Source organism: Pristis pectinata, chromosome 22 (genome assembly GCF_009764475.1).
Source record: "Pristis pectinata isolate sPriPec2 chromosome 22, sPriPec2.1.pri, whole genome shotgun sequence".
Taxonomy (NCBI): Eukaryota; Metazoa; Chordata; class Chondrichthyes; order Rhinopristiformes; family Pristidae; genus Pristis; species Pristis pectinata.
Genome location: NC_067426.1, coordinates 14,066,224 through 14,175,454, shown reverse-complemented (window position 1 = coordinate 14,175,454; position 109,231 = coordinate 14,066,224). Strand labels below are relative to the sequence as shown.

The following is a 109,231-nucleotide window of genomic DNA, read 5'->3' as shown; positions in this document are numbered from 1 at the left end:
ACCCAATGTACGTAAGAAAGCCGTGGGGTGATGGATAGACAGGACTTGCTACAGTGTGCAGAAATTTGATTCCTGAAGATGGATGATGGATAGCAATCCCTACCTGCAGAGCCTCCTGTGTGTGTCCCCTCACTGCATCTGTTCTGAGCAGGTCCAGCCTAGTTCTTCACCAAAAGGCTGTTGGAAATATGAGCAAATGTTAGAGGGGACTGAAGAACAGCATAGGCTAAGGCAACCATGATTGGCAAAGTACGCTGAGCCATTTTGATACATAACTAGAAACTGTCAGCGGCTGCAGTTTTTTTTTCCTTTCGTCCACAAATACTGTGGTATTTCCGCCATTTTTAAATGTTGCCTTTTACCTACAATTTTTTCCTCCTAAAGAATGTAACCAATGTTACAAATCAGTTCCACAAGCATTTGTTTACCCTCCAGCACTTAATAACCTTTGTTGTAGATTTTCATTATTGGCTTGAACTATGAATAAATCCCCACAATCTCATTGTCTTATAATAACAATCACAACATTTTCACATAAGAATTCATCACACTCATCTGAACTTGTTACTGAAACCATAGCAATAGCATGTGCTGACATCATAATTACAAGCTCAGTGAACCCTTTGTGACAGCATGTTCTGATTGTATTTTAAAGGTAAAGATTTGTAAGTGTTCAATGCAATTTGGAGTTACATATGAAATTCCCTTGCCTGCAACTTTGACCAGATAATTTTAGACTGTTTAATTCTTTGATTAAGATATCATGAAGTATTTTTAGCTTCTTCCTGCATAGACAGGAGTGTATATCTGCATACATATATTTTCATTCTTTTTTCCATCTCGAAACTTACTGATGTAAAGATTTAGATGTCCTTTGATAACTTGCCCAATGACCTGGTCATCAAGGTGGCAAATCTCATCAGCTACTCAGCCACAAAGTGCTTTACAGCTTGTGCCTTGTTCCCACTTTCCAATGGATAGAGATCAAGGCACCAGGATTAGTTACATACTCTATTAACTCTTTTTGACTATAACCAATTAGCTGGACCAGTCAGGAATTGAGGCTGATACTATCTGAAGTGTAGCTCAGTTCCCTGTTAGGTGCCTGCATTTACAAGTAGAACCATGCTTGAAGTGATTTTTCTCAAAGGACGAAAGAATATATTGCTTTCTATACTATCAGCCAGTCAGGAGGCGTGTCTTATTTCTCTCTAATCTGGAAAGCAATTTCACTTTCTGTTAGGCACTGATCACAAGACTTTCTCCATGTATAGAACAGAGGTTTGGTAGCAGAATTCACTAAGTCCCTGCACAAGATTTCAACCCAGTTATAGTCAAACTGGTGAAGTAATTGTCTGCACTCTCTCAACGAAAGCAGAGACCTCAGGTAAGAAAATAAGAGTGAATGTTAGCATGACTCTATTGAAAGCTTTTCAGGTACACTCTTCGTTGCGTAGGTGTCTCGGGTGTAGCTGCTTTGTTTACCGGATTCAGGCCTGTGATTGTTTCAGAAAACCAAGTGATGTGCAAAGTTCAAAAATCCAAACATAAAGCTGATGAAGATGGGGTGAGAGAGAGAAGCAGAGTAGTGAGGATGGACAGAGGGGGACAAGAGGAGGATTGTGAGGGAAGAGGGCATTGGTAAGCAGCAGAAGAAGGGAGGAGAGAGGGAGTGACGGATTTGGGCAGAACAGGGGAGAGGAGAATGGAAGGAGGAGGAACTTGCAGGAGAAAACGTATGTAGAGGAGGAAATGAGAAAGCAGGAATGAGGAGAGTGAAATATGGATGTGGAATATGGACAAGGGGAAGTTGGAAAGGTAGAGAGAGGGAGTGTGGAAAGAACAGTAGGAACTGATATTTCATTTAAAAATGAGCAGTAACAACAGAGGTCACAATTTGGAAATTTCTGGCAATCTCGAATCCAAGTCAGGACTAGCCAGCCAAGGAATTGCCAGTGACAAATGATAACAACCATTTGAGTGGGATTTGGACAGATTGGTCACCACAGTACATTGTGTGTGGTGCGGCCAATTCTGGCCATTTTGCAGGTTGCTCCATTTGCTTTCACATCAGTTATCTTTAACCTCTTCTAATACTTTAGCTGATCCAGGGATCCTGGGAGGGCCACTGTTGTCATTGGACATTCATGTAAATATACTCACAAGCCCAGCTCAAGTCCACAAGGCCACGTCATCCATATTCGTCCATCGTGAACTCATCTCACAATCTACATCATCATGGCCCTTGCACCTTATTTGCCTACTTGCACTGCACTTTCTCCATAACCTTAACACTATATTCTGCATTCTGTTTTTGTTTTGCCTTATGTACTACTCCCGATGTACTTGTGTTTGGAATGATCTGTCTGGATGGCATGCAAAACAAAGCTTTTCACTGTATCTCAGTACATGTGACAATAATAAACCAATTACCAGTTAAAAAAGGAAGTGCCCCACTGAAAACCCCCTGAGGAGCATCTTTTCCAATTACTGAGATTTATCAGCAGGTGCTGGATCAGATAATCAGTCCAATAGTGAAATAAATGAAATAAAAACTCGTATCTTTCACAACAATAGGGTGTCCCAATTCTCTTTACAGCCAAATAATTTGTTTTTAAGTACACTCACTCTTGTAATGTAGTAAAAGCAGCAACTAATTTGAACATTGGAAGATCACTCCAAAGCAGTGCAGTCAATATCTGCTCTTCAGTGGATGTTGGCTGCAGGCTAGCTATTGGCCAGGACACAGAAAAAGCTGTAGGAAGAAGCCATTTGACCCCTTTTTCCTGCTTTGCCATTTAATAAGATCATTCCTGATCTTTTAGCTCGGTGCCACTATCCTGCACTAACCTCTTATCCTTTGATTCACTTAACATCTAAAGATCCACATGTCCTATGAGGAAGGTTGAGCGAGCTAGGGCTTTTCTCTTTGGAGTGACACGGGATGAGAGGCGACTTGATAGAGGTTTATAAGATTATGAGGAGCATAGATAGAGTGGACAACCAGCACCTTTTCCCCAGGGCGGCAATAGCCAATACCAGAGGACATCCGATTAAGGTCAGGGGAGGATTGTTTAGGGGAGATGTCAGAGGTAGGTTCTTTACACAGAGAGTGGTGGGTGCCTGGAAGGCACCGCCAGGGGTAGTCATAGAGGCTGATACAATAGGACATTTAAGAGGCTCTTAGATAGGCACATAGAAGTAAGAAAAATGGAGGGTTATGGGCTGTGCAGGAAGGAAGGGTTAGATTGATCAGGGAGTAGGTGTTCATATAGGTCAGCACTACATCGTGGGCCGTAGGGCCTGTACTGTGCTGTACTGTTCTGTTCTGTTCTATATATCAATCTGTTTTGAAGATAATTAGTGACTGAACCTCCATGGCTCTCTTGGGTAGCGAATTCCACACCACTGGGTAAAGCATTAACTTCTCATCTCCTGAATGTTCAACCCCTCCTCTGAAACGGTGATTTCTGTTTGAAGACACTCCAGCTGGAGGAAACATCAACTCCACCTCTACACTGTCAAGCCACATAAGGATTTTGTTCATTTTCATGAGCTCATCTCTTATTCTTCCGAACTCAAGAGAGTACTGGCCTGTAATCTTAATTTATCCTCTGTCACGTTATCCTCACTTTTCCAAAGGAAGTCAATGATGACCAACAGACTGGAGCGATCCAATTCAACGCGAGGTGAAACTCTTTACAGAATTCTACATTTGTCAAGGAAATCTTCACCAGAAGAGGTCAAAGCAGCATATAGGTAAGACTATAAGGAGGTTAATCAGATTTTGTTCTATTATTAAATTAGATCATGGTAGTTCTGTATCTGTTCTACTTTTCCATCCTTGCCAGATTGTCTTTGGTACTTTTAGATTTTTTTTCTATGCAAATCTACTGACCTCAGTTTCAAACTTCCAATTGACCTACAGCCCTCAACAGTTTATTTGGGCAGGAACATTTCAAATGTCCACAAGCTTCTGTATGAAGAAGGACTTCCCTGATGTGGCCACAGAGTGACCTAGCTCTAATTTTGAGATAATGTCCCTTTGTTCTGGACTCTCCAGCAGATGAAATAGTTTCCTTCCTTATTTTATCAGTTCCATTGATCACCTTGAACCTTATTGGATCCCATTCTTCTCCTCGAACTCCCCTGCATCGTCATCTAAGTTAACTGATGTTACTTGCATTTCATCAGGACATTGAACGTTCTCCTGACGGACAAGTTGGTAAACCAGCCACAGTGAATGCTTGGTTATCCAGTACACAAAATCCAACAGGACATTCTAGTAACCAACATTACAGAGAAAGGGGCTGAGCTGACACTTGGACAGGTACACGGGTAGGCCAAGGTTTAGAGGATAAAGGCCAAACGCGGGCAAATGGGACTAGCTTAGATGGGCAAATTGGTTTGGCATGGACGAGTTGGACCGAAGGGCCTGTTTCTGTACTGTATTAGTCTCTGATTCTATGACTCTGTGACAGAGGGTGCTGCATGAAGGGAGCGATTAAGTAGACAGAGGGGCTTGGCTGTAAGGAGCAGCCATTCTGAGAGACAGGCTTGCAGAGGGAGGGGAGGGGTTGCACCACGGATGGAGAGGCTGCACCAAACAAGCATCCGGGCCAAGGGAAGGGTTGGGACAAAAGAGCAGCCACACCAAAGGAGGGGTCTGGCTGAAGAAGTAACTGCATTGAAAGAATGGCTGGGCTATCTCTTAAATTATGTGATATGGTTGAGTAACTGGTATCAGTCAAGCCCAGCATGTGCCAGATAATAAAATTTTTCTTGCCAATTAATGAAAAATTGGCTGCAAGCCAGAAACCTGTCTTGATCTGTTGTGACTTAGTACTGCATCAAGTGACACATTATTACCAACATAACTGATAACAACTTGTACTTAAGTGCTGCTTTTGATGTGTTTCTATCTAAATAAATTTGACCGTAAGCGATATAAACAGGAGCATCTTAAATGAAAGAGATGGAGAAGCAGAGAGGCAATAAGGCACAGGGAGGAATTCTTAAACTTAGAGTCCAGGCAGCTGGAGACACCAGTGGGCTGAAAGTCGCAACAGTATAAGTCATGGGTGAGTGAGTAGCCTACATTGGAAGAACTAATTTTAAAGCACTGTAAAATGAAAAGGTGCAGGGACAAGGATATAGTGGCAAGGATATGGTGGAGGGGACTTGAAGAGAAGGATGTAGAATTTTTAAATCAAGGCTTTTCTGCACTGAGAGGCAATGTAGATGAATATACATGGGGTAATGAGTGATGGGACTTGGTACAGGTAGAACACAAAGTGGAGCTTTGGATGACTCAGGTTTATGGAGGGTGTCAGGTGAAAGGTTGTCCAAGAGAGTTGGAATAGTTTAACAAGGAGGATTGATGCTTTTGTCAAAGTATTTTTTTGGCTGCTAGTGATTGCTGTGATTGCAATGCAGAAAGCTGGCACTGAGGTACCATCCAGATAAAAATCCAGATGACCCCACAGCAGCTGAGAAATTCAAGGAGATAAACAGAGCCCACAGCATCCTCTCTGATGAAAAGAAGAAGCGCATCTATGACTCGTATGGTTCAGCTGGGCTGCACGTGGCCTCCATGCTAGGGGAGGATGGGGAGAACTTCATGGCCTCACAGAGCAACTGCTGCGTGAAGGTAAGCTACAGTGTTGGCCCTCGTACCACGTGCTGCCAGCCCAGGCTGCACGTGTGACCTTTTGCCTTCTGACTCTCAAGCTCCTGTATTGGTTGTTTGAGAAAGCACTCACTTCACCCACCTTCCTATGCCACCTGAATGATTCTTAACTGTAAATTGAACAGCCATTTTTTTCCTCCTCCCAATCTCCAGTACTTGTTTAAAACTGGTAAATGATTTCTCAGAACAGTCTCTAGAAGATTAATCTTTAATTCCTGGACAATCCACAAGAGTTGGCAATCCTAGTTCAGGCTCGTATTTGTTTGGGCCCCCATTGCCAATGTGCCATGCTCTAGTGTGGGCACATTAGAGGTAGAGTGGATGAGCCAGCTTGCACATCCATTTTCAGTTTCACCTCTTTTGTTTCCAGTTCCCTCCTAGACAGGTTAAAATGTTGGTTGCCCTCCAGCACCTCAGCCAAGTAGCCAATGTCCATGTGCAGGCTTAACTAGTGAAGCTTGGTAGGCTACTCAACAGTAATGGCAGTACAGCCTAACTCATATCTCTCCTTGCCTTGGCTTGACTGGTTGATTTGTTAGGCAGACACCATCCTCTGGACTACCTGCAATAGAAAAGTTATTGGATACTGTAAACATAAAGAAATTACTATAACAAGACATTGACAACAAAATTGCAGATTCACAAACCAAATAAAAGTAACTAATGTGATTTGTTGTCTGACTACTGGGACAGGGCCTTGGGCTGAGGAAGCAGAAGATCAGGTTGCAGATACCTGCATTCTGGTCCAGTATAACCTGACTCTAACTGCATGTTGAATTGTTTGTTTGTCTTGCAGTTTGTGACCTATTTCTGTACAATCATCACATGCTGTTGCTGCTGCTTGTGTTGCTGTTTCTGCTGTGGTAAATGTTTGCCAAAGGATGATAAAACCAATAATATTCCAGAGGACAGTCCCATATACACAGGTAAGGAACATTGGCTAACAGTGGTGTGTACAAACTAGCCATACAACTTATTCAAAAAGACTAGTGCCCAGAAATGCGGTTGCATGGCTCCAGATCTGTACAATTTTGACAACCTTACCTAAAAAGGAGACACAAGAGACTGCAGATGCTGGAATCTGGAGCAACAAACAAAATGTTGGTGGGACTCAGCTGGTCAGGCAGCATCTATGGAGGGAAATGGACAGTCAACGTTTCGGGTCGAGACCCATCATCTGGATCTTGACTGTCCATTTCTTTCCACAGATGCTTCCTGACCTGCTGAGTTCCTCCAGCATTTTGTTCATTACCTATAAATGATATTCTTTCTATTGAGAGAGTGCAAGATTCACCAGACTGGTTTCTGGGATAAGAGGTCTATCATATGATACGATATGGAGTGGGATAGCCATCTAGTCTCTTGACTCCAGAAGAATGAAAGGTACCTCACTGAAAGGTGCAAAATTCTTAGCGGGGTTGACAGGTAAATGCAACAAGCTGCCAGAGGAAGCTGTAGAGGCTGGTACAATTACAATGTTTAAAAGACATTTAGACAGGTACATGGATAGAAAAAGTTTAGAGACATATGGGTCAAATGCAGGCAAATGGGACTAGCTTGGATAGACATCTTAATCAGCATGGATAAGTTGGGCCAATGGGCCTGTTTCCATGGTGTATAACTCTACGACTCTGTGAAGCTAGATGCTAGGGGTCCCAAAATAAAAGGTAAGCCATTTAGGAGAGGTTTCTTCAATTAATGGGATGGTGAATCTCTACCTAGAGGGTTGAAAATGGTTCTTATCGGTTGAAGGATTTATATTAGCCAAATCACTGGTGATAACTTCCCTATCCTTCTTTGAAATTGTCCAGTGGAATTTACTGTCCATCTAAAAGAGCCTCAGGGTCTCATGCAACAAAAGTCACATCTAATACTACAGCTCTCCATCAGTACTGCACATAAGTGTCGGTGTCAGATACATTTTAACTCAGTTCTGTAAAATGGAACCCGTAAATCACAAGCTGAGCCATGGCTTTGAGGTTGAGAAATGGATCAGTGCAGGGAGCGCATTCTAGAAATCAGGGTCTCGGCAGCTCAAAGGAAACAGTTGATGGTGAAGGAATTAAAACTGGGAATGCTCAGGAGGCTGGAAATGGTAGTGTGTAGGTACCTTGGAAGGCTGTTAGAAAAGGATTGGGGTCTGCAGGTGTAGAGACCACAGAGGATTTGAAAACAAGGGTGAAAATTGTATGCGTAGGGGAGTTTAAATGAAAGCAATGATCACAAGGTTCTAGCCTTTGACTTGAGACTTTTGCATTAAAGATCCAAATGCTACCCATTGAACCATGTTTGAAATCCTACCGAGTATAAGACATATTGCTTTAATGCCTTTACATTGAATATTTAATTTATTTTCTATTTCAGATGATTCAAACCCTATTCTGGTTCAACCATACACTGTGAACAGAGAAACTAGTCCATTAAGCCAAGAGTTTGATCACAGCCAAAACACAGTTAAATAAGAAGTGAGATATTTGTTTTCAATGGAGATTCCAGGCTGCCTCAACCCTTGAAAACTTGGAAGAGCTTTTACTATATGTCACTGTTCTCCATCACCTAGCATTTGATAAAGAAATCTTCAGGGCTTGAAATACAGAAGACCATTTGGTCCCTGAAGTTCATTACATTCACAGACCATGTAAAATCGACTCCATCATAGACTATGGTCATTCAGAGATGCAATTACAGTGGAATGAAGAGTGTGTCCAAACCAGGTTTCTTCCTCCAGTCTCCAAAACCCAAAATCACTCTTTCATGCTCAAAACTATTTGAATCCTTATGAAAATCATCTTTCCTCTGCAGGTAAACCAAAGCCTTGCTTCCTACATCATTAGCCACGATCGTTTCATTATTCACACAGCTAAAGAAACATCAACTTCCCTAGAGCACTTGACTAGATCAGTTTTGGTTTACTGACTGATTGAGTTCCCGTTCATCTACTTCTTCTTTGACCTTGAAGGCTAAATGAAATTGGATTGAGAGGTGGGATTAGAAATTCAGCTAGACACCTTCAAAACAAAACTGTGCTGTGAAACTGAAGGTTAGGTTAATATGAAGGAAAGGAAAATTTGCACTCTCATTATAAGAATTTTATCACCTCGTTACTTGGCAGGATTTTATTCCCCTTAGCATGTCTCTTCCAGTGTAAAAATCCTACATCAGCCGAAATAGAACACACAAAATCCATCTGAATTGAGGTTTTTAGTGTTTGAAAAACATATGCTTATAGAACAACAAAATTTTATAAAATCCAATTCCCCTGAAACACTTCTATTAAACGGACCAACAGCCAAAATCATTCTTTGTCCTCACTGAGAATTGTAATCTCCTACATTCTCAAATACAACCTCATATGTGTGCATTGACTGATTTGCTCATAGGGATTAGGGTCATGTCCACTCTCAGCTTTTAGTCTCAGGACCTATTCCATAATGCTGCTGGTAATTTGTGTCACATTTTACAGTGTGCTGCTCACTGCTGCACTAGGAGATTACCTAAACCCCCTCCCCATGGAGGGGACACTCCGTCTGCTTTTCTTTCAGTCCACAGGAACAGGCAGCTTACTTGGCAGGCTTCCCCAAAGTGTGACCAATCAAAGGCTGTACTCATGTTCTTAATGAAACCTCCTTGGAACAAGACTTTCCCAGATTCATCTCACCCCTGGGAGCATCCTCCCACCCCCTATCTGTCATTGCAGCATCCATTCATAGGTTGCCAACACTCCCAAGAGTGACGTTTGCATTGTGGCATGTCTCTTTAAGAGCTGGTTGCAAAGACACATCTGGAACATGTCAACAGGGAATGTTGCACTGGAACTAACAATATCAGCATTAAAAGGGAAATCTGTGAACCTTGTACTTGAATTCCTCTCTCTTTATGTGTCTTTTACAAACATTGTGACTAGTATTGCCTTCTTAACACCAAAAAAAATACAGACCAATTTCCCGGCTATAATCTGCTACAAGCCAGTGCAATAGTTACAGCACCTTGCCTGGCATTAAAATATGCCAATCACAAGTTTGAGAAGGTTGTTGCTCTCAGCTGGGAAGATGGCATTTATTGTTCATCCTTAGCTGCCCTGAAAATGTTATACTTACAGTTAACTGCCTTTTCTGGGAATGATGGTAAGCACAGCCCAGCCAAGAAGGAGCAGCAGTTGCCCTTCCTTGCAGGATATTGGATGGATGTTTATAATGGAGTTGCCATATTTATTATTCATTTTGATGTGGTTTGATGTGTACTCCTCTGATGTTATGAAGATGCAGAATATTTAGATCAGGCAACCACAGAGCCAATACTCTAATGTGCCATTTATTTCAAGAAGCATAGTTGACATCCACCTAATACTTTAGCTTCCCTACAAGCCCATCTGCATTGCTATATTGTGTTGCATTGCATGGTGGTTTAGAACCAGAATACTTTGTTTCCTTGGCAATTTGTATCTATCCAATCATTTCAAAGATCCTCTTTTAAGTAACCCCTCAAAGTGTGAAGCTCATTGAGGGACAAACCTGGTCGATGCCATTGTAATTTAAAACTTTTGATCCTGGGATCACTCAAATGAAGTAAATATCATGATGACTTTTATCACCTACTGAGTGATTCTAAGAAGAATTGCACCATCTCCTTTTCCCTATCTTTCCACTCACGCATCTCAAAAACAAAGTGAATTAGGTTGAAACTTACCAATTGGGCTTTAAGGTGATATCGATGCAATTTAATATAAATAACTAAGGTGATTCTCCTTCTAAAAAAAATGACAGGCTTTATCAAAAGATAGACTGGAGGGAAGATGTTAGGAATGTCAGCAGCCTAGGCGGTCCTGATTGTTGGCTCTACATAATGAGAAATTGCAAGGAGCCATTATCCTAATGTAAGATTTATTTCTGACAGTTCAATAAGTGAAAGCCCTGCCATACTGAACCTTGAAGCTAACAGGTTTAGTATGTCTGTGAGGTATTCATTGATGCAGGACAAGGGTTGTCCCTGGGCTGTAGATCAGCCAGACTACCAGCTTCCACTCACTGTTGAAAGGCCCCTCTTTAGAAGTGAAAATGGAAAAGCAAAACTGCTCCAAATGGAAAAGAAAATCTGCTCCATAATGCTGTGAGAGTTAGGATCTCTCTCAAGCTGGTAAACCCACCAGTACAATCAGAACTTATTCAAAACAATCATTCTGTGTTATTTTTCATACTAAAATAAACCTGACCTCATCCAAAACTCTGCTGCACATATCCTTACTTGCAAATGTGTCACTTACCCATGATCCTCTGCACCTACAGGCCTACTTCACCTGATGGTCTGGCAGCTCCTATTCTCATGTTCAAATCCCTTTATTGTCTTATCCTTCCTATCTCTGTAACTTCCTTCAGCTCCACAACCCACCTTAAGTAGTCATGAGCCTCAAATTACGTATCTTACACATCTCCTATTTCCATCAGTCTACCACTGGTTGCTGTATCTATGCTTAAACTCAGGATTTCTTTCCCTAATCCCCTCTACCTTTCTCCTCCTTTCATCTTTTTTTAAACCTTTTTTTTTCGTTCAGGCTTTTGGTCATCTTCCCTAATATCTCCTTACGTAACTCGGTACAAAATTTCTCCTGGTTGTTTGTCACTGAAAAGTCTTGGAACATATCTTACAACAGTAGAGATGCTACAATAATGGAAACTGGTTCCACCTAGCCAAAACTTCTGTTGTTGTATAATGCCATGACACACTTGCCCATGCACAAGTTTATCAAACCAGGCTAGCTCTAATTATCTATTATCAGTTGATGCTTATTAAATCTTTGCCATTTTGCCACTTAAAAGTGTCAAGTTCTGGGGCAAGAGGTTTAAGACTGAGATAAGAACTTTCTTCACTCAGAGGCTGGTGAACCTGTGGAATTCCTACCACAGATGGCTGTAGGACCAAGTTGCTGAATAAATTTAAGAAGGAGATAGTTAAAAGATTCAAAGGCATCAAGGGACATGGAGCAGGAATATAGTATTGAGATAGGTGATCAACCATAATCATACTGAATGGCAGAACCAACTCAAAGGGTCACATGTCCTACTTCTGTTCCTGTTTTCTATGTTCCAATATGAAACAGTTTTAGTGAGTTAAGCACAATGCAAGACAGCTGCTGTGTAGGTGCAGAAAGGAAATGAAGATGAAGTGGAAGAATAAATCAGCGATTTTCTAAGAAAATGCTGCACTAAAGCTACAAAAGGGTAATATTTGAAACATCCCTTAGCTGGTTGCTGATGGGAAAAGGAGCTAAATTATCTACATGTGACTTCATCAGCAATGAACGTTAGGGTGAAGTAGCTGCTGTAACACAGATGGTGGAGTTATCAACCTTAATGTCACGACTGAGGCAGATAGTTCAAATGTCTTACACACTTGTCATTGGACTGAAACAGAACAAGTTGAAAGGAATTGATTTACAAGTTGAAGGAGTGTGATGCAGTATCAGTACTTTTAATCCTGAACCTGAAGTATACCCACTTCCACCCTCATGATGATCATGGGGTGATGGGGAGTTGGTTATTCTCTTTGCGCTTATCACTTTTTAATAACTTGGGAAGATTTACTTCTTCTGCACAGTTGTTCTGGCTTATGGGGCTTTAATTTAACAACTCACTCGAGGGCAGAGACTCCAATACCGCACCACCCTTGGAGAAGGTCAGGTAACGTAATCAGGCAGGCTTGAACCCACAACCTTCTGACTCAGGCAAGAGAACTATCCTCTGAAATGCAGCCTACCTCTATGATGCAGTACCGCAGAGCTGACAGAATTCTTGGTCAGAAACACACAGATTGCTAACCTGCTGTAATGGATGTTGTCACTGATGTGCTGAGAAGCTCCAGAGAGTAGCGCTACCTCACAATGGCTGACAGAAGTGGACTTGTACTTCCACTATTTTTTTAAAAGAAATTGAGGACAGCTATTAAGGTAAAAGTGGAGCTGTCGAACTGCCACTTGAAACATAGGAGAATATCTTAGAGTTAGTCAAAGCCCAGTTCTTTAACCAGAGTTGCTTGCATATGGCATTAGTTTTTGTGAGTGCAAAGTTTCCTAATCTAAATTAGCCTCGAGCTGACAGAAGTGCTTGTGCAGAACAGATGGCTTTTTGAGACGAGCTTTAAAAAAGTCACCATACTGTTTCAAACTTCCTGCGTCCCTGTCGGAGTGACAGTGTGCATGTGACCTTCAGCAGACACATCATTTCCATTTATGTTTGTGCTGATATTGGAGCCTGCTTAAAACCTGCCTAAGTGAGCAGCTGGACAATTAAGGTCAAGGATCGTCAGTATATTCCGATATATGTTTAATGAGTGCTGCAGATGTACAGAGAATTTCTTTTAGCCTTTCTAGTGATGTTTTATCTCTCAAAGTTACTGTGACTCTCGCTGGTGTCTTGGCCTCTTTGCAGGTAACTCACCTGGTGTTGCCAATTCTGGTTTAAGCATAACAAGACATTTTTTTAATGGTGGAATTTTCAGAACTCGACCCAACTATTACTCTGCACTTCCCACTTCCAGAATGACACTCTTGGCAACCAGGAGCTCTGAGAAAGGGTCATAACAGTGGCAAATATTTTGCCCTGCTCCATTATAACAAGTGTGTTATAATGGGGCAGGGCTGTGTGTTCAACAAGGGCTACTAAATCATAGAAACCTAGAGTGGCAAAACACAAATTGATTTGTCATATCCCCAATGGCCTAAAAAGAGCTGATGAGATGAATCCACTTTCCAGCTGATATATGTTACACTAAAGCAAGTGCTCATTCAAATACTTATTAAACATGATGAGGTTTTCTTCCTCAGCCATCCTGTCAGGTAATACTCCAGACACAACACCTTTCAGGTGAAAAACTGATTCCTCAATGTCTCTCTAATTCTTCCATTAATTGTAGTAAAACTCTGCTCCCTATATATTGATTTTTCTGTTAAGGGAAATGTTGTCCTTTTCATTTTCCCAAGCATAACATTATATACTATAATTAAATCTCTCCTCAGCCTCCTCAACTCCAAAACTAACTTCCCCAGTTTAGATGACTTTTCCTCACTATTAAACTTCCCTGGCAGCAACTTTGGAAATCTCCTCTGAACTGTCAATAATACATTGGAGATGTGAGCAGTCAAAAGGTACAGCAGGATATAGATTAGTTAGAAATATGGGCAGAGAAACAACAGATGGAGTTTAAGTGGACAAATGCGAGGTCTTGCAGTTTGGGAGGTCAAATATAAGAGGAAAGTTTATAGTAAATGGCAGGGCCCTTAGGAGCATTGACATTCAGAGGGATCAAGTCCATAGCTCCCTGAAAGTCCAACATAAGAAGATAGGGTGGTATAGCATTCTTGTCTTCATTGGTTGGCGAAATGAGTATAAAAGTTGGAAAGTCATGTTTGCAACTGTATAAACCTTTGGTTAGGCCACATTTGGAATATTGTTGTCCAGTACTGGTCACCGCATTACAGGAAGGATGCAGAGGCTTTGGAGAGGGTGCAGAAGAGGTTCACTAGAATGTTTCATGGATTACAGATTATTAGCTATAAGAAGAGGTTGGACAAACTTGGATTGTTTTCTTTGGAGAGTCAGAGGATGAGAAGTGATCTAAAAGAAGTGTATACAATTGTGAGAGGCATAGACTGTCAAATACTGGAGAGCATAGCTTTAAGGTTAGAGGGGGAAAGTTTAAAGGAGATTTGTGAGGCAAGTTTTTTTTACACAGTGTGGTAGGTGCCTGGAACTCACTGCCACCGGAGGTAGTGGAAGCAGATATGATAGCATAGTTTAAGATGCATTTAGACAGACACATGGACAGGCAGGGAATGGAGGAATATAAACCATGCACAGGCAGGTGGGATTAGATAGATTGGCATCATGGTTGGCAAAGACATTGTGGGCCAAAGGGCCTGTTCCTGTGCTGTACTGATCTATGTTCTATGTTTTCATCCTATCTGTAGTTTGCAAACCAGTACTTATGCAGGAGTGTGTGAGTTTCCTTTGGGTGCTCCAGTTTCCTTCCACATCCCAAAGATGAGCTCGCAACTAATTAGCTACTGTAAATTACCCCTGGTGAAGGTGGGTGGGAGGAGATTCTGGGTGAAATTAATGAGCATGTGAGAGAGAAAAGGTTACAGGGAAGTAAATGCAGGGTTGGGATTGATTCGTCTGAAAACCAGTGCAGGCTCAATGGTCTGAATTGCCTCCTTCTATGCTGTCAGGAAACATAAGTATGAGAACCCCACTACAAGCAGCCTATTAATCACTATAACTCCTGTTGATCACCTCCCTTTGCCCTTTGCCTCTAAGTCAATTTTGGATCCAATTTCCACTTTCTTTTAGACCCCATGAGCTTTTACTTTACCGTGTATATCATGTGGGGCTTTGTCAAAAGCATTGCTAAATTTCAGGCGGTCTACATCAACTGTACTACCTCCATGAGAACTCCTTCTTAGCTCCCTCCACAAAAAGCTCTGTAGCACTGGACCTGAATATTTTTGTTAGTGGTCTCTGCACAGAGCGCATGAGGGCAAGACCTTATACTTGTGTAGGTCTGAATCAGTAGCACCTGGTGTCTTTGGCCTTGGGCACCACTGAATTTTCAAGTGACAGACCCATGACCAAATTGGTTGTTGGCATGCCGTGCTACAATTAAGTTTACACCTCTCTGTGGAGGTATGGATGAATTTTCAAGCCTCTGACAATGTAGCATGTCCTTGATGCTGCACTAGGATGTCAAGTTAGTCATGTTCTCAGTGACTGAATGATGAATGTGTAACCAGCTGAGCCAATTTATCACTATGGTTTGTAGGATACATCTTTCTTCATTAAGGTGGACGTTTTTAAGATTAAATATACTCACTGTCGCGGCATTGCACCACATAAATTTCTCATTTCAATTGCCTGCTTGGTCAACCTCTTCAAGAATCATTGTGCTGGTCTCCATTTGGCTTATATACTCCTGGGGTGGCGATTTGATGATCAGCTAACAAACTGTCCGATTCCTTTCATGGTCTTGCTAGTGTAGCAGTTAGTGTAATACTTTACAGCGCCAGTGACCCAGGTTCAATTCCGGCCACTGTCTGTAAGGAGTTTGTATGTTCTCCCCGCATCTGCATGGGTTTCCTCCGGGTGCTACGGTTTCCCCCCCACATTCCAAAAAAGACATATGGGTTAGGAAGTTTTGGACATGCTATGTTGGCGCCGGAAGCGTGGCGACACTTGTGGGCTGCCCACGGAACACTGTGCAAAAGATGCATTTCACTGTGTGTTTCTATGTACATGTGACTAATAAAGATATCTTATCTTATCTTATCTTATCTTATCCTATCCTATCCTATCCTATCCTACTCCTGTCACCTCCACTAGTACTGGAGCCCATAGTTCACAGGCTAATCACTTATATCCAACCTTCAGCTGGATCATCCTTCCAACGCATGGCTCTCCCCCAGTTTGCTGCTGCCCTCCTCCACTATTTACAGCCCCAGGCTTCCCTCCCTGTGCTCTGCTAATTCTGAGTTCTTGTGAATCGCTGATTTTAATCTCTTTGCAATCGGCAGATCCCCTTCAGCTACATAGGCCCTGAATTTTTGAATTCCCTATGTAAACCCTTTCCTTTCAGATGTTCTTTTTACATTCTTTATGTTCAAAAGGCTGCCTCTTTTGTCCAGTTTTTGTTCACCTGTCTTAATATCTCCTTATGTGGTGCCTCACAAGAGACTGATTAATAAAATGAGAGGTCATGGAATTACGGGTAGGATAACAGAATGGGTGGAGCATTGGCTGGTTGGCAGGAAGCAAAGAGTGGAAATAAAAGGATCTCGTTCTGGTTGGTTACCGGTTACTAGTGGTGTGCCGCAGGGGTCCGTGTTGGGACCGCTCCTTTTTACCTTGTACATTAATGATTTGGATAATGGAATAAATGGTTTCGTGGCTAAGTTTGCGGATGACACCAAGATAGGTGGAGGAGTAGGGAGTATTCAAGAGATAGGAAGGTTGCAGAGGGACCTAGACAGTTTAGGAAAATGGACAAGGAAATGGCAGATGAGATTCAATGTTGAGAAATGTGCAGTTGTACACTTTGGAAGCAGAAATAAGCAGGCAAATTATTATCTAGGAGGAGAGAAAATTCAAAGTATGGAAGTACAAAGGGACTTGGGGGTACTCGTGCAGGATACCTTAAAGGTTAACCACCAGGTCGGATCGGTGGTAAAGAAAGCGAATACTATGTTGGCATTCATTTCGAGAGGTATAGTGTATAAAAGTAAGGAAGTGTTGATGAGGCTCTACGGGGCACTAGTGAGGCCTCTTTTGGAATATTGTGCGCAGTTTTGGACCCCACATCTTAGGAAGGATGTGCTGACGTTGGAGAGGGTTCAGAGGAGATCTACGAGGATGATTCCAGGAATGAAAGGGCTTACGTATGAGGAGCGTTTGTCGGCTCTTGGACTGTACTCACTGGAGTACAGAAGAATGAGAGGGGACCTCATAGCGACATTTAAAATATTGATAGGAAAGGACAGAGTAGATGTGGCTAGGCTGTTTCCCTTGGTGGGTGAGTCCAGGACCAGAGGGCACAATCTTAGAATTAGAGGGTACAGTTTCAAAACAGAGATGAGGAAAAATTTCTTTAGCCAGAGGGTGGTGAATTTGTGGAACTCCTTGCCACGTCCAGCAGTGGAGGCAAGATCAGTGGGGGGGTTCAAGGAGGAGATAGATAGATATCTGAATAGTCAGGATATCAAGGGATATGCGGATAAGGCCAGAAATTGGGATTAGAATAGGTTTTTTTTCCCCATTCCCCATTTCTTTTTTCCCTTTCCTTGGAGCAGACTCGATGGGCCAAATGGCCTGCTTCTGCTCCCTTGTCTTGTGATCTTGTGAAAGTTGAATTATGTTTGATGGTGCTCCCTGCAAAACAACACAGGACATTTTTACCATGTTAATGGGAGTATGCAAATACAAAATGTTGTCAGGGCCACCAAATCCTTAATACGTTAGATATATCAAGGAGCTGAAGAGGGAGAACATAAGGGAAAGTTTGAATGAGATAAAGATAACTCAGCACAACTTGCAGTACTTGGTAGAATCGGTGCACTAAATAAGTGGAATCCAATTTCATGAGGATGATAAGAAAAAGTATCATTGCTCTTATTAGTGTCTGGGTCTGTGATGAGGGATGGCAGAATCTGACACATCACTGTCTTGTTTCCATCTGCTCTCACTACACAATCTCTTGCTTAAACCCGGCCCTTTGGATGTTTTAAATAGCGCTAACACAAACATCAAGACAGCAGAAAACAACAGGTGTCCCGATAGCAACCAGAAGCAAACAGTGAAACAACAGGCTCTGAAAGAGAATGAGGTCATCAGCATTTCATACCAGCTCTGCTGCTGCTGCTTCTGGGGATCTTTCGCTGATGCTTGGGACAGAGTTTGTATTAAAGATGCCTGGTCACAATAATTTGTACATTAGCTTACATTGGCAGCATTTAACATCATAATCCACCCCTGGACATTCACAGGAACATTTGGATTCAAGTCAGGTAAAGAAATGTGACACAAAGAGGTAGGCTGTAAGGAACATTTTAATGAGGGAGAGAGAGGAAGGGAGGCAGAGAGGATTCAGGACAGAATTCAAGTGCTCATCTCCTAAGCAGTTGCACGCACTGTCACCAATGGCACAGCAATGAAAACTGAGAATCCACTGAGGATTGTAGAGCTGGAGGCAGGGAGTTGCTATCATGGAGCAATTTGATAACAAGAATGAGGATAATGAGGAAGGAAACCTCCCATTTGTGCCAACCATAAAGCATTCTCAATCCAGGACATAATTTGCATGAGTCTACAGCATAAAGTTTCCCCCTATTTACATAATAATTGGCCCGGAAATGGTGATTTCAGTTTGAGAGGCTGCTCATTAGTGTAGGAAACGAGAACAGCACACTGGTAATGTTAAGGATGCCCTTCTGAGTATGAGTTAAGGTTGCAGAGAGAGTTGTGAGTTACTTCTGTAACTGAGCTTTACATGATCAACAAGTGTTTAGAATTATCAGAGTGGAAAAAGTAGAATAATGCTCAGTTTTGAGGCACTGGATCCTTTATTTGATTTTACAAGGGCTTACATTAATGATAATTTCTTCTTATACCTCTCAGGAAAATCTCATAGCGCTTGGAATATAATTAATACTTTGCTTCTTATGAAGGAAAACATTAATTTCGTAAATACAGTAAGATCCCATAAAGAGCAATAAAATGCATGGCCAATAATCTATCTTCTGAGAATTTTGACAGAGAGAAGAATGTCGTCTAGGGGCACTGTCTGCTCATATTGTGTGATGGGATCCAGAATGTAGAAGTCTGCTGAAATATAATATTAAAATCCAATCAGAACTCAACCTAACTAGGGCCTATGCATACCCAGTACAAGCCTGAACAGCTACAACTTTTTCCATATCTGATCTGGAGGCATTTGTAGAATATTGTGGCTGAACACTGTTACCAAGGCCAATTTGAAACAGATGTCTGAGAATGAGCTCCCCAACTCCAGGCAACATCAGCTGTCCACTTCCTTGACAAGTATCACACCCCGCCACTGACACCGAGTCAAGCTTGATACTGACACCCAAAAATCACCCTCCCATCCTGCGTCAAGATCCCCATCCTCTCCCTAGCCAATTGTTTATCTAGCACAACTACCACCTGCTAACTCCAAGGTAAACTGATCAGGACAAAGTACTGAGCCAGGCACAGCCCAACTGGATTCAAAACATACCTCAATATTTCAGCAGAATATACACTGAACTCGATCTGAACTAACATTATAGTCAAGTTCCGTTGAGCTGAGGTTGAGATGTCAGGCTCCACAACAACGTCGACTTGGGAAGTGCGTTACTCTCAGATGAGATATTAAACTGAGCTCCTGCCTTCTCAGGTAGACATAAAAAATCCACAGCAGTAATCTAAAGAGGGGTAGGGGAGTTCTCCCCAGTGCCCTGATAATATTTATCCCTCAACCCTACATAACTAAAAAGGAAGCTACTTTGTCATTATCAATTGGTGCATTGTAAGAAATAACTACTGCCAAATATGGCTTCCTGTAGTTCCTACAAACAACAGCGAACACTTCAAGAGAACTTATTGGCGTAATTGAATTTGGAATGTCCTGCAGTTGCTCAAAGCAAGGAGTGTGATTCTCTGGGGTCTAGTGTGATTTTTTTAAAAAATCACCTCATATAATATTTGGTGCCTCCAGAAACATCATACTCCATCAGTAATGGGTTATCCATCTATTCCACGTTGGTTCCAGGACCCTGGAGGGATTCAAAGGAAAACATGAAGAACGCTGTGTTATGCCATGAATAAGTATTGCAGAAATCTTGTCCATTAACATATTCTTTTATGGTAGTTTTAAGAATTTGAACTCAATCTAAAGAATTCTAGAAATAAAAGTAAAGAATTAGTAAAAGTGATCAGGAGGATGGCAGAAAACCAAACTGGATTACTAATGTCCTCATCCAGTAAATTATTTCCTGTCTATACCTCTCGCTGCCTTGGTGAAGCAGCCAGCATAATCAAAGACCCCACCCACCCGGGTTATTCTCTCTTCTCCTCTCCCATCAAGCAGAAGATACAGGAGCCTGAGGGCACATAACACCAGGCTCAAGGACAGCTTCTATCCTACTGTGATAAAGACTATTGAACAGTTCCCTTATATGATGAGATGGACTCTTGATCTCACAATCTACCTTGTTGTGACCTTGCACCTTATTGTCTACCTGCAATGCACTTCCCTGTAGCTGTGACACTTTACTCTGTTTTCTGTTACTCTTTTTACCTGTACTACCTCAATGCACTCTGTACTAACTCAATGTATCTGCACTGTGTAATGACTTGATCTGTACGAACTGTATGCAAGACAAGTTTTTTCACTGTACCTCGTACAAGTGACAACAATAAACCAATACCAATTATCCAATCTGGACTATACGTGATTCCAGTCCTGTTTCAACACTCTTAAATGCCTCATGAAATGACCCAGGAAGTCATTCAGTTGTGGGTACATCACTACTCTCAAAGAAGCACAGAAACCACCTTCTCAGAGGAAGAAGAGAAGTGCTCACATACTGAGAATTGAAGGAAAAAAAGCAAGCATAGTCCTTTCTGGTTCCAAGATGCCTCACATATAAATAAATAGTTTGGAGTAAGTGTTAAGGTTGCCAATCCTCCAAGGTTATCCTGGAAACCTTGAAATTAAGGATTAAACTCGTGGCAAACACTGTGTGCAGTATTCTGGAGAGGACTCCAGTGGGCCATTAAAAGCTTTAGTAAAAATATTTCCTTAGAGTGCTTTGCCTACTTGTTATACATGGAAAAAAATGTTGTTTGATTGACATATTGTGAGATCATTGCTTGCTATGCATTTAAGTCTTCAGCTCTTCTCACTAATGTTCAATAACCAGTCCCCTTTCATAAATGCAACGGGCTCATGATCGCCACAATTCACTTAGGACAATAATTTAAGACATATTTATTTTTCAATTAGAATAAATGTCTTAGAGTGGCTGTCAGAGGTCAGGGCACTGGAGGGTGGACTTGTCCAGGTGACCAATTTCAGGAATCTAGGAATGGATTGGAAGTCATGTGATAAAATATCCAGGAATATATTCCATTAAAGTTGCCAAGATTAGTCTGTAAATAAATCTTCTCTGCCTTAAATATCATCTAAGTGAGTTGTGGCTGATCCCTGGCTCTTTGTACAAAAGGGGACTAGATATTGAAGATTAGTGAGAAGGAGCTGAGGCTGGTAAATGCAGAGCAAGCAATGATCTCACAGTTTGTCCTCTGGCTTGTCTTACATGCTACGTTTAAAAAAGCTGAAAATGGCAGGGCTGCTGTGTTTCCCTCGGGTGAAGGCTGTCTTTCTGTGTTAGTCATCCAAGAACTGTAAACATCACAAGGCTGAATTTTCCCTATGGAAATGAATGCAGTTGGTGAGGGAGAGTGGTAAGGAAATCTAGATAATGATTCATTGCAATCAGCATCCACAGGGACCCTGTGACCGAGCACCAACCCTCTCTTTGACTGGATCTTGTTTATCCATCAGGCTATGGAGCATCAAATATGTAATCAAAAGTGCAAATGGGTGAGGCAACAGTAAGCAGGTGGCAACTCAACAGGGTTGTGCTGAAATCTCCAGGAACTGAAGTTAATCTGCAGGCCACCACAGCAACCAGGTGGTGAATCATTTACCATGAACACTTGCATTTCTTTGTGATAAAGAAAAAAAATCGCTGTTTGACTGATGGCCAAATAGTAATCCAGAAGGGTAACAACTGGTTGTTTTCTAATTGGCTGTGAGAAGGCTAAAGCTAAGGAAGGAGGCATTCATTAAGTACATAGAGGGTGGAGGAGTGTTTGATAAGAGGAAATGCAAACGTTTAGGACAACAAAAGCAATTAGAACAGCTAAGAGGAACTATAAAATTAAATTATCACGGAGCATAAAACAGAATTGTAAAATATTTTACAGATAACTCAATAAAAATATAAGGTTGGGATGGGAATAAGGCAAGTAGGAGGTAGATAGGACAATGCCACATGTAATGATGGGGAGATACCAGAAGTATTAAATCATTGCAGCTGTGTGGGATGGCTGACAGGGAATAGACAATATTGAGGACGACTGTAGCAAATTGCAGGAGGACATTGATAAATCTGTAGAATAGCAAATAATTGACCAATGAGGTTCAATACAGAATAATGTGAGGGAATATACTTTGGTCAGAAAGGGAAGATCATTTATTACTTGAAAGGTGGGAATCTGGATGGGATCTGAACAAAAGGATCTTGAAATAAAAATACACCCACCATTAACAATTACACCACAGGTTAGCCAAGCTGTACAGAAAGCAAAACCAAACACCATGGTTTATTACCAGAGGCAGAGAAGTGAAAACTAGGAAAGTTATGCTAAACTGCATCAAACCTAGGTTTAATTAAAATGAAAAACCTGAACTTATTGAATCCTAATTGACAGAGAGTGTGAAAGTATCAGGATGGTTTGCAGTGCAGTTAGATGAGTGGACTGCGATTGTAAAGCTTCAGTTCTTTATGGTTTTTTGTGTGTTGTGTTGTGCAAATATGGAATAATTCTGTGAGAGCTTGATCCTGCTATTATGTCTTTAGTTATGTTTTTCTGTGAAAAAATTATGTACTGGTGTCTGCAGTTTATCTTGGAAGTGGAATGTGAGTAAAAAGTAAAGCACACTCCCACCAGCTTGACCAGAGAAAAAGGGCTTACATTTTAAAAAAGAAAGTGGCCATACTCACTACATGTCAAAGGTATGTTCTAAAATGTTCAATTCATCAGAAAAAAACTTTTTTTTTGTTACCTGGATTAAATAGGACAAGTTTCAGATTATTCAATTTAATGAAACCTGAATGTGTGCACTTACATTTAATTTTCAAGCTTAAATGCACGTACTCAGAAGTAAAAAATAAGACAAAAATGACTGACCTGTATAAAATAAATTTAGAAAGGCAGCCAAGCAGTGCCCTGCATCAAAACATTTGAGAAAACACTATTGTAGATGCATTTAAGAGAATGCTGAACAAGCATGTGAAGGAGAATCATGTAGGTCTGAACTGATAGGGAGGGCTCAAGTAAACCATAATCATTGGTGTGATGCTGAAGCAACCAGATCACATTGTGTCAACTTCCGGTGGATCTACTCACCCATGCAAGAGAGCTGTGTGTCGTATGCTGGCACATTTAGCACATATTTTGGTGCACAGTGAGTGGTAAGAATGTGAAACCTACTACCACCAGCAGATGAGGTAAGTTGTGCAGTTGCATTTAAGAGGAAGTTAGCTAAGCATATATGGGAAGAAACAGTACATTGATGAGGTTTAAATAAGGTGAAAGTGGACTCATTTGGAGCATTTATAGTCATACAGTTATACAGCTCAGAAACAGGCCCTTCAGCCGAATGTCCCTACTGACCAAGTTGTCTACTTGAGCTAGTCCCATTTCCCCCATTTTGGCCCATATCCCTCTAAACCTTTCCTATCCATGTACCTGTCTAAATGTCTTTTAAATGTAATAATTGTACTCGCCTCTACCACTTCCTCTGGCAGTTCATTCCATATACCCAACACCCCTGTGTGAAAAAGTTGTCCCTCAGATCCCTTTTTAAATCTTTCCCCTCTCACCTTAAACCTCCAGTTTTAGACTCCCCTACCCAGGGAAAAATTCTGTGACCATTCATCTTATTTATGCCCCTCATGATTTTATAAACTTCTATAAGGTCACCCCTCAATCTCCTACACTCTTGGGAAAAAAGTCCCTATCCAATCTCTCCTAATAGCTCAAGCTCCTTCCAGTCTCGGTAATAAAAGGACACCACTCAATCCTTGTGAATATTTTCTGCACCCTTTCCAGCTGAATGACACCTTTCCTATACCCAAGCAACCAGAACTACACGCAGTATTCCAAGTGTGGTCTCACCAACATCTCGTACAGCTGTGACACGGTGTCCCAATTCTTGTACTCAGTGCCCTGACTGATGAAGGCAAATATGCCAAATGCCTTCTTCACCACCTTATCTACCTGTGTCTCCACTTTCAGGGAACTTTGTACCTGTAACCCTCGGTCCCTCTGTTCTACAACACTTTCCAGGGCTGTACCATTTACGGTGTTAGTCCTGCCTTGGTTTAACTTACCCGAAGTGCAATACCTCGCACTTGCCTGAGTTAAGTTCCATTTGGCATTCCCTGGTTCACTTCACAAATTGGCCTAGGTCCACTTGTAAGCTTAGATAGCCCTCTTTGCTGTTCACTACACCATCAATTTTGGTGTCATCTGCAAACTTACTAACCATGTTAACAACATTATCATATAGATTGCAAATAGCATAGACTACATGGGTTACAGAGGCATGTACCTATGCTGCTAAGAAGCTATGTGGTCAAAGTTCCTGAGAGTGGCTTCATCCTAAACCAATTCCCCTCTTCAAATTAAGAACTTGAATCAAACTGTATTCCTGATAATACCAATACAATCATCAACCATGATATCTTTGAAATCCAGTGGAACACTTAGGATGGAGCTGTGGGGGTACTAAAGTGATAACTAAGTAGAAATTACTTTCTGACAAAGTGTTAGTTAAATTGAGTTTAGTGTGGGGAGGTAGTAGACTGACATGCCATGCTCACCCAAATAAGTTAACGTGAAATGATTGAGTGGTGTCCTTTCATTCCAGAAGCTATGTGTAAATAAACACTGTTTAGAAGACATTGACATTTAAAGTAGAGACTCCATAACAGGGTATTTTCTGCTGTTGTGAACATGGTTCATTGGTGCTACACATGCTATCAGGTGAGACTATAGTAGATTGATGCATAAAATCATGAGGCAGATTGCATAAGCTAGTATTCTCCTGTGTATAGGGAAAGAAACATTTCATCAAAATGATGAACAAATGGTTTAATGGGGAAACAATCCTAAACAAGGAAGTCTAGTCTTAAAATTAGAATTGGGTGTTCAGAGTAGATGTCAGAAAACACTTCCTCACACCCAAGGATAGTGGAAGTCTTGAGGTTTTTCCAGTAAATTATTGAACCTGGAAGCGTCAATTGAAAATTTCACAAGTGATATTGACAGATACTTGTTAGGTGAGGGCATTACCAATGTGGGTTAAATGGAGCCAAACTACAGATCACTCATGGTTTAACTGAATAGTAGAACAGAACATAGAATATAGAACATAGAACAGTACAGCACAGGAACAGGCCCTTCAGCCCACCTGGATTGTACTGGTTATGATGCCAATCTAACATCCCATCTGCCTGCACATGGTCCATATGCCTTTATTCAGAAAGCACTTCCTCACACCAAGGATAGTGGAAATTTTGAGGTTTTTTCAGTAAATTGTGAAACTGGAGGGTCAATTGAAAATTTCATGTGATATTGACAGAAACTATTTGGTGTGAGAGCATTACCAAAGTGGTTAAATGGAGCCAAACCACAAATCACTCCATGGTTTAACTGAATGGTAGAATAGAATATAGAATATAGAACATAGAACAGTACAGCACAGGAACAGGCCCTTTGGCCCAAAAGGATTTTCACCCTCTCACCTTAAACCTATATCCCTCTCGTAATTGATATTTCCAACCCAGGAAAAAAACACCCTATCAATGGCTCTCTTAATGTTGTATTCTTCTATCATGTCAGCCCTCAGCCTCCAAGACTCCAGCAAAAACAATCCAAGTTTATCCAACCACTCCTTATAGCTAATACTCTCTAATTCAGGCAACATGCTGATGAACCATTTCTGCACCCTCTCCAAAGCTTCCACATCCTTCATCTAATGTGGCTAAAAGAACAGCACACAATCCTCCAAATGTGGCCAAACCAAGTTTTATACAGCTCCAACATGACTTCTCAACTTTCATACTCAGTGCCCCGACCAATGAAGGCAAGCATGCTCTACACCTTTTTTACCACCCTATTCACTTGATGTTGCCACCTTCAGGGATCTATGGAAGTACACCCCAGGATCCCTCTGTACATCAATGCTTGTAAGGTTCCTGATATTTATTCTATGCTTTCCTTTCGCATTTGACCTCCCAAATGCAACATCTCCACACTGTCGGATTAAACTCTATGTGCCATTTCTCTGCCCGAATTTCCAACTGATCGCTATCCTGCTCTATCCTTGACGACCTTCTTTGCTTTCCACAACTCCACCAATTTTTATGTCACCTGCAAATGTGCTAATCAGACCACCTACATTCTCATCCAGATCATTATATATATTACAAACAACAGAGGTCCTAGTACTGATCCTTATGTAACACCACTAGTCACAGATCACCAGTCAGAGAAACACTCCTCCACCACTACCCTCTGTCTTCTATAGCCAAGCCAATTTTGAATCCAAGTTACCAACTCACCATGGACCCCATGCGACTTGAAAACCGGACACAAAATGGCAGATTGCTGGAAGTCTAAAATAAGAACAGAAATACGGAAATACTCAGCAGGTCAAGCCACACCTTGGGAAGAGAAGCGGAGCTAATGTTTCAGGTCGAAGACCTTGATCAGAGCCATCTGACGAAGGGTCTTCAATATTGACTCTGTTCCTTTTCCCACAGATATGGCCTGACTTGTTGTGTGTTTCCAGTAGAATAGACTTAAAGGGTTGAGTGGCCTAAGCTTGTTCCTAGAATAGATTGTGGGCTCAAACCCCACTCCAGGTGCTTAGCACAGCAGTCTTGCTCTTAGATAAAATGCTAGATTGGATTATATTTGCCCAGTGAATACAGGAACATGTGAAATGAAGGCAAGAAATGACAAACTGGAGTCTATCAAGCCTGAGCCAAGGTCATTCTGTCCATAGTATAACTGGGTGACTGTGAATCAGCAGTTGATTTTACATCCCTCTTTACTACTCACTGAAAATGGGGAGAAGTTTAAAATGTATTGACCCACATAGGGAACTATGCACAGTGGGGTATCTTTATTTATGGAATGACCTATAGGTATGTTAATGGAATCAACATCAGATACCTCTGAGCAAGCCTTAAACAGTGGCACATTGTCATGCAATCATGCAGCAAATAAAGAGGCCATTTAGCCCATCATGCCTGTGTTGATCTCTTTGAAAAATACAGTCTGACTTTGACTACATGTTTAAAATTAGCTGAGGTTTCCCATTACTGCAGTCTGTGAACTGCTTCATAAATCATAAACAGCTGATGTAACTGGACACACCTGAAGATATACTGTAAATAGTATGCTCTATCCCTACACATTCCCATCTGCCCCCCGCTACATCCCCACTCAACAGCTACATATCTTTGCCCATGCATTATGATGGTTGTGTTAAATCATTCTGCTTTAACTAATGCAGGGTCAGTCATTCATCATCATCTTGGTGCAAACACTGGATGTGTTTACAAGTAAGGTTTTTTCTTTTGCTCTATAACTAAGTCATGACCACAACTACATACTCAAAAGATAAAGTTATTCCTAAAAACTACATGGATACACACACACACAACACAACACACACACACACACACACACACACACACACACACAACACACACCACACACACACACACACACACACTTCATATCAGACATGGTGTCATGCACTTCTTACATTCTTATTCTGTCAGAATTACAGAAGGGGATACTTTAGCCTGGGATTTAGTTCCGAAGCACCAACAACTTCCCAGTTACTTGACAGTTCTTTATTTTTGAACCAAAACAAAGAGCAACAGAAGACCAGTCCATCCTGAGGGCAACACAGCCCAGCCAGATTTTATCCACATGCACTTTTCAACAAGGATCACTGGGTAGAAGCAGGAATAGAAGTTTTCTTCCTGTCAACTCAGGTACACTGATACCACAAAGACATTTTTCCTATTATTCCATTTCATACAATACTTTGTATCATGGAACTTCTATTCTATTTCATTCAATTTCTAATGCTTTTTAGGTCAATAATCTCAAAACTGAGGACTGGAAGAGCACAGGGTGGATACACAGTAAAGCCCACACATGTTATTCTACCAAATACTCCCAGTTTAGATACAGCAAGGGTGAGATACAGAGTATAACTCTCTCTAGACCGTTCCATCAAAGACTCCAGGGCAGACTCAGCAGAAGGAGAATATAAAGTAAAATTTGCATGTGTATTAATTATACTTTAAAAAAAGCAATTTAAGTTCCAAGTCCTGCATTTGAATTTGAGAAATTGTAAATCAGACCCCATTCTATAAAGGAGAATGGGAGACAGATGTGTTCAGACTTGCCAGTTTGAAGTAACATGGTGAATCCATCTTAACAACAGATCAACTGCATATTGGACAGGTAAGATTGACCAATTTTCTGTCTGGAATTGAACCAACAACTTTCCAATTCTAAGACAAAAACATTGCCAAATGAGCTGTGGATGATGCCTAAAAGCAGAGAAGCCAGGGGATATCTCAATGATGCCCAGAGTCTTCAAAATGAGGGCCTCTTCTCTAAAGTACAGCCATTATATTTTGGTTGAGAATTTTGTTAGCTTCATCTGTGATGTTCTTTCTCTCTTGACCCATGGTCAAATAACAAGTCAACACTAACCTCCTGGCTCAGCTATGATAAACTGCCATTTTTATTAAGTTATTCGTTCATGAAATGTGGGCACCTATAGCAAGCCAGCATGCAGATGGGGGAAAGTTGCCTATTTGAACTGTGGAACTCTTTGCGGTAAAGGTCATTTGGGATTTCATTTTGACACATTTGAGATGAAAGTTATGCAAGTTAAAATTTAGGTGACGTGTGACTTGGAGGGAAACACAGAGGCGGCAGTGATCCTGTGCCTGCTGCCCTTGTATTTTAGGCGATAGAGTTTGCAAGTTCAGGAGATGCTGCCAAAGAAGCCTTGGTGAGTTGCAATGGCACAGCTTGTAAATGGAACATGCTGTAAGCACATTGCACCACTGTTTAGGAAGAGGATAAGGTGCCAATTAAACTAGTTGCTTGTTAACTGCTTCTCAACGTTGATGAGCTGCATTCATCAAGGGAGGTGGAGGTTTTCCATCGTATTCCAAACTTGACTCTGGTCGGTAGAGGAAAGGCTTTTGAGAATAAAGAAGCGAGGCATGGAATATCCAAGCTTTGAGCTAATCTCATTGTCACAGTACCTGGGTGGCTTGGTCCAGCTAAGTTTATGACCAAAGATGTTCTCCCAGGACTTTTATGGTGAAGATTTGACTTACTATTGTTGGAGGTAGTCACTGGCTGATTGCATGGCATCTAAATTACATTCCACTTATCCGCCTAACCTTGTGTCTTGTGGAATAGGAGCATGGACTGCTTCATATCTGAGGAGTTGTAAAGGAAAGTTTGCTATCATCACACATCTCTGACCTCATGATGGGAAGGACACTGATGGAGCAACTGCTGATGACTGGGCTGCCAAATCCCATAGCCCTATCCTGTGCCCAAGGTAATTGGCATCCAATTACAATAAATATTTCCTTTTGTGACGGCTATGACTTCAACTGGTCGAGAGTTACCCCTTGATCCCTATTGACCAGTTTTATTGAGGTTCTCCGATGTCCTGGAGTTAGTCTCACCTCATTTTAATGTCCCTATCAATGACACCTTCCAACACTTCTATTGAGACTGGCTGGATTGGGTAGTAATTGTCTTAACTGGAGGACACTTGGCAATTTTCCACTGCTGTGAAGTTACTAATGTTGTAGCTCTTTTGGGACTAGATACCAGAAAGGACCTGGCACACCTTGATAATGATGAAGCAGGAGAAAAGAAGAGAAGTGAGAGGTAAACAATCCCATTCTCAGGAAGTCAGTGGTCAGTAAGGTTTGGGTTTGATAGAGAGCAATCAACAAATACTGTCTAAGATACCGATTGACTGCACTGTTTTCCCTGGAGCAAATGAGACTGAGATATTGGCTGTAAAATTAACAACCAGCTCCTAGACGCTGGATCAGGCGGAGTATATAAGAATGTTTATTAATAGCCCCCACTCTGTTATCTCTGCTGTTTAACCAGCTGACATTGCACTAGATGAGCAATGTGCTCCCTGCTCAATGATTTATTCCATGTCACAGCACAAGTTTAAATGATATTGCTCAATCATTGCAAGTGAGGTAATTGGATTAAATTAGTTCCCTACCAGTCCAACGTAATGAAATAGAATTCATATTAAGTCTGAGTGTAATATGGTGTAGTCTGAAAATAGGGACTTACATTTCAACAAATTAAACTGCAAGGTGTGAGGGGCAAGGTGGTTGGGGTTAGAAAAAGAACTTAGAACGAAAGGCAATGAATAATACATGTTTATAACTGCTCAATGAATATACATTCCTTAAGCAATAAAAATACATTGAGATAGTACAGCCATGGCTAGCAGGAAAGATAAAAATACTATTAATAGTGATAGCAAAGCCTGTGCATTGGAACAGTTTTAAATATCATCAATAAATTGGTAAGTGCAGTAAAACTCTGATAATCTGATGTCCGACCATTTGGAAATCCTGATGATTGAGCATCTGGCTCACCGGGTGATATTTGCCTTGCTCCCCTTCAACACACCATGGGCCAGTTCCCTCGCTCCCTTTTGAACTGACCAGGGCCCCGGTTCCTTCACTCTCTTTAAACTTAATGGGTTCACTGGGAAACTTATTATAATACATCTAAAAAAAGTGAATTATAAGTATGTTGGGATATTAATAGGAATAACATCCTATAGTCTGGAAAGCCAAAGTCCTAAACAAACCATGTTTTTTGGAATTTTCCTGTATAAGGGGCAAATGAGAAAATAGAACATATGAGTAAACTAGCAAGATATATTATAAATGGACTATAAAAACTCTTGCAAGTTTGCAGGAAAGGAAAGGGAAAAACTAGGCAGGAGTTCCTTAGTAGCCGAGACAGAAGAAATTAAAATGGAGGACGCAGATAAAGCAGGGATATTGAAGAAATACATTCTCAGCAAAGATTGCAAAGAATCTATTGGAAATTGTGGGAAACCAAGGGACTAATTAGAATGAGTAAGTTAAACTTATTAATATTATCAAATAAGTAGCTCTGAGGTGGCTTTAGTGATAATAGATGCATTGGTTTGGATCTTTCAGAATGTCTTATAGTTTAGAACAGTCCATATGGATAAAGAAGTTTCAAATGTATCCCCTCTGCTCAAGACAAGAAAGAAAGGGAAAACAAGGATCAACAAACAATCTGCTGCAGGAACTTAGCAGGTCGGGCAGCATCTGTGGGGGGAAAGGAATGGTCGATGTTTCAGATCAAAACCCTGCATCAGGATGCTGAGTTCCTCCAGCAGATTGTTTGTTCCTCCAGATTCCAGCATCTGCAGTCTCCTGTGTCTCTAAGTGAAATCAGGGAACTGTCAGGCTAATTAGTGGTAAGAAAAATACTAGAAAAGTAAGAATGTAGGACCTTGTAAAATTAAGGCATATTTAGGGAGAACCAACACACTTTCCTTAAAGGGAAATTTTGCAGGACAAACCTATTTGAGATGGAATATGCAACGTAGGCAAGGAGAAACCAATTGGTATAGCTTATGTGTATTTTCATCAGGCATTTAATAAGGTGCCAGACAGGAGATTGTTCAATAATAGATTTCATGGGATTGGAAGTATGAACATAGATTGAAGAATTATTAACAGCCTTTTCAGAATGACAGAAAGTTCTCATCTGTTAGTAATGTATTTCAATAACAGAGGTGAGTATAAGTTTGTTGATGATACAAAGCTTGATTGGGAAGGAAACTATAAGGAAGACACTGAAAGGATGCAAATGCCTTCAGGTTAGTTATATGATTGGGAAGGTGGCAGATGGATGTAATTACTCACTTTCGTAGGATGAATAGAGAAACAGAATACTTTTAGAAGGTGGTAAATTAGTAAATATTGGTATTAAGAAGGATTTAAACATCTTTGAATTTGAATACAGAAATTATTATGTAAGTAATTAGGAAAGTAAGTGAGGTTTTGCCCTTTATTGCAAGGTTGATGTATAGAGGTCAGAGAATGGCAGGTGGAATTCAACTCAGACAAGTGTGAAGAGATGCATTTTGGGAAGTTAATCCAGGATAGGACTTGCACAGTAAATGACAGGGCCCTGGGGACTGCTATGGAACAGTGAGACCAAGGGGTACAACTACAAAGGTCCCTGACAGTGGAGACAAAGGTAAACAAAGTGGTGAAGAAGGTATATGGCATGTTTGCCTTCAAGGGACGTTGGTGAGACCACACTTGGAAATTTTTTGCAGTTCTGGTCATTAACAGTGAATGAAAGGGCCCAGAGGAGGGCTGTAGAACAGAGGGACCTGGGTATAGAGGTACATAGTTCCCTGAAAGAGGTGACACAGGTAGACAAGGTGGTGACAAAGGTGCATGGCACACTTGCCTTCATCAGGCAGCGCATCAAGTACAAGAGTTGGGACATCATGTTACACCTGGACAATATATTGGTGACACCACCCCTGGAATATTGTGTGCAGTTCTGGTCACCATACTATAGGAAGGATGTGATTAAGCTATAGAAGGTGCAGAAAAGATTCACAAGGAAATTTCTGGGACTGGAGGGCTTGAGCTATGAGGAAAGGGATAGGTTGGAACTGTTTCCCCTGGAGTGAAGGAGACTCTGTGCTGTATAACTCTACGACTGTATGAATTCCGTAAGGGCAAATTTCCATTACACAAATGCCCATAACGTAGGGTCACCTATATATGGCTATATATTTTCCCATCCAATTCTAATTTCTGGTTTTAGTGAGATTGTGTACACTTGAATGAGAGAATTTTTTCTTGAATTTAATTTTCTTCAGGGTGTGTCATGGAATACTCAGAGAAGTTCAGGACCACAAGAAACTGCAGAGAGTTGAGGACATAGTCCAGCAAGAAACTGCAGAGAGTTGAGGACATAGTCCAGCACGTCACGGAAACAAGCCTCCCTCCATGGACTCTGTCTTTACTTCTCGCTGTCTTGGTGAAGTAGCCAGCATAATCAAAGACCCCACCCACCTGGTTCATTCTCTCTTCTCTCCTCTCCCATCGGGCAGAAGATACAGGAGCCTGAGGGCACATACCACCAGGCTTAAGGACAGCTTCTATCCCACTATGATAAGACTATTGAACGGTTCCCTTATACGATGAGATGGACTCTGACCTCACAATCTACCTTGTTGTGACCTTGCACCTTCTTGTCTACCTGCACTGCACTTCTTCTGCAGCTGTGACATTTTACTCTGTACTGTTATTGTTTTACCTGTACTACCTCAATGCACTTTGTACTAACTCAGTGTAACTGTACTGTGTAATGAATTGACCTGTACGATCAGTATGCAAGACAAGTTTTTCACTCTACCTTGGTGCAAGTGACAATAATAAACCAATACTAATATCATTCCTGTGATGTGCTGTCCACAACTGAACATAATGCTCCAAGTGGAATTCAATCAAGGCTTTCTGCAATTGAAGTATAATTTCCTCCCCTTAGTATTCCAATCCTCTTTGAGTTAATGACCAATATTCCATTAGCTTCTTTAAATCACTATTATTTGTTAACCTGGGCATCCAAATTACTTTCCCTCCAATGGCTTCTCTGAGAGGTGGGGGAAAGCAATTCTGATTACATATTAAATAACATATTAAAAAAAAACAAGATTCTGATGGAGGTTTACAGTGTGGATGGTGAGAGGATGTTTCCCCATGAGGCGGAATCTGAGACCAGGAGGCATAGTTTCAGAATAAAAGTTCACTCATTTAGGATGGATCTGAAGAGGAATTTCTTCCCTTGACCGGTCATGGACCTTTAGAATTCTCTGCCCTAGAGAGCAATCGAGGTCAAGTCATGTAATGTTCTCAAAACCAAGATAGGACGATAGGGGAGTCATGCACAAGGTCAGATCAACACAATCTCATTGAATGGTGGAGCAAGCTTGGAGAACCAGAAGGGTTACTACTGCTCCTGCTTCTTATGTCATAAACAATCAGCAGGGTTAACTTGCAGGGAACATAATTTAGTGAACAGGAGCCACAATATTGTCAACCTTTTTCTGACATGCCTCTTGCAAATGCAACTCTCTGCTACAAGCCTGAAATTGTGAAATTAACACATCTATAAATTCTCACTATGTACTACTTATTATAGGAAAAAAACATCAGGCCTTATGTTCTGCAAAGAAGAGGCAATGGATATTGAATAGGCCAAGATATCTTGGCAGCTATTCAACTGGGTGCTATAGAACCCCAGCCATGAGGTGGAATGAGTCCCACAGAATGAATAAAGCAATAACCCAGGTTTTGCAGGCAGCAAGTTTACATTGCATGCTATTATTATTGTCCAAAATAGACAGCAAGTTTAACTTACAATGCGTCATGAATTGCCAAAATTTGACTGTTAATTACCTACAAAGCTCACCACAGAAATGTAGGACTGGTAATTAATGGTGCAAGTATGCCTTTAGTAATAATATTTATCTCTCTGCAACGCAAAGAACCTTTCCAGCCCAGAAAGGAAACAATGTTTCATCCCTAAGTTCGCAATTTTTCAATAGAGATTTAGAAAAGGTTTAATGCCTTTTTCATTTTGTCCTTTTTTTTGTCTTTTTGTACCCTCAATTTACCCTCTTCTTCCCTTTCTTTATTTCTCTTTCTGTACCTGATTTGATTCGACTTCATCTGGTTTTCCTTCACGGTCATCCCTCTGTCTCCTTATTTACTAAACTTTGTTGTTTAAGGAAATGGAACAGTGGTCCAGTTGTTCACCGAGAATGTACTATAGTCCTGCCTGCCATGTGGTTATCAAGTTGATCTACTACAAGTCAGAAGGCAAAAAAGAAGGCAAACTAGCAGAAAGTTGAAAGAGAATGTTTAATTAATGGGATATGGGGTAAGATGTACAATCCAGCAAGATCTGGATCCTTATGTTTGATTAGGGGAAACATTCTGTGAATTAAATGTTTGCAAGTAATGACCTTTTGATCTTTCAGCTGGCAGCAAAACCCTCAGCATTCACCTGATATTCCTCATGTGGATGTCATCTGAGAAGTTCTGCAGGCATCACCTTTCATCAACAGTTACATAAAGGGTCGCCATTGTTGTACACACAAAGTCATGTGATCACTTGTTGACCACCACTGTTATTCCTTCCTGGAAATATTGCAAGAGCAAAGTCACAGTTAGTTCTGCACAGGCTCAGAATTCAGCAACATGTAAGATAAGACAAGATTTCTTTATTGGTCACATGTACATCAAAACACACAGTGAAATGCATCTTTTTTACATACAGTGTTCTGGGGACAGCCCGCAAGTGTCGCCATGCTTCCGGTGCCAACATAGCATGCCCACAACTTCCTAACCCATACGTCTTTGGAACGTGGGAGGAAACCGGAGCACCCAGAGAAACCCATGCAGTCATGGGGAGAACGTACAAACTCCTTACAGACAGTGGCTGGAATTGAACCCGGGTCACTGGCGCTGTAATAGCATTACGCTAACCGCTACACTATGCTACACTGAGCTCGAGGAGGCTACAACCCCCCAAAAGTTTCATCATTAAATGAGATCCCCACATGGATCAATTAATATATTTCCAGGTCAGGAGGGTGTGAGGCAGGAGTAAATCTTGGAGGTGATCTCTGAGGTTTGCTGTTCTTTCCCCTTTAGGCAGCATACGTCATAAGTTGGGGAAATGCTATAAAGCAGCCTTGGAAGGTTTCAACAGCTGATTTGGAGTGAACTGTTACACTACACTGCAGACCTGCTCTCTGTCTCAGCAGGTGGAAAAGGTCTACCTTGCATGATTTCCAAGAAGTGTGTCAATAGAGGCTAATGGCATATTTCCTTACAACATAGAAAGAAGCTATTGCAGCTCATTGAAACTGCTGTTGATGAGCAAAGTCTTTCCCCACAAACTTTCTCTGTAACCTATTCTCCCCACATTCCCATCAATTCTCCAACATCCCGAGTTAACCACTTATCTACCTGTCCACCCACACACCTTTGGGATGAAGGAGGAAATTCTGAGCACCAGGGGAAACCCATCTGGTCACAGGCAGAACGTGCAAGCTCCTCCCAGAGAACACAGGAGGTCAAGTTTGAGCTGAGAGATGGTCGCTCTACTTGCTGAGTCACTGTGCTACATACTGATTCCCCAGTCAAATCCACTAATACACTTTATCTGTGTGTTACCTTCTCACTGTGCACAAATTAGCTGCTACATTTACTTCATTACAACAGGGACAGCATCGTAAAAATACTTCGTGGGTAGAAAGCACATTAAGGGATCCTGAAAGGGATGTGAAAGGTACTAGAGAAATACAAAATATAAAACGCTGGAGGAATTAAGCAGTTCTCAGCACCTGCAGACGCTTGTGTCTCCATAAAATGCAAGTCTTTCATACTGGTTGCTGTATTTTCCAACAAGTAAATACTTCATCTTTATTATAAGTATTTTTTTTAAAAAACTTGCAAACCTGTGAAGTTGGAAGTAGAAGATTTGGACAACTGTGATCTTATTAAATGGCAGAACATGCACAAGGAACCATATTTCTTTCTTAATTTTTCAGGATGTGTGCAACATAGTTAATGCTCTGCTATTTAATAAGATTGCTGTTGTTCATACCTCCTACCTCAGCTTGATAGATTTGGAAGCTTCTAAAAAAAGTATTTGAAATACCCTTGAAAATGTGGTGGTGCTTAAATTGCTGAGCTCTTCTGATGGAGGTACTCCCTCTGTGTCATTGGGTAGAAAGTTCCAGGATTTAGAAGCAGTGATGATGAATGCCAATATATTTCCAAGTGAAGTTGGAGTATCACTTGGAGGGAAACCTACAGTGGTAATGTTCCATATACCTGCTACGCTTGTCCTTATTCGTGGCAGATGTCAAGGGCTTAGGACCTGCTGTCATGATATACGAGGTGAAAAACTGCAGTGCATATTTTAAGTGATCATAGAACCTACCCCTGTTTCTATTTCTTATGTTTTTTAAAAATTTTATTTACAGCGTGGTAACAGGCCCTTCCGGCCCAACGAGTCCACGCCGCCCATTTTAAACCCAAATTAACTTACCTGTACATCCTTGGAATGTGGGAGGAAACCGGAGCACCCGGAGGAAACCCACGCAGACACGAGAGAACGTACAAACTCCTTACAGACAGTGACGGGAATTGAACCCCAATCACTGGTGCTGTAATAGCATCGCGCTAACCACTACGCTACCGTGCCATCTGATGATATCTGGATCAACTAATGTGGAATTGAACTGCATTGGTTAGTATGATAGGTGCTCATTTAACGGCTCTCCGATACATAGGTAAATGATTGCAACCTGTCTTTTACCATCTGGAGAATCTAAAAATCCAGTTGATGAAGCATTGTGTCAAGTAGATGGCTGACTCAATCTTTCATTTTACTTCTAAAATTACAATCCAGAAGTTTCAATGTAAGAATTTATTCATTCTCATAGTCTCTCTGTTCCTGGACTGATTAGTGTTGCTTCTTTTTTTCTTAAATTTGAGTTACTTTCTTGGTACATGATGACAAGGAAGGACCCAAAGAAGATCCTATGTTCCTGATGAACCTAAGTGTTCCTTTGCACATCTGATGTCTGTATCAAGGAAGGGATCCCTAATATTGTACATGACTTTACTGAATATATCACATCTAATCTCTGAGGTTCAAAGCCAAAGATCAATGTCTAAGTCTACATATTTATTATCAACAACTTGCATTTATATAGCAACACACACAAAATGCTGGAGGAACTCAGTGGGTCAAGCAGCATCTACGGAGGGAAATGAACAGTCGATGTTTTGGACCGAGACACTTCATTTGGACCCTTTTAAAAGAGCATTTATATACCTCTTCTAAAAGAGTGAAAAATCCCAGAGCATTACCACACAAAACTTGACAATGAACCTAATAATCAGTTCCTAGAACGGGGAGGAAGTAGGTTTTAAACAACATCTTAAAGGGAGTTGAAGAAGGGAACTTCAGAGCTTGGGGCTCAGGTAGTTGAAGGGACTGATATCAATAGTGGAACAAAGTGCAAGAGGCCAGGTCTGGAAGAACACAGAGCTCTCAGAGGACTGTAGGACAGGAGGATGTTACAAAGAGTTCATGGAGGGACTCAAATACGATAAAAATATAAGACAGATGTGACAACTGCGATGAAATAGTCAAAAAGCAAAGATTGATTCCAATGTGATTCCAATACCAGAGGGCATGCATTTAAGGTGAAAGGAGGTAGGTTCAGAACAGACGTGAGGGATGCATTTTTTACTGAGAGAGTGGTGGATGCCTGGAATGCACTGCCTGATAGGGTGGTGGAGGCAGATTCATTGGGGGCTTTTAAGAGCAGCTCGGATAGGCACATGAATGAGAGGAAAATAGAGGGATATGGGCATTCCGTAGGTAGGAGGGAATAGCTATGTCGGCACAACATTGTGGGCTGGAGGGCCTGTTCTGTGCTGTATGTTCTACGTTCCATGAACAGTGGGATAGACAATGTTGTGCCACCTTGTGGCAGGCTCCATTATTGTTTGAACTCGTGAATTTGCTAGGCTTCTGCCGCTGCTAGATTTCCTCTTACTGGTGCTGTTGAAGGTATCCTTCAGTTACCATGACCTCCTCAATACTGGACAAAGATTTTCTGTTCTTCCCCATGGTGCTGACAGGTCTGATCTACTAGGAGCCAGTATAGACTGCTTCTGCGCTGTAAGAATTTCATAGTTCTTTGATATATATGGTGGGACTAGAGGTAGGGAGAGCAGGCAGATGTTCCTCTTCCCAGATCTATCAGGCTTCCTTGATGCCAAGCCACAAATGACTGGATTAATTGAATGCATTTGTATAGCCTGCCTTAATGAAGGTTTGAACTCAGGATTTCCGAGCGGTGGGTACTGCCATCTGCAACATTGATCAATGATATTCTGAAGATGGCACTGCTGACAGTCTGGTTACTGAACTGAAATGTTGGCCCAGATCATTGGCTCAATTCTCTGATGTGGGACTTTGATCTGATAAACTGACTCTGAAGCCAGAGCCATGGTTGATACATCTAGTGTCTAATTGCACAGGGAAACAGCAGTCTTGAGCCCATCGCAACTCAAATATCAAAAGCCATACTTTGTTGACTGAAACTAAATGATTTTCAGAATAAGAATAACATGAAATGGAACATTGATCCACACACTCCAAACCATAATTCTTCACTTTGTCTCACTTGTGCCAAGGAAGATGGGACCTCAGATTAGAATGTGATCAATTGGACTGTAAAGGAATAGAAAACACTGACATCCATATAGGCAAGTGATTAATAAACTAGTACTTGATGTAACACTTCATAAAATAGATTACCTGCCAACTTACCATGCCAAATACATGGGATATCAGCTCTTGTGTGAGTTTTTGAGACTTGGCAATTTGTGATGACATTGTGACGTGGCATTTCCACACTGGCATTGCTAAAAGTTGTACTTATTGCCATGCCCAGACTGTCGATATCAAATATGCCAAAGTATTCCTCCAAATCCTTTTGGAATATGCCAAAACTTAAAAAGGGTGAAAGCGATTTTCTTTTGATTCCATAGTTTGGAGGGTTTTATACTGGAAAAAAAACAAGGAGAAGGAAAATCATGCTGAAAACTGAGGAGATGATTTCTCAAAATGGATGCTAAAATTCCTCTGGGTTAAGTTGATTTTTCAGAGTTGTGTGAACAAAGTTTTAGCCCTACCACATTACTCTCCCTCTGGAGTCATAAGCAGACCAGACTAGAAAAGGTACATTTTCTTCCCTAAAGAACATTAGAGAAGCAGATGGGTTTTTATGGCAATTTAATAGCTCCATAGTCTTGATTAAGGGGACTAAGTTTGAAAATGCAGATTATTTAATTAAATTCTGTTAAATACTCCTCCTGGTCTATTCAATCGCATCTTTGTTGACCTCACCCCTAAAACTGTATCTCCTTCCATCCTCCTATGTTATTTGCAAAAGTCTCCTAACAAGCATGTATCTTCTGAACCAGATCTCACCCCATATTCCTCTCCCTCCTTCTTGACATTCATTTTTGTCCTCAGCTGCTAAAATAAATGCTCGCAAAATTCCTTCACCTATTTTGTTCTTCACCTATCCTTCCTATAGGAACAAAACTATTTTTGATCAATGACTTGGACAACATGTTCTCAATTGAGCTTAGTGTGTTTATAGTTATGGAAAAGGTTGAGCAAATTTGTATTTTATTTACTCTTTCATTGAAAGTTGTTTTGCTGAGTGTCACATGTGATTGCATCCTTGGATCCTCCTTGTTCTTAGTTTCACATTGCAGGTTTCTAATATGGGAAGAGTTATGTTGAGGACTCTGTTCCCCTTCCCCCACAGCCTTGCCTCAGCTGTCACGTGATGCCAAAATTCTCTTTAAAATGGGCACGAGCAGTCCTGGCGTAGACAGAAGCGGAGAGAGGAGTGACCTTATCAAAACGCCTGAGCTCTACTTCACTGAATCATTTCTGAAGAGGAGGGTCAAACATCGAAAGGGGATTCGAGTGAAAGGAACGAGAGCGACAGAGAGGGAAAAAGTCAAAGCAACTCTACAGGTTTTGAGTGGCCTGCTTTATTTTTAGAAATGGATTTCCAGCCAAGTATAATTCGAGAATCCAGCACAATGGAGACACTGGAGAAGCAACTAATCTGCCCAATCTGTCTTGAAATGTTTGAAAAGCCAGTTGTGATCCTACCCTGCCAACACAATCTGTGCAGAAAATGTGCCAATGATGTGTTCCAGGTCAGTGTTTGTAATCAAATTTAATTAAATATTCAGCAAGATTTTTTGTTAATCATAGTTCCTTAACAGAGACAGTAACTTTTGAAAAATTAATTTTCCTTCCACATTTTCGTCTGAGTGTTTAAAACCTTTGCTGTGGTACAGCAGTTCATGATGTCAACTATTGTTTATGAATCCGAATACTGTCGATATCCAGTATACCAAAGTATTCTTTCAAATCCTTTTGCAATATGTCCAGACCTGAAAAGAGTTAAAGTGATTTGTTTGCTTCAGTTCAAATATTCCTGGATAAGCCTTTTATTAAGTGTCTTGACGTGTTTTGCAACATTGAAGGTGTTATATAAATGCAATTTGTTGTTGTTGACACTGCCATGTCTTGTACTCACTAACACACTTGTTTCAGTAGACCATTCGTTTAGCCTATTCGTTTCTTCAATTGGTGCCACACATGTACAAATTCCAGTTATCTTCTTATGGCTGACTTTTTGCAATACAACCCACCCCAACCCCTCCCCACACCCTACCCTTGCCCACTCACTATTTCCTTAGCACAATGGCAGGGAAACCAGTTGGGAAACTTCACCCAAAGCCCTGCTTGAGTTCAGCTAACTTATTATCAAATTGAATTCAACTTGGGATTTTGTGGTCTCAGGACAACCTGAGCGAAAATAAAAAGTAAAAGAGGAGAGAAAGAAAGTATGATAAAGGGAGATAAAGATAGAAAGAGATAAAGAAAGAAGGATTGTATGGAAAAGAAAGAAAGAAAGACATATCACAAATTCAGGATGTTCCAAATTCAGGGGACGGCTGTGGGTGGGACAAAGGGAATCACCCTCCCTCACTTTCTCTGCTACTTAGATTAATTTATTTTCTCTCTTTCTCAGTTTTGACGAAGGGTCTTTGACTTCAGATGTTAACTGGTTTCACTTTCCACAGATGCTGTCTGATTGGCTGGGTTCTTCCAGAATTTCTGATTTTGTTTCAGAATCCAGCACTTGCAGTTTTATTTGATTTACATTTAGGATGTTCCAAATAGCTTTACTGACAATAAAGTGTACTTTTAAAGTGTGGCCACTGTTGCAGAGGCAAATCTCAATAAGGCATGGATAATTTTCCTTTATAGCAAATGTAATAAAACTTTTAACCAAATTATCTTTTTGCTGAAAGCTTTATAAATTTTGAAAAACGTGATATTTTAAGTTTTTTAAAAAAGCGGAATATGGTTTAGTACCGTGACCACTTCTGATATGGTATTTTTAATTTGGATACTTTTGCTTATAACTATATAGAGCTATGCTTTGCTTTAGGCTGCAAATCCATACTGGCAGGGTCGAAGTACCATGATATCTGGAGGCAGATTCAGGTGCCCATCCTGTCGACATGAAGTTATTCTGGACCGACATGGAGTATATGGGCTACAGAGGAATCTTCTCGTGGAAAACATCATTGATATCTACAAGGAGGAGGGCATCAGGTTAGCATTGGTAACTGTGCACCTTAAGGGGAGGGGTGGGGTGCGGTGTATGTTTGGGCAGAAAATTCGAGACCACATTTGACGGCGAATAAGAAGGGAAATACTTGCCATTGACGTTTCTCATACAATCAGTGTCATGATGTTCCCTTAAGGTGGTTGTGGGATAATGCATTCTTTTGTGTTAGGTAGAGGGATTCACCACTTATTATAGTCTTCCAGACAAGTAAGGAAAGGAAGCAGTTACTGTTTGGATCACAGAATACTGTTAAAATTCAGACCACCATTATCCTTTCATTATTTTCATGTTTTATTTAGTAATAGAAAGAAGAAACTGGTCAGCAACATAACTCATTCTATTAATTATGTCAGGGGTTTGATAGGGTAGAAGCAAAGAAGGTGCTACCACTTGTGGGAGACTCCAACAATATTAGAACTTAAGATGGTACTAATATATCCAATAGGGAATTAAGAAAAGACTTCTTTAAGCAGAGAATAAGATAAGATATCTTTATTAGTCACATGTACATCAAAACACACAGTGAAATGCATCTTTTGCGTAGAGTGTTCAGGGGCAGCCCGCAAGAATGTGGAGCTCACCACCACTTGCGATGATTGAGGAGTAGCATTGTATTTAATTGGAAGAACAGGAGGAAGAAGTGAATGGAAGGATACAGTGATTAGGTGGCAAAGCAGTGAAGAAGATTGGGGGAAGCATAAAGACCATCATGGATTAGTTTGGTCATATGGCATTGAAAACAGGTAGTTTTACACACTGACATCATCCCATCTGTGGGAGTGATTCATTGCCTTTGCTAACAATTACAGCACGGCAAGATTTAATTGGCAGATCCCTTATAAATATGGACAGGGAATGAAAAGAACTTCCCATGAAGTATAATGTTAAACTCTTAACCTATTATGAATATTGATATCACAAATTTAAGAATAAGTTTGCAACAGTTACAAGTATAGAGTGATTTTGTAGCTGATATATATATAAATATTTTCTTCAAAGCTGAAGTATTTCTTGTGCAAAAAAGATTTACATAACCACAGAGACTTTTTTTCAAAATTAACTAATTAGTCTTGAGGACTGGGAAATTCCAGAGAGTGTGATAAGATACTATGTAAATAAAATACATTTTTTTCTTTTGTTCCCATAAAAAATTATTGGGACAGGGGTGAAATGTAAATATATTTCTCCTTAGTATTTCCCTTTTTAACAGAGAGTAAGATGAAGCATTTGAAAATTCACTAGACAAGATAGGGATTTACATTTTTTGCGTGGTTCAGTTTGTAGCTGACTCACCTTTGAATCAGAAGGGTCTGAGTCTAGAGACTTGAATACATGATCTTGGCTGCCACTCCAGTGTGAGAGTGTTGCACTGTCAGAGGTGTTGCCTTTCAGATGAGATGTTAAACCAATTTGTCCATCACCTTCTCAAAGGGCTGTAAAAACCCCCGGACACTGCTTCAAGGCATGACAAGATAGTTATGGAAAGGATATCTTCTTTTGTGGGAAAATCTAGAACTGTGGGTCATTATTTAAAAAAAAAGAAAGTGCTTACTTAAGACAGAGATGAAACAAAAACTTTTCTCTCAGATGTTTTTACAGTATGTCTTTGGAACTTTCTTTCTCAATGGAAATGAAAGCAGATACTTTGAATATTTTTAAAGCAAAAGTATACAGATTCTTGACAAGCAAGGGGGTGAAAGGTTAGTGGGAATACGGAGTTCAGGTTACAATCAGATCAGTGTGATCTTATTGAATGGCAGATCAAACTCAAGCGATCAAGTACCCCACTCTGGTTCTTACTTCTATGTTCATACAAATCACAGGGAGGTTCTCCCTGATATCCGAGTTAATGTTTATACCTTAATCCATACTACAAAAAAGGAGAATATCTGGTAATTATATCAATGCTGCTTGAGGAAATTGTTGTGTAAATTGGCTGCCTTATTTTGTGCATTACAATGGTGATTATTCTTCAAACTAACTAGTTAGTCTCAAGATTTGTTCATTTCCATTGGTTGCAAAGCACTTCATAGTGTTCCAAGGTTGTGAAAGAAGCTAAATGAATGCAAGTGTCTCATTTAACCTCTATCAAAAGACCACATTACTGGGCTGCAGTCAGAAACAGGAAACCTGAAGGATATCTTCCTCGCTGTGCAACACTACCAAGGCCAAGTTTAGTGCCTCAACTGTTACTCAGGCAGAGATTAGCAAATTCACTGGCAGCGATTAGCAAATTCACTGGCAGCATTGGTGAATCACCTGGAACCATCTGGTGTAATGCCTCACAAGACTGTTTGTTAAGCCACATGTGCCTAGTTTAGATTAAAATATCACAAAGCAACATCTTCGGGAGTATTTTTCACTCATTGGCAACATGCTAAGTTATATTGACTTCCATTGCGCCTTTGCCCTCATCTGGTCAGGGTTTCAGATGTAAACGCTAACAAAACTTTATTTAGCCCAGTTATTTCCAGATGTACTAAAATTGTCAGCCTGGAGCTTACCAAGTCTAATGAAACTTGCTGAGCTGTTGGCTTTAAGAAATAATGACCATATTTACTATTGCCATATATAACATAATTTATTCATAGAAATAAGTTGTGCACATACATATGGCTTTATACATATTGATGTAAATCAAAGGTTGTAATACAATGCAAATATAAGAGAGTAAACTTTATAAACAGGTGCCAATTCTGAAAAAGAACAATATCAATTTGCAAGATCTCATTTAATATGGATTGTCTTCATTATCGATAACATAGTAGTTGCTTGTTTGAGGATAAATTTCAACAATTCCTGCAAACATAGGGTCACGGCTAAAATTCCTCCGGTTCAGAAGGAATTTGATGTAATGATGCATCAAAGCTTAATGTGGAAATTAAAAGCTCAAGGACTAGGAGAGAGTAGCATAAATCGGACTGTTTCCATTTTGGCCACATTTAAGAAATGGCATGCACGGGAATTATTGCTAGCATTTCAACTTTTTACAACTTGTATTAATCTCTTTGGAAGAAGACCCCAAATTTGCTGTTGAGAAAGATGGGAAAGTAACTAAGTTCAGAAGAAGAGATAAGAAGGCTACAAAGAAATATAGATAGGTTAAGTGAATGGGCAAAGATCATGAAAGGGTATATAATGGGTGGACATGTGAAATTGTCTACTTTAGCAAAAAAATCCAGAAAAACCACATTATCCAAAACTGCAGAGCTCTGAGACATGGGGAGCTCGAGGTGTCCTAGTGCATGACTTGCAAAGGCTATATACAGATGCAGGAAGTAATTAGGAAACCTAACAGACTATTGTAATATATTGCTTGGGGAACTGAATACAAAATTAGGCAAGGTATGTTTCAGTTATATAGGACATTGGTGAGTCCATGTCTGGAGTATAGTGTAGAGTAATGATCTCTTTATTTAATGAAGGACGTAAATGCATTGGAAGTACTACAGAAAAGGTTTACTAGACTGGCAACTGAACAAAACAGAAATATCCTTTCTGGTAATTTTGGACACACTAGCCACTGGAATTTGAAGACTGTCTGGTGATTCATTTAAAACAATATAAGTTATAAAAAGGTCCTGAGAGTCTTGATGTGGACAGGATGTTTACTCTCATTGGAGAATCTGGAACTCAGGTCCACTGCTTAAAAATAAGGGGTCACTCATTTAAAATAGGGATGAGGCAAAATATTTTCTCTTGGAGAGTTGTGAGTTGTTGGCATTCTTCTCTTCAAAGGGCGAGTGAAGCAGAGCCTTAAGGCAGAGGTAGACAGATTCCTAATAAGCAAGAGGTTGAACAGTCACCAGGAGTAGGCAGGAATGTGGAACTGAGATTGTAATCATATCATTCAAGATCTTATTGAATGGAGAAGCAGATGTGAGGGGCCGAGTGGCCTACTCCTGTTCCTATTTCATATGTTCATTTGTATGTACGTAAGTTCAAATGTCCAACTTTGAAGCACCTATAGGAACCCAACTTGGGAATGGCCACAGTTCTGGAACTTGCAATCAAGTAATACCTTGGGAGAATCTCCCTGAAGACCCTTTCCTCTTCTTCCTTTGTTCCTTATTTGTAGCTTTCATTCACCTTCTTAAAACTTTCTCCCTACCCTCCTCCCTCTCACAACTTCCATGCACACCTCTGGCTCCATAATAAAAACTTACTCTTTTTCAACCAAGTTTTCTGTTGGTTCTCATGTAACTGTGTGGCCTGTTTCCATGTGATGGTTCAGTTCATTAGCTACACGTTATAGATGTAGGCTCATATTGTGCTGTGGTGATAAAAACATCGATGTCAGTGACCTGCTTTACAGCAATTCACAGGGAAGAAGGAACCCTGCACTCTCAAGATCAATGGCAAATAACTGTGAGTGATGGAAATTTGAAACTCAAATAGAAATGCATGACAGATCCAAGAGTATCTGAAAGGAGTAGGACATTTTTTGGATGTATCTGCTTGTTCAATGTCCACAAATCTATTCTGGGTTTCTGCCTTACTTTACGTCTCTTCAGACAGGTTTAGGGGAAGCCGGCTAATGATATTAAGGAGAAAGGAATGAAAAATTATGTTTAGTGAGTGAGGTGAAGTGAGACAGGAGAAGGTTCATGCGGAGCATAAACAGAGGCACAGACTAGTTGGCCTGAATTTAATATGTTTCCTGTGGTTCCTATGCGTCTTCTTTAAAAAGTGACATGCTGATGAAAATCCATATTTTTGATATCCAGCAGACCTTTGAAGAAAGGCAACCAGCCCATGTGTGAAGAACACGAGGATGAAAAGATCAACATTTACTGCATTACATGCCAAGTTCCCACTTGCTCAATGTGCAAGGTGTTTGGTGCTCACAAAGACTGCGAGGTGGCCCCTCTACAGAACATATTTCAACAACAGAAGGTAGATATGCGCACTGTGGAACTTATTCATTTAAAATCAGCAGAAGTAACAATGCAAAACCATAAAAAGTACATAAGCATCGAAGATTATTCCTGGAGGAATAGAATTCAAAAGCAAACAAATTATAGACCACATCTAAGCATGTTGTGCTTATTTCTGGTGCCTGTGTTATACAAAATCAAGGAATTGAAGGGGCATATGCTAATGAAATAGAGGGGACTAGGAAGAGCTCCATGTATCTGTTTATCCAAATAGTCTACCTCTGTGCTGTAATCAACAAAATTAAAACAGCTTGGAAGTGCCTGGGCAACGTGGAGTTAAAATAACATTATGCATGAGCTGCCTTGACGTTGAGGCTAATTTTAGTGCAGAAGTGTCGCAATGCGACAGCTGGCCTGGGGACAGCAGGAAGGAGGAGGAAATTCTTTGGAGCTACAGTGCCCCACTTTTCAGCTTTCTTGCCTGATTACTCAAAAATCAAAGCCATATTAAGCGCCTTTAAATGCGCTCATGTCTTTTTGAATTGTTTCAGTCACTACTGCTCAACATAGGAGAGAGTACTGGCCTTCAGTTGTAATCATCTTGACATATTTGGTTCCATTGAAGGAAAAAGATAGCCTAAACTCTCTCATACATTCAGCAGTTGTGACTAAGTACATATAGCTGAAGTGTGGGGGTAGAGGGCAAATGCAAGGTACTACATAACTTAAACAAGTGTGCACCGCAGAAGAGAATGGCACAAATTGATTGAATTTAAGTGTCATTACAGCAGTGCCTGAATTTGTTTGACTTTCCAGCCAGACTGGATTGTCTTTTGCAATAGGAAATCTGCCTCAATTCTTTTCAAGGACAGTGAGACCAATTGTACTGCCCCCAAGTGACTGAGTTCAGTCAATTCAATAAAAACTTCTACTTTAATCTGGTAAAATATCCAAGGTATTTCTTGGGAGTAATATCAAAGAAAATATGACACAGAACCCCATAAGGACAAATGAACAAAGTTTTGGTCAAAGATGGAGGCTTTAAGGAGAATCCCTAACAAGGGAAGAGAGCTAGAGAGTTTTTGTAGGAGGTTCCAGTGCTTTGTTCATTGACAATTTGAAGGCATAGCCACCAATAGTGGAGTGATTTAATGAATGGATGATCAGGTGGCCAGAATTAGAGCAGTATGAATATTTCAGAGGGTTAAGGGGCTAAAGGACATTAGAGATACCAGGGAGGAATAAGCCCACAAAAGGATTAGAACACAAGTTTTAAAACTGAGGCTTAACAGAGAGTCAAACTAGTACTTGCACCAGGTTGGTGGATGAACAGGACTTGATACAAGGTAGGACAGAAGCAGAAGATGGAGAGTGGAGAGGAGTGCATTGGAAATGTCAAAGATAGAGATGACAAAAGGTATGGATGAGATTTACAGCAGCAGATGGACTGAGAAGTGTGTGATGGAAGTGGAAACTGATGGTACTAAAGCTGCCACATATACAAAGTCCCAGCATCATCTTGGGGTTAAATGTGGCACTGTTTCCAAATGGACCGACTTAGTGTTGGACAGATAGGTATGGAGTTGGAGGATAGGGATCAGTCCCAAAGGCAGTGATTTAAGTTTTCCCCATCCTAAATAGTGTCACAAGGATGCAAAGCAGGAAGCAATTAGGTAAAGTTTTTTGAATGGTATGTACTTTTATCATTGTGCCTCAAAATCTCCCTATGTCTTGATCATGTCTGTAAATCCCAGGGGAGATTTACAAGTGAATACATGCAAGTTAAAGCCATTATCACGTTAACAATACAGGAGCGGAGCTGTCATTGAGCACTCAGACTAGCAGCCACAACATAATTCCTTGCCACAGTCAGATGCATCCTGCTTCTAGTTTGCTTTTACAGCATCCTCCAGTGACCTCAGAGCTCATCACCCAGCTTTAAAATGTGATGATACACAATAACTCTGTATTTCAGAATAATATGACATTTTTTTCAAAAATATTCCTTCAGTTATAAAATTTGCAAATATGTAATCCAGCCTTAAAGACATTAATGTTTTTGCGACACATGAGTGGCACTGCATAGGACAGCTGAAAGGAACATTCTATTGACAACATGGCCAGACTCATCTTTTGCACCCATGGGGACAGATACAACCTCGTGGCACAAAGTGATACTTGGTGTTTACGTACCCATACTTGGTGCACAGCTTGATGCATCCACGTGTAAAGATGGGCATCAGGATGCGGGCCACATTTTCAGTATCTACAGATATGATCCATTTTTAATCCTCATATAAACCAGAAGATGGCATGGGTGACTGCTATAATTCAGGCACCGGGCATGGGCCACACCTGTGCCGTGTAGAGCAATGCCAAGGTTCATTCTTACAATCAATAGGGAATCTTGCTTCCATAATCCTAGTTTCTGCTTCGCCTTGCCAATACTCTCCATCCAGTTCATGACATGTTCCCATCTCCTCCCAACCACATTCCCAGCTCCTTCAACCCTGATGGTGAATGGGGTCAGAGGTGAGGTTGGATCCATTATCAAACAATTGGCCTCAAATGTCAGTTTGAATTAACTGCAGATGCTCATCAATCTGCAGACCTACAATGGATCCAGGCAGAAGATGGGGACATTTGACCATGTACAAGAGGGTTTTAACTTGAGCATCTCTGCTTTCTGGGATCACGCTCCACTTCCCACCATTGCTTATGGATGAGGGAAAAGGCTGATTACAATGCATGAACAAGACCAAGGAGAGAGGGCGGCCTTGCCTAACTCCAGATTTGATTTGGATTCTTTTCATTTTCCATCCATTAATAAGGATTGTGCAACTGGTGTCTGTGTAAAGTGTCATGTTCAATTGTAGATTCCCTCCCAAAACCCATTTTGGGCAGTACATCCACCATGTATGTGAGTGATATTTTGTCAAAGCCCTTCTCCAAGCAGACCAATCAAGTTTCCAACTCCTGTCCTGTGTGTGGATGATTGTATTCTGGAGTAGTTTAAGGTTCTCAGAAACCTGGTACAACACAGGCCTGATCCAGGTGAATCACCAGCTCCAGAGCAGATGACCCAAGTGGTCATAACCTTGCACAGAATCCTGCAATTCACTTTAAGCTGTAAGATGGGTCACCAATTTCCCAACTCTTCTTTCTCCCTTATCAGGGTAATAATGCCTTTCCTCATGGATTCTGATATGCTGCCAGCTAGTTTCATATTTCCAGCCAATCCAGTAGCACATTACTTCTACCTACACATTTCCAGCCAATCCAATAACACCTTTGCCAAGTAAAACACAACTGGCAAACCATCTTTTCCAGGAGTCTTATTCCTTTCAAATGACTGGAAAGATCTTGCCAGCTTGTCCAGAGGTAATGAGTGTTCCAGATGCTCCTGCCAAGAAAAGGACAGGATGTCCTGGGAGGCTCTACTGTGTGTGACCTTCAAATCATATAACCTGGCACAGAAAGATTTGCAGATCCTTAATATGTCAGGTTGCAACAACGTCACTGAGCCACCCTACTCCTTAAGGCTGTGGATCACAGAGGTCCATTTAGAAGAAAAAGCATGAGCACAACTCATCCTGCTCCATGCAGTGAACTTTGGGTCAGAAGATGAAACTGGAGTCCAAGGCAAAGATTGAGCTTGACCCATTGACTGCAGCAGGAGCAGATTCTGAATGCTTTCCTGGATTTGGTACATTTCACTCTGACTCTTATTGTTCCCTGGAAATGGAGAACCCCTTGATCTTTACCTTGATTTCTTCCCACCAATGTATCGGCAAATCGAAGATGGTTTCCCACTTCTTTGACCCGTATAATCTGCTTAAAATTCCTTCATGTTTTCCTCATGTTCATATTCCCCTTCTAGTCTTCCTCTAGGTGACAGTCAGCCAGAAGGAGGCAGTGGTTAGAGAAGAACATCAGCATGACATCAGTGATTCTGACTGAGGGCATCTGGGACACTAACAAGAATCCTTCTGGTCTTGACTGGGTGTATTGCTGTGAGGCTCCATCATAGGGGTTGCTGAATACATCACATAGCTTCTTATTTTTACTGTTTCACTCAGCAGTCTGGATGTGGTGTCCAGTTTACTGTAGACCTCTGCCAGATCATCGGCAGTGCAGAAGTCACGCTCATGTTAATACTTCACTTATTTCCAAAATATACTTTATTCATAATATGTACACAGTAAATTCAATCTTTCTCTACATTCATTGCAGCATCAATTCAACACATTCCCTTACAATTCATCAACTCCACTCACATTTCCCCCTTAAACAAAGCATTTATGAGGCTATTACATGGGGCCCAGTCACTCATTATCCAATGGCAGCAGGACCCTAGACTGTGGTCCTTATATGACATTGTCCATTGCATTATATAGTTCTTGGCTAGCATTCTGTTTACAATGAAGTATGCTTTTCGAGAGCAGTGAAGTGCCATGCCCTCTGTCGATCGAGATGATATGGTAAAAGCAACCAGTTCTTTGCTAATGGTAACAACTTAAATATGAAATGTTAAGAATTTTATAATGTATTATTCTCAATGCTCTAAATCAACTGAGATGGATTCAATTCTGTGTCACACCACATAGTTAGTTATAATGCAAAGCTGCAACCAATTCACACATGGCATGTTTGGTCAAACTGTTACATTGAACTCTTCCCTTAAAATCACTTTTATCAATTGAAGAAAACTACATAAAATAAAATAGTGATTTTCAGTCTCAAGCCCTATAGTTTCCACAAGGTGAGGCGGTCATAATTTTTTTAAACAATCAGACTTTCTAAGGTGATTTTTTCTTTCTTGCTGTGTTTCCACAGACAGAGCTGACCGACGGAATCGCCATGCTTGTAGCTGGCAACGACAGGGTCAATGCCATCACAGACCAGTTGGAGGAAACATGCAAAAGAATTGAGGTATGGAGAAGCCAATAGAAAACTTTGAGCAGTGTGTTCCTTAAATAGATGTCTGCCTTCTTACCCTACTTCCATGGCAACAGCTAATCTTAATACCAGTAACATTCCGTGCAGTTCCTTACAACTCTTCCAAAATAGACCATGTAAAATAATCCTGTTTAAAAAAAAGTTCTTGGGATTGGGAATGCGTATTCAGCACGTTATCCAACTTCCCTTCAGAACTCCTTTAGAATGCTGAGTCGATAAGATGTGCTTACATAAACATCTTAGCTTTAAGACCTTAAGTTCTACAATTCCCTTCCTAAATTTAAATCTCTCCTCTTGTCAACACAGCTTCTTTAAAAACAATCCCTTTGCTTTCAGTTACTGTCCCAATACCTCCTTAGATAATGCACTTTTAGTTATTAAAAGGGGAATATGATAGTACATTATTTGTTACTAGGTGATGGTCACCCATTTCACAAGTGTTTGTCCAAGAGGGAAGCTGTTATTACAAGTTAATAGTGAATTAAATTTCTGTGCTCCTCACTGGGATGAACATGTGCTGAAACAACTACGTTCGTGGAAAGCTTGCTTTCCATTACTGGTGAAAATCCTGAGTGCATCTTCCCTCATTATCAACTGATCAAGCAGCAGGTTTAACTGGCAGCTGGTAGAAATGCTCCAGTGGCCCAGTTCAATCCTGACCTCTGATACTATCAGTGTGGAGTTTGTTCATTTTCCCCATGAGTGCTTGGGTTTCCCATTGGTTCTTAAGGTTTGAGAAAGATTTGCAGGTTGGTGGGTTAATTGTAGGTTAGTGGTAGAATCTGGGTGGGGAGAGGGGAGTTGACGGGAATGTGGGGAGAATGAAATTGAACAAGCGGTCCCCAGATTACAGCAGGCTTCCATTCCTCAGAGCTGTTCGAAACCTGAACTGTTTGTAAGCTGGAAATGAACAAAGACAAGTGTGTGGGAGAGGATTACAGAAACAGTTGTGATGGAACAGCGAGCAGGCATGGGAAGAGTGGCCACCAGCTGTCCTCACTGACTCAGTGAGCGAGTCTGCTCGGTGCTCCCAGCTCTGCCAGCCCCTGATTGTTGCAGCTCAGGGAGAGGGGCAGTGGGAAGAGAAGGCACATGGAAATGCCCCATTCCCATCCAGCAGAAGATGCCTGCATCACAACAGCGGCCAGCAAATTTATCCCCAAATATCCCACTGCTCTCCCAAACGTTCATTCATATGTATGGGATGTCTTTAAGTTGGACGTCCATAACCTGGGGAGGACCTGTAAGTGGGTGCTTGGTGGTCAGTGGAACTCAATGGGCTGAAAGACCCATTTCCATGCTGTGTAACACAATGAACTGGGTAGTGCCCATCCATATTCAGTCTAATCGTGACCGTCAAGTGGGTGAAAGCTACTGTCATTTCTAATACCAATGGGAAGCTGGTGGCCTCTGTTGGAGAGTGTTTCATTTCTACTGAGTAGTGAAGGTTTTTTTAACTGGTTTATTTCCCCAGGAGAACAGTAGACACCAGAAAAACCGGCTCATGGAACAGTTTGATGGTTTATATGCCATCCTGGAACAAAGGAAAAAGGATATGCTACAAACAATTACAAAAGAACAGGAGGAGAAAATAACATTCATCAAGGATCAGATCAAACAATACAAAGAACATCTGGAGGGGTCCTCTAAGTTGGTGGAGACTGCCATTCAATTCATGGAGGAGCCTGGAATTGCTGCATTCCTTGTTGTAAGAGGCACTTGTGTATCCCTTTTCCTGAATATATCTATCATTGTAATTCCACGCTCAATAACACAGAATGATAAATGACTACAGTTGTGACTTCCTGCAATAATTTTGTACCATATATATATCTGGATACATTGGACTCCAGTAGTGTGATTTTTATAACAATGCTGGAGATAAAAAGCACCATGGTGTTGGCCTCCAGCTTATCTCTTCCCTCCACTCCTCAATCACACTGAATCTAGTTGTTGCAGTCTGCACAAAGCCACGGCAACCCTCAGCTCTCAATCGGCACAAAAACGTCTGGCTGGATGCACGCTATCACACCCAATGCCAGACTTGCTGACCTCACCCCTAATGCTGGAGAACTAGGGCCAATTCTAATCCATAAATCAGGGCAATAAATTAAGTACTGATTGGTTCAAAACTGGGATATATCCTCACGCAGATATTACAGTTCTGTATGGAAACCTAGATTTGCTTAACATTTATAAGGCTAGCATCTTACTCCTTCTGGTGTTGCTAACTACCTCTCCCTTAGACTTCAGTTCAACTTACAGATTTCATGGCACTTTTTAGACAATAGAAGAAACAAAACAGAATGCGCTGACTTACAAACTTTTTCTTCATATTGTATGATAGAACAGCCGGAACATTCAAAAATCTAATCATATTTTCTTTATCTTCTTGCAGAATGCAAAGAAACTCCTAGTAAAGTAAGTGTTCATGAATTTTGTCACTTTATTATGATTGTACTTCAATATTTCCTACTTCTTTTGAAAACAAGTCAGGGTTTTCTATTAGATCAATTATTCATTACATTTAACTCAGTCCCAATTACCTCTCCCACTCCAGTAATCAATTTGTTTAAGTTGTGCGTTTAATGAATAACAGGATCAATTGGGCATTGTTAAAGTTTCTTTGCCCTTCTCCTAAAGATTAAATAGGGGCTTGCTGATCTACTTTTGTTCCACTGTCCCTCTATATGCGTGTATTCTTTGAATCACTTGGTGTCCAAATATAACTTAATTATTTAATTTAAATCAAATTTCAGAATCACTGATGCCTCCAGAACCTCCCATATTCCAAAGCACGAAGATGGGTTTGAGAACATGGACCATTACTCAGTGAATCTGGAACTAGTAGAAGAAACATTGAGAAATATAGCATTTGCAACAGGTATGCTGACTTCAAACATTGTCATTTGGCAAGAATAAATTAATGTTGTAGTCAGAAGAATGAAGAGTGTGGGAGATATCACAATGATCTTCCCATCCTCCTACTCCCAGGGGCACCAACACACTACATAACACATAATTTAACTCTGCTGCAAGAATAGTTTCAATAAATTCCTGATTAAGTAAATAAATATTAGGAACCAAAGGAACAGGCCATCAAGCCAATTTCACCACTCATTTTGTTCAGTGCTGATCCATATCTTAACTTCATGTTGACTCCATAACTCTTTAGACAATTCAAACAATAGGTGACTAGACAGTGAGGAGGGTCCAATGACTAAGACCAACTATCAGGTGATATATTTGGGACACAGCTTCTCACCAGCTGTTGATATATAATCATTGGTGATTGGGAATTCAATCTGACCTCTCTCCATGGCCCAGGGGCACTAGAACCATTTCTTGCACTCTTATTACCGTAGCAACACAAAAAGCACTGGAGGAACTCAAGTGGGTCAGTCTGATCCGCTGAGCTCCTCCAGATTCCAGCACCTGCAGTCTCTTGTGTCTCTCTTGTTACTGTACTTGGGTATGATCAGTTAGCAGCACACACCTGAGGCTGCGCTTGGGGACCTAGCAGATACAGCACTAAAGGAGATTTTACATTCCATCCACTTAATCTGTATTAGTACTCAAGGACAGTAAGCAAATTCATTAATCACACAGAAAGTGATCCAAAATTTCTGACTGATGAAGTATGATGTGAAAAAATTAGTCTTTTTCCCCCCCCACTGTAGTAATGAATAATACAGCATGGGAGGCCATTTAGCTCATCGCACCCATGGAAACGTAGAACACCACAGCACAGGAACAGGCCCTTCGGCCCACAATGCCTGTGCTGACCATGATGCCAAATTAATTTAATCCCATCTGCCTGCACAAGGTCCATATCCCTCTATTCCCTGCCTGTTGACGTGACTGTTTAAATGCCTCTTAAACGGTGCTATTGCATGTTTCTATCACCTCCCGGCAGTGTGTTCCATGTTCCTACCATTTCCTGTGTGAAAAAAAAACCTACTGTGCACAACTCCTCCTTTAAACTTTTCCCCTCTCACCTTAAATCTATGCTCTCTGGTATTTGACGTTGCTCCCCTAGAAAAAAAAATTATGACTATCTACCCTATCTATGCCTCTCATACTTTTATATGCTTCTATCAGGTCGCCCCTTAGCCTTTGACACTCCAGACAAAACAATCCAAGTTTGTCCAACCTCTCCTTATAATTAATACACTCTAAATCAGGCAACATCTTGGTGAACCTCTTTTGCACCCTCTCCAAAGTCAACTGCACACAATACTCCAAATGTGGTCTAGCCAAAGTTTTATACAGCTGCAACTTTTATACTCAATGCCCTGATCGATGAACGCAAACATGCCGTATGCTTTCTTTACCACCCTATTCACTTGTGTTACCATTTTCAGAGAACTATGGACTTGTATCCCTAGAACCCTCTGTACATCAATGCTCCTAAGGTTCCTGCCACATACTATATACTTTCCTCTTGCACTTGACCTCCCAAAATGTGAAACCTCAGACTTGTCCTGTTTAAACTCCATCTGCCATTTCTCCGCCCAACTCATCTGTATCCTGCTGTATCCTTTCACAACCTTCCTCGCTATCCACAACTCTACCAATTTTTGTGTCATCAGAAAACTTACTAATCAGACCATCTACATTTTCATCCAAATCATTAATATATATCACAAACAACAGAGGTCCCAGCACTGATCCTTGAAGAACACCGCTGGTCACAGACCTCCAGTCACAAAAACACCCCTCTACACTAACCTCTGTCTCCTATGACTAAGCTAATTTTGGATCCAATTTATCAACTCACTGTGGATCCCATCTGACTTAATCTTCTGGACCAGCCAACCACATGGAACCTTGTCAAATGCTTTACAATCATGAATGTCATCAATGTCACTTCCTCAAAAAACTCAAATATGTGAGACAGGACCTCCCATGCACAAAGCCATGCTGACTATCTATAAATTCCCTGGTTTCCCAAATGTGAGTAAATCCTGTGCCTTAGAATCTTCTCCAATAATCTCCCTACCACTGATGTAATGCTCACCAGCCTATAATTTCCTGATTTGTTCCTGTTGCTCTTCTTAAACAAAGGGTATTCTCTAGTCTTCTGGCACCTGGTCCTTGGCCAAAGAGGACACAAAAGGCCTCAGCAATCTCCTCCCTTGCTTGCCCCAGTATCCTGGGATAGATCCCATCAGGCTCTGGAGACTTATCTACCCATCTCAGTTCTTTGAAAGAGCTGTTTAATTATTCCCTCTGCAACTGTGAGTTTAGGAATACTTGCAAATAACCTTTGCCATCTAACTGGCTTTATTTTCAACTAAATATACATTGGGAAATGTTTGTAACTATTGGGTAATTTTTCAAGTTCAGAATTGCATAAAATGTACCAGAAATACATCAGAAATCTCAGTTTAATCGAATTCATCTTAAAGTAATAATATTTCAAAAAATAGTACAAAAGCCTAGTCTGGAAATATCCTGCATGGAAAGTTGAGTGATAGATCTGAATATTCTCCTTCCAGAAGAAGATGAAATTGAAGAAGATGTGGAGACTGAGGATGAAGATGATGATCAAGCTGATGGTGAGAAAAACAGATCATTCAATTTAGGTAGAACTCAGGATGCCGGGCACTATGTTTACATTTGGCAGAAACCTAGAAAGAACTCAAAAGATAAATTCAATCCAGTGCATTAAATGAGATCATTACCAATATAACTAAATAAGCAAGAAGCTGTTCATTCAACAGTTTCGCATGGCTGACTTTCTCTTTGCATCATCTGGAAACTGGTGTTCATCCAAAACTGTGCCACTAACTCACATCGCCCCATTCACCCATCACCACCTTGCTCCCAGTCCGCCAACCCATCCATCATAGTCTCATATTCTACCTATCACTGTAAACTCATCCAGCCCACAACATTCTGAGGTCACAAACTGTTTGGTTTAACCACTGCGACCGGCCAGCGTAAGGGAAGGAGTAATGGCTAATGCTCCTGGGAGTGCCATGGATAGTAACACCTCCCCCAGCTGTACTCCCCTCAATGTGCTGCTTTGGGCTCAAATGTGAGTCTCCCTGACCACCTGGCATTAGTTGGCTCAGTACAGACTGAAACATCCCTGGTATATGTGGGTCAGTTGCATCTTGATCAGTGTTGGCTTAACAGGGGAGTTCTTGGTCTTCAGTCATGAAACAATGCTCAGCCTGCCAAGCCCATTGGAATCTCATTTTTAACCTGCCGATTGTTTAGTTAAAATGATTGACTAATCGAACTTAATTGTCACCCCAAGTAATTTATTCCAGTGGTTTCATGTCTGGAAGCTGCAGATATGTTTCATTTAACAATTGACAAATGACCTTGTCAAATAATGTTGCAACTCTCATATAAAAAATAAGAAAAGCTTGCCAACTCTTAGTTATTGATGTGAGATCAACACTGTTCCCATTAATAATGCCAGGTTAGCCATCTCGCTATAATCTATGGTGTGAAAAATTTGCAACCATTGGTTGAATGCTGCCATTAGCCTCTTGATCCCTTCAACACTGAAGCTAGTGGTCCTTGTGGGTTTGAGGCTCATTATTTTACATTGGTATTGGCACCCAGGCTAATAGCAGTGTATCTCGGGTGGTATCCATTTCCAGTGATTGCACAAATACAAGATATTTTTGGATAGTGATGGGTGGGTTTGATAGTGTCCCTGAAATGCCTGAAAAACTGTGATTATTGGCTGACACCTTCAGGAAAATATCCAGCTGGAGTTGACGACCATGACCCAGGAAAGGTCAAGATGTTCAGGGTAGGAGTGCTAAGCATTGGTGGGAATGCCCATGAGGTATCAGGATGGTTATAGTCTTTATCTTATATTTTCTCCCACAGACCAGCAGTGATATTGCCTTTGCAGTGACAAATCTTTGATGTCTTGCTTTATGACTTCAAGCACCTCTAAGGTGGAACATCTCGTGTGAATATTTGGGATTGTCCTGGCTCTGAAGTATAGGCAGCCAAGGAGGAAGACACATTTGATCAACAAACTCCTTTTTGTTCATAAAACATTTACAAAAAAAACCAAAAGATGTTTTTATATGGGGCAAAATGGATGGTTTTGTACATTTTATATTATTTTTGTATATGATACAAAGATTCATTGTAATTTTTAAAGCTTTTTAACATTTAGCAGGGTACACCACAGTATGTCTGCCACTCCAATAGCTTTTTAGCTTGATCACTGCTACATAAAAATAGATGGCAATCAGTGCAGGGTAAAGTGCTTAAATTAAAAGCCTCCTTAAGTAACACTCAGGTGAAGCTTAATACATGACAGGTGTAAAGAAAGCACAAAATAAATATTGAATTACCGGAAAGCAATACTCAATTTAAAGTGATTGAATATTGGTAACTTGAAATAAAAATTGGGAAATGATACAACTATATAACTGATCAGTCAGCATCTAAAAGGGTGAGAGGTTTCTGGGGTAGGTGATTCCTGCAAACTCAGTTTTAAGTAACCTTGTAAGTTCCATTTTGCTTGTTGCCTCATTTTCATGCCTGTATGTTTGAATTTATTGAATGTAAATAAACTTATTTATATGATGTTCTCTAGTTTACCCAAATCTCTTGTGGTTTTCTTGCAAACAAGGCCTTTTCCAATTCTCCCCTTCTTCCAACAATACTGATTTGTGTTGAGGTAGCTTTCCAGAGGTAACACCACAGCCCAGGTAACCATTGACTTATTACTCTTTCTGCAGTAATGGTTCTGGGGATTGATCATATCCTTACATCAATACCCACTTTCCTGAAAACAAGAGTCAGAATTTGTTGTCAAGCACTAGGTGAGATTAATGACATTGTTGTTGTTGTATAAATAACGTAGAAACTTTTCACTACGAAAGACTACTATATAAGACATGAATTGCCACACTCTGTCAGCTTTGAGTTGCAACATTATTTTTATCCTTAACTTCTCTGTGACTTATAGAAAATTGCTATATTTATGCCATAAACAAACTTGCCACTGAAAATTTTGGCTGGTATTTAACTGTACATATTTTTAATGGCGAAAAGATGTCCCTGCATTGCCACTCAACATCTCTATCCTAAAATGGAAGCAATTGGAAATCATCAGTTTCATTTCTTCATGCACTAAATTGTTCACACAGCCAAACAGCTTTCAATTTTTTTCTTACTTTTCCACTTTGCCTTTTTAATTCCATCTTAATCCATTCTCTTTTCCCCTCTTTATTTTTCTTTCTGTACTTGATTTGACTTTATTTCACTTGATATTTTTCCACCCATTCTAAAGCCCCAAAACTCACTGAGGTCCTGGATGCCCTCATTGCCATTCCTGAGCCATTATCAGCTCAAAACTGCTGTCAAATGATGGAGCAATTTTTAAGCTGAAAGATGAGGGAAAATATTTTATTGAAAGGCTCTGTTGTGATACAGCTTGGTTCAGCAAGATAGCTGGTGCCAGTTAAAAATATTACTGTCAGAGCAGAAGCCATAATATTTTTTGGATCTGCATAATTTTTGTCTATACATAGTACACCATTATACATGGAGTATAAATCACCTTACTATATCTAGACAAAAATACAGAACCATGAGCAACGTACCAGCCCCTACAGAGATCCATGACTTAACATCATTACGGAGCAGAGCTGGGTCCTATGCAGGATGGAGGTCACAATGCAAAGGATAGGTATTCAGCAACATAAGGCACAGTTAGTTCAGTTTGGTAACTTTCCTTTGATCATTGGAATAGGGCTTTTGCTTTTACTTTCATCTCTCAACAACTGCTTGCAACTGTAAAACTATTTTAACTTATAAAGGCATCTTGAGAGTTCATAAGGGCAAGTCTCAGAGAAAATTTGACACCAATTCACAGGAGGAGATTTTAGGATGTATCATCTTAAAAGGAGAAAGTGAGATAGAAATGCTTAGAGAGATAACTCCACAGCTTATGGCCCAAAGAGGCTTTACTCATTTATTATTTTACAGGATTGGGAATGCCAGCATTTATTGCTTAAATGTCTTTGTACAGAATAGCTTGCTAGGCCATTTCAGAGTACAGTTAAGAGCCAACTATGTGTCCCTAGGTCCACAGTTACATAAAGGCCAGACAAGGCAAGGATATCAAACTTTCGTCCAGAATGATCATTAATAAACCATTACCTGATGGAATAATTTTTAAGCTGAAAGATGAGAGAAAATATTTTATTGAAAGGCTATGTTGTGATGCAGCTTGGTCCAGCAAGATCTGGACTTTAGGTTTATCAAACAGCATACCTGGTGGCAGTTAAAAATGTTTTTTTTTTATTTTTAATCACACCTCATGTGACTTACTACCATCTTTTTAGACCAGATTTATTTAATAAGCTGGTTGAATTTGAATTTCTATCTCCCGATTATTAGCCTAGACCTTTGAGTTATTACACTGATTACATAATTACTGCTCAACCATCTCCTGTTGAAATCTGATGCAAGTTAAATGATAATTTTATTGAATGCACCATAGAAAGCATTCTATCTGGATGCACCACAGATTGGTATGGCAACTGCACTGCCTGGGACTGCATGAAACTGCAGAGAGTTGTTGGCACAGCCCAGCACATCACAGAAACCAGCATCCCCTCCATGGACTCTTGTCTATACCTCTTGCTGTCTTGGTGAAGCAGACAGCATAATCAAAGACCCCACTCATCCAGTTCATTCTCTCTTCTCCCCTCTCCCATCAGGCAGAAGATACAGGAGTCTGAGGGCACATACCACCAGGCTCAAGGACAGCTTCTATCCCACTGTGATGACTATTGAATGGTTCCCTTATACGATGAGATGGACTCTTGACCTCACAATCTACCTTATGACCTTGCTACCTGCACTGCACTTCCTCTGTAGCTGTGACACTTTACTCTGTATTCTGTTATTGTTTTTACCCTGTACTATCGCAATGCACTGTGTAATTATTTGATCTGTACGAACGGTATACAAGACAAGTTTTTCCACTGTACCTCAGTACAAGTGACAATAATAAACTAATACCAATAACACAAAGTACTTCACTTTTAACAGTCAAACTGCACAACTGAACAGCTCTCACAACACAGTTGTTGTGTTTATCTTCCTTTCAATGACTTCAGGCATATGCTTTCAGAAAAAGTGACTTAATAAATTAAAAAAGTTGTATCTCTGAATACCCTAAGTGTCAACCAGTTAATATTTCTAAGTTTTATATTTAACCACAATATATTCTTTGTGTTGTGATAATGTGACCTGGGTAGCTCCATTTCATTCTGAATGAATTGTTAGGATGAAAGATATTAATATCTTGGGGTCATGGAAATTTCCTGATTCAAAGAAGTTATGACTGTTAAGAAAGGCTGAGGAGAGTGGAGGGTGTATTCACTAACTAGTAATGGCCTGAGTTCATCAACACCCACAGAGATGCATTAATCCATCAGTCAGTGATGCATCAATGACCCTTTTCCCTTTTGGTTATGGGACTGCTGTTTAAAAACTTAGTAGTGCCCAAGGCCCAAGACATCAGGAGCTACTGAATCAACCTTACACAAGAGTAAATCTTCTCTTTTGTGGGATGTAACTGTGCATAGCGTGCAAAGTGAAACAAGGAAGTCTGGGCCAGGTCATGGGGTTGCTGGGGAGAGAGGTAGCAAGTGAGGATTGGACAGGAGGTCACTGAGTTTTTCGACTGCGATCAGCTGTTGAGATCGTAGCCTGGGTTAGAATAACTGGTGTCTGGGAGTTGGAGATAGTGATTGGAGGTGACAGGAGGGGGTGAGAAATTTGGGGAGGAGGCTGCTGTCATGAGGGCAGGGGACCCAAAGGATAGCAGGGAAGTAAGTAAATTAAGGAGAACCTACCTGAGTCTCATTCCCAGTGACTGGCCTTGCTCAAATTAAAGGCCCCTTTAATTGGAATTGGTTTATTATTGTCACATGTACCAAGGCACAGTGAAAAACTCATCTTACTATAGGTCCCTCACCTTCTACCCTCCAGACATCATTCCAAAACATTGCTGCCTGTATCTGTAGGACTGCAGATGCTGGAATCTGGATGAAAAAACAAGATACTGGAGAACTCAGCCGGCCAGGCAGCATCCATGGAGGAAAGCAAATGGTCAACATTTCAGGTCAGGACCCTTCTTCAGGACTGAAGATAGGAAAAGGGGAAGCCCAATATACTGGGGGGAAGGGGGGCAACAGAGCAGTGATAGGTGGACTAAAGAGGGGAGGCAGGGTGGGCACAAGGTGGTGATAGGTGGATGCCGGTGAGAGACAGTGATGGGCAGGTGCGGGGGAGGAGGGGAGAGCAGATCCACCGGGGGATGGGTCAAAGGTAAGGAGGCAGGTGCCCCATGGGGGGAGGGGAGTATCCTAACTCACACCAGGCCCAGTTCACCCATCACCACTGTGCTCCCTGACCCATGTAATCAACATTAGGTTTAAAATTCTCAACCTCGAACCCTTCCCCCCCCCCAGCTCCACAACCTCCAAAAACTTCTCCAACCCCAGCCTCCTGCTTATCTCATTTCTCACTGCTCCACAACTGTCACCAGTCCCTTCAGCCGCCGGGACCCCCAGTTCTGGAATTTAATGCATAACCCTCTATAATCGTTCTCCCACCGCCCTATCCCCTTTAAGAGGTGTCTTAGAACCCGAACCTCCAACAGCACGTTCAGGACAAGGAAGAAAGTATTGCTTCCAACATTCAGGTCAAAGGCATGCGCATGCACACTGAAACGTGCTATTTCCAGAAGCGGCCAAGTTTGTGTTTCAATCCACATCACATCTGATTCTGTGATAAATTAAAATGGTGTTAGATAATATTTCTTGTGATGACACTTGGGACTTTCTTTTTAACCTGAAAAGTTTGCTGCACTGAATGCCTCGCCCTTGTCCCACCGAGCCTCAGTGCTGGCGAGCCGGGAGCCGTCTTAGTTTGAACGCCAAGTATCCGCACGGACCTAAAGTTCAGCAAAATTGCGTTCTTTTTCTATATACGCCATCCCCTTTTCTTCCAAAAGCAACCAGTAGAAAATGATTGCCAAGTTTCAAAGCAAGCTTGCGTCCGAGTGCAATGATGCTCTAGAGAGCCGGATTAAGTTCTTTCACACGGTCCAAAACTTGTTAAAAGTGTTCAAATCACCCTCCCTGCTGTCTCCCGGCCGTTCCTGCGTCCCGAGGAGCTTCGGGACTTTCCAAGGCACGGTTCCCAATTTTGATAGTGGGATTCGGAGCTTTCTCTCCATTTCACAAGAATTCCCCTTCCGAAGGAGTTTAAATCGATGGAGGAAATGAGCGAGACCTTGCCGCTTCTGAAGGAATTATCGCCCCAGCGACCCTGTCCTACCGCCGGGTGAGTGGCGATGGGGGCGTCACGGGGCTTGCTTGCTTGCTTGCTTTCTCTCTTTCTCTCTCTCTTTCTTTCTCTCTGTCTCTTTCTCTCTCCTGTTTTTAATCTGTCGTTCAACAGGGTGGCACCTTCCTTTATCAATTAAGAATTGAAGTACGGCTCAAAAAAAAGTTTGGGCTAGCATCGAGTCTTTAGCGAATCGCAGAAAAACAAATAGGACGCAGGGTTACCCGGATACTACGTTCCCAGAGGCAGTCACCACAACTCGCTCGTTGATTAAATAATGCAGAATTGGTCAGTTGAGAAGGATAAGAATGTGTGACGAATGCGACAGTGACTGAAACATATTTGGGGATCCAAAAGGTAGCACTGGAATAGCATCAATCCTCTTACCCAAGAGGTACAAGGCTCTCAGGAGCAGGGACAACAGAGCGTATGATCACAGTACTGTGGCCAGGAGGTTAGTTGCGATCAAGTTAGAGTCTCTCTGGCTGTAAGCACCAATCACAAAGGCTGTGTTGCCTAACCAGTGCCAGGGTTAAGAACGTATCATTGGGGCTGGACAGTGGGAGGGAAAGTCCTGGTTACCTTGATCCCTGTGGAAACCAACGATGTTGGTACAGCTGCAAATGAGGTTCTGGTGAAGGAGCATGAGTAGTTAGAGTCCAAAATCACAAGCAAAGGTGTCTCAAGTAATAATCTCTGGATGACAATTGGTATAGGGGCAAAAATAATTAAAGAGTGGCTCGAAGATTGGTATGGGGTACCTGATATCAATGCCGGGTAGAGAGGAATATTGGGGCAGGTATAAATGAATCAGACTGGGATGAGTTTCCTAGCAAATGGAAAATCTAAATCTGTAGACAAGGCACTAAATTAAATAGAGGAGGGTTCTACCGAGGCGAAATTTAAGAGGAAGGAGAAGACAATGGTGTTGAAGAGTAAACTGGGTGATGATATCTAGAACTCCGTAAGGAAGTGATACTATTGGTAAACTGAGTAGGTCTGCAGAGAGCAGCTTGCAATGAGTCGCCACGATCCAGCGTCATCTTGCGGGGGGAAGAAACTACACAGAAATGCATCCAATTAGACTCAGTGGAGGAAAATGGTAAAAATTGAAGGCTGTTGATCTGAATGGGCACTGCATTTGTGACAAGATGGATGATCTAGTGGTGCAAATAGAATTAAATGGGGACACTCTCATTAGCCATTACAGGACCCTGGTCAGAGCCTACTTGGAGTATTGTGCTCATTTCTGGTCACCTCACTACAGGAAGGATGTGGAAGCCATCGAAAGGTTGCGGAGGAGATTTAAAAGGATGCTGCCTAGATTGTGGAGCATGCCTTATGAAAGCAGGTTGAGGGAGCTCAGCCCTTTCTCCTTGGAGCGACGGAGGATGAGGGGGGACCTGATAGAGGTATATAAGATGATGAGAGGCATTGATCAGGTAGATAGTCAGAGGCTTTTTCCTAGGATTGAAATGGTTGCCACAAGAGGACATAGGTTTAAGGTGCTGGGGAGTAGGTATAGGGGAGATGTCAGGGGTAAGTTTTTTTTTACTCAAAGTGGTGAGTGCGTGGAATGGGCTACCGGCAATGGTGGTGGAGGCGGATATGATAGGGTCTTTTAAGAGACTTTTGGATAGGTACATGGAGCTGAGAAAAATAGAGGGCTATAAGGTCTCTAAGGTAGGGACATGTTCAGCACAGCTTTGTGGGCCGAAGGGCCTAAGTTGTGCTGTAGGTTTTCTATGTCCTCTATGTTCTACAGGAACATGGGTGCAAAGTTACTGAGGTTGGGAATTAAATATTGCAGCAGCCAGTACTGCAGCCATACTGTTGCAGTGACTCAGGTTCAATCGTAACCTTAGGTGCTGTTTGTGTAGAGTTTACAGATTCTCCCTGTGAGCACAGGATTTTCTCGCACATCACAAAGCCATGCTGCTAGCTTAAATGGTTAATGTTTATTGCTGCTGCTGTAGGTGAGTAGCAGGAGAATTGGGGGCAGTTACATAAGAACATAAGAAATAGGAGCAGGAGTAGGCCATCTGGCCCGTCGAGCCTGCTCCGCCATTCAATAAGATCATGGCTGATCTGGCCGTGGACTCAGATCCACCAACCTGCCTTTTCCCCATTACCCTTAATTCCCCTACTATGCAAAAATCTATCTAATTGTGTCTTAAATATATTTAATGAGGTAGCCTCTACTGCTTCCCTGGGCAGGGAATCGCACAGATTCACTACTCTCTGGGAAAAGCAGTTTCTCCTCATCTCCGTCCTAAATCTATGCCCCCAAATCTTGAGGCTATGTCCTCTAGTTCTAGTCTCACCTACCAGTGGAAGCAACCTTCCTGCCTCTATCTTATCGATCCCTTTCATAATTTTATATGTTTCTGTAAGATCCCATCTCATTCTTCTGAATTCCAGTGAGTATAGTCCCAGGTGACTTAATCTCTCTTCATAGGCTGACCCCCTCATCTCCGGAACCAACCTGGTGAACCTCCTCTGCATCACTTCCAAAGCTAGTATATACTTCCTCAAGTAGGGGGATCAGAACATTACACAGTACTCCAGGTGCAGCCTCACCAGTACCCTGTACGTTTGAAGCATAACCTTCCTGCTCTTAAATTCAGTCCCTCCAGCAGTGAAGGCCAACATTCCATTTGCCTTCTTGATAACCTGTTGCACCTGCAAACCAACCTTTTGCGATTCATGCACAAGAACTCCCAAGTCACTCTGGAAAAAAAGTATGCTGCAATCTTTCACTATTTAAATAATAATCTGATTTTCTATTTTTCCTTCCAAAGTGGATGACCTCACATTTACCAACATTATACTCCATCTGTCAGACCCTTGCCACTCACCTAACCTATCTATGTCTCTCTGCAGACTCTCCGCATCCTCTGCACAATTTGCTTTTCCACTCAGTTTAGTGTCATCAGCAAACTTAGATACGCTACACCCGGTCCCCTCTTCCAATGGTGAGTTGATGTGCATGTGTGAGAGGGAAATAAATGGGAGATGGGATTGCCCTGAGGGCTGGCGTGGACCCAATGGGCCACATGGCCTCATTCTATGCCATAGGAAAGAGATAAGCAAAATGGAAAAGGAGCATCCTGATTATAAAGGATGCAGTAAAAGTAGTAGAGAGGAAGGATTATAGCTCTGAAACTAAAGTAGTCATATTAGTTTGGGTGGAACTATGACACAGCACATGGTAGAAAACATTGGTGGGAATTTTATAAAGGCCCCCAAACAGTAGTAGTGATACAGAACAGCGAAAGTTAGAGGCACTTAGAATCGCAGAGTTATACAGCATGGAAGCAGGCCCTTTGGCCCAACTCATCCATGCTGGCCAACTTGCCTCCTGAGTTAGTCCCATTTGCCTGCATTTGGCCTGTGTCTTCTAAACCTTTCCTATCCGTGTACCTGTCCAAATATCTTTTAAACATTTTAATTGTACTCACCTCTACCTTCTTCTCTGGCAGCTTGTTCCACTTACCCACCACACCCTGTGTGGAAAAAGTTGTGAGAAGAGTAATCAGGGGAGAACATGCATATAGACTGGATAAACCAAAATAGTGTGTGGAGGACAAACATGGACATGAAAAGGTTTTCTGGAATATTGAGGAACCAGTGAGGGTACAGGCTATTTTCAATCTAGTATATTGCCATGAGAAAGGGTTTATTAATAATCTGATAGTTAAGAGGTCCTTGGGGAAAAATGATCATAGTATGATAGAATTTTATATAAAGATTGAAAGAGATTTAGTTCAATCTGAAACCAGGGTCTTAAATTTAAACAAAGCAAACAACAAAGGTATGAGGCACAAGTAGGAGAACCAGAATCAGATTTATTATCACTGACATATGACATGAAATTTGTTATTTTGCGGTACTTTGGCTATGGTAGATTGGGTAACAACATCAGAAGGTCTAACAGTAAAGAAGCAATGGATTATGCAAAGAATTAATACTTAATTTACACAAGTCTGGGAGAAAACATTTCACTTTGTCTCTTTCTTAAATAGGCAACCTCTTATTTTTAACCAGTAACCCGCTAGCTCTGGATTCTTCCACAAGAAATGTTCTCACCACATCCACCCTTTTTAAGACATACTGGAGTCTTGAGTTTCATTCAAACTACATCCCATGCCTACAAGTCTCGCCTGCCCACCATTTCCTCACAAGACAAAGCTCCCATTCAGTCTGATCTGTAATGCCATAGGTCCAATTTAGAATGGAGATCAGGCTGTATAGCCTGAAGCAGGTAGGTGATTTTAAACACTTGGTGATAGGCCTGTGAAGAATGTATTCAGCAAAAGTGGAATGCATTTTCCCACAAGACAATAATGTACACTCAGTTGAAATATTTTGGGGAATGGATTCTTATTGCGAAATGCATGAAATTAACATTTAAAAAGATAGAACTGTCGTGGCCAATTGGCTTCTGTATATTGAAAACTTGCAACTGAAAACAATTATACCTTTTTCTCTTTTGGCTTGTAGGATTTCGTCAGATGTGCTGTATGGTAGCCTGCCACATGCAGACAATACGATGAAAAAGCTAGAACTTTGGCACTGTCATCCTAATCAGTTGTCCAGAAAACACAGTGATGTGGATAGACAGATGGCTCGTTGGAGACTCTATGTAGCTTCTGCTATCTGCTTCGTCTTTATAATTGCTGAAGTGATAGGTAAACAAGGAAATAACTTGTACCAATATAGCACCATCCATGTGTCCAGGATGTCCATAAGAGCTTTAGAGATAATTAAATATTTGAAGTGCAGTCATTGTGGTTATTGAAGAATTATAGTATACAGTGATAATTACCAGATAACTAGTTGGTTGAGAGATTAATGTTAGCCCAAACAGCAGGAGAATTCCCACTGCTCTTCTTTGAATCATGCTGCGTGTCCTTCCTCATCCAGCTGAGAGAGGCTTCCGTTTAATGGCTTTTCCAAGAAGCTGCATTGTGGAGTGTGGCACTCCGTCAGCGCAGTGCTGGCATCTTGTTACAGATTGTCCTGGTCTCTGGAGTGGGAAAAGAACCCGCAATCTTCTGACACAGGAGGTGATGGATTTCCTCCTTTACTGGAAACCTTGGTGCAGATAAATGGGTCCATTTTTGCAGTGATTCTGCCCCATTATGTTCATTTCACATTTTGTTGGAAACAGTTGTTGGATTTCTTCAAGTAGCATTCCCAAGATGACACACAAAATAAAATCCTCTGGCAGATGCAGTGTGGTATGCAACCCATAGGGACAGCCCAGATTTGAGTTTGTGTTTTGTCTCCTGGTCCGTACAACAACCAGTCTTGACAACATGGGAGGTTGACAGAATTTGGACAAGACTCCCATTCCTGCTCACAAGTGACTTGCTGGATTGATTCTGTGTAGACATCACGTGAGAGGACACTGCAAGTCCCCAATTTGGTCAATACCTCAGTGAAACTCTCTGCTTAGGTTCAAGCCCTGAGGAGAGGTTGCTTTGAAAACAGTTGGTGCTAGAACTGGATGCGAAAAAGGGGAGCAGTCTTAAGGAGTGAGGGATTTGATGGCTAGGCTCTACCATCCTACTAGCTTGGATCCAGGTCCAAGCCCCTAATGCTCCACAGAGGCCTCCTTGCTCTCCCTGCTTCCCCTACCCCTACCTCTAGCCCCAACACCACCCTCTACCCTTCTCCCTCCCCTCTAACATCCCTTCCCCCTCTCCATTATCCCACCTGAACCCTCTCTCCCATGCCCCTCCTCTGATCCCACACCTCACCCCAGCTTCAACCTTTGCCATATCTTCCCCATCCTCCCTGACACTGCACGATCAGTCCTCAGCAGAGGCCTCGCCTTTGTACCCCTGCACCCGTATCTCAATGAGCTCAGGCCCAACGTGATGTTGAGCTCTTCTTCCATCATCTCCACCTCCGAGCCTATTTCTTCAACAAGGAACCCTTACCCCCACTGGCGACCTGTTCTTCTGTCTCCCATATTTCCCCCTCCTCTTGGACACCCCCTGCCGGTTTTTCCCCCTCAGTTAACCTTTTCATTTCCAATTGCCAACGTGACATTGGCTGGCTTGACTTTTTTCCACTCCCCTCACCCAGTCCAACCATATCCCCTCCAAACGTGCAGGGCTTGCTGGCCACCAACTTGTACTCTGCCCTTAAGTTCACCTGGACTACCTCTGATGCTTCCCTTCCTTTTCTGGCTATCTCTGTCTCCATCTCAAGAGACAAACTAGTTGCTGATATACCAACTCACTCCCACACCTACCTCGACAACACCTCCTCCCATCCTGTCTCCCGTAGGGAAGCCATCCCTTTTTCTCACTTTCTTCGTCTCTGCTGCATCTTTCCACTCCAGGACTTCTGAAGTGTCCTTTTTCTGAAAACGGGCATCCTCTCTGTTGAAGTTGATGGAGCCTCCCGCGCATTCCCTCCGTTTCCCGCACATCTGCTCTCACCACCCCCCTTCCCCAGACAGAACAGAGATGATGACACAAGATATTCTGCAGATACTAGAATCTGAAGCAACACACACAAAATGCTGGAGGAACTCAGCATCTATGGAGGGAAATGAAAAGTCGACGTTTCTGGTTGAGACCCTTCATCAGGACTCATGAATAGAGAACAGAGATGGTGTTTCCTTGGTCTTCACCTCTCACCCCACCAATCTCCACATCCAGTATATCATCCTATGCCATTTCCCCCAGCTTCCATGGGATCCCACCACCTTACTGCCTTCTGCAGAGACCATTCTGTCCCTGACTCCTGGTCAAATCATCCCTTCCCACCCACCACTCCCCATGCTCTGACACTTTCCCCTGCAATCATAGGAGATTTAACACTTGTCCCTTCCCCTCCTCCCTCACCACAATTTCAAGGACCTAAATAGCCCTTCCGGGTGAGGCAGAGGTTCACGTGCGCCTCCTCCAACCTGGTCTAATGCATTCAGTGATCACGATGTGGTCTCCTCTACATCGGCAAGACCAAGCATGGACTAGGCAACTGTCTTGCAGACCACCCGTGCTCTGTCCGCAATAGCCATCCTGAACTTCCAGTTACGTGTAATTTTAACTCCCCTTCCCATCCTTACACTGATCTATCTGTCCTTTGCCTTCTTCACTGCCACAGTGAGGCCAAACGCAAAGTCACAATTCACTTGGGTAGCTTACAACCCAACGGTGTGAACATTGAATTTTCCAATATCAGGCCACCCACACCCCTTGTGTTCTTTTCCCAGTCCTACCAGTCCTCCCAGGTTCTAACTCCCTTCATTCACCTTTTCCATTAATCTCTCCCCCCTTCCCCACCCAGCTAATTCCACCCATTTACTAGCTCCTGTCCCACCCCTCCACTAGGCATGTATATACCGGCCAACTTCTTCCCCCCCCCCCCCCCCCCCCCCACCTAGTCCTTATGCAGGGTCTCGACCATCGCTTTTGCCTCCACAGATGTTACCTGACTGCAGAGTTCTTTCAGCAGTTTGCTTTTGGCGCCAGATTCCAGCACCTGAGGTCTCTTGTTTCTCTTCTACTAGGGTGGCTGAAATCAATGCAGGGAGGACGTGGTATTCAAATGTTATGAACCTTGCTAACCATTTGTTTTCTCATTCAGGGGGATACATGGCTCAGAGCCTGGCTGTCATGACCGATGCTGCTCACCTCTTGACAGATTTAGCCTCTAAGCTACTTAGTCTGTTTTCACTGTGGATTTCTTCTCGACCTGCAACTAAAACCATGAACTTTGGCTGGTACCGTTCAGGTGAGATTGGATCTGCCATTTATATCTAGATATACAGAGAGAATGTTATCATTGCTGACCGATTATCTAATCTTTATAAATTCAGCTGAGTAAACTTAATGCATTCAAATCTGGGTGTTTGTTATTTTTGGCCCTGTGGGGCAATTTAAACCAGATAGAAATGCTCAGTAATTGAAATCCAAATGCTGGAAATCAGAAATTCTGGAAGTACTCTGCAGGATAGTCCTCATTTGTGTCATCAAAACGCTCTTCACACAAGAATCAGTCCTTGTACTTTTATCATTTTACTGTACTGGATTCACTACTAATGCCATGGCCTCCTCTACACCGGGGAGACCAGTTGCAGATTGCAATATTTGGTTCGTGGAATACCTTCCGACTTGGGTCACCTGTCACTTTACCTCTAACAGAGTTCCCACTCTGGCCTTGGCCTCTTGTGCTGTTCCAGCGAAGCTTCACGTAAGCTTGAGGAACAGCACCTCATCTTCCAACTAGGCACTCCTGACCTTCCAGGCTTGACATGGAACTCAACAGTTTTCCATAGTTCAGATTTCCAGATTAATCCCTCTGATAATTTCAGACAATTATTCTGCATTTATGCCTCCTCTGGAATGACCTTCTTGTTCCCTTTTATGATCTTCTTTCATCTTGTAGTCTCACTCCTTTTAGTCTTCCCTGCATCTTGCCCTTTCATAGACTCCTCATCCACATCAATCATCCACACTGGCAATCACACTTCTCTGCATCTCGTTTCATCTCCTAACTGACAAAAGGCTATTGATCTGAAAGATTAACTTGTTTCTTTCTCCACAAATACTGCCTGACCTGCTGAATATTTCTAGCATTTTCTGCTTTGCTTCAGATTTCCAATATCTGCAATAATTTATCTTTGGTTTGAGAGAGAGCAAACATTCTGGGCATTCCATAATATTTAAGCACATGGAGGCAGGGGATGATGGAGGGAAAAATTGGGGTGAAGCCATGAAACGGCAGAGTGTAGCGGTGATTAAGTGGCAAAAATAAAACTCCTACATCAGGTGAAGAAAGAAAAGGTGGGTCCAGAGGAGTTTTTTAATTTAAAAAAAATGTTATTTTATTACAACGTGGTGACAGGCCCTTCCGGCCCAACGAGTCCGCGTCGCCCATTTTAAACCCATATTAACCTACCCGTACGTCTTTGGAATGTGGGAGGAAACCGGAGCACCTGGAGGAAACCCACGCAGACATGGGAGAATGTACAGACTCCTTACAGACAGTGATGGGAATTGAATCCTGATCGCTGGCGCTGTAATAGCGTCGCGCTAACTGCTACGCTACCGTGCCGCCCACAGTTGCCTGTGTTACTAACTGCTTGAATGCCTAGTAGGGAAAAGTTTGTGAATCTTAAATGAATTAAGGTCTTGGAGACTGGGGGGTTGAGATTGGTTTCAAGAGGTCGGGCAGAATAAAATCAAATTGTCTGGCTGTGCTACAGACCGCCGCCTTTTGTCAAATCTATGGTCACTTTTGAGTCCAATTCTGCTCCTATCATTATCTGTATTGATGGTGGGGGTATTGGGGTATAAAGTTTTCAGAATTTCCTTCTCTTGCATGTGTCTGGTGTACTTTGTTGTGATTGAGGGAGCACCTTCACTTGCTTACTTTGCCATGGATCCTATTGCTTTTTTTGTTGTAAACTCTGTATTTATGATTAAATAGACAAACTTGCAGTTGTATACAATATAAGCACTCCACTTTTCTCTTAGTGCCATGCCAGAAACACCAGGTATGCTTAAAAATATGAACATAGCGTAAGAAGAACTTAAAAAAACACTAGATTTAAGGAGAGTACCATGGGTGCCATTTGTCCTATCTTCCTTATATCTCACTGTAGCCTCCTGCTGGACTTGCAACCCATTTCCTTTTGTGCGATTTGGCATCCTGAAGACTATATTGACAATTCCTTTGTATTTGCTGATGTTAGTGGGTATCAAAGCTATGTTGTGTGTTTTCTTAAGCTGGTTTTGAAAGGATAGCCAGAAAATGACTATCTTTTGGGTGCTTCATTGTAGTGACAAGATTATACACTTTCATACACATATCTATTCTTCAGGCCAGCCAGTGCTGTGTTCCGTCTCTCATCAGTGATTGGATTGGAATTCTTGCAAGGCCTGGAGGTGGGGAAGGGAGGCAGATTTTTATCAGCTTGTTATACAGTGACTCCTGCTGGATTAGACCTGAAGTGTTCTATTGATTGGGTGCGAGCATCAGTGGATGTGGAGTAAATGTGGCAATGTGGAAGTTAGAGGTGCAGATCAACCTGGACCTGACTGAATAGTGGGCCATTGTCAAGGAACTGAATGCCCTCCTCCTGCTCCTTGCGGTCCTCTTCTGTTGTTTAAAGTTCAGTTCTCCAGGTTCATACCTGAGGAATGGATTCATGACTTGCATGTCATGAATGACTTGCCAGTTGGCCCAATTTATCTGTGACCGTGTATGCTCCACACAAACCTGCATCCTTCTTCATTTCCACATACTTATTTAGCTCCCCTCTAAATGCATCCATATTGTTCATCTCCACTACTCCCTTCTGGCAGTGGATTCCACATTCTAGCCACTGTCGGGGTTAGAGATTCTCCAGAATTCTCTATTGGATTTAGCAGTGACTATCTTGTTCATGGCCCCTGGTTTTATACTTTCCACAAGTAAGAACTTTTTTACATCCACCTTATCGAACTATTTCTATAAGTTTCTATCTGGTCTCTGCTCTGTTTTCTCTTTATAAAGAAACTGGAAGGAGAATAAATATCCTTTGGCATCATAAATCAAAGTATTCCTCGCATATTCTTTTTATTCTTCTGTCTTGTGAAAAATAACTCTTCTTTTTTTTTGGCTGATGCCCTAAAGAGATTCTAGGGGCCCTGTTTTCAGTGTTGTCCATCTGGGTGGTGACTGGGGTCCTGGTGTACCTGGCAGCCGAGCGACTCATTTCCGAGGAGTATGAAATTGATGGGGCAGTAATGCTGATCACGTCGGGCTGTGCTGTTGGCATTAACATTGTGTGAGTATCCTCTTGTCAGTAGAATTTTGCAATTGCTTTTTAAAATGTTTTTTTTTCTGTTCCTGTCACAAGGGGTGATGGATCCAGGTAGAGGTGCAGTTTCAGATGACTTTGAAGACTTGACCATAAGCGAGCCCTACTATCTTTTCGTAGCTATTTCAATGTGTTTTTATTTCTTAAACCTGGTGTTGTAAAGTTTACTACTCCCCCAATCCTGATTTCTTCCTCTGCCTGCTTCTCCACACTTTCACAGGATGGCCATCGTCCTTCACCAGTCTGGTCACAACCACAGCCATGGCAGTACAAGAGAGGTCAGATCACATGACATAGAATCCACCCCCCAGCGGTCAAAGTTCAGTGCCCAGGTAAACCCCAGCGTACGAGCTGCCTTCATCCATGTGGTTGGAGACCTGTTGCAGAGTTTTGGCGTGCTGATTGCTGCTTATGTCATCTATTTTGAGGTATGTGGCAATGCTTCAGGTACATCACCCTTAATAACTGGTAGTTTTAGAAAGGAGAAAGTGGGTTTGGAAAAAGTTTGCACAAGACAGCTTGGATGGATCTCTGGAGGTTTTGCAGTATGATCACTTGTATACAGCTACCCTGCCCAATCAAACACACTTCTTTCCCATTCTCCAGTGTATTTTTACACAATAAATGAGTGTTCAAAAATAACAGAGAGGAAAGAAAACCTTTTTAATGGTTGCGATGATTTTACTCCCAGTTAGCTACAGCAATTGTCCAGGAGAACAATGTTAAATTGCAGTGACTCTGGGACTCTCCATGGAGAGCTGGCTATAGTAGTCTAGTAAAATGTTCCAAGACACTCAGGGGATTATACATTAAATAAAATTTAACATTGAGGCACAAAAGGCAATAGTAGGAATTGTGAACAAATTTTAGTCAAAGGCATGTTTTAAGGATCACTTTGTAGGAAGAATGAGAGGCAGATAATTTCAGGGAGGTCATTAAAAAGCCAACACAGCCACAGGTGTTGTCACTAATAGAGGGGCAAAGTAGTGATAGAGTCGCAGAGAGATACAGCATGGAAACAGGCCCTTTGGCCCATTGAGCCTGTGCTGACCATTAACCACCCATTGACATTAATTCTACATTACCACCATTTTGTATTAGAATTTTAAAACTTTATTTATACAGCACGGTAACAGGCCCTTCCGGCATGAGAAGCCCGCACCACCCAATTACACCCATATTAGCCTACTAACCTGTACATCTTTGGAATGTGGGAGGAAACCGGAGCACCCGGGGGAAACCCACACAGTCACGGGGAGAACGTACAATCCCTACAGACAGCGGCAGAATTCAACCCCGATCGCTGGCGCTGTAATAGTGTTATGCTACCATGCTGCCCCGCATGATCAACAACTCCTCCCATGGTCTATGTTCTAGGGAGACCGTGAGAGGTCTTACATTCCAGGGGCAATTTTGCAGAGGCCAATTAACTGACCAACCTGCAGGTCCTTGGGTTGTGGGAGGAAACCTAAGCACCCTGAGGAAACCCATGTGGTCACAAGGACAACATGCAAGCTCCACACAGACAGCTTCTGAGGTCAGGATTGAACCTGGGTCATTGGAGCTATGAGGCAGCAGCTCTTCTAGCTGCACCACTGTGCTGCCCTAGATTTTGGGATGTACTGCGTTAATCTAGGACCTTGATCACTAAATATTGAGATCTTTGTTCCCTGTGTCAAAGCCCAACTCTCTACCTGGAGTGATAACATTCTTGGGATTGGTTTGGCACCAGGGCCAAAAGATTAAAGGCACCTCAACATACAATGAGTCATTTTCCATTCTAATCATCTAATGCATCAGGTGGTTACATTGCATTTATGTAATTTTCTTTTAATTTGTGTTTAGCCTGAATATAAATCTATAGATCCAATCTGTACCTTCCTCTTCTCCATACTGGTTCTTGGGACTACCTTCTTCATCCTGAGAGATGTACTTCGTGTGCTGATGGAAGGCAAGTCTGGAGTTTTAACACTAAGAATTTCTCGATAGCAAATAAAATGAAGGTGCAAATAAACCATGAAGGACGTAGAAACTTGGAGAAATGAGTAACAACAATTTGGAGGGGCAGCATTAAAGTTTGGGGGGGGAAGCAAAGGAAGTGGTAGGTAGACTTATGATTTTAAGGTATTGGCAGTATGTTTAAAATTAGTAATTGTGGACATTGATGTGATTAATTTGAGTAGAAACAGTTGCGTTAGAGAAGCAAATAGCTCTGTTGGTTTGAAGGACAATCAGTCAGTCTAGCAGAGGATATAGTGAGAATGATAAGGAAACAGGCCCTTGGGATACCAAGATTTATACATATAGCTCGAGGAACCACATTAACATTGATTTGGATAAATTGAGTGGAGGGACTTAGGAGGTGACGAGGAGAGGCTGGAGACCAAGGATTCTCTTTTGAGATGAAGTTTTGATTTCCATGGACCAATAAGGTGGGAGCAGGTTGACAGCACATTCTGAGTCTTAATAAGATTTGAGCTGTACACAGTGTTGAAATTTGCCAAGGAGAGTTTTGGAACAAAAGAAGCAAGGAAGCTGCAGAACGTAGGAAATGCGGGAGTTTCAGTTGCGATCAGAGGAGGCCCTGGAAATAAAGCATTTCCCAGGCCAGGACAGTCTTGTGTAGTATTCCTACCAAAGCTAAACTCTTTATTTCAATCCAGGTACTCCGATAGGAATGGATTTTAACCATGTGAAAGAGACTCTCCTGTTAATAGATGGAGTGAAAGCCATGCACAACCTCCGTATCTGGGCACTGACCATGAACCAGCTAGTGCTATCGGTTCACATCGCCACCAGTAAGTAGCAGGGTAGAGATTATTGTTTGTGAGGTTGTGATTTGGTCTTATTTCAATTGCTTTAAGTCTCACTGCCAGAATCGAAGGGTACAATCCAATATGATGCTTCCAATGCGGTACCAAGGGAGTGCTGAGCATCAGGTGCAGCCTTTTTGGCATAAGACATTAAACAGTCATCATGTTTGTCCCCATCAATGGATGTAAAAGAACCCATGGCATTATCAGAAAGTGAGCAGGGAAGTTCTTCCTGGTGTCACAGCCAGTATGTACTCCCTGAGTAACATCACTGCTGTTCATGTTAACTTGCTGTGCACAAATAGTAAACTATTTCACTTAGAAGTTACTTCATTGGCTATAAAGAGGCTTGAAAGGTCCTGAAATTGTAAAAGATATATAGAGGTATTAAAAATATCAAGGGTGCAGAAGGTCGCATGTTTACAAAACATATACTTTTCTTTTACCTCATTAACTCAGGGAAAGAACCCAAGGAGGAGAGCTTGAAACTCATCCTGCTCTTCTCCTGATCAATCTGTATTATGAATGTAGAAAACTGCAGACACTGGAAATCCCTCCATAGCCTGACCTGCTGAGTTCCTCCAGCACTTTTTGTGTATTGCTCCAGATTCCAGCATCTGCAGAATTTTTTGTGTGCAGACACTAGAAATCTGAAATAAAAACAGAAAATGTTGGAAATACTCAGCAGGTCAGGCAGCATCTGTGGAAAGAGAAACAGTTAACGTTTCATGTCAAAGATCCTTCATCAGAACCAAGAAAGAGAGAAAATGAGTTAGTCTAGGTAGCAGGGCAGTGGGAGGAACAAAGGGGATTTCTGTGATAGGGTGAAATGATGTGGTGTTAAGGTGTAGTTAAGCTCCTTTGTCTGTGTATTGTGTTGCTAATATTGTAAAGCCCAGGTAATGCTGTGTAGTCCGGCCTATATCAAAATAAAAGAAGGAAGAGGGGCAAAAATGGCAAGTCCTGATACAAACAGAAAGAAAGAGCAAGTTGTCTAAAGTTCAAGAATTCAGTTTGGCTCCTGAGGCTGTAATGTGCCCAGATGAAGGAGGAGATGTTGTTCCTCTAGTTTGCTTTGTAACAATGCAGGAGGCCACAGACTACACTAAGGGGCAATTTACAGCAGTTAATTAACCTACCAGCAGTCATTGGGACGTGGCAGGAAACCAGAGAGCCCTGCTGAAACCTGCAGTCACAGGAAGAATGTGCAAACGCCCAAGGTCAGGATCGAATCTGGGTTCCTGGAGCTGTGAGACAGCAGCACTGACTGCTATACCACTCTGCTGGTTCTTGAGTGTCAGACAAAAAAGCTTTCTTTCCCACCTCTGAAACTTTTGCAACTAATGAATAAATGATCAAAGAATCAGAAGGACGTTTTATTGCCCAATCATTTATTTCTCCTGAGTTGCTTTTGGTACAGGGCTATAATGAGACCTCTCTTGGTCTTGTAAGTAGTTTATTGGTGTCCATTCACACAGATAGGTATATTAGCACGGTATTACTAATTAAATTAATCCTTGAGAACAAGTAGATTGCTCTGTCATTGTGGAACTTGGAAGATTTAATGTGATCTCATTGACATGTCGATTCTATAAGGTTTGAGGGGATAGCTAAATGTTGAATACACAAGACCTCTCAGTTCTGATGCAGGGTTTTGACCTGAAACATCGACAATTCCACTCCATTTTTTACATAATGGCCTGCAGTAATGAATCTTTGATTCCTTAAGACTCGTGTATATTCCTGGAAGTCAAAGGTCCTACCCTTGCTTCCGCACTGCTGGAATAATGAGATCAGAAACCTAGACAAGCCATTGTTTCTTCCCTATTAGGCAGGAAGAAAAAGTGCACCATGATTTTATTTTCCCCCAACTTTTAAAAAATTCCTTTCAGTTTATGAGAATTATTACAAATTTGTTTATGAGAATTATTACAAATTTGGATCTGCTCAGATTGTGAATGATTTTTATACCACCTAGCACCAGATGATGGGGCTATTGTGCACCTAAAGCAAGACTTACCAATAATAAAAATATTAAATGCTGGAAATATTCACCAGGTCAGGCAGCATCTAAGGCAAGATAGGGTTAATGTTTCAGGTCACTAACCTTTCTTCAGAAGTGCGGAAAGTTAGAAACGAAATGAGTTTTATACTCGAGAACGGAGGTGGGGGATGAGAGTCCCTGAAGGACGGTGGTTAGGTGGAGGCTAGGTGAGACTGAATGACACAAGTGGCATTGGATCAAGCTGAAGGAGGGTTGTAAAGGAAGGTTATAATTAGGAGGAGATGAATGAAATCTGAATTACCATGCGAGATCATAAGGAAAAAGGAGGATTAGCCAGTCAAGTCCTTCAATTCACAAGATCATGACTGATCATTTACCTCAAGCACCAGCTTATTTCCTGCCCTGTCCCCATATAATGTGTCATCAGAAGATGAGATACTGTTCCTCAAGCTTGTGTTGAATTCAACAATTTCAGATAATTAGCCATTTAAGACTTGTACCTCACATTCCCAGCATTCATGTTGGAGTGATATTGAATACTTTAAGAGTTTGAAGCTAGGCTCCTAGTGCTTGAGTAGAATTGGAAGGTGCCAGCTGTAATTTTGGCCTTCCTGAGAGGGAGACCGTGCCATAAAGCTCCCTTTACAGGAAAGAGATTTGAAAATCCTGGCTGCCTGCTGGAGACATGGTGAGAGTAGAGTGAGGAGGGGCAAGTGTGAGGGACGGGGATGAGGATGGGTTGGAGAGGCAAGGGAGTAACAAAATATAATCCTGAGCAGAGCGATGCAATCAGATCCCAATAAGGTGACTGAAGCTGCAGTTTTGCTCAGCAGATTAGCTTACACTGATGGCTTGCCTCCAACACAAAGATGAGGGTTGATATATGAACAGGATTTTAACTCTTTGAGCTAGCAGCATAATTCAGTTAAATAATGATGGACCTTATTGTAATATCTACTTGCCTTGCTTTTATAATCCTCAGTAACCTTGCTTGCAAAATATCTATCCACTTAAAGTTTTGAAAATGTTTTAAAAGTTAAAAGTGATACCCAACCTTAACTGCTTTGGGGGGAAGTTCCAGATTTCAATGTCCTGTGATGAGATCCTCTCTGAATAGTCTATCTCTAATTTTAACATTGTACCCACTTGCTCTGAACTCCACTCTATCTGGTTTCAATTATCTAATCATTAACTAGATCATCTATATTGGCCCTAAAATCATTCCTAATCCTGCATTTAGAACACCCCCTAATCTTCTATATCCAAGGGAACATAAATCTAATCTATGCAATTTATCCTGTATTCTAACCTGTATATCATTCTGCTGAAACTGTGCTGTACCCTCTCCACAGTCAATATAATCTTCCTGAGACATACTGCCCAGAAATGAACGGAGTCCTCTGGAAGTAAATACAGAAAATACTCAGCAGATCAGACAGTAACTGTGGAGGGTTTGTGTTGCACTCTGATAATACACTGAATATTTCTGGCAGTCTGGTTTGTATTTCAGGTTTTCAGCCTCTGCAGATCTTTATTTTTTAACTTTCTCTTCCAAACCTCACCTGAGATCAAGCTCCTCATTTCTTTAACCCTTTTTTTAACATGCCCACCAATTTTTATGTGATCTAACAGTTGTGTTTCTTACAGACGAAGAGGCAAATGCTCAGGTTATATTGGCTGAAGTTAACCAAGTGCTCCAGAGCAAGTTTGACTTCTACTCCATCACTATTCAAATAGAGAGTTACTCTGACGTTATGATCAAATGCAGGGAATGCCAGGAGCCTAGAGACTAGCTGCACAGGTGCTTGGAATTTCTCTAGTATGTCTGATAGAGACATCTACTCTGACCACAGATAATCACATGTGAAAAAGTTGTATGGGAGCAAGATGATATGTAAGGTGATTTGACTTTGCACATCACCCAGTTGCAGATGTCTTTTTTGCATGTTGGAAGCTCAAGAGTCAGGCTCTTGTAATCAAAGAGCAGCTATAAACGAGACTTCAAAATTATACGAGCAATAATGTTAATATTTGGTTAGGGGGCACTAGAAGGGATTATCCCTGGTTATGCTGGTGTCCTTTGGGGAAAGAGAATTGAGCTACACTTCATGGATATACCATGTTTTACGAATTACTCTTCTGGCATCTTTTGTGTCAAAATGACTAAATTAAAGGAAGATTAACACTGCCACTTTTTAAAAATTATTGTTATCATTCACTGTTAGATCCAAGTTGTTCATATTCATACAAAAGTTCTTAATGTAAGTTTTTGCTTAATGAAAATAAACACCATTTTCAAAATATTGTCATCCCTTTTGAAAGAGCAATCCATTTCTTTCCCCACTGATATCTTGAGTTCTATAAGTCTGATTGACCATTTAAGGAAATTGACAAAAGAACCAGAGAAAAATATTTTGGGTAGTGACTTGTAATCTGAAATGTGCAGCACTGGTGGTGGAAGCAGATTCAATAATAACTGAAGAACTGCAAGGGTTTGAGATGAATTGGATAGCTCTTTCAGAGAGCAGACTGTGCTTGATGGGCAAAGTGGCCTCCTGAGCTGAGTTATTTTGTGGTTTTAGTTAGGGTTACTTGTCACCTGACTACAAGGTTGATAGAGCAGCTGAGCACACAATCTGGGCTGATGCTGCATCCCTGTGACACTATCACACACTGCTGTTTGCTAGTGATACATCCTCATCTGGTGAATGTTAAGAGATTCAATGGCCCTCCTTCAAGGGCAGGGAATACTTGCCAATGACCCAGTCAACATTCTACCTTAATCCAGGACCACCTGTGATATAAAAGAACAAGTTGCATTTTAATAGCACCTTCAACATAAAACATCCCAATTTGCTTTACCAGGCCAAATGAGATATTAGGATGTATCACAAAAGCTTGGTCAAAGAGAATATCAAGGCTGCAGATGATGGTCATAAAATAACAGGACACTTCAGAGGCCATGTGTCGATACTATAAGATGTACCCAATAATTTTGTCCTTTGTTCACAATTCTTGCATCTTTTCCCCTTCTTGAATTAGGTGGTACAAGATCACTGTAACTTGTTGCATTTTTAAATATTTTCATCTGTTAACGCTCACTAGTCTTGTAGACATTTGCCACACAGTGATAATGCTGTTGATGATTCCGTTTGGTAACTTCATTGGGTGCAAGTATTGTAACATCAACAGAATCAATTGTACACCGTATTCAAGAAACCATTGCCGGAATTAAGGTTGGAGTTTGTGGATTCAATCTCTGGACAGCTAGATGGGTTTGTTCAAATCTGCTCTTCAGATTGGGGTCTCCACCTCTTCCCTTTGGCTCAGTTGTGCACACACACCAGCATCAGCTGCATGCCATCTAACTTTACATTGACTACTATTTGTAGTCGGGAATTGGGTTAACAGGTTTCTAGTCAATTAACCATTGACAATAGTGATAGTAAGCCTATCAAGCATTATACACATCCTGATTAGCTCCACTCTGTCCAGATTTAATTATCTAATCATTAACTTGATCATCTAATGTCTCAAAAGTGTGAAACAAAAATAACTTCAGACTTCAACACTCACACTGTGAGGGACAAAACATTAAATAGTTTACCATCATTTTCTTAATAAAGTTGCTAATTTATGTCTTTTGAGTTTCTTTCATGTAACACCTCTAAACGAGACGAAAATGAACAAAGTCCCCCTGCCACAATTTGATAATGATTAAGGATTTAGATAATGAGCTTTACCACAGAAGCTGGCTTGCTTTACACACTGACCTGTTAGCATCGAAAGGAATGTAAAAATATTTTATGAGCATTCAAGTAGTAGATGGGTTGCCAAGATGTTAATGAATAGCAGAACAAGTGCAATAGTCTGAATGGGTTTACGACTGCTTGTTCCTTGACTGCCCAGTGTCTTAATGCTTTTACTTACTGTTCTGATAATGACCCGAAATCTATGGCTTCTCTGCCTCCTGCTCTGACCCTACCGAGCAGGCACGGTAGTGTAGCAGTTAGTGTAATGCTTTACAGCGCCAGCGACCCGGGTTCAATTCCAGCCGCTGTCTGTAAGGAGTGTGTACGTTCTCCCCGTGTCTGCGTGGGTTTCCTCCGGGTGCTCCGGTTTCCTCCCACATTCCAAAGACGTACTGGTTAGGAAGTTGTGGGCATGCTTCGTTGGCACCGGAAGTGTGGCGACACTTGCGGGCTGCCCCCAGAACACTCCATGCAAAAGATGCATTTCACTGTGTGTTTCGATGTACATGAGACTAATAAAGATATCTTATCTTAAACTTAAAGGACTGCTCTGTCTCCTGTGCTGTCTCTGAATTCACATGGCTTCCAGGTCCTTATTGTTTTTACCCTGTCTGGATCGCTCATAATTTTCTACACTTCAGCTAATGGTCCCATCACTTTGTTGTTCCAAAGAAAACAATGGGGACACCACCACCTGGAAGCTGTCCTCCAAGCCACACACCATCCTGACTTGGAAACATATCGCCATCCCTTCACCGTCGCTGGCTCAAAATCCTGGAAATCTCTCCCTCACAGCATTGTGGGCATCCCCACACCTCAAGGACTGCAGCGTTTCAAGAAGACAGCTCACCAGCACCTTCTCAAGGATGAACAATTAAATGCTGGTAGTCTAGGAAGCCCACATCCCTTCAAGCAATAAAACAAAATCAATTTAGTTAGACGCAATCTTCCTTTAAATCTAATGTTGACTCTCCATGGGTTTTAGAGACAGTGCAGCGGTTTAGGATCATTATCAGAACTGTAGTAAAAACATTAAAACACTCATGTTTAGGAGGGAAACTATCCCAACGGGGCTAAAAGTCGGCTCCGCCTCGGGAGTGTGTACATTTAAGTATAAGTCGAAAAGAAATAACTTTTCCAAATATTGGAGCGGGGGTGAAATGAGAGCATCTCCAGCTTGACTGTGGCCCGCCGATAGCGGACTAAGGAAGGGAAAGAGGTCTTGACCGCGCCGGACAGGCGCAGTGTATGGAATCTGCTTGAAGTTTTCGGTGAACACCGCAGGAACAGGAAGACATACCATACATGGGAATGGCGATGTTATTTAATTTTGAAACATTGTTTAATGTGCCTATTGTGTTTCGTGGCCTAAAAACTATTCATGTCTCCTTGTCACTTTATTAAAGCGACTGACCACGGTTCTTTCAAATAATTTCCTTATTCCCCAGCATTAACACTAAACCCGCAAGCCCAATCAACAGCTCAATTCAAAATGCGGAAGTGAAGTCACCTTCCTTCTCTGATTTGTTCCCGAATAACAAGGCTCTTTCCTGTTGCGATATTGAAAGTTTATGTTTTACATAAGACCATTTCGAGAGCGGTGAGAAAAACCTGGCTGATTTGGATTTTAAGCTTGAAAGGGTAAAAAAAAAGTTTGATTTTCTGTTTGGTAAATGCGGCGCGATTCTTTCCTGATCTGTATGAATTTACAGGAAATAACATGTTAACTTTCTTATAGTCGGGTTCTATTTTGTTTGTAATATCGTTGCCCACTCACTTTTGTGCATTCGATCGTTGTTGAATCCAATTCATTGCTGAATTAGAATAGTTGAATCTGCTTATTTGTGGGTGATACGTTTGCGAGAAGAGGCGTTTTAGTTTGCGGCGATACTCGGAATGTTGCAACATTGGATGGGAATGTTTCGAATGCTGGATTCGCGGGCGTTCGAAATGTTTGTTACAATGTGTCCGGGCGGCCGAAACTAACAAGTGCCGTGCCCCTGGGTAGGTGACCGGACCGGCTACTTTCCCCGGAGATCGTAGCACGGATTCCCTCCTGTGAAAAAAGGCAGCTTGATCGGCCATGATTTTATTGAATGGCCTGCCCCTGCTTTAATTTTTTATGCTGTTCTATTTTTCATCTATCTGTAAAGAATTCTCTCACCCAAATCTATATCTTAATTAGTTTTAAAATCAAAATTGCGTCGTATAAGGAGTTGGGTTTGATTTTTCTCTCGACACGACTTCTTGTTTCGATTTAAATCGTTTTTCTTCCTTTTGAGATGTGGTAAGTGGGCTCGATAGCGGGGGTCTCTTCTCGGGCAAGAGGACCCTGCACTGTTTACTATCAGGTATTCTCAAGATTTAAAAGGATTTCGGACAAAAGAAGCGTTGTCATAAATCGATCTCAATTCCTTCTCTGATTCCCCTCTTTGCACAAGGGTAGACGACACTGTTGGCATTCTGAAGCTGGGTTACTCGGTAGTGGGAAGAACAAACTCTGCCAGTAAACATTCGAATTGGTAAGGGCATGGAATTATTCTGCAGACCTTTCTGAACACGAGGTATCTTTTCTCGTGGCATCTTCAAAAAATAATGCAAGATTTCTTCCGCTGATCCCCTTCAATCCTCGTTGCTTCCCGCCTTCTTTCCTCCCACTCTCTCTGATCCCGCCCCGTTCTGACGTCAACACTTCCTAGGAATAATCATTCGGCAGATGTCCCGCTGCCTACTCTTCCAAAGACTAACTCATTCTGTCTTGATTTTTTAAAAAATTTAACCTTTGAAGAGGGGATGCATAAACCTTGTGAAAGTTCTCCGTGAAAGTTGTGAAAATTCAGGGTTTTGAAAATTAAGGGTAAATCTGCTTGATATATTTAAAATATGCTAGATGGAGACAAACTATTTCCTCGTGGGGGGGGGGGGGGGGGGTGGAAATCCAAAAAGAATGCTCTTCAAAATTTAGGCTACATGTCACTAAAATCACTAGCAGCTTTTCAGACCTGCAATAGTCGAAATTCCCTTTCCTGAAACAGACTGGATATAATTTTACCCAGTATTTCAAAGTCTGCTGCTGGCATTAATAGACAAGATGACTATGACGAAATGCAGGATGATGTAAATAGACATACAGAATGGATGAATGATTGACATCAGTCTGCGTAAGCGAGAGATGACAGATTGTGGTAAAATGAATAAGCCTTACAAATAGTGCCAAAATGGGATAGAGGAGTAGAGAGATCTGGAGGCACAAGGTAACCACTAAAAATAGCAGTGCAAGGCAATAAAACCCTGGCCACATCAGTGATGTCTGTGTCCCAGAATGATTTTTATTTACTTGAAAGTGAAATAGAAAAATTACTGAAGAACGAATCCTTATTTGGATAATGAAGAGGAATTAATGAATATTTGAGTAACCTGCGGTCTGTAGGTCATTGCAGAGATTGTTGTCATGCCCTATGTCACTATGGCAACAGGCTCCCATTCTGATGATGATATGACTGTAACTGAACTGAAAAGTGCACCTTTTGAAGTAATGTCTCTTTAATATAGCAGTACCTTGAAAGGTGCTGCTTGAAAGAAATTGACACCATGCCAAAAATGGACTTGCTAGAAGGGGTGATTAAGTCCCAGGGGTTGGGCCCTGGTGGCTGAAGATGTGGCTGCCAATGGAGAAAGAAGTGGGAAATTCGGAAAAGCCTGGAGTTAGTGGCAGGGTGGATTATTCAATGAGAATGGAAAGTGTGCAGAGGGTGAGATCCTGGAGAGGTTTGAAAGAAAGGATGAGAAATGTTCTCTGACCTGGATGAGTGAGCGCAAGGTAACATATAGAATCATAGAAATTTACAGCTATTTGATTCATCATGTCCATGCAAGGAAAAACATAGACAACCAACTGAGTTACTTCTTCCTAGCTCTCAGGATACTGCTCTGGGTACATTCAAATGGAGGGTTTCTGCCTCCAGTAACTCCACCCCTCCTCCCCCAACTTCCCCACTTCTTTTTTTTCGGGGGGGGGGGCATTGAATTCCAGACTCTCATGAGTGGAAGAGAAATAAATTCTCATCTTCCCTCCAATCCTTCCAAATAAATGTCTGTCCTCTAGTTATCAACCTCTCTGTCCAGGGAAATGTCTTCTATTCACTCAGGTTGGGGCTTCCTGTAATTTTGTGCACTTCAGTTAAATTTCTCTTCAGCTGTCTTTGTTCCAAGGAAAATGGCCCTCGCCTTGCCCATCGCCAGCCTTGCCAGCATCCTTCTGAATCTCACCTACACCCACTCTGGTGCTGTCATTCACTTTCGATGCAGTGAACGGAACAGCTGAATAAACGGGACTTGGTATAACTTAGGAAATAACCTGCAATATTTCAGATAAGCTTAAGCTTCCGTGTTGGGGTAGCATGCGCAGAGGATGTTGACAGTGGGATATGTATTATCAAAAGGCACTATGGCCTTTACGCTATGGAAGCTGCCTGCTCCATAGTGCGTGCTTCAACACAACTGTCAATGTTTGATTGTGGGGATAGGTTTTTACTTATTAATAGCATTTAAATTCTGAACTTAAAAAAAAGTTGCACCTTTCAGGATATTGACAGCCCAAGGCACTTTACAGTTTGTTGTGTAATCATGATTGTTATGCAGGGAATATAGCAGTCAATTGTGTTCTACAAATTCCCAGAAACAGGAATGAGCTAACGATCAGACTATCAGTTAGTCATTATTGATTAGGACATAAATTTTGGCCTAATATTTATGTCCTATTATCCTATAAGGATAATTCCCCTTTTCTTCACTGAATCTTTTGTATTCACCCAAGATAACCTGCAAGCTCATTCTTATTTAGGTGTCCCTCCAAAAGACACACCATCAAATGTCCAGCCCTCATATTCCTCCTTTGGTGCTCAGCTAGAGCTGAAAACCTTGAATTCTGTGCTTCATCTTTGGATTGGGATGTGAATGTTCTGATGGGCAGGAGTACTTTTGCATTGGCCTTACCCATGTGTAAAATGGGATTTGTCAATATTTCATTATTATAAATCTTTGAAGGATCAAGAATTTTTTACCCTGGTTTCCTCACTGCCAAGGATTTAATCTCCACTTTATTCACCAGAACTAAAATCTCTGCAGCTGTAAGGATGAGTAAACCATTTGCTCACAATCTGATGATGCCAGGTACCAGATACTGCATAAGAAAGAGTTCTGCCCCTCCATTAGGTCATGACCAATTAGGGACTTGACCCTATTTACCCATCTTCCCGTCCTCTTGCCCATCAGTTTCTTATGAGCTTCATCTCTAAAGTTCCATCGCCCACAGTGTTTTGGGGGGATTTGATTCCAGACTTCCACTACCTTTGTGAAAGGTTCATTCTGTGGCCTCCTGTGGTTCTTTGCTCTCAAGTCTTGCTGACCCTCCATATCCGGACTTCAGTGCATCACACGGCCGTGTCTGTGGCCAGCCAGGCCCTAAGCTCTGGAAATTCATCCCAGATCCACGTGCCTGACCATTGCTTCTTCGTGAAATCTCTGTCTTTTGATCAAGCTTTTGATAACCTATCCTAACATTTATGGTTCAGTGTCAAACTTAGATAATGTTCCTGTGAAGTGCCATGGGGCATTTTACTACCTTAAAGGCACTATATAAATGTAAATTCTTGTTGATGAACAGGCTGGATCAGATTTTAAGATCCTGCCCCTTTTTGGTGTGAAATCCCTTTATCTTTCTGATCAGATTGCTTCTAAACGATGAATTCCTTCACTGATCATTTGCACCTTTGTCACACTTCCCTCTTATCTGCAGATTTGCCTCGACAGATAATGACAGCACTACCAGGGGGTGGGGCAAGGATCCCTGGCCTCCATTCACAACCTGTGGCCCCTGTCCATCCCGCTGCACCAATCCCCCCACAGCAGCCACAGAGTGCCCTTCGTGAAATCACATGTGTCACCCTCTGCAAGGTCGGTCAGGAAACTGTCCAGGACATTGTGGCGCGTACAATGGACATCTTTCACATGCTGCGGGCAACACAGGTAACTGGTCATTTGTGCACCTGGTCCCCAACTCATTCCTATCCACTTTAATTTGATGCTGGTCAACTGAGAATAAAAGAATCTTTCCATTATAAGATAAGATATGCTATCTTTATTAGTCTCACGTACACTGAAACACACAGTGAAATGCACCTTTTGCGTAGTGTTCTGGGGGCAACCTGCAAGTGTCGCCACACTTCTGGTGCCAACATAGCTTGCCCACAACTTCCTAACCTGTATGTCTTTGGAATGTGGGAGGAAACCGGAGCACCCAGAGGAAACCCAGCAGACACAGGGAGAACGTACAAACTCCTTACAGACAGTGGCCGGAATCGAACCGGGGTCGCTGGTGCTGTAGTAGCATTATGCTAACCACTACACTACCGTGCCTGCCCTACATTTCAAACACAAAATATGTGCATAGGAATTTTCCTGTAGCAATGCTGCTTAGAAATGTATCAGTCACCAGGTTATGAACGATATCCTTATAGTGTCATAGTAGCCTGATTTGTACAAAATGTATTTCAGGGAAATAAGAAAGACCTGCCTTTCATGTAACCCCTTCACAACCTCAAGACATCCCAAAGTGCTTTGTTACCAATGAAATATATTTGAAGTACAATTGTGGGTGTAATAATGAGAATATACCAAGTACAGGAAAGGCAATGTGATAAAATAATCTGACAATCTGGTTCAATGATCTGTTTTGAGAGACAAGTGCTGGCCAGGACATTGAGGGTTTCTCATCACTGTTACATTCTCCTAAGAACAAATGCAGTCTTGGTTTAATATCTGATTAAGAGAAACTTCTATAATTCAACCCTCCCGTGAGACGACATGGGGAGTCTTAGTGCTGTTTATATGCATGAGGTGAGAGTGCTGCCCACATAACCAGTCCTGGTGCACCCTCTGATCTCATTGCTTGGATAAAGATGTATCAACATTTCCTGCTGGAAGTCACAAGCAAGGGTTTTTAATAAAAAGAAACAGGAAATGTGTAATTGGTCTGCCAAAACCTGTCATGAAGTAGGCATGGTGCAGTCAGAGGCACACGAGCCACAAAAATTCTGGATATTATAAGCCTTGACAAGTGACTTGGCCTTGGCCACAGATCTGGACAAGTAACATTTAAGTTGATCTGTGGATCCAACTCCCCAGAGTAGAGGTTGGATACTGTTACTGAATGTAAGAGTAGTAGTTAATGTTGGTTCATTCGAATGTAAATAAGATTTTGGGATACAGTGTGGGGCTGATTTAGGACATGACATGGTGAACATAGCATGTTTGTGAGAAACAATTTTAGACCTATAGTTTCCAAAGTATTCTACACTGGGGGTTTTGTTTTTCTCAGGTCTCAGTCTGTCATGGAATAATGAGTTGATTGATTCAGCTACTTTCACGACGAGTGGCAAATAGAAGGCAAACTCAATTTGGTCTTCTGTTTTCTGGCAATTCCTGTGCATCTTGGTCTCTGGTTCAAGCAACATAACTTTATCCACTTGCCAGAGGAGCTGGGGTAGGAGTTGTGTAATGAGCTATCACTTAATCAGTGTAGAGACCCCCTCACTCACTGCACCCTGGGGAGATCCCCTACAACACTGTTCCAATTGGGTATGCATATAGGTTTCCTTCCCTGAAGGAGGTTACTCTGAACCAGATGGGTTCTTATTGCAATCTGATAGCTTTGTGATCACTTTACTGATGCTAGTCTCTTATTTTGTACGTGGAGAATCTCACAGTTCTGATCTCTAGATTATATAATCAGGACATACCATTCCAGAAAGTGCAAAACAGTTGCACAGTTGATATAACCACCCAGTTGTGCTAACTATATTTAAAAACTGAACAAGGTGGAGCTCTTCCCTGGAAAAAGGAAGATTGCTGGAGCACTTTTTAAAGAAAAAATCATGGAAGGATTTGATAGGATAGATGTAGGGAAGGATTTTCTGCTTTTAAGATTGCCACTAATAATGATGACAAGGAATTGGGGTTAACTTTCTCACTCCAAGCGATGAGAATAAAGAACTGACAAATGGTGTAGCTCCACTTAATGGGGAGCTAGGCAAGTGATGGAGGGAGAAAAAGTGTGGTAAAAGGGTGGTTTGAATTGGAGTGGAAGAAAGCCCATGAAGGGATAAACATGGATTTGTGGCTATGAATAGTTAGTTTCTGTGCTGCAGTTTCTTCTGGACTAATGTAACTTCTGGACTTTATTAAAGTGAATTCAGATTGCTATGGTAGGATTTGAACTTGTCTTGCAGTAACACAACAGACAAAATTGTCTTTTTCACAAACAGCTTTCACACTTCACCATTGGCAGTCGTACCTGAGGAAATTTCCTCCATCAAAGTACTGCTCTAACTCCTCCCTCTCTGGTGTGCTCTCTCCTTTAGGACACCCCTTAAAAGTGACCATGTTCTTGTTCTCATGCTATCTAACATGCTGTCAAACATTGTTTGCCGTGGGAGCAGGAATAGACCATTCAGCCCTTTTGTGCTTGTCCTTGATGCATTCTGTGTCTTGGAATCTATCCCCTTCTTAAATATATTCAGTGACTTGGCTTCCACAGCCCTCCAGTGGAGAATTCCATAGGTTCACCACCCTGTCTAAGTGAAGATATTTCTCCTCATTTGAGTGCTAAATGTCTTTCCCTGAATCCTGAGACTAACTCCTGGTTCTAGTTAGAGTCAGGAGAAATCACCTGCAAAAAAAAATGGACTGCTGGAAGAATTCAGTGGGTCAGGCAGCATTTGTGGAAGGAAATGGACAGGTGACGTTTTGGGTTGAGACCCTACATCTGGTGTCCTGTTATGTCCTTTATAATTGATTCTTAGCATTTCCTTACTCTTGAATTTGGGTTAAGAAGTCTGTAGTTCTTTTGTTATCCTATTTTAAATAATGGGGTTACGTCTGCCACCCTTCAATCTTCAGGAATTATTCCTTGATCTGTAGAATTTTGGAAGATGAAACCATTGCACCCATATTTCCATGGCTACCTCTTTTAGTACTGTGGGATGCAAATTATCAGGCCCTGGGGATTTATCATGTTCCTGTCCCATTAATTTCTCCTGCACGAATTTTCCACTAATTCTGATTTCCTTTTAATTCCTCCTTTTCATTAGACTCTTGGTTCCTTAGTATTTCTGTGAAGTTATTTGTGCCCTCTGGTGAAGACAGAACCAAAGCACTTACTTAATTGCTTTTTGTTCCCTGTTATAAATTCCCTTTCTGCATTTGACTTCATTATTTTTTTCTTCTTGCATACTTGAAGTTTTTAGTCCATTCCAAAATTCCTTGCAAGTTTAATCTTGTACTCTACTTTTGCTCCCTTAATAAACCTCTTGGTCCATTTTTTTGCTGAATTCTAAATTGCTCCCAATCCTCATGCATGCTAGTGTTTCTGGCAACTTTGACTTTGGAATCTAATACTATCCTTAACTTCTGTTAGCCATTGTGTGGGTTGCTCTTCCTGTTGTGATCAGAAAAGGTGTAACCTGCAGTTCCTACAATATCAGCCATTGCCCATTCACAATCCTGTTTTTCAATGAAGCTCCTTATCTATCATAGCCACCTCAGTTGTACAGTTTCCTTTATTTAGATTTAGGACCTCTTTGTTTTGGCTAGAACTGCCATGACGAATCACTCAAGCAAAGCAGTTTGGGATGGCTCAGTGCTTTAACCATGATCAGACTGATAATATTACTGGCATGCATTTAGCATGTTTATGATTGTTATATTTAGATAAGATATCTTCATTAGTCACATGTACATCGAAACACACAGTGAAGTGCATCTTTCTTGGGGGGCAGCCCGCAAGTGTCACCACGCTTCCGGCGCCAACATACCATGCCCACAACTTCCTTAGAGGGGTGATCTGTTGGAAATGTATAAAATTATGAGGGGCATAGACAGGGTGGACAAGCAATATCTTTTCCCCATTATTGAGTGATCCAATACCAGAGGGCATGCATTTACGGTGAGAGTTGTAGGTTCAAAACAGACATGAGGGGTACGTTTTTTTACTGAGAGAGTGGTGGATGCCTGGAATGCGTTGCCTGATAGGGCGGTGGAGGCAAACTCATTGGGGGCTTTTAAGAGGGGCTTGGATGGACACATGAATGAGGAAAATAGAGGGATATGGGTATTTTGTAGGTAGGAGGGAATAGCTATGTCAGCACAACATTGTGGGCTGAAGGGCCTGTTCTGTGCTGTACTGTTCCATGTCTTTGGAATGTGGGAGGAAACCGGAGCACCCAGAGGAAACCCACGCAGACACGGGGAGAAGGTACAAACTTCTCACAGACAGCGGCTGGAATTGGACCCGGGTCGCTGGCACTGTAATAGTGTTACGCTAACTTCTACACTACCGTGCCTGCCTAGGTTGGGTCTGGGGGGAGAGAAGTATTCTAGCTCAGGCTGGGTTTGTATTGGCTGTGATCAGGTTTTAATTTTATACCCTAGCAGTCCTTTAGTTCCAGTCACTCACTATTTCTTTAGGAGCTGCCATATGACACATTAACCACCAGATGCCACTGCTCTTTGTGAACAACCTCAGCTGTCTTCTGGTGCTAGGCATCGATATCCATTTTCAGTCGGTAACAGGAGAACTGAGCTGCTTTCTGAATTTGAACCAGTGTTTCTTGCACCTGAGTGCAAGACGAAAATTTGAATTATCGAAAGATGGGCAAGATTTCTAAAACATGTTTGCATATAAATGAACTAGGATGAGGGAAGTCAATTCAGCCTACCTTGGGTTCCATGGGGGTAGATAACCTATAGGTGTTTTTTAACCACTTGCCTTGCAAAAATGGGATTGCTGCCTTGACTGCCCTGTGATATTTAAGAAGTAGCTGCGTAGACTATTAATTGCTTACTGAACTTGTCACCGGAAAATGGTAATTAATCTCCGTGGCTCAGGAGAGAAGAACTGGAACTCTGCAGCCTTGTTTGTGTGATAAATAGTTCTGGGGGAATTGGGGGGTGGAAGGGGATGCATTCAAAATTCAGGTTTGTGTCCATCTGTCTCACACTTTATTCCTTCATTTCCCTCTTCCTGTTTCTGTCAATAATCCTTAACTCACTTTGGCTAAAGAGATGGATTAAGAGAGAAATGGGAAGATGAGATGGTCCTGTCTTTCAGTGGGGTTCTGGGAGTCCCATTGCTTCCACTGCACCAATAGTAGTTTGTACTCCCTTTGAGCTGCAGTGCAGAAATTTTGGAGCTGTACCATGTAGGAAAACATCTTGCCCAATGGGTCTTGCTATGAAAGACTGCACTCCAGTAGAATATGGATCATGCTTTAAATAAAGGAGCCACCATTCATCAAGTTGATGTGAAAAGTTCTTTGGAACAGTTCTTTGGAACATTTTAGTGGTTTTAGAATATTTTAATGGCTTTAGAACAGCATTGTGTGTTTCCCAAGCAGTTTTAAAAATAGTTTCTGGATAGATCGTAATCTTTGGTAACACAAAAGTTGCTGGAGGAAATCAGCAGGTCAGGCAGCATCTATGGAGGGGAATGGACAGTCCCTTCCAGGACAGAGTTCCTCCAGTGCTTTGTTGTGTCGCTGCATATTCCAGCATCTGCAGTCTCTTGTGTCTTCAGATTATAACCTTCAGCTGCAGGTTTTCCAGAATCATGTTTGGGGGTTTCCTTATGTAACTGTGTACTTCCAGGGGTTAGAAGAGCCTTAACAGGTTGGTTTTAAAAAAAAAATCCACAAGACATATTTTTTTCTGCAAGAGGGCGGCTGAGAAGGTCTCCAGTCCAAACTGACACCCAAATTTGCCAGGATGAGCTCTGTAAGGAGTAATACTGATGGTATTGGTACCATAAGTACTGTCAATGGGTAGCTACACATGGGAGAAGCACATTTCCAATTTGCCTGTTCCTGTGGCTTGAAGGAAACTTGGATGGTCTTCTCTACTTGAGTATGGAGTTTGGCTGATCTATCTAATGCAGAAGTGAGTAGCATACTGAAGTTGTGACAGAAATTGGTTTATTATTGTCCCCTGTACAGAGATTCAGTGAAAAGCTTTGTTTTGCAAGCAATCCAGAGAGATCATTCCAAACACAAGTACATTGAGGTAGATTATAGACATTCCTAGCTCCAGTTTTATCATTCTGACCTCTTGAACCAGGGGGAATAATTTCTCTCAATCTACCCTCTCAAATTCTTGAAGCATCATTAAACTCTTGAATTGGATCAGTCTTAACTTTCTATGATCAAGAAAACATGAGCCTAACTGGTGTAACCTTGCCTCAATTTAAACCTTTTAACCCTGGTGTCACTCTGGTGAATCTGTACTGAACCACTTCCAAGGCCAATATATCCACTGGTTTAGCACAAACATTAAATGCAAGAGCTCACATCGTTTTTGATTTTTTTCATTTCCAATGCAGTGTCCCAGTTAAACATCCTGTGATTAAACCATTCAGGATGTAACCAATCCCTTCAGCACCTGTGAAGTGATTTAATTAAAAAGTGATGCTGAAATGTCACTTGCTTATATTCTTTTATAAAAAAAATCTTCAAAGCAAGAAAATTGCTCCAAGATGTAATATAAAAAAAAGTCACAAATGTGTTGATCCTGCAGTTAACCACCCTGTCAGTGTTAGGCCTTTGAAAAAGCCATCAAATTAGTTCCATTCCTCCTGGTCTTCCCTACATTTCTCCTTTACATCTTTAATTAATTCTCATTTGAATGTTCCTATTGAATTGCTTTCCTCCATCCTTTCAAACAGGGTGTTGTAGATTACTACACATTAGTACATTTTAAAAAAATCTTTGACATTCCTTGCACATTCAACACCTTCACCACCTCCACCCCCTCCCCCCCCCCTCCCACCAGCTCATCTACTTCTTGCTGATCATCTTCCTATTGTCCTCTAGTTACTGATCCTCCTGTCTGTAAAAGCAGTTAAACATTTGTACTGTGTCATGCACAAAACAGATTATAGCAGCTTGCATTGAACTCCATTTCAGTGGCACTTCAGTGACCGCAGTAGGACTTGAAACAAATCACAATGTGCGTATACTACTGTATCTTGAATATAGTGCAAATACCTGCCTATGAATTTCAACCCATTTTGTCTTTTTCATTTGTACGTCTCTTAAATCCCCATTAACCTATTCTACTCCAATAATCATTGCTTCTCCAATTAACTGAAGCCCCTCATCCCTACTGCCACTTCTTTTCCCCAAGCACAATTGAGGGGGAAAATAATCCGAGGGGAAATTGTATATCTTATTGGGAAGTTTTCCTGCTTCCAAAACTTTCTGGGGTTCAAGCTCTGATCTATTTGGTGTCCCCTGCTATCTTGGTGCACAGTAGGGGGAAGACAAATAGGAGAGGGAGGGAGAGATGAGGATCTTATAGGCCACAATGACCAGGGAGAGAGAGACTGTAGGTATGTTTGTGGATGTTATTTAAATCTTGCTGTGCCTGATTTACATTCAACCCTTGTTTCCATGCAGCTTCCAAATGGTGTTACTCAGAATCATGCGGTGTATCAGGAGCGGTACAACAAACTGCAGGAGCACCTGCGTCAGCTCACCCTGCTCTTCAAGAAGCTTCGGTTGTTGTATGATAAGTGTGGAGAAATGTGCGGGGTGTCAGACATCTCCATAACAGAGGTAATTAAGGGCTTCCTTTAGTGGGTTTTTGTGCAGCACTTAGCTGAGGACATCTGAAATGACTGTAGCATAAGCCAGCACCTCTAATGCTGAACTGGGGGCTTGTTTTGGCACACTAAACCTCAGCAACAATATATTGACTTAGTAGGAAGTGAGAGTATTTTAATTACTGGATTAATAAAACAGTAAAGATCCCGTTTTATGCGTTCATGTCCCACCATTGTAGCTGGGGTATATGAATTTGATTAATCCAGTGAGATGGATGCTAGTATCAATGGAACTACAAAATTATCATTTAAAAAAAATACTTTTGTTTCATTAAGTCCTTTTTAGAGAAGATAATCTGCCTTCCTTTCCTGGGTTGGCCAATGTATGACTCCAGGCTTGCAGCAATGTGGTTGACCTTCAAAATAACATGGCGAACCACTCCAGTTGAGGACAATTGGGGAAGATAAATGATGCCTTAGCAGCACACTCACATGCAATGATCCTACAAGAAAAAAACACACATTTCAGAATGTATCCGGGCAAACATTTGTATTATGAGGACAGATTCTCCAAACTGCAATCTGTCTGAGACATTTAAAATGATGAAGGGATTTAATTGTAGAGAGAGAGTAAGAAGTCATATCCTTAGAATTGGAGCTAGGGTGAGAGTGAAATTAGGAAGCTTTGCTTCATGCGAAGAACACAATGTTAATATGTTGGAGACAGAGAGAAGAGCTACTAGACTGATACCTGGAATGAGTGGGTTGTTTAGAGAAAAGATTGCTGAACAGGCTAGGTTTGTATCTGCTGGAGTTTAAAAGAGGATTGTGATTGAACCATTTCCTGGCAGTTCTTGACAGTGGATATGGAGAGGATGTTTTTCTTGAGGGAGAATCTGAAAGTCAAAGTCGAGTTTATTGTCACATGCACAAATACATGTATGCACAGGTGCAATAATAACTTACCTGCAGCAGCATCACAGGCACATAGCATCAAATACACAACATTCACAAGAAAAACATATAAACACATACAAAATTATACAAGAAAGAACACAATTAGAACAAAAAAAAGTCCATTGAAGTGCAAAGTAGTCATATTGATGCTATACTGAGGTAGTGATTAGGATTGTTCAGGTTGGTTCAAAAAATGGTTGAAGGGAAGTAACTATTCTTGAACCTGGTGGTGTGGCTTCTGCACCTCCTGCTTAATGGTAGCTGCAAGAAGATGGCATGGGCTAGATGGTGGGGATCTTTGATGGGTGTAGATGCTTTTGATGGTGGGGAGAGATGTGCCCATAATGTATTGGGCTGAGTCCACTACTCTCTGCAGCTTTTTGCGTTCCTGTGCATTCAGTTGGCATACCAGACCATGATGCAAACAGTCGGGATACTTTCAACAGTACACTTGTAGAAGTTGGAGGGGTCACTGTTGAAAAATAAGGGAACTTCCATTTAAGGTAGTGATGAAGTGAATTTTTTCTTTTGCTGTAAGTCTTTGGAACTCCCTCAAAAGATGGTAGAAGCAGTCTCTGGATATTTTAGCGATGAGGTAGGTACTTTATATGGTGAAAGGTTACTGTGGATAAAAGGGAATACAGAATTGAGGTTATAATCAATTGGCCATGGTTTTATTAAATGTGGAGCAAACAAACTCTTCTACATCCCCCACTCACCACTGCGGAAAGAAATTTGTGGATACTGGGAGTTATTTCAAAGTTTTAAGACACAGATTTTTGTTGACTATGGGGTTTTAAGCAAACTAGAATGAAAATGGATAAATATAGTTGAAGTATACATCAACTACGTACATATTGAATGGAGAGCAGGCAGGAGGGGCTGTGCAGGCAAATCTGTTCCCTTGTTCCTTTATAAACTCTACTCTCATTTTCTGTCCACAGTTAATTCCTTTTGTGGGTGAAGAGCCCTTCAGACCTTCAGATCTTCCGAATGTTGGGGCTTTGACCAATGCAGAGTACCAAGAAATCCTTGAGGTAAAGTGTGTACACAGAACTTGATCTTGAAATCATCTGTATCTCAATGCAGTGGGCTTCCTTTCTAGGGACCTGCTGGTCGCCTTCAACAGGTGGCGTCCAGCATTGCCCATACATGGTCTGGAAGATCAAAGAATTGGAACCAGCAGAACCATGGTTTATTTTGCACAGCAAGTTGTGATCTGGAACGCATGACTGGAAAAGGTGATGGAAATGTTCATTAACTCAAAGGAATTCGGTTGAATAGTTTAAAGGGCAAAAGGTTACAGGATTATAAGAACAGGAGAGTGGGATTAATTAGATAGCTCTACTAAAAAACCATTACAGCAGCAATGGTTCAGCAGTTTCCTTTTGTGCTGTATCCTATTATGATACTGGTTTAGCTGATACCCTGGAGTGACTTTAAAGGCAATTCTTGAAATACTACTTGTGGTGGTCCAGCTAACTTGATGTTTATTGCAAGTAGCTCAGAAATAGGAATGAATTGACAGGAAAATAAGTTTAGCATCTGTTTTTTTTTTCAAAGTTGCTTGGTCTACAACAAATGAGCTAGTGTCAGCTGTGGTTACATTTTTGCCACCTTAAAATTCATAAAATAAAGCAGATATTTGAACTTGATTGATCAAACTCCAAAGGCAAAAACCCATGAAGCAAAGGTCTACTGGAGTACTGTAGCAGATAAACAGTGTTTATAGATTAAAAATGTACAGAATTGATGGGAGGAATAAAAGAGCTTTGTCTGAATTTTCTTAGCCAGTGTGGCATGACTGGACACATTCCCAAGAAACTCTTCACCTAGACATTGCTCTCAAATTACATTACCTTGTGCAGTCCTTCAGATGAGACAAGGATCTTCCATCTTGGGTAAATGTGTGTGTGTGTGTGTATATGTATATGTGTGTGTATATATATATATATATATATATAAATAAATAAAAAAAAATCTAAACAATGGCAAAATTTGAAAAGCAGGGAGATTTTTGTCTGTGTCCTGGCCAATATTTGCCCTACAGTCAACATAATACAATAATGCAATGGTTTGTATGTGGGGCTTACTAAAAAGCATTTAGATGCTGCATCTCCTATATAACATTTCCATGATTAAAATGCATTTTGGGACATCCCTGGGCTTGTGATAGGCACTGTGGAAATGCTAGCATTTCCATTTCTATCTCCTACTGGGATAAACTCTCTCTCCATTCACTTCCATTTCCTTTCATTTCCTGTTATTTTCTGACCATCAAATTCTATACAGGGATAATCAAAGCCTCTACTCCAGGCTGAGCTGAGAGTAGCAGTGAACTGTTGCATGATTCTTGGGCCTGCTGGATTGCAAGTGTTAAACTATAGCAGGCTATTTTCTTGGCCTTGCTAAAATGCCAGATTATTTTTCCCTGTGTGTGGATATCACTCGCACTGGACCTTGTGCAATTTATGTAAAGGTTGCTCATTAAGTTTGGTTTCCCTTTTAAATGCCAAATAATTCCCTAATTACTCGTTAATTCATGCCTGAAGGCAAACTGCAAATAATCAGTAAAAAGGTCAGTGTAGTCATCTTTGTGGAAAAGAAATTTCCAAATGTTACTTGGTCCCAGTGTTGAAGCATCTGGGTGAGTCGTTAGAATGAAACGGTGCGTTCCAAATTCTTGTGTATCATAGGATATGCAGCAAGTTTTGTGTTACATCAGGAATTTCATTTATAAAGTGAGACGAGGAAAGTTGGGAGTGTTTGAATCAGCATTTAAAACTATGATATTGCAATCACGGAAATTGTTAGAGGCGGTGGTGGAGTTGGATACAATCACTGTTTGAGAGATATTTAGATAGGCACTTGTATGGGCAAGGCATAGAAAGATATGGAGCCAATGAAGGCAAATGGGCTTGGTGTAGATGGGCATAAAGGTCAGCATAGACGTGGGGGACTGAAGGTTTCTGTGCTGTACAACTGACTCTATGACTATGTTCTCCTCAGAGCAGAGAACATTAAAGAGAGACTTAATAATAAATTGTTTATCATATTACAAGGAGGATGGGTATGAGAAGGTGCTGATAGGACTGAAGAGGTTTAGTACAGAGGAAAAATTCTTCTTTTTCCTTTGGAAGGGTGGAGGCCAAGGGGAGATTTAATTCTAGAAAGTAAAACTCTAGATAGGGGAGCCATTTCTTCCAGCAATGTTGGTGACTAGGAGCATAAATTTATGTTTTTAAAAAAAATATTGGGGGGGAATGGTGAGTGTGTTGAGGATTTTTCTTCCTACTCTAAAGGTGTGAGCGCTATGACATTCACTGGCAGAAATGGTGGTGGATGCAGAACATCATGGATGTGAAGGGTTGTGTGGCTTCCTTCTCTGCTGTAAATTTCTATTGCTAGGGAGAATGTATGGCATTATAACTGTTACCGCTGGCAAGAACGTTAGTAGCTGGAGATGATTAAGATGACTGGTAAAAGAGCCAGAAATGAGCGACAACTCTTTTTTTTAAAGTCAGTTGTTGTTGTTGTTGTTGTCATCTGGAACTAAAACTGTTGGAGAAGAAAATTTGTGTCCTTCATTTGAGGGATGAATATTGCCAGGTTCGTAATCTCTAATTCATGAAGAAGTAGAAGCACAGAGCAACAAATGGGGAAAAGTAATTGCAGGTTTTCCTGTTCTTAAGCATTGCTCTTTTCCTCTCTTAGAAACTACATCAGAAGAACCAAGAACTAAAGCACATTATGGACCAGCTACGGAATCTCATATGGGACATCAATTCTATGCTGGCAATGAGGAACTAAACTTGATGAAAATCCCATTGTCAGTTTGCAATGTGAATTCTCCGTTTAGCACCTGTTAAGCAATGAAACTCTTATAGTCTTTTTTTTTGTTTTTGCACTGTATGTATAACCATTTTCTTATTTAAAAAAAACAAAAATATTTTTATACTAAGGAAATTGCAATTCAGAAAATTTGTTGAAATGTGTCACAAAACAATATGTTGTGTTATTTTTGTGTATGTAATGTAGAGTGGATCCAGATTTTCAATGTGATAGTTCTTGGCAGTACAGGGAAAGTCTGGGGCCAGGGTTGCTAATTCTCCAGTACAGTGCTGGACCCTCTGCAAATTATGAACTCCCAAAACACTGCTGCAAGCAACAGCAAGGAGAGAGTTGGCATTGAAGAAAAAATAATGTGCATTAAGAATGTTAAGCTATTTCAAGACTTGTTATTGGTTATTAAAAAGAATTGAAGCTAGGACAAAATGGTTATGTGATGTTCCGATGATCAATGCAAAGAGTTGGCATCTTGGTGAATGTGTCAATGAGTGTTGTGGAAATGTAGGATACTTGGGTTCTGGAATTATTCAGTCACGTTGTAACTGATCTGCAGCTGAACTCCAGCTGGCAGCCTTGATGCTGTAAGTTTTAATATCCTAACCAAAAGTAAAATTGTTTTCAATACTAACCTAAATTTAATTGACTTCCAACCTCTCCAGTTTTTTGAGGTGGGAGAGTTCTGAATTTCCCCACCCTTTGTGTGAAGAATTACCGTCAAATACCACTGAAGAACAGAGCTTGAACTTGAGGTTCTAGACTCTTCCTCGTACCACTGCCCATCCTCCTCCTCCATCCCCTACTGATTAGATTCATGTTTTTTTACCCCATCAGATCCTTCTCAGCATGGGAATTAAATTGCTATTTAATCTTCTACAGTTCAGGGTTTCAGCATGTAATTCAATCACCATTTTGATGAACCTGTGCAGTATTCCCTCCTCCCTGAAGTCCAGTGACCAACACTAAATGCAGCAGATTCTAACCAGAGTCTTGCAGAACTGTAGCTTCTATGAAGGTGCAATTTCTGACCAGGGATTGATTTCTTCCCCCCACCTCCCATCTAGTCTACTTTGCCATTTAAGAAGTCATAGTCAATCTGATTGTAACATCCATCCCATTGTCCTGTCTATACATAGTCACCTTTCATTCTTTTGCTTATCCAGTGTCCATCTCTCTCTCTCTCCCTTAACAGGCTGTGGACACTTTTTGAAGGGAGAAAGTTCCAAGGCTGAACAACTTTGAATGATAAAGGGTTGCCTACTTAAGACACATTTTCAAACACTAACTAGAGTTCTAGATTCTATCACAAGAGGAATCATACTATTCATTCTGCCAAGACCCTTCAACATCATGTGTTTCAATCAAGTTCTCTTCTCTTCTAAACTCTGGCAAATATAAACCTAGCCTGTTCACTCTTTCCTCATTAGATGACCTGCCCACTTGAAGTATTAGTTTAGTACAAGAACACAAGAAAATAGAAGCAGGACTAGGCCAGCAGGCCTCTCAAGCCTGCCCACCACTCCTCTTCTATGCCAGTTCCCCATAATCCTCAATTCTTTAATCTTCCAACTACTACCTTATCTCAAATACTTATAATAAACTGGCCAGCACCTTTGGGGCAGAGAATTGCAGAGATTCACTACTTGTTCAGAGAAAGAAATTTTTACGTACCTCAGTTTTAAATGACTGGCATCTTGTAACGATATTCCCTTGTTTGTGATTCTCCCACTAAAGAAAACATCTCAACCTCTACACTTCCAAGTCCCCTTTGGATCTTGTATGTTTGAATAAGGTCACCTCTCTTTCTTCTGCACTCCAAGGAATATAGAGCCAAACTGTCTCTCCTCTCTTGATAGGATAACCCTCTCATCTAAGGAATTAGTCTGGTGATTCTCCTTAGGACTGCCTCCAATGCTACCACATCCCTTTTTAGGTTAAAAGGACCAAACCTCCGCACAGTATTATGGGCACGGCCTCACCAATTGTTACAACCCCGTCCCTGCCCTTTTTTTAAAAACTCCAACCCCTTTGCAATAAAGACCAAAATGTCATTTGCCTTCTTTAAATAAATGTTGGACCTGCCTGCTAACTTTTTGTTATTCGTGGAAAACCTTGATCCCTCTGCAGTTTGCATTCTTTCTCCATTTAGATAATAGTTCGTTTTGACGACTCTTGCCAAAGTGCAGTATTTCACACTTTCCCTGATGAAACTGAGTGAAAATCTGGCAATCGATCAATAGCCCATGGGAGAAGCACAATCTCCTCACCATCACATGCCATTCCATCTATTTTCATATCATTGGCAAATGTGGAAACTAGTGTGATGTGGAATACAGCAAGAACTTTGTCTTTGTTTTAGAGTCGTGATATTAGATGTTCTACTTAATTTATTGACACATTGTGATATGTCCAACTAACATTGTTAAAAATCACTGGTGTGATAATGGTTAACATGTTAAACAGCTTAATTAAAGCTTGTTTGCTATGGTGATTTGTCATGTCACAGGAAGGATTTATCACATGACAGGAAGTTGTTTGATTATGTGTATACAATGAGATTTTGCCACTGATAGAACCTCTTTGGGCTGGAGTTGGAAGTGGTGCCAAGGACCAAAATGGAGAAGATATGCCTATCTTTGTTGTTGAGATGGCATTGGAACAGCAGAAGGGAGGTGAGAGCATTTTCGTTTTCTCTTTAAGAGCTGTTTATTTGCTGGGTTGATTGAGCGGACTGTGTCTCAGACTGCACTTGTGGCTAAGTGTTGTCAAGGGATTTTGGAGACTTATGCATATTTTAAGACTTTTGCATTTGAAGACACGTGTTTTCTGTTGCCAGGAGCAGTATGTGACTGGGTATCGTGTTAACTTGAATAGTGTAAACTATTTGTTTCTTGTTACTAATTGCTTTATTACACGATTTGCTTGAACAGATTGACTGTGTCACAACCATATTGTAATAAACCAGGATCTTGCAACATTTTGGCATAGTTGGCAGGGTCCAACATATATATGAAAAGAAAAGGCTTTTAATGGAAGAAGAGAGAGGAGAGAGAATATAGGATACAGGATAGATGCCATCAGATGAGCTTAGTTTTGTTGCCCAGTTTTTGATTAAAAATTGGGCTGCCTGTAGTTTGGAAGAGGATATACCCTGCTGTGAAAACAAATTAACAAAGTACTGCCAAAGGATTTGACCTATTGATGGAACAATACCGTCTAAATATTGAAATACAATCTGATAATGGGTCACATTTCTGAGGGTAAGATGTACAACAATGGACTGTGGACCAGGGTGGACTTTCTACATTACCTTCAAGCCTCTGAATCAGTTGAATGGGTTACTGAGGCAACATGCAAAGATATTGACAGCAGCATGTACTCTGAAGGGGTGGTTGGCAGTTTTAAACCAGACTGAGTTTAATCTTGACAATGGACCATTAGCAAAAGGGTCATTCTCCCAATGACTACTGTGTACACATATAATCTTCAAGTCACAAGAGGAATGTTACAACTAAAGAAGTTATTTTGGAAAGGGGAAAAGTATGGCTGTATTACCCAGGAAATTCCTGTCAAATAAAGGGAAATAACTGGAGAGGGAATGCATATTGGGTGTTACTAAAACATGAAGTTAATCCTGTATTAATAGTGAGAAACTGAAGAAACAAGAATGAAAACTTGTCTGTAAGACCCAAGGCAAAATTGCTGCTTGATTTTTCTATCCAGTAATATTTAGTCATACTTATTATTAAGTTCTCAGTCTACAGAAGAGAAGCAATTTATTCTAAACTGTGTGCTTAAGAATATGCAGTACAGGGGACTATGGGACTAAGAATGTAAATATCAATTGGTGGCATATAATGTAATGTGGAAGATGACAAGAACTTTATAATTGGTTTTGAATAGTGATATTATACATACTACTTTCTCAACACTGCAATATGTGCACCTCGCTTTAACCATTACACCAGTGTCTTTTTTTAATATGTTAAGTGACTTAATTAAAGCTTGTTTTAGTGATTTGTCATGTGGTAGGAAGGAAGTTGTTTCTTCAGGTGTATAAAGGAAGGAGATTTGGCCATTGATGGAGCTTCATTGGACCGGAGTTAGAGGTGGTGTCAAGGACCAAAACAGCAGAATGTGACTGTGGATTCTATTTACTTGAACCGTGTAAACTAGTTCTTGTTACTAATTGTGTAACAAAACAATTTCCTTGAACGTGGATGAGAATATTGTGATAAACCTACATTTTGCAATAGAAACCTTGCATTTTGTTCCTTAGTGTAATTAGTGTAAATTGAGAGCCAAGAACCAATCCCTGGGGTACTCCACTAATCACATGCTTCCAGCCTGAAAAGGATCCATTTATTCCAACTGTTGTGTAACAGCCAGTTTTAAGCCTTATCTGAACTGCTTCCAATGAATTAACATCGTTCCTTGGACGGGGAGATCAATATTGTACAAAGTACTCCAGATGTGGTTTCATCAATACCCTCTATAACTGAATCATATTCTCCCTACTTTTGTATTTGATTTTTTTCCCCTTACAATAAACAATCTGATTTCTTTCCTAATTACTTGCTGTACCTGCATGCATGCCTTTTGCAAATCCCATACCAGGGCATCCAGATCCCTCTGCATTTCAGAGCTCTGCAGTGAATCACTATTTAGATAATGTACGTTATTTTTCTTTTCTTTTTATTTTCTGAACACCTTGAAGTAAAGACCAATGTCCTACCAGCCTTTTAAATTTATGTTTTCTGTGATTCCTGTTCTTGGTCACCATGAGATTCTCTTACAAAAAGCTGTTATAGAAAATCTATGATGTATCTGTCTGCTTTTTCAGACAGTTTTCCAGTGGCTCAGCCATAAATCCATCAGTTACAGCAGTCTTTCATGACTTATTTGCCTCGGCCATATATCCATTCACTTTTTGTATTAGAATGTCATAAAACCATGAAGGTAGAGTAAAGATGTAGGTCAAGTGTGACCCAGTTGAAATCAGGAGCAGGACCTAACGGTGATCATGTGTTCCTACTCCCACTTCTGTTGTAGTTTCTTCCCCTGATGCAGCAGATGGACTGGTATCTTTGCTGAGATGCCAACACTGTGCATCAAGTGCATCTCCCAGCCAAGACGTCTAGGAATGGCCCCCGAATGCAGAAGTTGCATAAACCAGTTCAACCATGAAGAAAAATGCACTTGGTATTAGACCAACCTTGTTGGGCTGGTACCGTTATTGCATTAGCAAGAGAGTTTACTCTGCTCCTCCTCGGAAGTGAGAGGTGATATTCTGCACTAGAGTAGCGGTATTGAGTAATTAAGCAGCTGCAAGTCCTATTGTCATATTTTTGGTGACTGATTTAATCTGCAGCTGGGCAATCATTACAGACAAATATTGAAAATATACCTAATAAAGTACCAGTGATGTTTGGTTGGAAGGACTGTCAATGTCTTGTGTTGAAAATGCAAATGACTGGTTTCTGTTTGAGTCGCATCTGTCAAATTAAATCATTTATTAAATTGATCCCTTTGTAAACTGCTTGAGTTACAGAACAGTCTTGTGAGTTTGGTCTGTCTTACTCTGAGGCTTCCCTGTGGACTTGTCTCGGGCTCAGCTGTAGTCCAATAGATAGAACGTAGACCAGTATAACATGGGAACAGGCCATGCATCTTTGCAAGATGAAAAGGCATGCAGCTCTCACTAAGGTCTGTCTTGTCAGCTGGTCTTGGGTCGGGTCGTAATGTTACTGGGCCAGGGTGAGGTCCTGACTCTCCCATGCAGCAACACCAGATGATAAATGTGACTGGGGAATCGGACAGGAATGATGGGATCAAACGTAGAGAGAACATAGAAAATAACAGCACAGTACAGGCCCTTCAGCCCACAATGTTGTGCTGACATTTTATCCTGCTCTAAGGTCTATCTAACTCTTCCCTCCCACATTTCTCTATCATTCATATGTCTTACTAAGAGTCTCTTAAATGTCCCTAATGTATCTGCCCCCACAATCTCTGCCAGCAGTGCGTTCCACGCATCCACCATTCTGTGTGTTTTTAAAAAAAAACTTACCCCTGACATCCCCCTTATACCTTCCTCCAATCACCTTAAAATTATGTCCCCTCATGCTAGCCGTTGTCGCCCTGGGAAAAAGTCTCTGACTGTCAACTGGATTTATGCCTCTTATCTTGTACACTGCTATCAAGTCACCTCTCATTCCTCTTTTGCTCCAAAGAGAAAAGCCCTAGCTCACTCAACCTATCCTCATAAGACGTCCTCTCCAATCCAGGCAACATCCTGGTAAATCTCCTCTGCACCCTCTCTAAAGCTTCCACATCCTTCCTATAATGAGGTGACCAGAACTGAACACAATACTCCAAGTGTGGTCTAACCAGAGCTCTAGAGAGCTGCAACATCACCTCGTGGCTCTGAACTCAATACCCTGACTAATGAAGGATGTTGCCATTGGCAAATAGCTGACCTGTACCTGCGTTCTTAATCTATGGCCAATATTTTGAAAAGGTACAGGAAGGAGGGTACAAGATAAGATATCCTTATTAGTCACATGTATGTCGAAACACACAGTAAAATCCATCTTTTGCACAGGGTGTTCTGGAGGGCAGCCCGCAAGTGTTGCCACGCTTCCAGCACCAACATAGCATGCCCACAACTTCCTA

The 109,231-nt window shown here is 41.3% G+C and overlaps 4 protein-coding genes across 8 annotated transcripts; all 4 read left to right on the top strand.

The window, feature by feature from the left end:
• The first annotated feature begins 1,261 nt into the window (after positions 1 to 1,261).
• On the top strand, positions 1,262 to 9,484 carry LOC127581787 (dnaJ homolog subfamily C member 5-like). The gene is made up of 5 exons (XM_052036489.1): positions 1,262 to 1,387; positions 3,643 to 3,759; positions 5,437 to 5,650; positions 6,486 to 6,615; positions 8,054 to 9,484. Exons 2-5 carry the CDS (start codon positions 3,650 to 3,652, stop codon positions 8,149 to 8,151), a joined length of 552 nt encoding a protein of 183 aa, XP_051892449.1. The 5' UTR covers positions 1,262 to 1,387; positions 3,643 to 3,649; the 3' UTR covers positions 8,152 to 9,484.
• A 31,201-nt stretch (positions 9,485 to 40,685) lies between these two features.
• LOC127581601 (E3 ubiquitin-protein ligase TRIM63-like) lies at positions 40,686 to 62,384 on the top strand. Of its 3 annotated transcripts, none has more exons than XM_052036098.1 (9): positions 40,686 to 41,024; positions 42,332 to 42,498; positions 47,242 to 47,410; positions 52,228 to 52,323; positions 53,825 to 54,058; positions 54,749 to 54,771; positions 55,110 to 55,234; positions 57,852 to 57,911; positions 59,206 to 60,079. In XM_052036098.1, exons 1-9 carry the CDS (start codon positions 40,866 to 40,868, stop codon positions 59,214 to 59,216), a joined length of 1,044 nt encoding a protein of 347 aa, XP_051892058.1. In that variant the 5' UTR covers positions 40,686 to 40,865; the 3' UTR covers positions 59,217 to 60,079. The 3 variants fall into 3 exon arrangements, with proteins under 3 accessions (XP_051892058.1, XP_051892057.1, XP_051892056.1); XM_052036097.1 differs by lacking the exon at positions 59,206 to 60,079 and adding an exon at positions 62,064 to 62,384 and having other exon boundaries at positions 40,714 to 41,024; positions 47,245 to 47,410; XM_052036096.1 differs by lacking the exon at positions 59,206 to 60,079 and adding an exon at positions 62,064 to 62,383 and having other exon boundaries at positions 40,714 to 41,024.
• A 1,208-nt stretch (positions 62,385 to 63,592) lies between these two features.
• On the top strand, positions 63,593 to 82,518 carry LOC127581602 (zinc transporter 2-like). The gene is made up of 8 exons (XM_052036100.1): positions 63,593 to 64,701; positions 69,208 to 69,395; positions 72,313 to 72,459; positions 75,346 to 75,499; positions 75,753 to 75,960; positions 77,378 to 77,483; positions 78,196 to 78,330; positions 81,998 to 82,518. The coding sequence occupies exons 1-8, from the start codon at positions 64,631 to 64,633 to the stop codon at positions 82,141 to 82,143; spliced, it is 1,155 nt and encodes a 384-aa protein (XP_051892060.1). The 5' UTR covers positions 63,593 to 64,630; the 3' UTR covers positions 82,144 to 82,518.
• A 3,103-nt stretch (positions 82,519 to 85,621) lies between these two features.
• On the top strand, positions 85,622 to 108,004 carry LOC127581858 (mediator of RNA polymerase II transcription subunit 30-like). Of its 3 annotated transcripts, none has more exons than XM_052036667.1 (6): positions 85,635 to 85,743; positions 86,544 to 86,624; positions 89,900 to 90,129; positions 97,608 to 97,766; positions 99,655 to 99,747; positions 102,425 to 108,004. In XM_052036667.1, exons 3-6 carry the CDS (start codon positions 89,917 to 89,919, stop codon positions 102,518 to 102,520), a joined length of 561 nt encoding a protein of 186 aa, XP_051892627.1. In that variant the 5' UTR covers positions 85,635 to 85,743; positions 86,544 to 86,624; positions 89,900 to 89,916; the 3' UTR covers positions 102,521 to 108,004. The 3 variants fall into 3 exon arrangements, with proteins under 3 accessions (XP_051892626.1, XP_051892627.1, XP_051892628.1); XM_052036668.1 differs by having other exon boundaries at positions 85,658 to 85,743; positions 86,549 to 86,624; XM_052036666.1 differs by lacking the exon at positions 86,544 to 86,624 and having other exon boundaries at positions 85,622 to 85,743.
• Positions 108,005 to 109,231: the final 1,227 nt, after the last annotated feature.

What these genes read in the sequence shown, in the direction of transcription:
- LOC127581787 (XM_052036489.1), top strand. Translation starts at nt 3,650, where the DNA reads ATGATGACCAACAGACTGGAGCGATCCAATTCAACGCGAGGTGAAACT. An exon ending in GAGGTCAAAGCAGCATATAG is followed by an intron (nt 3,760 to 5,436) that starts GTAAGACTATAA and finishes ATTGCAATGCAG; the next exon opens with AAAGCTGGCACTGAGGTACC. An exon ending in AGAGCAACTGCTGCGTGAAG is followed by an intron (nt 5,651 to 6,485) that starts GTAAGCTACAGT and finishes TTTGTCTTGCAG; the next exon opens with TTTGTGACCTATTTCTGTAC.
- LOC127581601 (XM_052036096.1), top strand. Translation starts at nt 40,866, where the DNA reads ATGGATTTCCAGCCAAGTATAATTCGAGAATCCAGCACAATGGAGACA. An exon ending in TACAAGGAGGAGGGCATCAG is followed by an intron (nt 42,499 to 47,241) that starts GTTAGCATTGGT and finishes TTTGATATCCAG; the next exon opens with CAGACCTTTGAAGAAAGGCA. An exon ending in AAATATAGCATTTGCAACAG is followed by an intron (nt 55,235 to 57,851) that starts GTATGCTGACTT and finishes TTCTCCTTCCAG; the next exon opens with AAGAAGATGAAATTGAAGAA.
- LOC127581602 (XM_052036100.1), top strand. Translation starts at nt 64,631, where the DNA reads ATGGAGGAAATGAGCGAGACCTTGCCGCTTCTGAAGGAATTATCGCCC. An exon ending in GCTGTTGGCATTAACATTGT is followed by an intron (nt 75,500 to 75,752) that starts GTGAGTATCCTC and finishes ACACTTTCACAG; the next exon opens with GATGGCCATCGTCCTTCACC. An exon ending in ACTTCGTGTGCTGATGGAAG is followed by an intron (nt 77,484 to 78,195) that starts GCAAGTCTGGAG and finishes ATTTCAATCCAG; the next exon opens with GTACTCCGATAGGAATGGAT.
- LOC127581858 (XM_052036666.1), top strand. Translation starts at nt 89,917, where the DNA reads ATGACAGCACTACCAGGGGGTGGGGCAAGGATCCCTGGCCTCCATTCA. An exon ending in ACATGCTGCGGGCAACACAG is followed by an intron (nt 90,130 to 97,607) that starts GTAACTGGTCAT and finishes GTTTCCATGCAG; the next exon opens with CTTCCAAATGGTGTTACTCA. An exon ending in CAGACATCTCCATAACAGAG is followed by an intron (nt 97,767 to 99,654) that starts GTAATTAAGGGC and finishes TTCTGTCCACAG; the next exon opens with TTAATTCCTTTTGTGGGTGA.